This window comes from Martes martes, assembly GCF_963455335.1.
Source record: "Martes martes genome assembly, chromosome: 3".
NCBI lineage: Eukaryota > Metazoa > Chordata > Mammalia > Carnivora > Mustelidae > Martes > Martes martes.
In genome coordinates, this window is record NC_137890.1 from 128,887,402 (window position 1) to 129,009,297 (window position 121,896).

A 121,896-nucleotide genomic window follows, 5' to 3' on the forward strand; every position below is an offset into this window, starting at 1 on the left:
ATTAGAAACTTAGCATCTTGGGGTGCCCGGGTGGCTCAGTGGGTTAAAGCCTCTGCCTTCGGCTGGTGTCATGATCCCGGGGTCCTGGGATCGAGCTGGGATCAAGCTGGGATGGAGCCCTGCTTTGGGCTTTCTGCTCAGCGGGGGGCCTGATTCTCCCCCTCTCTCTCTCTGCCTGGCTCTCTGCCTATTTGTGATCTCTGTCTGTCAAATAAACAAATCTTAAAAAAAAAAAGAAATAGCATCTTTTTGGATGTTTTTGGACATATTTGCTAACTTTTTATTCTCTTCTTTACATTCTATGAATTGAAGAGAAACAGCTTGACAAGGAACAGTAGAAAATTAGTATTTCTCTTTTTTCATTGTGTCATTATTTACAAGCAAAGATTGGTCAAAATGAGGGAAGAGCACTATAATTGCTTATACTTGTTTACAAATGACCATCTAGTGAGGCATGATTTACTCTTTGAAACTACAATTTGTAAGAATGGCATTAATTATTTGTGTCTACCTACAGTAATACAATAATGCCTAAGATATTTCACATTCCATGTGAAAATACTGTTTCAAATTATTCTTCTGTCTTAAATTTTTTTTGCTGTTCTGTGTTGTTTCTTAATATGGAAAGCTTTAGGGTAGAGGGAAGGTGAAGAAAACTTTTATCAAAGATACTTAGATATTAAAGAAATAAGACTGTAAAGTGGTGAAAATTATGATTAGAAATATTCATTTTAAACTGATATATTATTTCAGTCACTGGTTTTTTTTTTTTGACTGTCATAAAACAAATAAAATTGACCATCTTAATTGTTTTTCTATTTTTTAAAAGACTTTATTTATTTATTTATTTATTTGAGAGAGCACAAGCAGGGGGAGGAACAGAGAAAGCAAGGGGAGCAGGTTCCCCACTGAGCAGGGAGCCCAGTGTGAGCTCAATCCCAGGACCCTGGGATCATGACCTGAGCCAAAAGCAGATGCTTAACTGACTGAGCCATCCAGGTGCCCCGACCATCTTAATCATTTCTGAACACACAGTTTAGTAGTGTTAAGTATATTTGCATTATTATGGAAGCTGTCATTTTAATGCACTGTTTTTCAGCCAACTTCTTTGTGATCTATTTACTCATATTACAATGCACGGCAAGACTCTTTAACTTCTATCATCTGGACACAAAAAGTGAGTAGCTTTTATACCAACTATATAATGCCATTAGTTGAATGTTTAGTTCATAAATCCATCCCTTAAATAGTTTAGCTTTATGATAGTGTTTTTTCTAAATTTTTTTATAAATGAGGATTTTGAGGGAATATATATACATATATGTCTACATACATACCTAGCTATATATGTATGTATATATGGTTATCAACAAACTAAACCAACCAGTCAGTGTGCAAATTAGTAAAATTTAAAGAATTCTGAAAATTTTGCTAGAGGGAATCCAGACTTTAAGGTTTTGTTAATCTCATCAACATAGGGCTCTCAGAGAATCCTTTTGCCAGTCTCTTGAGTGAGCTAAGAGGAAGAAAGGGTCATGCCAACTGGCATCATATAATGCAAAGAGAACCTGCTTCGTCAGGTAAGAAGAGTGTGTTGGTAGGGTTAGGATGCATTTAAATAATGAAAGGTTTACTTTTTCTTATCATTGTAAAATTAAATTTTGTTGTATATGGGGAAGTTTATGTTATAGATATGGTAGGATTTTTAAACATAGTTTAAGAGAAACTAAAGTAAAAAAAAAAATAAAAATAAAAAATAAAAAAAAAAAAAAAGAGAAACTAAAGTACTTTGAATAATATAAAATCAAAACTTTAGAGCATAATGATTTTAGAAATCAGGTAATCTAATCACTGCCTTCTTTTTTTATTTGGTAACATACGCATTAAAACTTTTGTTCATATCTCCATATAAATATATATCTAATTTTTATTAATTTTTAATAAATATATTTATAAATATATTTATTAATTAATATATAATTTTTATTATTCTTCATTCCTATATTAAATATTACTATTGTTAACCTTTTGGGGTTTTTAAATTTTTTAAAAAGATTTAATTTATTTATTTGACAGAGAGAGAGACATCGAGAGAGGAACACAAGCAGGGGGAGTGTGAGAGGGAGAAGCAGGCCTCCTGCTGAGCAGGGAGCCCAATGCGGGGCTTGATCTCAGGAGCATGGGATCATGACCTGAGCTGAAACCAGACACTTAACAACTGAGCCACCCAGGCACCCTAACTTTTTGTTTTTTAGACCAAAAAGAATATGAATACTAATTTTTAATATATCCCATCCAAGTAAATCACCTGTGCACCCCTGAAAATCTCTGACTTCAACCCACATTCTTATTTAAGACTTCTCAGCAAGTTCATGTTAGAGATACTGTTGGTATCTCTTTTTGGTCCTTTGTTTTTCTACTTTTTTCTTCCCATTCTTGCTATTGAAAGGCCTAATTTCCATCATGAAATATGTTACTTTGGAAAGAAAGTCATTGTGTCTGGTACATGATTGACATCTATTAAATGTTTGTTCAATGATTTTGTAGTAATACCATCAAGAACATAAGTTCTCCCCAAAACAGCTAAGCTTCCACTTTTGTTCCAGCACTTCATGGTTCTTGGGATTGGAAACTGCTAAGTTTTGGGATACCTGGGTGGCTCAGTCGGTTAGGTGTTTGCCTTTGGCTCAGGTCATGATCCCAGGGTCCTGGGATCTATTCCCACATCAGGATCCTTGCTCAGCATTGAGCCCACTTCTCCCCCTGCCTGCTGCTCCTCCTGCTTGTGCACTCTCTCTCTCTCTGAAAAATAAATAAATAGAATATTTGAAGAAAAAAGGAAACTGCTAAGTTTCTTTGCTTTAAAACATCCTTCAACATTCAAATTAAAGACTAAAAATCACCTTATTGGTGCTCAACCCATCCTACTAACATGTGTATAATACAGTCAGTCCTTTCCTTCTTAGTACGTTGTTCTTTGGATGTCACCAGAAAGTAGCTCTGGCCTAAGGCAGGTAATCAACACAATTGCCAGGAGATGATTATTTGCCAGAGTACATTTATCTCTGGTACAGTGGCTCCAAAGACAAGGTTGTCCAGGACACATGTATTCTTGCAGACGAGCCCAAATCATCAGTAGGTCTGGTTATACCCCAGAAAATTTTAACCTAGATTCTAGCTTTTTCACAGAGTTCTAAGACAGCCTAGCTATTCCTCATCAGCAGCTTACCCTGCTCTTTTATGCTTCCATCTCTACCCTTCAATAAGTTTTGCACCCAAACATTCAATCACTAGATGTAGGCTGCCATCTCCCCAAAGCAAGGTCCTATCAGGAATATACTTACAGAGTTGAAGGAGAGGTACTGGGTAAGTAGTACAGTGGATATAACATCCTTCCTCCTTTTCTCCCTGGGTTTCCCACAACAAACAGCAGCAAACCCATGCTGTTCCCTGCAGCAGCCCCACATTTCACCCCAAGTGAGGCTTTTATACTCCTCTCTCTCTTCTCTCCAGTTGGCTTCATTGAGGCCAGTGTATATGGGGCCTGCTGTGTTCACTCACCAAGATAGGCCTATCACAGAAAGATTGCTTCACTTCCCGATCTGTCCTCCTAGGGGATAATTATGAATCATCACCTTCTCCACTGTTAGGCTTATTTATCTCTTATTGATAACTCCTCCAGGGCTGGAACTATGTTATCTTCATCTCTGAGTTCTTACTTGAAGTGAGAACGAATTCTCTTACCATTTATGAAAGATTTTTATTCAGATGAAGAATTATATTGAATACATTAGTATTAAGCTTGCTCATATCCTCTCTTCTTAGGCCTACTCTCAGGTTTGTTTATCTTCCTCCCCTCTCTGTCTGGCCCTTGAGGACAATTCCTATATAAATTGAATTATCTATTTACTGCAATACTGGGTTGTATTTTCATTTTATGAATTCTTATCTAAAAATCTGAATGTTGACTTAAAAATATGTAATATTCTCATTTAAGAACAAAATACTTGGGGAAATGAAAACTTCTATTTATGAGACGTTCTAAGAACAATGGCAAGGGGTTCCTAATATATTTTTAAAATATTAACAAATAATTATAACATTTTGTTTTGTATAAGTTTTATTACGCCGGAATCACAAGAAAGACCAAGAAGAAATTTTCTTTTCAAAAGATTGTCTACACATCTACATTGTCCTTGGGTGTATAGAAGCCCTGCTGAGCTAAATTGTATGTTTCTTTCATTTAGTAAAGATTTTTTTTTTTTTTTGCTATTTTTTCCTTTTCAAGTGGACTTTCAAATTCTTTGAATCTCAGATTTTGAACTTCAGGTTGTTCTTTTGAGCAAAATGCATGGAAGAACTGTAGCAGGGAGATGACAAATGTCCAGTTCTTTCAAATAGTATCAGTATGATTTAATTATCTTAGTCTTGCTTTGCTTTGCATTAAAAAATAAACTAGATAATGTGTTTAAATGCCAAATTTTATTTACAATTTTATTTACTATTAGGAGATTTAATTGTCTATGAGCCCATATCTAAGCACAAATTAAAATTGCATAGTTATGCATTTAATATGTCATAACACCTTATCCATCTATTAAAGGAAGATAAGTACTTACCTAAATCATAATTGTGACAGAACAATAAGCTGTAATTTAAAAGGTCATTCTTTAGTGAGCATTACTTTATTTTTATGCTATCTAATTCATATATATTTTCCACTGGGGTCACATGGGGTTGAGATTTTTAAAAGATAGACAGAAACTTTTTATCTCGTACCAGGCTTGGTTTAAGAAAGGGTTAGGGCATTCCTTGTATGAGATCAATATGTTGTAAACAATTCCAGGAGATTCTTATTCTGCACCAGTGTCCTAAAACATTCCAATGTGAGAGGAAGTTTTCATAAATTAGAGTCCTCATACAAATATTAACAATGATGCTATAGAAATTGGAGTGAGAGAGAGAATAGGTTAGGGTAGATGATTTCACATTAGGTGGGCCTAAAGGAATCTTCACTGGAGGGCTCAAAAACATGTTCTCTAAAATATCTCCGCTATTAACAATTATATGTATGAACTCCCTGCAAACTAGAATGATTGCAGATAATGGAAAAAGTCAAGCATAATACTCAAATTTTAATGGAAAAGGGAGGAACTGAGAGATCATACTTTGTTTAGTCTTCTTTGAACTACTATGGTGTTAATCTTTGAAAAACAATAACAACCAAAAAAACCAAAAACCAAAAACCAAACCAAACCAAAACAAAACAAAACAAAAAACCACCCTGATTTACGAGTCCACAGAGGGTGGGCACGTATCTATTATCCAGCATGGATTTATGAAAAGCAATCTTGCTAAATAAACTTATTTTGCTTCTTAAATAAATGGCAAAAAAAAAAAAAAAAAGAAGAAGAAGAAGTGTTACAGCAGGTTTGGTTAGCTATACAATCATTGCTGACCTTATACAAAATAGTGATGTAGAGAAAATTCAATTATCTTCTCCAGGTGTTGTTTAATATATTCAGATTACTCATACATTTGTACTTGCCACATAAATACAATTTCAAGTTCTGATTTTTTTAAAGATTTTATTTATTTATTTCACAGTGACAGAGATCACAAGTAGGCAGAGAGGCAGGCAGAGAGAGGAAGGAAAGCAGGCTCCCTGCCGAGCAGAGAGCCTGATGTGGGGTTCCATGTGGGGCTCGATGTGGGGCTCGATCCCAGGACCCTGAGATCATGACCTGAGCTGACGACAGAGGCTTTAACCCACTGAGCCACCCAGGCGCCCGCATTCACTTAACATTCTATTATAAGCTATATATTACTGTTCCTTTTATGTGATCAAGTTACTAAGGAATCTGAACTTGGTTGAGGTCTGAACTAAAATGCTTTGTTATTCCCTAATCATTGCTACACTATACTATGTTCCCCCTGGGGAAGATTCCATACTTGCCTGGTAATTTAAGTTGTTCAAAGTCTAGCCTATCCTAGTTAAAACTTCGGTGTTTTAAAACCTACTCCGTTGCCGTCTAACTTTGTAGCCACAGGGACTTGAAATGAAGAAGGGAGTATAGTAAATTTTTCATTCTTTCTCCTCCAAACCCCTATAGATTGGGTTGGGGAATGTCTGATTCTAGGATATTTTTTCTTTCCTTCTCAAAACAAACTCTTCTGGTGTTGGAGGCTAGAAGTAGGAATAGAGGAGAGATGAATCTAGCTACTTAACTACTCTGTGTTTTGGTTATCTCTGCTTCTCCAGTTGACATTGGCTGCCATCAATCCCCTTACTGTCTCTCAAATAGTATGCATTCTTAATTTATTCAGTGAGTTGAAAGGGGCATCCATTTTGTACCAATTCCCTGAAAAGAAGACTCTGGTTCTTCACTGCCTTTGTCTCCTTTGTTAATAGGCTTCCCTTTAGGATGGAACACTGCAAAAGCAATTCAAGTCCCCATATCTTCCTAGTGTCCTTTGAAGTGTAAGAAATTCATGTATCCTCTCTTGTGTGACAATCAATGTCCCCCCAAAAATGGGTGTACATAACTTATCAACCATCATATCATCATAAGATAATGAGATTTAAAATGTTAACCAATGCCATTGCTCTTTATTTATTTATTTTTAGGATTTTATTTATTTGGGGTGCTGGGTGGCTCAGTCAGTTAAGCATCTGCCTTCAGCTCATGATCTCAGGGTCCTGGGATCGAGCCCCATGTCGGGCTCCCTGCTCAGTGGGGAGCCTGCTTCTCCCTCTGCCTGCAGCTTCCCCTCCTTGTACTCTTTTCTCTCTCTCTCTCTCTCTCTCTCTCTGTAAAACAAAGAAATAAAATCTAAAAAAAAATTATTTATTTATTTATTTATTTGAGGTGGGGGGTGGGGAAGCACATGCGGGGCAGGGGTAAAGGGAGAGGAAAAGAGAAAACCCCAAGCAGGCTCCAAGCTGAGCATGGAGCGTAACACAGTGGTGGATCTCAAGACCCTGAAATCGTGACCTGAGCCAAAATCAACTGACCGAGCCACCTAGGCACCCTTTTGAAACAGAGATAATAAAAAAAAAAAAAGAAAGAAAGAAACAGAGATAATAACCTGAGATAGCTCTACTTCTGTGGTTGTTTTGAGGATAGCTTCATATTAAGTACTTGGGATATTGTCTGATACATAGTAGGTGTTCAATATGGGCTGTGCATCAGTATCTTGTGAATTTGGTTAGCTTAAGTAATATTTGGGTCATTTACAAGATGATTTCTGACCTGTGGAGCCGATGAACAGATATCCCAGACTTCAGTGACTTCACATATTAGGCCTTTTTTGAAAGACTTAATAGCTGGCCTTTAGCAGTCATGCCTCTCTATCTCAATATGCCCCTCAAATTCAACAATTTTAAAGGTGCCTTCTCCAGTTTTGCTTGTCTCTGTATCTGTGCCTACGGGTCTATGTTTTCATCTTAATTTAACATCTTATAAGAAACTCTTATTCTTAAAAAAGGAAAGTGAGAGAGGGCAAAAGATGATTTATGAAGATGGTCTTCCCCAGAGATGTGTATTTATTTTTTTATCAAACATTTTTATTGACTACTGGTATATGCCTAACCCTGTGCTAATTCCTAGAGATAATAGAGATTTTTGTTTTATCTTTTCCTCAATTACTTATAGTGAGCATCATGCTTAGGGATCTTGTGAGTTCACAGTCTGTTGTAGTATTTTTAAACTGGGCCATGAAATCAATTCAGTGTATTAAAACCAGAAATAGAAAAAAAGGAGAATAATACAGAATAATAAATAGCAGAGTATATTGCATGTAGTAAAGTTTGATATGGCTCCATGAAATTTTTATTTTAGTACGTACTAGGTTGGGGCGATTAAAAATATGTATTTTGTACTCTATAGGTCTGTGTCAGTAAAGTTTGAAAACCACCAGTGGAAAAGACAATAAACAAAGAAGTGATTATAACACAGTGATAAATACTATACACAGAATGGGGTCTAATCCAATCAGGGAAATTGGGTGGAAGATTGTTTTCTGGAGAAGATTCTTGAGCTGTATCTTAAAAGTCCTATTACAATTTCTAGCCAAACAACAGAATTATGTACCTGAGTAGCCATCTTTCGTAATGCAAAGATCCAGCACAGTTTTCAGCAGTGTTTTATTATGAAAAATTTCAAACATATGGAAAAGTTGAATTTTTACAGTGAATTCCCATGTATCCCTCAGATAGGTATCACATATCTCTCCCCTCCGAATTCATCCATCATCCATCCATCTATTTGTCTCTCTGTCCATTCATCAATCTTAGTTCTTTTACGCATTTCAAAGTAAATTTAAGATAGTAGTATTTTCTCCCCTAAATACTTCATTAGCTAGAATTCAATATTCACAGATTTTTTTCTTTTGAGGAAAAATTTACACATGATAAAATATATAAACCTTAAGTGTACATTCCCTAAGTCTTGGAAAATAGATACACCTCTAATCTAAACCCCTAAGCAAGACATAGAATATTACCATCACTCCAGATGGCTCCCTCAATTCCTGTCTTCCAGAAAACCTGGTTCTTTTCCCACCGTAGATTAGCTTTGTTTGTTCTGGAACTTTGCATAAATGTAATCATACATTTACACTATATAATTCCATGAGAGGCTTCTTTCACTTAGCATGATACTTAGCATGATACCATGTTCTATGTACCAGTAATTTGCTATTTATTTATTTATTTATATTTTATTTATTTATTTGACACAGGGAGAGAGACAGAAGTTAGGCAGAGAGGCAGGAGAGATGCAGGGCTCAATCCCAGGACCCTGAGACCCTGACCTAGGCCGAAGGCAGAGGCTTAACCCACTGAGCCACCCAGGCACCCCACTTTTTTTTTAAATTGCTGAATAGTATATTCTGTAGATGTACCATAGTATATCCGTTCTCCTATTGATAGACACCTAGGCTATTTCCAGTTTTTGGCTTTTATGAATAAAGTGGCCATGAACATTCTTGTACAAATCTTTTTATCCATACATATTTTCACCTCTCTTGGGTAAATACCAAAAAGTAAAATTGCTGGGTCATAGTGTGGGTGTATGTCTAGTTTTATAGAACCTGTTAGATTTTTTTCCAAAGAGATTGGACCATTTTACACTCCCACTACTGTGCCTGAGAGCTCTGGTTGCTCCACATCCTTGCCAGCATTTGTTTTCAGTCTTTTCAATTTTAGCCACTCCCGTGGGTGTGTAGTGCTCTTTACTGTGATTTAATTTGCATTTCCCTGATGGCTAATCATCTTGTGTGGTTTTCATATGCTTATTGGCCCTTTGTACATTTTCTTTTGTGAAGTATTTGTTCAAATTTTTTGCCCATTTTAAAGCTAGGTTGCTTATTTATCATTGAGTTTTAGGAGTTCCTTATATACTGGAGTATCAGTCCTTTGTTGTGTATGTATATATATATATAGATAGATAGATAGATTTAGATTTAGATTTAGATTTAGATTTTATTTATTTATTTGAGAGAGAGAATAAGCGGAGCCGTGGTGTGGAGTAGAGAAGGAGAGGGAGAAGCAGACTCCCTGCCGAACAGGGACTCCTATGCCCCTGGAATGACCTGAGCCGAAGGCAGACACTTAACTGACTGAGCCACCCAGGCACCCTGTTGTATATATGTTTTGTTAATTTTTCTCCCAGAGACTGCGGCTTGCCTATTTATTTTCTTAATTCTGTTGTTTGATGAGTATAAATTTTAATTTTAGTGCAATCTAATTTATCAATTTCTTAATTTATGGTTATTGCTTTTAATGTGCTAAAAATCCTTTACCTACCTTTGAATCTCTAAGATATTATTTTATGTTTTCTGCTAAAAGCATTATGATTTTAGCTTTTGCATTTAGATCTATGATTCATCTCAACTCAGTCTTAGTGTGTATTTTGAGGTGGAGGTTGAAATTTATTTTTTTCCCACGTGAATTTCTGTTTCTTCCAGAGTCATTTGTTGAAAAGACTCCTTGCCCCATTGAATTATTTTAGTACCCTTGCTAGAAATCAAATGACTTTATAATTTCGTATCTATTTCTGGGTCTCTCTAATCTCTTCCATTGACCTATTTATCAATCCTTATACCAGTCAGTACCACACTGTACTGGTTTCTTTAGCTTTATAATAAACATTGAAATCAGGTAGTGTAAGTCCCCTAACTTTGTTATTGTTCGAGTTTGCTTGGATATTCTGAGACCTTTGTTTTTTGCCCGGCACAATTTTTAAAGTGAAATTTTTTTCTCTACCTTGGACCAGATTCCAAGCATCCTTTCTGGTTGACCTCTAAATAGAAGGGAGGCAGGGGCACCTGGGTGGCTCAGTGGGTTAAAGCCTCTGCCTTCAGCTCGGGTCATGATCCCAGGGTCCTGGGATCGAGCCCCGCATCGGGCTCTCTGCTCGGCGGGAAGCCTGCTTCCCTTCCTCTCTCTCTCTGCCTGCCACTCTGCCTACTTGTGATCTCTGTCTGTCAAATAAATAAATAAAAATCTTTAAAAAAAAAAAAAAAAAAGAAGGGAGGCAAAAATCAGATCCAAGTAAATCCCCAGAGGTTGGGAGAGGTGGGCATCTCAGGGATTGAGCCGGATATTTGTTGTCCCAGTTATATACTTTTGATTGGAATGGGAATATATGGCAAACCACAGATTTTTTTTTACTGCATTATTACCTAAAGCTGCCTTGGCCTTTGGCATATGCAGAAGGTTTGGTATCATTAGAAAAAAACGACTAATAGCAGTTGCCGTAGTCAAATATTCTCCATGCTTTGGGAGTCACGCAATTTATTTTTCTTATATTTCCTATAGTTGCAACAGTGAGTTTAGTGCAAACACAGGCACTCAATAAATTTTTATTAGCTAAAATTTGGCTCACTCTTAATCATGACATTAGAGTATGAAAAGAAACATTACAGTTCATCTAGTTCAATTCTCCATCTGATCATAAGGTTTTTCACTAAATATCAGCTTACACATGACTAGTATAGTAATAGGGCCCTCACAGACTTGAACATCTAGAGCAGTTCATTCCATGAATTCCTTCCCAAATCCATTGAAAAGAAAACTGTTATTGCCTCCACAAGGGAATAAAGAAGACTGTGGTCCAAAAATAAGATCACTGTCATCCCCATCACATAATTTATAGGACTCAGAGTCCAGCTGTGAGGAAGAGCAGGTTAGGAAGATGTAACTACAAAAGTACAACTACTCCATCTGATTTTTGATACCCCACTCTTCCCTCTCCACCAAAAAGAGATTTTATTTCAATAAGACCAAATGTTCATAGAGGGAGTATAATGCTTGTACAATATAGAGAAGTCCTAAAATGTCTAATTTATATAGTATCCATAAGTGGTTTGGGTTGAAATAATAATTTCTGGCTGATTTTAAGGTTAGCCTATGAAGTAGAACATAATTTGTTCAAACTTGGACACCTAATGCTTGATATTTCTCCCTAGCCTACCCCTTGCCATTTCCCCATAAAGGTTCTTAGCAAGGAAGGAGTTAAAGCACATCTTATAAAATTGTAAGTTTTGTAGTATTTCAGTAAAATAAAAAGAACCATTTTATAATTCTATTAGGTCACGATCAATATTACTTCAAAGTTCCAGATGTTCAAATATCCTTTGTATGTGTGTGTGCCAAAGTCAGATCATGCTATTTATCTGAAACATTTTTAAAAAGATTTTATTTATTTATTTGACTTAGAAAGAGACAGTGAGAGAGGGAACACAAGCAGGGGAGTGGGAGCCGGGGAAGCAGGTTCCTGCTGAGCAGGGAGCCCCATGCAGAGCTTGATCTCAGGACCCTGGGATCATAACCTGAGCCAAAGGCAGATACCCAATGACTGAGCCACCCAGGCGCCCCTATTTCAATTATTTTAAGTGAGATTCATCTTGACGGGAGGCATAAAATGCAGCTTATTCCTCATCATAATGATGGTATATGTACTTTCAATCTAGGAAGAGTTTCACTCCTGGTTTAGTCAGTCAGTGATAACCTAATGCTTTTCTAGTGTTTATACAGTACCTGGATTTACTTCTTGCAAGATGACATCCATAGTAGCTGTGTGGGATATGGAAACAAGAAAAAAAATGTATTCGTGTCAGTAAAATAATTGGAGGAGGCTAGAAAATAAACAGAAATAGTATGTTATTAAAAATGGAAGGATGGGGCACCTGAGTGGCTCAGGGGGTTGGGTCTCTGCCTTTGGCTCGGGTCATGGTCTCGGTCCTGGGATCGAGCCCCCGCATCTGGCTCTCTGCTCGGCAAGGAGCTTGCTTCCCCCTACCCCTCTGCCTGACTCTCTGCCTACTTGTGATCTCTCTCTCTGTCAAATAAATAAATAAAATATTTTTTAAAAAATGGAAGGACAGCCAGGAGTTGTGGCAGAGCAGGCTCATTGGAAATTGCCTCTTGTTTTAATTATTACATTTTAGTTTATTAAGACACTAGACATTAGTATAATTCTAACTTTCACCCACAAAGTGACTGGATGGTTTCAAATAAATATAATGTAAGCTGCTCGGGAGTTAGAAACATGTTTCTGCGGTTTTGTCTAGTAAACCCATATTTTGGTTCTGCAGTTGGGGTAGTATATTATTTTCATGGGCAACTACTTCACAAGCGAATGTAAATTCCTGGCTCAGTAAAGCTACATATTGAATCTCTTATTAAATCAATTCTAAAAAGTGACTATTAATGACAATATATTTGCAACTAGTCTTTTAGCCTTTAACTTCCAATTTTGCTTTCTGAAATGTCATTTTCTATAGGCTGTTTTATTTTTTTTTATTTTTTTTAAAGATTTATTTATTTATTTGACACACAGAGAGAGAGAGAGGGACAGCAAGAGAGGGAACACAAGCAGGGGGAGTGGGAGAAGGAGAAGCAGGCTCCCTGCTGAGCAGAGAGCCCGATGCGGGGCTCAATCCCAGGACTCTGGGACCATGACCCGAGCCGAAGGCAGAGGCTTTAACCCACTGAGCCACCCAGGCGCCCCTCTATAGGCTGTTTTAATTAAGTTTTCAACTTATAGTTGTTCCCTAGTTTTAAAATTATTTCTTGTTTACAAATGTCATTTGCAATTTAAAGGAAGAGTTATAAATTACTTTATTGGCAAGTATTTTTTTAAAAAACTGTGAAGTTTTGAACTATTTCTACCACCTTTTCTCAAATATATTGTGAATATTATTTGACAGGTTTGTCTTTTGGTATTCCATTAACTAATAAGTTTTCCTTCAACCTTGATCATCTGGAATTGAGGCAAAAGTAAGTTTTAATTTGTTTTAACTTTTTTTTAAAAGATTTTGTTTATTTATTTGACAGAAAAATCACAAACAAGCAGAGAGGAGGCAGGCAGAGAGAGTGGGGGGGGGAAGCAGGCTCCCTGCTGAGCAGAGAGCCCGACACGGGGCTCGATCCCAGGACCCTGAGATTCAATCCCAGGACCCTGAGATCATGAACCGAACTGAAGGCAGAGGCTTAACCCACTGAGCCACCCAGGCACCCCTGCTTTAACTTTTGATAATACCTTTCATCAATCACTATAACAGAAGGATAGATCACAAAGCTTTTCAGGAGTTCTAACTCATAGACTTTTGTATTCCTTTAAATACTTAGTTTATTTCCATGTAGTTTATCATTTTAATACCTTTATCTATTTTATTGTTTACTGTATTTGGATAGATAAAAAATCTAGCAAAATCCATCTTTATTTTGGGTAGCTGAGCTTTTCTATTTTCTCTGTATATCAGCTTTATTTAGTTTTAAATTATTACATCATCTCCATTGCAACTAGATTAGTACCAGTGAAGCTCTTGGACTTGCTCAAAGTTCAGCTATTTTTTTAAAAGATATATATATAGTGTGAGTGTGTATCTATATATATAAAATATACATATTTTATATATATAAATTATATATATGATTTTTCTCAAAGATAGCCTATTTTTAAAAAACAGACTTATTTATTTTAGAGAGAGAGAATACGAATGGGAGAGGCAGAGGGAGAGAGAGAATCTCAAGCCAACTTGGTGGGGTTCGATCTCATGACCTTGAGATCAGATCTGAGCTGAAACCAAGAATCAGAAGTTTAACAGACTGGCTACCCAGGTGCTCCTCACCTATTTTTTAATTCAAGGAAATTTTCATTGTGTTTGGTGCTTATACCTAGGAATTATTGTGGTGGGCTCTGTTTAAATGTGATGTTGTCTTCCTCTGTAGGAGTTGCCAGTCTGACCCTAAATTTTCACTCCAACAATATAGATTTGGTCAACATGTTCCAAAAGGAAATGATTCTTTCATTTTAAATAAATGCCTTCTTCCCCTTAAGTACTTGTATTCAAACTGAGGAAATTTGGCTTACTAAACAGATATTCTTCCCTTGTAAAGTAATGTAAAATAAACATTTTGAGATTCCTACTTGGAGAAACTTCAGGAAATAAGAGAAAACAAAGTATCAGGAGCATAAAGTGCTAGAAGAACAAAATACAAGTTTGTAAATCCTTATGTCCAATAACATTGTTAAAAGAAATTTGAACAAACTGAATAAATGTAATATTTAAATCAACTGCAGCAGGAAAGCTCATTATGGTACTAATAATATAGCACTCCTTATCAACAATTTCCATTTGCCCCTCCTCTTTTCTCATTTCTATAAACTTAAATACTTAACACAAATATTATGATTAGTGGGACTGGAGAAAAGGAAAGTCTCCTCTTAGATAGAACACTGGAAACTTGAAAAAGGTAGAGAGGGATTAAGAGTTTCAGATAAATTTTATGTTGTTAGCCTTTTTTTTTTTTAAACAGGGAGTATGCCTGTAGTCACAAACAAACAAACAAAAAAAACATACTTAAGGTTGGGGTTTAGGGAAGCATTTACCATCTGTAAAATACTAGAGGTTAGGGACTACATATTACTTGTTTTCTATTTTTTTACAAGCAGGACTATGTCTGGCATATAATAGATGTCCAGTAAATGTCTGTTGAGTGAATCAGTCTGTGGTTCAATATAGTCATAATGGCAAAATTCGGTTTTAGAGACATTATTTTGGTTCAAAGTAGAGCTACTACTTAGGCAGGACCGGCAATGTTTATGTTGGGGTAAGTGGGGCCAGGATTCAGTACCAGTCCTGTTGAAGACAAATGGATTATTTTCTGTATGCATTTGTGCCCTACCTCATTGCACAAAAGATCTAGGTGATTAGGAGTGTGGAGTGAACCGACTAATAAAGCTTTACAATAGGACAAGAATTACAAATATATTGAGCATATTCATCTCATGCCAATTTAAGGACACAGTTATTGTTTTGTTTCCTTAGGTTTTTCCCCCCGGGTGCACGGTCGCCCCTCTTTTATATTGTCAGTATTTGCCATTTGTTGTCATTAATCCATTTATTATTATTATCATCAAGGGGACATGTCATTCGATCCGTCGAAATCTTGCTTTATCTGGATCCCAAGCGTTCCTTTAAGTCTCAGGAGAAAACGACTTTGGTTGAAGTCGGTGCCCAAAGCCACACCCACTAAGAGGCCTTAAGAAACCTGGGGCTTTCCTGGCGGAGACTCAGCTGTAGGCAACCACGCGGCGCGTCGGAATTCCCAGGGCTGGCACTCCAGTCTTCCCCGTGGGAGGTGCGTCCTCCCCCCGAGCTAGGCAGGCCGCCCGCCAGGGTCCAGCTCCCTTTCTGGCGGGGATTCGGGGCCCTCTTCCCGTCCCGCCCCGGGCTCATTTGCATAGGGACGCGCGCGGCGCCGGCGAGCGGGAGGGCGGGCGCGGCCGGGAAGGCGGCGCGCGCGCGCCCTGACAGCTCGGCCTTGCTCGCTCACTCGCTCGTCCCCGGCTTCCGAGCACAGCATGGCGGTCAAGGTGACTCCCAACTCTCTGCTGCTGCCTTTATTGCATAAGAGCCATTCCGGGGACCTTGCCTCCATCCCTTCACCTCCTACCATTTCCTTCGTTGTCTGGTTTTTAGATAGCGTATCCTGGGGCTCCAGCTTGCGGGTGGGAGAGCTGTGTGGGGCTTGGACCCGAGGGAGAGGATGCCCGGCTGGGGGAGGGGAAGGAGGAGGGATTATGAGTTGGAGGGGCTTTGGAGGACCACAGGTCGGTGAAGGAAGAGTAGTGTCGTGCTCTAGGTGCATGGGATTGTGAGCCCGGACTTGGAGGGCATCAGAAAGGGAGTAGGAGGAAGTGGCATGTAAAGCCGGGGATACCTAAGGCATCTCTGTATTGCAGTGGGGGAGGGGGTGAGTAATTGAGTAATTTGGGGCTTTAGTGGGGCCGGGGGCAGTGGTTGGCATTTGTGCTGTAGGTGGCAGGATGTCGAAAGTATTTGGAAACGTTGTCGCAGCTTTCATATTTTAGGTTGGGTGGGGAAAGGGAGGAGATAATTATTTTCTGGATTGCTTTACGTGGGGAAGAAAGGCTGCTAGGCCAGGCGATTAATTTGGGTGTTTCAACTTTCCTGTTGCTCTATTCTTGCTGGCCTCTTGATTGGGAGGTGGGTTGTTGCTATTGTGTTGCTAGTGGATGTGGAGTAAAGTAAGAGATTGATTCTCCCTGCCTTCCCTTTCCAGTTCGGAGGAAATGTGGGAGATTTGCTATATATTAAGCTCTTAACACCTGTACTTACCCCGTGTAGTCACAGATCTCCAAGTTTGACAGGTGTTATCAGTATTGGTACTTTTGGTTTGTTTTAAACTAATGCCCTTATAAAAGATAAGAGCATTGATTGTTAGCATCTGAGACCTCTAATCTGAAGAGATTATGTGGTTTCTAGTAAAGCATTAACTGGCTTTTTTTTTTTTTTCCTTACAGGTGCAAACAACCAAGCGAGGTGATCCTCATGAGTTAAGAAACATATTCCTACAGGTAATTGGCTTATGTAGCATGATCTTTTATTGGGACAAAAACCATTGTAAATTTAGTGCTTTTCAGGCCTCAAATTTCAGGATTTTTCTATTTTCATTCATTTTGAAAAACCTGGATAGACAAACATAGCTTATAATATTTTATTTAAGGTTTGAATAAAGATTTCTTTTACTAAAGTTTGATAAAATACTTTCCCCATAATATTTTTTAACATGACTTAAAGTATGTAAAGAAGAACACTGAAAAGAATTTCTGACTTCCCTTAAGCACTATGATCAAAATTATATTTCAAAATGTATTGACACTCTTGTGTAATTACTAGGTATGGTGACTAAATTTCTTTCTTGAAAGTTGCAAGTTTATAGTTTTTCTCCTTATAAGTATTTATTTATTTGTTGCAGAGATAAGAATATTATAGTTATTGTTAATTTTGTGTGTCTTTTCTCCCTTTGCTTATTTATAGTCATCAGCTTTTGAGGTTTTGTTACAAAATGTTACTGTCCACAGTTCTTGCAGGGATCCACCTTCTACTAAGTTTTTAAGATCAGCAACTTGGCTGTAGACTTAAAAAGTTGGCTTACTTTTTTGTTTTGCTTTCTTTTCTTAAATTTCAGAAGTTCCTCAGGCAGGAAGTTGTACTTAAGAAATAGATGAAAAGGGAGACAAGCTAAGGTGTTCCACCAAATATGGTGTTTTTCTCTGAAATATTCTTCTGAAAACTTTCTATTCTGGACCTGGGTTCTTATATAGAAACTTTGACCTTGGGCCCTGCTGGGTATTTGTTTCCTCTGTAAAATGAGAGGTGATCTCCAAGGTTCCTTCCAACTCCAAAAGTCTATGATTCTATATTAGGAACAGATTCTAACATATGCTGATCAGCCTGGAATAGATGACATTTTTATCTGAGGCATGGATTGCTTAAGCTATTGTTGGGGAGGAGCCTGCATAGATGACCATGCATATGTGTAGTTCATGAAAAAGAACTAGCAAAAATTGGAATCTTAAATTTTATAAAATCTGATACAGGGAAGTATCATTTCCAGAACGTAAGTAATTGTAATAGAAATGATCTGTTTACGGCTTGAAACCTTTATTCCTCACAAATGTTCTTGAAAATAGGGGGAAAAAATGTCAGTATTAACTGCACCATATGATTATACTTAGTTGTTTTGTGAAAAGTTTGTGCGATATTGTTAATTTTTTCTAGATTAAGTAGGCATGGAAGAAATCATTTGAAATGATGCATGATGTAGTGAAGGTGTCAGAAACACTGGGTTCAATTCCCAGTCCTCCCTCTGATTGTTGTACCTATAGGCTACCTGTCTGGCCTTCCTGGGCTTCACCCTCTTATTTGGGACTCGATGGGATGTCGGAAAATGGGGATTGAGGTCCTTTCAGCTTTAAAAATCCTGTGGAGGGACCCCTGGGTGGCACAGTCAGTTAAGCGTTGGACTCTTGATTTTGGCTCATGTCTGATCTCAGGGTCGTGAGATCGAGCCCCATATCAGGCTCTGCTTCCCACGGGGAGTCTGCTTGAGTTTCTCTTTCTCTTCTCTGCCCCTACCCTCTGCTCCCTCTTTCTCTAAAATAAATAAATAAATCTTACCAAAAAATCTTGCGGAAAAAATTTTATGATTCTACATGGATTTGGTTTTTTGGGGGGAGGGAGGATAGAAATATAAGGAGAGAGCTGGCACTATGCCTAGCTTTTTTTTTTTTTTTTAAGATTTTATTTATTTGACAGAGATCACAAGTAGACAGAGAGGCAGGCAGACAGAGGAGGAAGCAGGCTCCCCGCTGAGCAGAGAGCCTGATGCGGGGCTTGATCCCAGGACCCTGGGATCATGACCTGAGCCGAAGGCAGAGGCTTTAACCCACTGAGGCACCCCTATGCCTAGCTTTTTGACAACTTTTAAATCTTTTTTTTTTAAAGATTTTATTTATTTATTTGACAGACAGATTACAAGTAGGCAGAGAGGCAGGCAGAGAGAGAGGGAGGGAAGCAGACTCCCCGCTGAGCAGAGAGCCCGATGCGGGGCTTGATCCCAGGACTCTGGGATCATGACCTGAGCCGAAGGCAGAGGCTTAACCCACTGAGCCACCCAGGCGCCCCGACAACTTTTAAATCTTATCATTATCTTTCTTTATTTTTTTAAAGACTTTTTTTTATTTTTTTAAGATTTTTTTTTTTTAACTTATTTGACAGACAGAGATCACAAGTAGGCAGAGAGGCAGGCAGAGAGAGAGGGAGGAGGAAGCAGGCTCCCTGCCGAGCAGAGAGCTCGATGCGGGGCTCGATCCCAAGACCCTGGGATCATGACCTGAGCCGAAGAAGGCAGAGGCTCTAACCCACTGAGCCACTTAGGCGCCCCAAGATTTTTATTTTTAAGTAATATCTACACCCAGTGTGGGCCTTGGACTTACAACCTGGAGATCAAAAATCCTTGAGGTCAAAAATCGCATGCTCTGCTAACTGGGCTGGCCAGGTACTCCCTTATCATTATCTTTTTACACGTTATTTTGGATGAGGACTATATTTCATTTTTATATTGAAAAATTGGGGAATTCATAACAGTACATTTAGCACTAGTTATAAGGCATTGGCCCAAGAATTATTGATAGATAAGAGATCATAAATATTTATCTTCAGCAACTAGAAAGATATACTGTAGTTAGTTGAGCCAATTAGAGGACAGTTACCAAGTAAGATAGCAGATTTTTTTATTCCTGTCTCAAGTACTTCAAACTATAGTTACTTTAAGCTATAGGACATTGTTTAGAAACAGTTTTATTTTAGAAGCATATGGTTTATTAGCATTTTAGAGATAATAGGCAAAAATACTACATTTTTTTTTAAGATTTTTTATTTATGTATTTGACAGAGAGAGAAATCACAAATAGACAGAAGTAGGCAGAGGCAGGCAGAGAGAGAGGGAGAAGCAGACTCCCTGCTGAGCAGGGAGCCTGAGATCCGGGGGGCTAGATCCCAGGACCCTGGGATCATGACCTGAGCCAAAGGCAGAGGCTTAACCCACTGAGCCACCCAGGCTCCCCTAACTACATATTTCTTTAGCATTTACTAAGGACCATTTGCTGTGTGCTGTGTGTGCAGTTGTGTTTAGTTTAGCAGTAGATACCAGTTGAATAATCAAAGGAGAGGACTGAGCCTAGATGTGAATGGTAATGGACATGTGACTAGCTCCTCCCTCAGACCCTGTCAATCTCTAACAGGTTGTGGTCGAGGGAGTCAAGAATAATGAAGTCAAATGCATAGACTCTGGTAGAGCAATCAATTTGGCTTGCTTGGATCAAAGTGGCTGTGATAATAATGACAATGACTAACTTTTATTGATCATTCTGCACTGTGCTGGGCAATGGCCTAATGTGTTAAGGGTACTGTATTAATTTTCATAACAGCCCTAGGAGGTTGGGTTAGAGTCCCTGTTAAATAGAGGAAGTTAAACGACTTGGTTAATGTCATTTAGTCCTTAAGTGGTGGAGGCTGGATTCCAATCAAACTGCAGAATGTGTACTCTTATCCATTACACTAAATCACTTGTGGGGTCTCAAAATGGGGGGCAGATAATATTTTGAAAGCTAGAGGTATATGAGGGGCTAGTGGCAGCTGTGTTTGTAAAGTTAAAGGAAAAAAAACCTGGTTACTTAGGTGATGAAAAAAAAACTGCCTTTACACTGTAACTACCTAGAACATTTGGCCAATGAGTTTGGATTTGAAACAGTAGGGAGGCACTATGGGTTTCTGAGTGGGCAAATTGAAGTGGTGAATTCTGATAGCTCTTTGTGTATGTTGGATAAAGTGTGGAGAGGTTGGAAGTAGGTAGGGAGATCGGCTAAGAGGCTATTGAAATAATACATGTGGGAGATAATGACCTGGAATGGCTGATGGCTGGGGAAATAGAAAGGAAGGACAACACCAGGGACTTTGTAAGGGATGAATCCATTGAATTTGGTGTTAAATATAAAAGTAAGGGAAGAAGTAGTGAATCTGGATAGATGTTAATTGATAAGGCATCCATTTTGGGATTTTTTTTTTTTTTTTTTTTTGTGGGAGCAGTTTAAGTTGGGTTGTTAAATAAATATGGCCCAGTATGTTAAATTTGTCAGGTTTGGGGAGTGACAAATTTGTATAGGTGTTAGATAATTCCTTGTGGTGAGGGGATTAATATAAAAGAAACAAGACCAGGAATAAGGGGCTGATTTATAAGTCATATCCACAATTGAAGTGGAACGGAGGAGGAGAACTAGAGAGAATCATCCCATGGGAATTTAAAGTAGTTTCAAAAAGATACAAAGATTAAAATATAGTAACGATATATTGTTACTAGTATAATTTGGCTTTGGTAAGATTTTAGGCCTGCTTGCATTGAGGATCATTTGAGCTGTTTAAAGACTACAGAGAAGATTTGATTTTGAATTTTGGAATACAATTGAAAGTTGTTTTTTTTAAAATAAAGACTTTATTCATTTGGGATAGAGAGAAAGTGTATGAGCATGAGTGGGGGAATGGGCAGAGGGAGAGGAGAAGCAGAGTCCGCGCTGAGCAGGGAGCCTGATATGGGGCTCCATCCCAGGACCCAAAGATTGTGACCTGAGCCAAAGGCAGATGCTTAACCATCTGAGTCACCCAGGTGTCCCTAGTTGAAAGCTGTTCTTTGTTAAATTTAGATTAACTCTCTAATTCACAAATACTCATTTGTTTTTGTCAATAGCAAAATATTCCTCTTTGAAAGTACTTTAATGGAATTATGTGTGCAAGTTTGTGAGAAGGGCTTTATAAAAGTAAAGTGCATTATTATTTTGAATATAGGAAAATACGTTTATTTTTTCTGTGTTCATTGCTTCTCAAATTTTGATGAGCTATGTTTTCTATTTAAAAAAAAGAACAATAATATTCACTAGGATTCTGTTTTTCCTGTCCCCTACAAGTTCATAAAATTGGAGCACAACAAATGAATTCGTATGTGTTAGATCGTGCTATAATTTTACAACCGGTTGTCAAGCTAAGATCTTACTATTACTACCTTTACAATTGTCATTTCTTGATTTATCTCTTCTTTCACCTCTCTCACCCACACACTATCATTGACCCAGTTTTGCTACATCAGAAATATACAGTAGCAAAAGGAGACAATAGAAGCAATGAAGAGGGAGGTAAGGTGAGGATAACAGGAATGTCATAGGCTGTTTATTATAAACCTGACAAACTTCAGAATGAGGAGTTAATCTAGTCTATGCTTTGTGGCCAAGTAGGTTTATCAAAAACTGTTCTAAGTGCATTGTTTGTCAAGGTCGTTTTTTTTTTTTTTTTTTTTCATTTGGTAGACTTTTTGTTGTTAATTTATCAATGTATTGTATGGTAAAAGCAACACATTTGAGACTGTATCATTATATATGTTAGACTAGAAACATGCTGCAATATAGAACTCAAATATTATGTCAGTCCTGTTCTCTTACTCTCTCTCTCTCTCTTTTTTTAAAGATTTTATTTATTTGAGAAAGAGAGAGAGAGAGAGCAAGTGCACAAGCGGGGGGAGGCCTCGAGGGAGGGGAGAGAAACAGATTCCCTGCTGAGCATGGAGCCTGACATGGGCCTCAGGCCCGGGACCCTGAGATCATGACCAGAACTGAAGTTAAATGTTTAACGACTGAGCCACCCAGGTGCCCCATCCTGTTCTTTTTCTCATTATCACCAATGTAACAATGAAGATCATATTCCATATAAAAATTAGGAAAATTCGTTTTCTTCTGTGTTATTTTAGAGAAGAAATGGAAGAAGATGCTGCTAATGTAAAGCAGTGTGATTCTTCCTTAGGGTTTTTATGATAACGTATTTTTAATGGAAAGAAATATCCTTTTATTCAATAAACATTTGTTTACGTTTTACGTATTTATTTTTTGCAGTAACATGGAGCTGAGAAGGGAATTAAACAGGGCTTTTAGCAGGAGACATTTCCACTTTGTTGGAGTAGGCATCAGGGCTATGTTTTCAAAAGCATGGAATGTGTACTACAAATGATAGCATCTCCTGAGGCTCAGTGTGGAGCGAAAAGGTGCTCTCACTGGGTATTTGTGGAAACAAAGACTCTTTGGAAAGCAACCTGGCAATAGTTTAAAATAGAAAGAAGATACCATTTGAACAAACAGTCCTACGTTTGGGATATTTATCCCAGAGAAATAAAAATACTCGTAAGAATATGTAGGTACAAGGGGTGCCTGGGTGGCTCAGTCAGTTAAGTGAGCCTTCAGCTCAAGTCATGAACGCCGGGTCCTGGGATCTAGTCCTGAACCAGGCTCCCTGCTCATCAAGAGTCTGCTTGTTCCTCTCCCTCTGCCCTTCCCCCCTGCTTGTGCACACAAGCTCGCGCTTTCTGTCTTTCTCAAATAAATAAAATCTTAAAAAAAAAAAAAGAGAGAGAGAATATGTGTGCAAGGTTGTTAGTTGCAGCATGGAGTTGTTCCTTGAGGAAAAAAAGGTAGGAAACAAGAGAAATGTTATCAAAAGGGAGTGGTAGAAAAATTAGAATAACCATCCCTGGAAAATTATGCAGAACTAAAAAGAATGAGGCCTATATCAGCTGATTTAGAGAGATTTCCAATGTACTATTGAGATAAGAAAGATGTAAATAAGTGTATATAGCATGATTTTAGTTTTCTAAATGCCATTTCATATATGTTGTACGTATATTTACACATATATATACTTATATAAGAATTAGGGGAGGGGTGCCTGGGTGGCTCAGTCATTAAGTATCTGCCTTCGGCTCAGGTCGTGATCCCAGAGTCCTGGGATCGGTCTCCATGCTCAGCGAGAAGCCTGCTTCTCCCTCTCCCACACCCCCTGCTTGTGTTCCTGTTCTCTCTCTCTCTCTGAGAAATAAATAAAATTAAAAAAAATTATTAAGGGAAAATAAAAACAAAGTATTGATGTATATGTATTAGATTTTTACCAAGTGAATAATTTAAAAAGTAAGAATTTAACAGTTCAGAACCTGAAGTTAAAAGAGGACTTCCCAGACTAAATTGGGTTGAGTAAACCCAGTATGAGACACACAGAAGGGGATCTATAGTTTTCTCAGCTATGTTGATTAAGAGTTTTCACCAGTTCTTTAGAATGTAGGCATTGAAGATGATAGCCTTTATCTTTGGTATATTAGCATTTGCCATAAACTATATAGAGTTTTCATTAAAAAAAGTTTAGGCATTAAAGGCATACTCACATCATAGATTTTATCTGAAGGATTAAAAAATAATTGAAAAGATAAGAAAATTAGTGTTATTAAATGCCATGTTGTGTTCTACTACCCATCAGTATATATATATATATATATGCGTAAATATATATATATATTAAAGATTTTATTTATTTATTTGACAGAGAGAGAGACAGAGAGAGAGGGAACACAAGCAGGGGGGAGCAGGAGAGGGAGAAGCAGGCTTCCCGTCAAGCAGGGAGCCTGATGTGGGCCTCGATCCCAGGACCCTGGGATCATGACCTGAGCCGAAGGCAGCTGCTTCACGACTGATGGGTGCCCTCCATCAGTATATTTTTAATTGTCTACCATGTGCCAGGTTAGGCATTGTGCTAGCTTCTACCTTTATAGATTTTAAAGATTTTTTATTTTTAAAAAATTATTTATTTGAGAGAGAGAGAGTGATGAGGGAGAGCCTGAGAGGGGAAAAGGTCAGAGGGAGAAGCAGACTCCCTACTGAGCAGGGAGTCCAATGTGGGACTTGATACCAGGACCCCAGGATCATGACCTGAGCCAAAGGCAGATGCTTAACCAACTGAGCCAATCAGGTTTTTTTTTTTTTTTTGAAAACTTATTTATTTGAGAGAGGCGGGGAAAGGGAGGAGAAAGCGAGCATGAGCCAGAGGGGATGCAGGGCGAAAGGGAGAGAAAAGACTCCCCACTGAGCAGGGAGCCAGAGGTGGGGCTTCATCTAGGAACCCCTGATAATGACTTGAGCCAAAGGCAGACATTTAACTGACTGAGCCACCCAGGTGCCCCTACCTTTATAGATTTTAAATAAGAGGATTTCAGTGAAGGTAAAACCTCACATTCTAGGTCACGGTGAGACAGACAATAGCAAAGCCCACAGACTTGGAAAAAAACAAAAAGCAGCTGCAGAAGGTGACAAGTCTAATAAGGAAATAAACAAAATGATGGAGAAGGCCGTCATTTGTCAAGAGGGTGGTCAGTAAAGACCCCTGAGATTGTGATATTAGAGATGAGACTAAAAGGTGGGTAGAGAGAATTCTGAACAGAGGGCTCTCATGTCTAAAGGCCTAGATGTAGATAAGGGTTTGGTATGTTTGGCAAACAGAAATGAGGCCAGTGTGCCTAAAGTGTCAGTCAGGGAGGGAGTGAATGGCCAGTAAGAGATGAGGCTGCAGGAGAGCCTTATCAGGTGCGGCCTTGTTTGTAGGCCATAGAAAAGAATTTGGACCTTTTTTTAAAGAGTGTTGTCTGAAACTGCTGAAGATCTTTCACCTTGGAAGTAGAATAATTCAATTTACATTTTGAATAGGTCATATTTAAATAGACCATATTGATCTATTATGTAAACTTCCTTATACGTTTCTGTGCTTTCTTATGGATGACTGCCTTGATTCTTCCAATTTAATTTCCTCCTGTCCATGGGGGTGTTAGAATATCTTGAGTGAAGCCTCACTGACTCCTTTTCTTTTTCTTCAGATTTTATTTATTTATTTGGCAGACAGAGACCATAAGTAGGCAGAGAGGCAGGCAAAGAGAGAGGAAGGGAAGCAGGCTCCCTGCTGAGCAGAGAGTCCGATGGGGGCTCAATCCCAGGACCCTGGGATCACGACTGGAGCTGAAGGCAGAGGCTTTAACCCACTGAGCCACCCAGGCGCCCCTCACTGACTTCTTTTCATCTAGGAGACCAATAGCTAGAGCCTTCAAGGGCTTTGTAGTCTGACCTGGAGTTGAGTCCTTATTTGATCCCTTTTTGCTGTATGACTGTAGGTATTTACATTGGCTTTGGAGTCTGTTTGCTCATCTACACCTAACACATAGGGATGTTAGAAAGATTAGCTGAGGTAATTTGTAAATGATGCCTGACACATGGAGCTTTGTTCCTGGTTTCTTCCCTTTTCTTCTAAGATAAGATGAAGACTTTTCTTTCCTGAGTAGGATCTGAGTCCCTTGTCTTTCCCAGGCAACTGTGCTGAACCTATAAAGTGATTAAGATGTTAGTATGTGGGGCGCCTGGGTGGCTCAGTGGGTTGAGCTGCTCAGGTCATGATCTCGGGGTCCTGGGATCGAGTCCCGCATCAGGCTCTCTGCTCAGCGGGGAGCCTGCTTCCCTCTCTCTCTCTCTCTGTCTGCCTTTCTGCCTACTTGTGATGTCTGTCAAATAGATAAAATCTTCAAAAAAAAGAAAAAGATGTTAGTATGTGTTTCTGATTATGAACATGTAATCAGCTAATTACTCACATTCTTGAGACCTGTACCTGAAGATCTTTACAAATCCCCACATTCAGAAATACCACCATAAGAGGTGACTTCTCTCAAGTTTATAGGTGTTGAGAAAGGATAAAGCCACGGTCTGAGATTGAGAGACTGTGGAAGTTGTGTGCAGAGGTTGTTTTTGGAATCTTCACCTGCTCAGTCTGGACCAGAGAAGGAATAATGGTCCAAGTAGGTTTTGAAATACCAAGACACAAACCTAAAAGAGAGACTTGTAATACATTCTTTATGTGTGTAACTTAAAAATCATTTCCCTGTTCTGTCCAGCTCTCTTTTACTTAATATTACTGAAGTTTCTGAGGCATCATTCACCGAAACCAGTGCTATGGCCACTATTGGGCTTTTAGAACTGTGTGTGCTATTTCTTACTTACTGCATAACTATTATGTCTTAGGTAATATTGTAAGTATTTTATACAAATCTTTATAATTAATCCTCAAAACAACTCTATAAGGTAGGAACCATTAATATTCCCATTTTCATAGATGAAAAAACTGAGCCCTAGGAGGGTTAAGTAACTTGCTCAAGGTTATACAGTAAATAGAAGAGACTTGCTTTATGTATTTCAAAGCAACTCGGCTTTTTTAGTTAATATTATTTGGAGATACGAGTACATATAGTACATATAGAATAATCTCATTCTTTTTTGGTCATCTTTTAAAAAGTTTTTAATTATGGAAAATTTTAAATCTATATGAGTTAGAGAAAATAGTATAATGAATTATCATATATCCATCACTCAGCTTCACCAACTCTTATGGCTAACCTTGCTTCGTCTGTATTGCAGCTGCATTGGATTATTTTGAAGCAATTCCCAGACATTGTATCACTGCATACACAAATACTCTAGTATCTCTAAAGGTGATGACTCTGAAAACCTTCAAACCATAATTCGATTATTACAGGTAAAAATACTCCTTAATAATGTGGATGTCCACTCAGTATTGAAATTTCCCTGATTGTTTCATTTTTTAAAAATTTCATTTGTTAAAATCAGGATCCAAGCCATGTTCATATTACATTACATTTGGTTGATCTGTCTTCTAAATCTAATATTTTCCACTCCCTACCACAATAAAGGCCCTTCTTTCTCTGTGGCAAACATCTTGCTATTTAATCAAGGCTTACCAACATTAAAGCATTCCGTCCCCCTAGGAGCTGCACCTTGATTGTCAAAGACATGATTTGCCCAGGCTTACAAATATATATATGCTCCTTATATGTTCCCATGGTTACTTAGACCAAGAGATTGAAGTATTATTTTAAGAACAATGCAAATTAATTTTGCAACTTAATGTGCCCTGAGAAGCATTCTAGTTTGAGTTATTGAGTTCTCTGGGGTCATTATTTTATTTCCAAGGTTTTGGACCATTTTGAGAGGAAAATTGTTTTGGTAGACCTAGCTTATTATGGTAGTTTCAGTTGATTTCAGTGATTAACAAGGGTCTTGTACCTCCATGCTCTGTTAGGAATTGCATTGTTTAGTAGATGACAGTAGGACTTGATATAATGGATAGTAAAAATATATACACTGAAGCAAAAAGAAAAAGAAGTGCATAATAGTTCACGGAAACAAGCTGAGTTAGAAAGCAGATGTTTGGAGAGCTTTTTTTGCAAAATCGAATAGAAGGTTTATTTCTACTGTATGTGAAATATGCAACAGAAAGTGCTAATTAAAATTAGATGGATGGGACACCTGGGTGACTCAGTCAGTTAAGTGTCTGCCTTTGGCTTGGGTCATGATCCTGGGATCCTGAGAATGAGTCCTGCATTGGGCTCCTTGCTGACGGGGGAGCCTGCTTCTCCATCTCCCTGCCACTCCCCCTGCTTGTTCTCTCTCTCTTTCTCTCTCTAACAGATAAATAAAATCTTTAAAGAAAAATAAATAAATAGGGACACCTGGGTGGCTCAGTTGTTAAGCGTCTGCCTTTGGCTCAGGTCATGATCCAAGGGTTCTGGGGTTGAGCCCCACATCAGGCTCCCTACTCAGCGGGAAGCCTGCTTCTTCTTCTCCCACTCCTCCTGCTTGTATTCATTCTCTCGCTGCATATCTCTCTGGCAAATAAATAAATAAAATGTTTAAATAAATAAATAAAATAAAATTAGATGGATAAAATTGCCTTTTCCTAATGCATGTGTAGCTGGTTTTAGTAAATATCAAAAAATTTTTGCATCACTAACTAAAATCTTTTAAAAAGTGGCCACACATGTTAAAGTTATTTTTTCTTATTAAAATATTACTGATGATAGATGAATTCCATATTGTGCTGTTGTAACAGGGTTTGTCTGTCAGGCCTGTTGCAGTCTGCTCCTCATGCAGAGTGCTCGTGTAGTGAAAGGGCACACATTCTTGACTAAATTTGGCTTCCGTTAGGAGTAAGAGCAGTAAAAGTTAAGGACAGCAGGAGGATTAACTTTGCATGCCCAGCTCTTCCATCATTCACGTATTCATTTTTCTATATGGGAAATGCTTTATGTGATATCTGTAACTACCAAACTTTGTGACATTGTCATTTGAGAGTTACTTATATTAAAAGGGTATTAAGATCTGAAAATGTCAGTTCATCTTAGTTGGAACAAAGTCATGGAGCAACAGTGTGTTTTGACTCATGTTACAGCCACGTGTTGAATAAGCAGAGATTAAACTGGCTAGACCAGTTAGGACCGATGTGGTAAACCCAAGAATTGTGGAAGCCAACTTCAAGGAGACCTTGGTTTGGAGGAAGATGAAGAGTTACAACAATAATTCCTTCATGTTTGGGCAAAAGTAGAATAATTAAATAAACAAGGAGGGAAACCGGGACCCTATGCTTTTCTGTGTTTCTAAACTTTTTAGAAGAACTACAGTATTTCAATATGCATTCGTTTTACAATTTCCAAGTACTTTGGTGTTCAAGATCTCATTTTCCCCCTTACATCAAGACAGCTATCTTTCTGTTTTTTATTAGAGAAGAGGCTCAGAGAAGCTGTGTTTCACTCAAGAAATCACACAGGGGATTAGCACTCATTTTCTGACCCTGGTTTCAGTGTCTGTCATGCCACTGTCTCTGAGCTAATGTGAGAGTAGGAACTATGTTTTTTGTGATCTTGCATCCCTAGTACCACACATAGTGTCCAGCACACAATTGGTACTTAATAAATGTTTTTTAAGTGAATGCAAAATAACTGGAAGATTTTCTGTTAGCAGATTTCTGGTTTAACAAGTAGTGCTTCTAAATATATTACCTTGGTTTTGGAGTGCGTACTTAAAATGAAAACCTTTGATACACTGTATACTTCTAAAAAAGTAACCAGCTTTATAGTTACGGCAGATCAGAATTTTTCTTTATGGGGTGCCTGGGTGGCCCAGTCCTTAAGCTTCACCTTCAGCTCAGGTCATGATCTTGGAGTCCTGGGATCAAGCTCCGAATTGGGCTCCCTGCTCAGCGGGAAGCCTGCTTCTCCCTCTCCCACTCCCCCTGCTTATGTTCCCTCTCTCGCTGTGTCTCTCTCTGTCAAAAGAATAAATAAAATCTTAAAAAAATTTTTTTTCTTTGTAATCTCTGGAAAGTCTTTTAGACATATAAAATATCAAAGGATCTATTTGTCTTTGAACTTAAGCCATTTAAACAGGCAATTTGATTCATTTAGACTATTTGGGTTTTTTACTCATTTGTGTCATTGAATTTTAAGTTAACCTTCTTTTCCTCCTTACTCAGTAGAAATTTAGGATTTTGTGAAAATTCTTTGTAAAGTCTGCTTTGTAGTAACCTGTGATATAGGTTAAAATTTGGTAAATTGTTAAAGGAGTTACTACTGTCTAACTTACTTTCAGTCAAGTGAGACCTTGATATGTTGATCTGTTGGCCTGGTAGGCAAAACATTTTTAGATAACATCATCTCATTTGGAGCTAGAGGTAGTTCAGTGTGAGTACAATAGTGTAAGTATGTGTATCTATATGTGAAACCCTACCATCTTTTATCAGCAATAAATATTCTAATCTTTCATTAGGATCCATTTTATTTCTCAATCTTCAGAATGTCAAGACTTTTTCAAGCACATGTGAAATAAATGTAAATTTAAATATTTCTGGAAATGTCAAATCTATGTGCACTTTTGCATTCAAATACTTAAGTTGGATTTGGAATAAGTTTAATAAAGAAATAAGTCACCTATTTTGTTTGGATGATGTCAGCTACTTCTTGTCAATGTCTTTCATGTGTCCTTGAATTCCTGCCCAAGAAGGATTTACAACTGCTTAAGAGACATCTTTGAAATGGGAAGTGATTAACTCTAAAGTTATTTGGAGTGTGGATACAGTATTTGGTCAATTTCATTTAAAGAAATTTTGGTTCATTCTTTGAAATGACAGTAACAAAATGGAAATGATGAAATGAGTAAGTTAGTTGTCATATTAAATTTTTAGCATAACTGTTAGCTTGGGAGACCCAAAACTTTGTTTTACATTGCTTTTTATTGTTTTTAGTGTAAATATGCAAGTCATTTTGGTTAGCAGAGAGATGTCTTAATACGGTCTCTTAAAGTTTTCTGACTTCTAGCCTTTTGTGTTACGCAAGGCCATGTTTACTTTGTTTAAAACATTATTATCCAGTCAATTAAAATAAACATTGAAAGTAATGAAGTTGTTTAAAATAAACGGGTCATTCTTATTTTAAAAGTATTTTAAAATATACTTTTGGTTTAAATATATCACCTGTTTTTAAGGTACCTGCTTTTCTTTGTTAACATAATACCTAACATGTTTTAGCATCTTGACTGACTGTGGGTAGATTCTAGTCAGTTCTATACTCCCTCTTCTGTTCTGTCTGTTCAGGCAAACAGACTCACTGACATTGCCAAGTAATTGTCTCTAATTTAATGAGTTAATTAGTTAACTGTCTCCTGCAAAAGTCAAGTACTGACTCCTTATGGATGAGAAGACTTGTTTTTTTTCCCCCCTCTGAGCTATACACTTTATCTTTCAGTTCAAATCAAGTTAAAATAGACTAGGAGAGTTGGGGAAAACACTAGCAAAATACCTCAGGGTAAGTGATTCTCTGGCATCATTTATAACCCCAGATACTGGCAAAGCCTGTTCCAGTACTTGTCAACAAAAGCATTTGTTTTCCTTGTTGGCTGCTGTGTCCTTGATTTCTGCTAAGGCTGCTCTATTTCCTCATAAGATCAAGAGTGTTGTGAAATCCTGGTGATTCTGTAAGTACAGTATTCTTTCTGTGTGCGTGTGTGTGTGTGTTCTGTGTGTAGTGGTGGTAATCCTGGCAGACAAATTCAGGTACTACTTTTAGATATGAGATACCTATGTGGCAAAAAGAAATGGAGAATTAGTTGCCACATTTTGTTAATACTAATTCTGAAATGTTTTCATACTCTTTTTTGAAAACTGACATCTGATTAAGGAAAGCAAGCAGCTCTCAAACAGTTGTAGAAAGAACAAAGATCTCCATAACCCATCTCTAGTATCTTTTTTTATTTTGTATCTCATGTTAGTTCTTCCTTCTTTTAAATTTTCCATAGGACTCATACCTGGGATTCCTTGTCAAAGGACGTGAGCATTCATATAGTTCTTTTTTTTTTTTTTTAAAGATTTTATTTATTTATTTGTCAGAGAGAGAGAGAGGGAGAGAGAGTGAACAAGCACAGGCAGGCAGAGTGGCAGGCAGAGGCAGAGGGAGAAGCAGGCTCCCCGCCGAACAAGGAGCCCGATGTGGGACTCGATCCCAGGACGCTGGGATCATGACCTGAGCCGAAGGCAGCCGCTTAACCAACTGAGCCACCCAGGCGTCCCGCATATAGTTCTTTATATATGATAGGTATGTGTATATATGTATTGCTGAATCACTTTTCAAAATGACTGAATTGGGAAAAAGCAAGATGTACGGAACAGTATCAATAGTTATCATTTGTGTAAAAAGAAATAGGTAAGAATATTCATGCATATTTGCATATGTATACATTAGCATGTATATGCATATATCATATATGTATAATCATTTATGCATAAAACATCTGGAAGGATATACAAGAAATTGATTGCCTCTGGAGTGGGGTTTTGAGTGACTAGGGACCGAGGTGTTAGGAAGACTTTTCACTGTATACCATTTTGTACCTTTTGAATTTTGAATGGTGTGACTGTAACATTGTGAAAATCATTTAGGAACGCCTGGGTGGCTCAGTCAGTTAAGTAGCTGCCTTCGGCTCAGGTCATGATCCCAGGGTCCTGGGATCGACTTTCGTGTCAGCTCCTTGCTCAGTGGGGAGCCTGCTTCTCTTTCTGCCTCTCCCTGCCACTGACTGCTTGTGCTCTCTCTCCCTCTCTGTAACAAATAAATAATTAAAATCTTAAAAAAATTTTTTTTAAAGAAAATCATTTTAAAAAGCCATTAGCAAGGGATGAAAGTACCCATTTTTTTCTTATTTCCACTCCCACCCGCTTGGTTCAGGCTTCATCCTCTTTCACCTGGATCTTCAGTAATGGACACTTGGTCTCCCTGCCCCCAGTCAGTTTCTGTGCTCTCCAAACCATCTTTTCCATTGCCACTAGAGAGAGCACAGGTTAAATCACGTCTCTGCCCTCTAAAATTTTAGTAGCATCCCATGCCCCACAGAATGGAGGTCAGACTATTCAGCTTAGCATTCAAAGTTTTCCATCATCTAGTCTCAAACTGCTTTTTTGGTCTCACCTTCTGCATGTAAATGAATCCTATAGTACATTTCCCATACCATTGTTTGGCACTCATGTTCTAGTGAGTTGTTGACTTGTCAGTGTCCTTAAATTCTATTTTTAGATTTCCTTGTGTTGATTCCTCTTTTCTGTTGCAGTAGTCTTCCTGACACTGTGCCTTTCCCCACTCGGGCCTATCCTATTCTTAACTCTGTGGTTTTCTGATTTTGGTAAAACATGTCAGATTTTGAAGAACATAGAAGAACAAAGAGCAAAAGAAGTAGTTGATGGGAATTGGTGGAATCCACTCACTATTATAGTATGTAGAAAAACATGATTTTATTTTGAGGTGATATTTGTTAGGTGTTTTTGGTAGTACAAGCTGGTAAAAACATGCCTACCTTGGACTACTTCTTGCGCAGGCTAATAAAGCCATTGGCTGTGATAGCCTCTGTGGTGTGTTTCAGAATATGACAAAAGAAACATTTTTTATTTAATTCTTTCCTTGTTGAAAGAGCTGGTTGCTTGGTTTAGTCAGAATCACAAATGAGAATATTTGAAACACTTAACCAAAAAGCAAACCAATAGTCCTTTGCTTTGATCCTTCCCATCCCTGTCTTGTTTCCCAGAAGCAACCACTTCTCTTAGCTATTTATTTTGGTATTTTCCTTCATGTTTCTATGTTGCTATTTCTAGACATTACTGACTTCCCATGATAGTAGTTGAGGACTTCCTTATACTACATCCTCCTTCCTTCTCCCTCCATTCCTCTCAGTATGTTTATCATTGTAATTAATACTTGTATCTACGTTATTATGACTATAAACACTTTATTTTGAGCCAAGTCATGTATTATATTTACTTTTTTTTTTAAAGATTTTATTTATTTATTTGACAGAGAGAGACACAGTGAGAGAAGGAACATAAGCAGGGGAAGTGGGAGAGGGGAGGAGAGGCTACCCGCTGAGCATGGAGCCAGATGCAGGGCTCAATCGCAGGACCCTGGGATCACGACCTGAGCCAAAGGCAGACACTTAACAACTGAGCCACCCAGGCACCCCTATTTCCTGTTTTTGTACAACAAAAATACCTTTTCATAATTTACTTTCCCATAGAGTTAAAAATTACCTAACTTTTTATTTACTTAGCAATTTGTGTACTTAATACCAATCCATTAATTTAACAAATATTTACTGAATGCCTACTGTGTGCCATTATTCTTGGTGCTTGGGATGCAACAGTGAACAAACTAGACAAAGTTTCCTTCCTTTGTTGGGAGATAGGCAATAAACATAATAAAGACATAAAGTACATAGTGTGTTAGAAAGTGATAGGTGCCAAGGGGGGAAGAAGAGCAACATAAGGGGAACTGGGAATATTGGTGCAGGCATGGGTTGTAATACTAAATAGGGTGATAAGAGTAGATCTCGTTGAGAAGATGACATTTGAACAAAGATTAATACTCCTCCCAATGTTATTTTCCATATAGCCAAATGCCTTGGGTAATTTAACACTACATTTTTCCCAGTGGCTTTCCTTCTTGGAGTCCTTTGTCTGCTCCCTGCCAGGACCATGGACTCTAGAGGCCTGAAGCACAGTTCTTGTCTGGGGATTTCTCTTGGCCACTTTCCTGGGTTGTATCAGCTGATTCCTGGATCCTACATCTTCCTCTGACTTGGTTCATGCCTCTTTTTGATGGAGTAAATGCTTCTATAGCTTCCTGAGAAAGTACACGATGGGAGAAAGAAGTATTGAGAACATGGATATCTCAAAGTACTTTTATTTTTATTTACTTATTTTTTTAAAGTTTTATCCATTTTAGAGATGCATGAGCAAGGGGAGGGACAGAGGAGAGGGAGAGAAGCAGCCTGCCTACTGAGCAACCAGCTGGCCATAGGACTTGATCTCATGACCCTGAGACCATGACCTGAGCTGAAACCAAGAGTCAGATGCCCAACTGAGTAAGCCCTCTGAATAAGACCAATCGAGTAAGCCCAGCTAAGTAAGGCACCCCTCAAAGTACTGTTAACCTACTCTTACAACTGATTGAAAGTTTGGCTCAGTTTAGAAATCTAGGCTGGAACTCCTTTATCTTAGAATTTTCAAGGGCTTACTGCACTGTCTTTAAGCTGTCAGTGTTTCTGTTGAGGAATTATTGATGCTTGTGATTCATAATTCTTTATAAGTGACCTTTTTTTTTTGGTCTCTGAAAACTTTCAGGATTTTCTCTTTATTCTGGTATTCTGTAATTTTATGATGATGGTCCGGGTCCTGGCATGGGTTTTTTTGTTTTGTTTTGTTTTGTTTTTTTTGGCATTTAGTTTGGCAATTTAGTGAGTGTTTGTATTTTTCAATTGTGGGAAATTTTCTGATATTACTGCTTTGATATTTGATTGAAGTAGCTAAATTGGTCAGCTGCAACCCAAAAGAGGAGAACTTTGGTTCTTTATGTTTGATCATGCCATAGTATATAAAACCCTTAAAATAATGAGGTATTTATTTGATAGGCAGGTATTATTTTTTTCTTTGTAAAAATTAATCACATAAAGGCAGAATATTTTTGTTTCTTTTTTTCAGCTATTGGAACATTGAACAAATACCTATGATGGAAGGTCTTCTTTGTCATGCTCTTCTCATTCATTTTACTTTCTAAGGTTTAGTAGTTTGTCCTGCATGCCTGTGCCATCCAACCCCCTCGCCCTGCCCCCGCCCCAGCTCCTTGCTGTTGGGGTGGAAAGCCTCTAGGAGTCTACAGGTGTCATCTTCTCACTCTCAGATCTTGGTCACCTCGGCTGCCCTTTCACCTTTCTTCGTATTTCTCATATTTCTTCTCAAGTATTATATGTTCTGATGAAAAAAAGGTCACATAACAAAATTCACCATTTTAACCATTTTAAAGTTTACAGTGCAGTATTATTTAGTATATTTACAGTGTTGTGTGTCCATTGCCACCATCTAATTCCAGGACATTTTCATTGCCCACCCCAAAGAAACCCCATATATGTTTAAGCAGTTACTCTCATTTCTCCCTCCTTCCAGTTCCTGGCAACCATGCCTCTGCTTTCTGTCACTGTGGATTTGCCTATTGTGGACATTTCATTTGTAAAAGGGATCATACAGTCTGTGGCCTTTTGTGTTTGGCTTCTTTAACTTACAATGTTTTCAAGGTTTGCCCATGTTATAGCATGTATCAGTACTTTGCCAATGTTCTTAAATCAGCCTCTGAATATTTTTCACTATCCAGAGAAACATCCTGCATTTATTATCTTTATTATGATTTTGATCTGGCCTTTAATTTACCTTTTCACAGAACATTTTTTTGGCTACAAGGTGATGTTAAACAATTTTAATTTTTAAGTATACATTATTTATTTTTTAGTATGCCAGTACTGAGGTCGATGGAGAGCATTACATGACCCCAGAAGACTTTGTGCAACGTTATCTTGGACTGTATAATGATCCAAATAGCAATCCGAAGATTGTGCAGCTCTTGGCAGGAGTAGCTGATCAAACCAAGGATGGGTAAGAACCTTTATACATTTTTTGAAAATGAATGTTCTGCAATATCTTACTAAAAAATAGTAAACCCTAAGTTTGCCTATGACCATCTGGAATTTATAAACCGTATCTTTTTCTTTTTTTTTTAATGATTTTTTTTAAACATTTTATTTATTCATTTGAGAGAGTGAGAGAGAGAGAGAGAGAGAACATGAGAGAGGAGAAGGTCAGAGGGAGAAGCAGACTCCCCATGGAGCTGGGAGCCCGATGTGGGACTGGATCCCGGGACTCTGGGATCATGACCTGAGCTGAAGGCAGTCGCTTAACCAGCTGAGCCACCCAGGTGCCCAAACCGTATCTTTTTCTTAGAAGTTTATAAAAAGTGTCACTTGCTGCCATTATCAAGGATTTGGCATAACTAGCATTTTTTTCTTGTTGTTTTTTTTTAAACTGTATTTTATATTAAATCTGAACAGAATGTTTTTCAGATAACTGAGTGTATTTCTTCCATTCATACAAAAAATATTGAATACCTACTATGTTTTAGACAATGTTCTAAGGCCTAGAATTACACCAGTGAGCAAACTGATAAATGCAAAAGCAACATACAAATTTAAAAGTAAACTAGAGCATGTTAGGTTACAAGTGCTACGAAGAAGAATAAATCAGGGAAGAATTTAGAGGGAGGTATTTATTCATTTATCTGTCTACTCATTTATTTGACAACCATTTATTGAAAACCACCATTAACCAGGCCCTGTCACACCTTAGTAATATAAGCATAAATAAAGTGGGGTTCTTGGCCTTAAGAACAAACTCATGGCCTAGTGAGAAAGAGGATACGTAAACAAAGAAAATAATACTTTGGGAAGGAGGTGCTATAATAGAATTATATGAAAGTTACAAAGGACACTCAAGAAAGCAGGGTTAACTCTGTTTTGGGTGATCAGGACAGCATTATGGATGAGGTGATACTTGAGTGAAATCTGGCAAGATGAACGGGGAGTTGCTAGTGGCCCGATAAGGAGAGAGGAGAGTTCTAGGAAAGGGAACAGCAGTGGTGTGAAACATCAAGGAGAGTGTGCATGTGTGTGCCTGCGTGTGTATGTGTTTTGAGGAGTGACATTGGGGAAGTTGTATTGTGTATACCTTGGCTGTGGTGTTGCTTTGTTGCTGTTGGAGTTGTGGCTGGAGTGGAACTGGGGACCTTCTGTGCTAAGGTTTGACTGTGTCCTGAAGGCACGTGACTTAGTCTTGGAAGTATTTTTAGCCTGGCAGTGTAGGGGTGTGTGCAGACACAGAAATAGCAAGGCGCGTCTTACTGCAGTGTCAGTTTACTCAGGGGGAGAAGCTCACCATTTTTATATTAAAATCAAATATTGTATTACAAAGCAAATGGATTATTTTTATGAATTATAAAGAGAATTTTGTCGTGCTTTGTGAGTTCCAAGCTACATCCTCAGGCCTTCAAAGGCCCAGGTTCTTTCTCCTACTTATAGAGGTAGTTGTGTGAAAAACTCGTCGATGAGGAGTTGTTAAAAGTTATTTCTATTACCACAGAAATGATCAGATTTTTAGAAAAATGGTAGGTTGGAGTAGGGCGAGACTTACATGCAGTGAAATACATTTAGGAAACTATTATAGTTGTTATGTGTTTTCCCACAGAACCTAGTATAGTGCCTGAAGTCTGCTATGAGTATTTTCTATCTTTTTTTTTTTTTTTTAAGATTTTATTTATTTATTTGACAGACAAAGAGCACAAGTAGAAAGAGAGGCAGGCGGAGAGAGAGAGAGGAGGAAGCAGGCTCCCTGCCGAGCAGAGAGCCCGATTCGGGGCTCGATCCCAGGACTCTGGGATCATGACCTGAGTTGAAGGCAGAGGCTTTAACCCACTGAACCACCCAGGTGCCCCAGTATTTTCTATCTTAAATAAAGATTTTATATAATTTATCAATAGTAGATATTAGGGAACTTACATACTTTTTGTGGCTTGCCTCTAAAAAAATCAAACCAGCTGGCTCAGTTAGTAGAGCATGAGACTCTTGATTTTGGGGTCATGAGTTCAAGCCCCACATTGGGCGTAGAGATTACTTAAATAAGTAAATAAATAAATTTCAAAAGATTCGTCAAATCAGCTGTTAAGTTACTATGGGGTATTCAGTCATTGGATTTCTCAGTAGTGATTAGGCAATAATATGTATGAAAGATATTTTTAATCAGAATTCAGTCTTCAAAATTTTTAAAGGTAACATATACATTTAGATCTTTTAGAAATTATGAGAGTATTTATTGTCATTAATTTGGCCTGAGACCTGCTTTGAGAGTACCTGTATCTTTCTAGATGCTTCGTTTGTGACCATCTGCTCTGGTCCATCTCAGTAAGTGTATTTTTTTTTGTTTTGTTTTTTTGATGCTTCATGTGGTTCTCCCAGACTCAGTTGCATCGTTAATGTGGTTGAGTGGAACCAAGGGTTTAAGCTACCAGAGTAGATCAAAGATGGGTTTTGGCTAGTGAAGTGTATCAAATAATGTTGATAATGTTCACTTAAAAACAAACCTGTTTCTCTTTGTAAAAGGTAAATCTTTTTTCCCCTTCCCTCCAACAGTAAATCTTTTTTATTTCAGATTTTATTTTATTTATTTTTAAAGAATTTATTTATTCATTTGACAGAGAGAGACATAGCGAGAGAGGGAACATAAGCAGGGGGAGTGGGAGAAGGAGAAGCAGGCTCCCCAAGGAGCAGGGAGCCCAATGTGGAGTTCAATCCCAGGACCCTCGGATCATGACCTGAGCCGAAGGCAGATGCTTAATGACTGAGCCACCCAAGGGCCCCTATTTCAGATTTTAGAAACTTATTTTTTTTTTTAAGATTTTATTTATTTATTTGACAGACAGAGATCACAAGTAGGCAGAGAGGCAGGCAGGCAGAGAGAGAGGAGGAAGCAGGCTCCCTGCCGAGCAGAGAGCCCGATGCGGGGCTTGATCCCAGGACTCTGGGATCATGACCTGAGCCGAAGTCAGAGGCTTTAACCCACTGAGCCACCCAGGCACCACAGATTTTAGAAGCTTTTTTTTTTTTTTTTAAGATTCCATTTATTTATTTGACAGAGATCACAAGTAGGCAGAGAGGCAGGCAGAGAGGGAGAGAGGAGGAAGCAGGCTCCCCGCCAAGCAGGGAGCCCGATGCGGGGCTCGATCCCAGGACCCTGAGATCATGACCTGAGCCGAAGGCAGAGGCTTTAAACCACCGAGCCACCCAGGCGCCCCGATTTTAGAAGCTTTTTAAGCTTCCTGTTTTCCTGTCTTTGGAATGAATCAAATTGGGATTGGGTAGGAAATCTGATGCAAAGAGTTAGATCCTAAAAATTAAATGAGTTTATGAAACATTAGATTATTTCTAAAAGCAGAGAAAGGTGGAATTTTCTAGAAGCACAGTAATTCTTTTTCTTTTTTTTTTTCCCCCCTTTAAGAGAGGGTCTAGGACAGAGGGAGAGGGAGAAAGAGAATCTTAGATGGGGCTTGATCTCACAGCCCTAAGATCATGACCTGAGCCAACCAACACCCTGAAACACAGCAATTCTTAACCTTGTATTCATGACTTGTCTTCAGGGGTTCCTGAACTTGCTGAACTATAATGCAAAAAGAGTGAATTTATATCTGTATTTTTCTGGGGAGAAACCCTAGGTTTTTGGGAGGGGGGCGTCTATGAATTCGAAAAAGGTTAGATATCCTGGTTAATGTTTCTTTAATACTTGAAATTCAAGAGAATCAAAAGCTTTCATATTGTTTAATTTATTCCAAGTAGTCAGCCCTTGCTCGTTTAACATTTAAGGAAAATGAGATCTAGAGAGGTTGATTGATTTGCCCAATAACACAAAATTCTTTTAATTTTTAGTCCATTTTCCTTCTTATAATCTTTTTTTTTTAAGTGTTCTTTATTCCTCCCTACTTTCTGTTTCTCACTCCTTTACCCAGAGCAGTGATGAAAGAATAGAGTATTGCAGTTGGTACTTCTTTTTTTATAGCCCTGGGAGATATTTCTTGGTTTTATTGTAGGTTTTTTGTTTGTTTGTTTTTAAAGATTTTATTTATTTATTTGACAGAGAGAGACACAGTGAGAGAGGGAACACAAGGAGGGGGCTAGGAGAGGGAAAGCAGGCTTCCCGCCGAGCAGGGAGCCCAAAGTAGGGTTCCATCCCAGTATCCCGGGATCATGACCTGACCCGAAGGCAGACGCTTAACCGACTGAACCACCCATGCTCCCCCGCTTTTTTTTTTTTTTTTTTAAGATTTTATTTATTTGAGAGAGAGCATATGAGTGGAATGAGGGACAGAGGGAGAAGCAAACTCCCTGCTGAGCAAGGAACCCAATGCAGGGCTCAATCCTGGGACTCAGGGATGATGACCCGAGCCGAAGGCAGACACTTAATCGACTGTGCCACGTAGGCACCCCTCTATTGTAGTTTTTCGATGAGAATCTTATAGGTACAGATAATTTGAAATAGCATCACATAACATTGTTTATAATTACCCAAGACCCAGTCTCAATTAATAGAACTAATATAGTCAGATCTAAGTGATTTAGTTAATAAATAAGTGGGAAAAGCAGGTTTAAGAGTAGTGAATACCATACCTTTTTTGTGCTCTGGACTCCCCCAACCCCTGTTCCATGTTTTCTTAGCATGTAAACTGCCCGTTTTCCTCTTCCCCGTTCCCTTTGCTCAAATAGTCAAATAAGCAGTAGTGGTTTTGATATGAGAGTTCGCTGTGCAAAGCCATGTAGAAGCAACATTACATGGTATAAATAGCATGATGGGTTGTCTAAAAGTAAAGGCCATTAGCCAAGTATTTGTGAGATTGTGGCTTAAACTTTGAAGATAGGGTTGTATAATGAAAAGCAAAATGATTTCATGCATCAGATGCAGATTTTGGGAACTAATATTGTGTGATCTGATCTTAAATGTTTAGACAGTTGCTTGTTTGAAACTAACTTCTGGAATTGTAGTTTCTATATTTAGCTCTAGTCGGAATTTCTTCTGGAGGGTCTATTCTATAATGTATAAAACTATTATTTTCTCTCTGTTTTTCACAACTGTTTTCCTTTAATGTTCTACATACATATAAGAATGTATTTTTTAAAAAAGATTGATTTTAGAGACAGAGAGGGAGAGAGCACCGGGTTGCTGGGAGGGTGGGGGCGATAAGGAGCAGAGGGAGAGAGAAACCCAAGCAGACTCCCCACTGAGTGCGGAGCCAGATGCAGGGCTCCACATCACCACCTGAGATCATGACCCAAGCCAAAAGGAAGAGTTAGGTGCTTTACTCACTGTTCCAGCTGGCGCTCCAAGAGTAAAAGCATTCTTCATGCATGTAGAAAAATCCTTTATGGAGAAATCTTGGTTGTTCTAAAAATTGCAAAATTAACATATTAATATTATGATAGTTGATTAGTTTCCATTTGGTAAATTTAAAAGGAACTTTGTAGAAAAATTTTAAAACATCCAATTCATAAAATATATTATTTCAGGGTTATAACATGAATATATGTTTTTTGTAAAAAGTCAAGCAGGTGTTATGGTAAAAATTGAAGGTGCCCCCTCATCCTCATTTAAAGAAAACAAACCATTTATTAAAACCATTTATTTATTATTTAAAATATGAACTAAGCAATGGTTTCTTCACCCCAGTTAGTGGCTTGTGGTTTGCATTTGTTCTGCTTACGTCTTATTTAGGACCTTCTAACAATAGGGAATTCATTGCAGGATATGGGGAATAGAGCCTTCAAAATTATTCTGGAACATGTTTGCTTCATGTTCACAGATAAATAGGCTATTTCTTGCTTTATGAAAAGTATTGTTACATTATCATGTAGTATAAAATGCCTATGGGCTAAAAATTCATAAGGGGCACATCAGAGAGACAAAGTGGTCCATGCCCCGCACCCCCTACTTCTTCCCAGTATTTTATACAGAAAATTCAAATGTTCAGGAAAGTTGAAAGAATTTTACAATGTGCACTTATATACCTACCATATTCTACCATTAACATTTTTCTATGCTTCCTTTTTCATATATCCCTCTATTTTTCTGTCCATCCATCTTATTTTTTCACAGATTCCAAAGTAAATTTACAAACATTGATACTCCTTAAATATTTCAGCATGCATATTATTAACTGGATTTCAGTATTTGAGTGATTTCTTTAGATGTAAAATTTACAGACAGTGACAAAGGTACATTTGCAGAATTTTGGTAAATACATATACCTGGGTAATTTCAGGTGACTTTTTTATTATATTAAAATATATATAATAAAATAAAATATATATATTATATTAAAATATTATGATAAAATAAATATATACTAAAATAAAAATATATAACAAAATAAAAATATGTAATAAAATATATAATAAAATAAATATATATAAAATAAAATATATAATAAAATATAAAATAAATAAAATATACAAAATGTATAATAGACATAAAATGTATATAATAAAATAACAAAAATATATAATAAAATTAAAATATATAATTAAAAGTATATAAAATATGTAAAATAAAATATATATAATAAAACCATATAAAATATAATAATATATAACATAATAAATTAAAATAAAATATATAATATATAAAATACAATTAAATATAAAAACAACATATAGATAATATAATATAGATAATAAAAAATGAAATACATTTTAACTATTTTTAAGTGTACAGTTCAGTGACATTAAGTACATTCATATTGTTCTTCTACCGTCACCACCATCCATCGCCACCAATTTTTTCATCTTCTCATACTGAAACTCCATACCTATTAAACAGTGAGTCCCTGTTTTGTCCCAGTACCCAGCCCCTAGTAACCCCTATTCTACTTTCTGTTTCTAATGAGTTTGACTATGCCAGGTATTTCATATAAATTGAATAATGTAATATTTGTCCTTTTTGTGTTTGGTTACTTTTGCTTAGTCTTTTGTTTTCAAGATTCATCCATGTTACAGCATATATCAATCAGAATTGCATTCCTTTTTAAGGCTGAATAATATGAAGTGACTTATTTTTAAGTTGCTGATGGTTTTGTGTTTCTAAGATTTATTTATTTGAGAGAGAGAGGCACAAGCGTGGTGGGGAAGGGCAGAGGCAGAGGGAAGCATTTCAAGCAGGCTCTGTGCGTGGAAGGTGGTTTGGGAGGGGTGGTGGTGGCTGGATCTCACCACCCTGAGATCAGGACCTGAGTTAGAGGCTTAACTGACTGCGCCACCCATGGGCCCCTGCTTTTGTATTTCTTAATTAACCTTTCTTCAAAAAAATCGCTCTATGTAACAAAGGTACCTGTGAGTATTGAGGATTGGTTATGTATTCCCCTAATACCTTCTCTCTCTTTTTTTTTTCCTTAAGATATTATTTAATTATTTGACCAAGTGAGTGAGAGAGAGAGACAGAGAGCAAACACAAGCACAGGGAACGGCAGGCAGGGGAGAAGCAGGCTCCCCGATGAGCAAGGAGCCTGATGTAGGGCTTGATCCCAGGACCCTGGGATCGTGACCTGAGCCCAAGGCAGAGGCTTAACCCACTGAGCCACCCAGGCGCCCTCCCCCAATACCTTCTTAACCAACTGAGCCACCCAGGCACCCTAAGAAATGTAGATATTTAGAGTCTGCAGACTTTATATTTTAGACAAAGGTCTACTTAGTTGGAAACCTACGTGAGGGTCCACAGGGGTGGAGTTAGATAACCAATGGGCCCTGGTCTTGTGAAGAGGCAGCTTCTGCTTTGGCTCCAGGGAGCTGTGTTTCTTGGGAGAGAAAACTGTTGTCCACGCTTGGAGCTTAATAAGAGAAACCAGAAAACTGGATATTTGTGTGAAGTACTTAAGATTTCTTAATATTGGCAACTAATGTAACTAAAAAAATTATACTTTGCATGCCAAAGAAAACATGTGTGGTCCAAATTCTGTCTGCCAGCCAACTGTTTATGACCTTTGCTAGTTAAGGAAAAAGTCTTTTAACTTTTCTCCTAAAAACAGTAAGTTGTGCTATTGAGTATAAAATGTGTTTGAAAGCTACATATTCTGTATTTCAGGGTAATCATATTTTTTTAGTCTTTTTTTTAAAGATTTTATTTATTTATTTGACAGAGAGAGATCACAAGTAGGCAGAGAGGCAGGCAGAGAAAGAGAGAGAGGGAAGCAGGCTCCCTGCTGAGCAGACAGCCCGATACGGGGCTGGATCCCAGGACCCTGAGATCATGACCTGAGCCGAAGGCAGAGGCTTTAACCCACTGAGCCACTCAGGAGCCCCAGGGTGATTGTATTTTTGATTTAGATTCCTGAGGCTGTTTCAGAAAAGCCAAGATGGATTTGTTTTTTAATCCATTGTCAGCCTAGTTACTTTTTTTTTCTTAACATTACTCTTATAATCAGAAGAAATAAGGTAAATAATAAAAATTTCAAACATTTCAGAAATACATACTGTAGAAAATGAAGGCCTTCTCTCAGTCCCCCTTTATATCATTATTTCATTTGTGTTATATAATCTTATTAAAACCACATACCACTCATTGCTTTTTCAGGGTGTGTGGATGATGATACTTGATATGTTATAACTTCATTTGTTTTTATTGCTCTAGAATTTCTGTAATGATAACTACACTTTTGAATTTTATCATAGTTTTTAGTAGTACACCAATGCATAAAGTGTATTATGACATGTGACCTGTAAACAGTTTGATTATTATTCTTCCCAGGATTCATTAGGCATTCAAGCTCCTAACTTCACCAAAGATTCTTCATCAGGGGCGCAGTGAGGTCATGGCCTTAAGTGTCCCGAACAATACCACCACGAGGCCTTTTCCTCAATAAAGGGAAAAGGCATAGAATACACCATTGCTTTGGATATGATGTAACCTGTGTAAATTAAACATATTTCAAAGTATTTTATTTAATAGAAGATGAAACTTTGAATGTAAAATATGTCTTTGATGAATGGGGCCATAAAATAAAATGTAAAATGTAGTCATTCCTAATACTGTGTTGAGAAATATGGTTCTCTAAAAAGTCTTGTATTCTGAATTGAGTTTATTCAAGAATATTTATAAGTTCCTATCCTGAATCAACACTGTGCTCTGTGACAAGCCTATCTTCTTGCAGGAAATTAGACTTTATTTTTTATTTTATTTTGTTTTCTTAAGGATTCTATTTATTTATTTGTCAGAGAGAGAGAGAGACAGCACAAGCAGGGGGAGCAGCAGCCAGCAGAGCTGGCAGTGGGAGAAGCAGGCTCCCTGCTGAGCAAGGAGCCAGCCCAATGTGGGACTTGATCCCAGGACCCTGGGATCATTACCTGAGCTGAAGGCAGACGCTCAACCGACTGAGCCACCCAGGCATCCTGGGCATTAGACTTTAAACAGTGAATTATGTAATTACTTCAATAAAAGTTTTACAGGGGGCTCTGAAAATGTACAGTGTGTTGCTCTAGGGGTGTGAAGGGTATGTAAAGTCATCTGGAACTCTGAGATGGTTCTCTTGAGGAAACAATACTTGAGCTGAGCTATGTAAAGATGGGTACAAATTAAGTTTGGAGATGGTGGGATAATTCCAAGTAGAATGAAATACTGAGTGATGGTCCTGAATGGAAGGAGCATGGATTAAAAATGAATGTGTTAGGGGCGCCTGGGTGGTTCAGTTGTTAGGTGGCTGCCTTCGGCTCAGGTCATGATCCAGGGGTCCTGGGATCAGGCCCCACATGGGGCTCCCCACTTGGTGGGAAGCCTGCTTCTCCCTCTCCCACTCCCCCTGCTTCTGTTCCCTCTCTTGCTGTGTCTCTCTCTGTCAAAAAGAAAAAAAAAAAAAAAAGAGTGGGCTGGAGTGCAGAGAGCAAGGGGACGGTGTGCGGAGATCAGATCCTGAGGGGCTAGGAGACATTAAAGATTAGGTCTGCTCCTTTCTATAGTGTGACTGTAAATGTGTTGCCCAAACCAGGCCATCTGAGAATAAAAGTCAGCACCATTACTAATATAAATAAGTAAATAAATAAATCAGTGTATGTATTATATATTTATAAAAACAGATTTTTATAATGTTTTTACTTGGATACTAGTCACTTCCCAATAGCAGCAACAGGGTGTGAAATCTTTGCAGCAAGCTTGCTGTGAAAGATGACTCTACACTAGCATATACTGGCTCTATGATAAGATCATTGAAGGTGGGGCGCCTGGGTAGCTCAGCTGGTTAAGTGTCTGCCTCCTGATTTTAGCTCAGGTCATGATCTTGGGGTTGTGAGTGTTGAATTCATCACAAGCAGGGCTTGAATTCATCACCCTGAGGTCAAGACCTGTGAGCTGAGACCAAGAATTGGGTGCTTAACTGAGCCACCCTGGTGCCCCTAAAAAATATATTACCAACATTTCAAACATAAAAAGCAAACTAGTGTAGTGAATTCAATATCCTCATCACCAAGTTTTAGTAATTTTTTTTTAAAGATTTTATTTATTTATTTGACAGACAGAGATCACAAGTAGGCAGAGGCAGACAGAGAGGAGGAAGCAGGCCCCCCGCTGAGCAGAGAGCCCGATTTGGGGCTCGATCCCAGGACCCTGAGATCATGACCTGAGCTGAAGGCAGAGGCTTTAACCCACTGAGCCACCTAGATGCCCCAGTTTTAGTAATTATTAAAATAATTATTAAATTAGTATTATTTATGCCTCTTTCCACTCTTTCATCCCCTGGATTATTTTGGAGTAGTTCCAGATGACATATTTTGTTTGTAAATATCTGTGTATATCTCAAAAAGATAAGAAAAATTATGAAAGCAGAACAAACCTCCTCAAAAACATTAACATCAATTTCTTAATATCATCAAGCATTTGTTATATAATTATTACCATTTACTAATTTTCTCATAAACTAAAAATTTTTTCTTCATTTAAATCAGAATCCAAATAAGATCTGTATCTTATAACTAATTACTATATCTTTTAGGTCTTTAATGAAGTTCTCCTCCATATTTTCTTTCAAAATTTTTTAAAAAAATTTTTTGTTTTTGTTTTTTTGCAAGTACAGAATGTTCATGCTACAGTTTCCTCCAGTCTGCACTTAGGCTGATTGTGTTTCTGTGGTGATGTTTAACACGTTCCTTTGTCCTTTGTATTTTCTGTAAATTGATTACATGGAAAGCAGTGGGTCTCAACATGGGTGTTGGCAATTTGCAGTTTGGTGGGTAGAAGCCAGGGTTGCTGCTAAACATGATACATTGTCCAGGAGGCCCCCACAACAAAGAATTATCTAGCTTAAAACGGTGCTGTTAAACACTACGGTTGAGAAACTATGATCTAGAGACTATCAGCTTCAGGTTTAATTATTTTTGGTCTAGTTCTTTCTCTTTTTGTGATTTTAGGAGTGATTGCTTATTGCCCAGGTCCATTCATTTATTAGGGATTCACAAAAGGGTAGTAGTCTAATTCTATCCTTCCTTCCTTATTTCTTTATTATCTGGAATACCTCTGTAAAGAGAAACTTCCTTTTTTTAATTATTTGGTTATCCCCTATAGCATATAGTAAAGACAGATTAAATGCTTGATATTTTCCTTTCTTTACCTACCAGTAACATTTTATATATTATTTCAGGTTGATCTCCTATCAAGAGTTCTTGGCATTTGAATCTGTTTTATGTGCTCCAGATTCTATGTTCATAGTGGCTTTCCAATTGTTTGACAAGAGTGGAAATGGAGAGGTGACATTTGGTAAGGAAAAAAAAAGATTATAAGTGATAAGTGAAGTCAGTAAGGCTGGTCCAGTCTTTAAATGCTAAATCTAGTAACTGCATATAGATTGCTGCTTATTTAGGAGCTAGTCAATAAGTGAAGTATTAATTTCCTGAAAGAATTTACATAGATAAAATTAAAATGGTGTATTTCCTTCAAAACTTTAGACCATTGCAAAAAAGTAAGGAATCTAGGAATGTCGTTGCTCATTGAGTCATTGACACTTTACATTCCTAAAATAGGTAGTGTAAAATTTTCTTGTTCTGGGCTAGCCTGGGCAAAATTCTTTATGAAACAGACTGTGAACAACATGGAATAATCATGTCATTCTTTAAGGAATTTTGGGGTAGAGAGTGCAGAGCTTTTCAATAGCAGTCTGGAAAATTGCTGCTCTGTCATTGTAGTACCAAGAATGGAACCGAAGGAGGGAGTTAAGAATAGTTAGTATTCTCTAAACCCCCATTATAGATTTTTGATTTTAGGAAACAAGCCTAGTATGTTGAAATTGAAATCTGTATTAAATGTAAAATTGATATAAACCCTTTGGTAGACACATAATTTAGCGCAATGTCATTGTTTGACAAGCATATAAACTAGAATTTCTATCTGTAGCCGTGTGTTAGTTTTTAAAGATGCTTATTTGTGGAAATTAGTTTTTGTTTAAAGTATCTGTGAATTTTTCTGACAACAGGCTTTTCAATGAAAACAATGCAATGTTTTCAAGGATCTTGAACTCTCTTCCCTTTTTTTTTTACATTTACATTTTTTATTATAGTAAACACATAAAATCTTAACCATTTTTCAGCATACAATTCAGTAGTGTTGAGTATATTCATGTTGTTGTGAAACAGATTTCCAGAACTTTTTCACCTTGTAAAGCTGAATTTTAGCCCTTTTATGGTGTGAATTGGCATCAATATGTGGTAGAAAAACCCTTGAAAATCAGGCTTTCCCTGACTGTAGTGCTAAATATTTATTTATTCAATATTTGTTATATAAAAAACATCTTTCAGTTAAACTCAAAGGAAGAAGTATCACTGCCATGGAAATAATGATGAGGAAGTATAGGTATTCAGAAGGACCAGTGGTGCCTTTACTTTGATTTTAGTGGGCACATTTTCTAGCTTGGCGTTGACCTTTTCCTTTTGCCCATTGACGCTGTTATTATCTGTATAAGAAGATTTTCCCAAATAAACACCAGTGCAGACAGAACTCCTTGGGTTTTTGCATCTGCCTTGGCATGCTTCCTGCTTTGGTGCAAGCTCTGGCCATTCTTCTTCCTAAAGGCTGACTTTCCCCAGAAGTACCTAGATTCTGTAGTTTGAAGTATAAAACCTTTATCATGTCATCATTCAGTATTAACCTTGGACCACTAATAATGCTGCATTTTCTATTTTCAGTAGGTATCACACATTCTCACATGTCTCACTTTCAAATGTTGTGCAGCAGTTCTTGGGAAATACTTTGATACAAATATCTGCATTAGGGACAGCATACCTGCGGTTCTATCATGTGTCCATTGTTTAAGAATTAGATTTCCCAAAACCAAATTGTGGTTTCTTTTGTCCCTCCTACCTTGGTATCTTGGTTCTTTGTGTCTCCTCCATTTGCTTTTCCCAGTTTTATTTTAAGAAACAAGTTGCTCAAGTCAGTTCATCCAATGGAATAACAATAGAGACTCATGCCAGTGTTGATTAGTAGATTAATCAACTAATGAAATAGTTGATTTCAAATAAATGTGTTTATAAACACATTTTTTTTCATGCAAATGAAAGCTTGGAGTTATTAGATCCCAACTTTAGCATTTTAAAGATCTTTTGTTTTCCCCCAGAGCATGATGTAAGAGTTAGAATTTTACGAAAATATAATTAAGATTAAAAGCCAAACAAATCACTTTCCATTGTTATAACACCTGATATGAACTGAAGAACATATAAATCCTCCAAAATTCTGTTTTCATTCTTCTGCTTCATAATCTAGAGATAGGAAGATTCTTATGGAATAATACACAGCTGAACGCCCTTTCAACATTGTTCTTGGAGTCCCTGGCCAGCTGGGTGGTTGTCTTGATGTTCACATATTTCCTGAGACTTTGACCATTTTCCTTTCCTGCCTTGCCTCCCTAGTTTTGAGGATTCATTTTGGACAAATTTTCTTAAATAAAAATCATAAGGAAGGAGAGAAAGTTTAATTTTATATTCTTAGGAGGAAAAGCATTGAAACTGTTACAAATGCCATTTAACAAGATTTCTAAGGCCTACTCATTACAGGCTGTTTTCAAGACGACAGAATTTCAGCATAAGGAAATAATTAACTTGGAGTTTATTTTTATAGGATGTTGGATCTGTGATAAAGGTCAGTTTTCATGTTTGTATCCACTTAATAAAATGAATTATGCTTATTTTAAAATAAATGCTAAAGTAAAAGGAAATTTTAGATCCATAATAACTCTAAATTCTTTTCAACTAAATGGCCTTATGTTTTCTAGTTTGGAACTTGTTTATAGTTTTCTCTTGAGCACATCAGGAGAGAAAGGTGGGAGAGAATATTGGATGTCAGGTGTCATGGAGTGGAGAAAACTGTTATGCCATTGATATCTCGTGGACTATGATGATGTTATCTGTGTATTTGTATATATTGTTCTCATCTATGCTTTTGTTTTTTTAGATACTTTTTTAATACACATCAGATTAGATATTTAAACTGTGTGCATTTTTTAGAAGTATTTATATAAATAGAAATATTGAACAACCTTTACTTGAGTGCTGGAAAAATTTTGTTTTATTTTTTTAATTTTTAGAGATGCCTCTACTTTGGGGGAGAGGACTTATATTGAGACTTTGGTTATCCATTTCAGAATATGCAAGCTCAGGAGAGGGTTCTGGAGTTTTTAAAAGAGTGAATAAAACCATTAGTTGTTTCCTCTTTGTTGTTCTTCCAATAAAACTTCTAATGCATGCTGTGGATAATTACTTACTGGTTTGTGTATCTGTTACTGCCTGGTGTCATGAGCCTTGTAGAGGCTGCTGCATGCCTGGTGTTTGCTAGATACATTGCAAACTTGCCTTGGTCTCTCTGCCAGCCACCAGTGTACTGGATATTCTGCTCGGTAGCATTAGGTTGAGGTAACCTACATAACCAGTATATACTACCTTGTGTTGTCAGTAGCTGTCATGCATTTGTCCCACATTTAAAAAATCAAAGCCTATTGCTTTAACAAAGATGTAATCCTTCTAAAAAAATGAAACCCAAACTCCTATTGACTAATAAATGAATATAAGATATGTTATAGAGTCTAAGTTTTCTACTGAAATCTCACCAACGTTGTGTTCCAAACTGCTTGCCTAGGAATGGGAACTCTCCAAAGTAAATTTTTTTCAAGGGCCTATCTTCATCTCCCTACTGTAAAACCCTCAAAAAGCAGGGATTCCTTTTGATTTTATACTGTGTTTCATTGTCATTAGATACAAGAAATAAATATGTGTTCCATTTGTGCCTCTTTTTCCATGAAGGGAAGAACAGATTGGGTTTGGTTTAGGCATTACCACGGCTGTTACGGAGGTGGAAATCTAGATATGAAAGATGTACCTTCTCTCACTGGAAACAAAGCTGTAGACTTGGGGTAATATGAAAATCTAATAGTAACAAATACCTACTTTAATCTGGTAAGAATTAGAGCTGCACTTGGATGTTCAGATTAAATCAGGAAGAATTTTGAGATTTCTTTCAGATACTGCAGAGATGGTAATATTAATACTCAAGGCTACTAGAGTAGCTTAGAATTAGAGGCAAAAAAAAAAAAAAGGATATGCCATTTGGTGATAGACTCTTGAAGCATCTAGTTTCTATAGTAATAGATGCTCTTTAAATATAAACTTATCCTTCCTGAGAAATGGACCTTCACATGTATTTGGCAGGAAGACTACTCTACTGACTGATTGTATGGTAGTCCCTTCTGGAGGTAGGTAAAGGGTTAATAGAAATACTTTCTTGCTTGGAAAAACAGAGGAAGTTGCCTAGGAAACTAATGCCCTACCTGGAAGTAGAGCCTAGCAGTGTGGGACTGAGTCTACATGCTATATTGGTTGGGACTTTCTCTGCTAAGTTCCTGTTGTTGAACTTTTTGTTGTTGTTTGTTTTCCTTTGTTTTCTTTTTTGGTCTCTTAGTTGTTCCTCTTCTTTCTCCCCAACTTTTCCTTCACTGAAAAACTCTTTACTTCCACAAGTCTCACCATTGTTTTTGTTCAGTTATACACAAGGAATTCATTGTTTTGGTGGGAGTCCTTCTAAAAGTCTTTCTGACTTCACTTTAAGAACTGTGCAGGTGAAACTCAGCTATTGAGGACTTTTTTCCCCCCCCTCACAATAAAAATGTTTGGTCTCGAGCCTATTAAGTTGGAAGCAGTGGCTCCTGCTGGGCTGGAATCCTTGGAATCAGGATGTCGTTGGGCTGATGGTAGGTGGGCTGTGTCACAGGGCTGATGGCTTGTATACCTACAGGAGGAGTTCTCTGGCCACACCGTTGGTACAGCAGCTCCTTCCAGGCTCATTCATGGAACAGGCATGGTGGCAGTCTTGGAGAAGAGTGCCAGCCCCGGTCAGAGGTAATTTTGTACTGCAGAAAGGTGAACAAGACCAGTAGGAAGCCCCATAAGGACCAGGGGAGGGATGAGGGTGGATGAGACGGGGAGACACGGTGTGGGCTGCTGGGGAAATTGAAACCTCTATTAAGACATATTTACATGATATATATGCTTCAATGTGTGTTTCATCTAGTCCTATCATCATAAGTGACTGATACAGCTAAACTGACTAATGTTATACGTCTGTGAACATTTTTACTTAATCACAGTTGTCACCATTACCTGCCCTCCTTTCGTTTGAGCAAAGAGAACATAATGACAGGCGACTTTTGTGTCTGGCCCCAATTCCATTTTCAGAGGAATTATAAACCATCTCTTTCATAAGCCCATGCTCTGCAGGAAGTGAAAAAGTGGTCTATTGTTTTCTATATGTCAGAAAACGAATGGATTCCTATATCCCATAGCAAAACCAGGCTAGTATAAAACACTAGGTCATGATCTTGCTGGCTAAGATGTGACTGTCGTAGCTCTTTCATCCAGGCTGGAGCTATGGCCACTGAAATAGCACTCCAAGGAGTGCTGCCTAGAGCCAAAGACCCTTGTTTGCCACTGGAAAGACGGGATTCTCTCTGGGGGGAAAAGTTTCTGTGCAGTTTCAGTTAGTTGCCCTGGGAATATTTGAGATTATTGGGGTTCTCTTTCATGTCACGCAGAACTTGATAAAATTGGGTAAGATAAGAACATCATCTCTTTGAGCTATTGCCTCACACAAGTAGAAGCTCTCCAGTTCTGGAGCTTTTGTATAACTTTTTTTTTTTTTTTTTTTTTTGGATAAGCGCATCCTGGTAAAGTGGTGATTATGAATTGGACCTTAAAACAATAGTTGTACTAATTATTTTTGTAAGCTTCCTGAATTAGCCTTAGGCAGCTGGTAGTGAAAATAATAACAGAAGGGAAGTGGGACACATCAAGAGGTGCTAAAGTAGGTTGGAAATTTTGTTATTCCTAGTAACTATAGTTGTAGCCTGTGACATAGTTAAAATAATTGAAAGTGTCAGGTGGGGGTGGTTAATAAAATACAGCACATATTCGTGGTCATAATAAAACCACATACAAAGTGTGAGAAGTAGGAAATGTTGAAACAAGTACTCATGGAAAAGAACACTTCAATATTTGGGGAGATTACTATGAGTAATTTAAGCTACCATTTCAATTGTTTCAAAGATATTCCAACAACTTATTTAGAGGTTGTTAGGAAGTTTACAAAACAGGACTTTAGTTAAAGTTTTTATTATGGAACTTTTTTTGAGTGTAAGTCAGACATTCTAAGTTTGGTTCATAAGTATCCATTTTGTGATTGTAGAAAACAGTTTCATAATTAAGTAAATTTTCGTAGTTTGAAAGCTTTTGAATCTTTGATTGTATTTGATTAGTTTCACACTAATATTCTACTATTTTCTGATCATATAAAGGGAATTCAGTTTTATTCCACCATTATATAAAACTTCTCTAGGTAGTAGTATGTGCATTTCTTATCAACTCTTATAGTTGAGTTTTAGGACTAGTGTAAAATAAAGGTATCATAAAGTAACTTATTTCCTTTCATACACTTAATATTTAAAATAAATATATATATATTTTAAGTTATTCTCTTTTTTAAAAGATTTTATTTATTTGAGAGAGAATGAAAGAGAGCACGAGAGGGAAGAGGTTCAGAGGGAGAAGAGTCCCTGCTGAGCAGGGAGGCAAATGCAGGACTCAGTCCTAGGACTCTGGGATCATGACCTGAGCCGAAGGCAGTCGCTCAACCAACTGAGCCACCCAGGCATCCATAACTTAAGTTATACTATTCTGCTTTCCATTAATTTTTTCATGTTTCCTTAGTTTAACACTCAGACCTTAAATATAAGAAATCAATGTAATTAATTTGGGAATAGAGCAGCTGGTTAATTAAAGATCATAAAAAATCTTCGCTGATCTCCCATATTTAGCTCTAAATATTTTTTATAACCCTTATTATTTTAACTATCTTACAAATTTTAGCATATTTTACAACTGTTGAAATTCCATGTAGGTTTAAGGGTGAACTTTTGTATTGATTAAAAGCCAGGATCCCGTGAATTGCTACTGAGTTAATTTTTTTTTGTTTTTAGAAACAAAATCCCATATATTTAATATGGGTTTATGAAAGGTGAAAATAATTTAACATGGTTTGTAAACTCTGACACAGTGTTGCTAATTAGGCAAGAAATAAATGTTACATTCCATCTGAAAGGAAAGATGAGAATCCCATCTCCCCAGTGACATCCAATGCCTTCTTCCAACTTACTGATAGCTGTGACCTATTCGGAGCTGTTACATTGAGTCCAGACTGGTAGGATTTCCAGTTCCGGATTCTTCCACCTTCTTAGACCTTCTCCCAATAGCAATGCTTTTATCAAGAAAAAAAGGTATATAAAACTAAAGGGAATCCATTAAACCATTTACAATGTGAGATTGGTATCTTATTCAAAGAATTTGCAGAAATTAGAGAAAAGAGCATAGTTGGAGATTATAAAACATTAAACTTCCACTAATTAGTAAAATTGATAGCTATGGATGGTAAAACACTTCCACTAATACAAATACAATTGGCATAAACTTGAAAATAATTTTTGTTCTTAAGACATCAGTAAAACAGGCTTCCTGCTTTCTTAACTTTGCTAATGATTCTTTTTTCCTTTTTTTTTTTTTTTTTGGCATGAGCTTCTGAATTAGGCTATCCAGTCTATGCTTGTTAAAGTACCAGTCATTCGTGAATTGACTTTTATTGTAAGTGTAGAACTGTGTAAGAAAGTGACTGACGTTGTTAGTGCATGAAGACAAGCTGTCAGAGGGTTTTGGTTGTATGTTACACAGCTTGACTGGTTCCTATCTAAAAGTTAGTGTACTGTGTTTAGTCCTTCTTTATTTAAAAGTGAATCACTAATTTCACTTATCTTAAAATATTTTTAATAGTTGGGACTAATAATCATGCTTTTTATGGGGATTTTGAAGCTTTGTGTCAAGACCATATTTTTGACAATATCAGAAGCTTTTAATAAGGTGCTTGCTGCTGAGCTAATGATATGCTTTTGGTAGTATTTCTTATACCTATCTTCAATAGACATTCAGGCTAGTGTGAATGTAATAATCAAGCCTCAATCAAACCATACTTAGTATGACAAATATTGCATTATACTGTAATTTAGGTATTCATGCTTCTGATAAAGGGCTTAATTCGACTCCTTGAGGAATCGGGAAAACACTATTGATTTTTTACTGGAATGCAAAGTAGCAGCCATTTGTAGTGCAAGATATAAATCACTTCCTAATTAAAATAAAATCAGGAGAAATTAAGAATCTCATGGCCTTATATGTAATGGTACACAATCTTAAGTGTAAAATTATATTTTGTATCAATTGTGTTCCTGTGCATGGGTTTCTGGGCACAAAAAATTTTGCAGCTAATCTTAATAGAAGCAGATAATATTGACTTGAAATTTCTCTTAATTTCTTTCTGTAGGAACATTGCAGTGGACTAAACTACTTACTCCAGATATAATTTATTTATTTTTGTTTTCCCTTTTAAGAAAATGTCAAAGAAATATTTGGACAAACTATTATTCATCATCATATCCCTTTTAACTGGGACTGTGAATTTATCCGACTGCATTTTGGGCATAATCGGAAGAAGCATCTTAACTACACAGAATTCACACAGTTTCTCCAGGTGAGCTTAGTTTTCATAACTGGTATAAATACATGTCATTTCTCCTCCACTTCCTTCCTTTTTAGTTTTAAGTTTATTACCAAAAATAGCAATTCCTTGTGGCATTACACGCCCATTTTTCATTTCCCACTCCCAGAGGCAACTTTTTAAAACTCCTATAATTGTTTCTTTCGGTGATTACTTCCACAGCTTTAAATAATAAACCCACATTGACACTTCTACTTTTTTTAAGATCTTTTTTTAATTGAAGTATAGTTCACACATGATGTTAAATTAGTTTCAGGTGAACAACTTGGTGATTGCCTATTCTGTGCTCACCACAAGTGTACCTCCTGTCTGTCCCCATACAATGCTGCTATAGTACTATGCATTATATTCCCTATGCAGTGCCTTTCATCTCTGACTTATTCATGTCATAAATGGAAACCCGTACACCCCTCTTTCCTTCACCCATTTTGCCCATCCCCCACATGCTTCCCCTCTGGCAACCACTAGTTCTCTGTATTTATGGGTTTGTTTCTGCTTTGTTCATTTGTTTTATTTTTTAGATTCCACATATAAGTAAAATCATATGGTATTTGTCTTTGTCTGACTTATTTCAGTTAGCAATAATACCCTCTAGGTCTCTCACTACTGCTGTAAATGTCAGGATCTCATTTTTTTTAATGGCTAAGTAATATTCCATTGTATGTATATACCACATCTTCCTTATTCATGTATCAAGGGATACTTGGGTTGCTTCCAGGTATCTTGGCTATTGTAAATAAAGTTGCAATAAACATAGGGGTTCACATATCTTTTCAAATTAGTGTTTTCATTTTCTTTGGGTAAATACCAAGTAGTGGAATTATTGGATTGTGTGGTGCTTCTGTCTTTAATTATTGCCAGGAGCCTCCATTCTGTTTTTGTACAGTGGCTGCACCAATTTGCATTCCCACCAACAGAGCCGGAGGGTTCCCTTTCTCCACATCCTCAACAATACTTGTGATTTCATATGTTTCTAATACTGCCATTCTAATAGATGTGAGGTAATATCTCATTGTGTGTATGTGTGTGTGTGTGTGTGTGTGTGTGTATGTGTGTGTTTTAAAGAGTTATTTATTTATTTTAGAGAGAGTGTGGTGGGATAGAGGGGCAGAGGGAGAAAGTGAGAGTGTCTTAAGCAGACTCTGAGCTGAGCAGAGCCCAACACAGGGCTCAATCCTATGACCCTGAGATCACAACCTGAACTGAAACCAAGAGTTGGATGCTTAATGGACTGTGTTGGCCATCTAGATGTTGTCTTGGGAAAATGTCTGTTCATCTCCTCTGCCTGTTTTTCTGCAAATATTTTCTCCCATTAACTACATTGTTTTTTTCTTTTGCTGATGGTTTCCTTTGCTGTGCAAAAGCTTTTTATTTTGGTATAGTCCCAACAGTTTACTTTTGATTTTGTTTCCCTTGCCTCAGGAGACATATTTAGAGAAATTTTGCTAAGGCCAATGTCAGTGAGATTCCTGCCTATGTTTTCTCCTAGGGGTTTCATGGTCTCAGATCTTATATTTAGGTCTTTAATCCATTTTAAGTTTATTTTTGTGTGTGGTGTAAGAAAGTGGTCCAGTGTCATTATTTTACATAGTTTTGTCCAGTTTCCTAGCACCATTTATAGAAGAGACTGTCTTTTCCTCATTATATATTCTTTCCTGTTTTGTTGTACATTAATTGACCGTATAATTGTGGGTTCATTTCTACGCTCTCTGTTCTGTTCCATTGATCTATGTGTATTTTTGTGCCAGTACCACACTGTTTTGATTACTACAGCTTTGTAGTATATCTTGAAATCTGGGACTGTTGTACCTCCAGCTTTATTATTCTTTCTCAAGATTGCATGGCTATATGGGGTCTTCTGTGGTTTTGTACTCTACTTTAAAAATGTTCACTTTTACGTATTTTTCATTGAATTTGAGCTGTGGAAGATTAGGAGCTGGTTCTTTCACCCCTCTCTCTCTATCCCACAGACTTGGATACTTTTTGTCTCCATCACCCATATAATTATGTTATGATTCTGCTTAGATCAATAATCATATTTTAATTATGATAATTTTATAAATACTATGCGTGACTAAAATTACTTTTCTTAGGATTTCTAGTTCTTCTTATTTGTTTAGTTTTCTATGTATTAATGCTAATTCATTCTTAAATTTTGCCTCAGTTATTAACATCTCATTTTAATATATTTAAAACATGAGGTATTCATTCTATCAATTTCGTCTTCTTGGAGCTCTCTAGGAGCTTTTTCTTTTTTAAAAAATCCAGGTAGGGGCACCTGGGTGGCTCAGTGGGTTAAAGCCTCTGCCTTCGGCTCAGGTCATGATCCCAGGGTCCTGGGATCGAGCCCCACATCGGGCTCTCTGCTCAGTGGGGAGCCTGCTTCCCCCTCTCTCTCTGTCTGCCTCTCTGCCTACTTGTGATCTCTGTCTGCCAAATAAATAAATAAAATCTTAAAACAACAACAACAACAACAATGCTGGAGACCCACCTCCAGTGATTCTATTAAAAAAAAAAATCCAGATAAAATTCACTTAACATAAAATTAACCACGTAAAAGTGCATAATTTAGTAGCATTTAGTACAATCCACAGTGTTGTGCAACTACCATCTTTGTCTTATTCCCAAACCTTTCATTACCAGAAAAACCCCTCTGTACTCATTAAGCAGTCACTCCTCATTCCTGTTTCTCCTCAGCTCCTGGCAGCCACCAAACTACCTTCGCCTCTGTGGATTTGCTTCCTCTGCATAGTGCATATGCAGTAGCGCCCCCACATTATTTACAGTTTTGCTTTTTGCAGTTTCAGTGGACCTGTGATCAGCCGTGGTCCAGAAGCAGATAATCCCCCTTCTGATGTATTATCAGAAGTTCAGTAGTAGCCTAATGCTATGTCACAATGCTCACACCATTCACCTAACTTCATCTTATCACTTAGGCATTTTATCACCTCAAGTTATCACAAGAAGAAGGGTGAGTACAGTACCATAAGATATTGGAAGAGGACAAGAGAGAAAGAGACCACATTCACATAACTTTTATTGCAATGTAATGTTATAATTATTCTGTTTTATTATTATTTTAGTGATTACTGTTAATCTCTTACTATGTCACATTTAGGAATTAAATTTCATTGTATGTATGTATGTATGGGAAAAAAACAGTATATATAGGGTTTGGTTCTATGTGCAGTGTCAGGCATCCATTTAGGGGTCTTAGATAAAGACCCATGGATAAAGGAGGACCACTGCTGGTGGAATTATACAATATGACTTTTTATGTCTGGCCTTTTCTCACTTCGCATAATGTTTTCAAGGATTATCCATGTTGTAGCATGTATTACTACCTTACTCCTTTTTACAGCTGAATAATATTCCATTGTATACATATACAATATTTTGTCTATCCATTCATTAGTTGATGGACACTTGGGTTGTTCTCGCCTCACCTTTTGGCACTTGTGAACTTTGGAGTACATGTGTTTGTTTGAATACCTGTTTCCAAATCTTTTGAGTATATCCCTAGATATGAAATTGCTGCCACGTAATTTTATCTTTAAGTTTTTGAAGAATTGCCAGACTGTTTTCCACAGCCCCTGCACCATTTTCTTGGAACTTTCTGACTTGCTTCATGGTTGCAGGCTGGAGTTTGTATTTTTTGCATAGCTGTCAGTCTGTCAGTCTGTCATCTACCTTCACCATGGGAAATCCATTTGTTTTTCTTTTATGTTGACTCTCCTGTTTTTTGCATTCCATCTCTTCCTTTATTATGGTTTACTTCCTCTTTTTGGTGGAATGCTTCCTGCAAGGGCTTCTTGAGGAAAGTAAAATAATTTTTTTGTGAGACTTTCCATATCTGAAAATCTCTGCACTGTTTAGAGTTAGTAAACAGTGCAGAGTTGTTGTTGTTTTTTTTTTTTAAAGATTTTATTTAGTTATTAGAGAAGGATTGAAAGAGGGGCAGGAAGGAGAAGCACTCCCCACTGAGCAGGGAACCAATGTGGGGCTTGATCCCAGGACTCTGGGATCATGACCTGAGCCTTAATCAGATGCTTAACTGACTGAGCCACCCAGGTGCCTGACTGGGTATAGAATTCTACTAGGAATTATTTTCCTCCTAATTTTGGAAACATTTCTCTTCTATTTTCTTGCTTCCGGTTTTGCCACTGAAAAATCCAGTGCCATTCTCATCTTGATTCTGTTTTGAAACATTTATTCACTCTGGAAGGTTTTTTTTTTTTTCCCCCTATTCTTCAGTATGTTGAAATTTCTTGATGATATTCCTTGGTGCGGGCCATTCAGTGGGCTCTTTGAATTAGAAAACTTTTGTCCCTCAATTCTTGAAAATATTCTTTTTTTTTTTTTAAGATTTTATTTATTTATTTGACACAGAGAGAGAGATCACAAGTAGGCAGAGAGGCAGGCAGAGAGAGAGGGGAAGCAGGCTCCCTGCTAAGCAGAGAGCCCAATGTGGGACTTGATCCCAGGACCCAGAGATCATGACCTGAGCCCAAGGCAGAGGCTTAACCCACTGAGCCACCCAGGTGTCCCTTAAAAATATTCTCATTACTTTTATTTATTTTCTTTCTTTCATTTAATATGGTAAGCATATTAAATGTATGATTTAGTTTTTTCTTCTCTTCTACTTTTGAACATTTTATTAAGTTCTAATTTTGTCACATTTCAAATTTTCAGTTAAAAAGAACTGAATATTCCTTTCTGAATATTCCTTTTTAAAAAATAGCATATTCTTTTTTCATGGATGTGCTATACTTCTCCCTTCTCCAAAGATATTGAAGGCAGATGTTTTTTTCCTTCCCCTGCGAAGTGTCTGTTTTCTCCAAGTTTCTTCTTCTTTGTTTGTGTTTCTTTGTTTGGCTTTACTCATGTCTGATTGTCATTGGACTTCTGCTCATATTTAAGAGTAAGGCTTATTGAGTTCCTGGTACTACTTATTAATTCTTGACCTTATTGTAAAGTTCGCTGGCTGGACTGTTCTTTTGGGGTCCCTCTGATGTCTGTATGTTCAGGTCTTTTCTTTTGCAACCCACCTGGAATATTCAATCTGGCTTTTGACGTTCTGGTTGCTGAATAAGAGTGGAGGGCTGGAGGTCTCAACATTCAGTATGGAGATGGACTTTCATTGACTTACTTCTTTTCAACTGTACCTGGTCTCCCCTAGTCTGAAGACCCTCTGTTACATTCTCAAGGCAGTGAACCTCTAGTCTTTTCCCAGGCTTGGGAAAGGGCAGAATCCTGGCTACAGTGAAGCAATGCAGGTGACTAACTGCATTTTAAACAGACTTCCATCTAAACCTCCTATCTGTAGTTCCACTTTCACTGTCACTTCTGCGGGTACTAGTGTAGCCAATTCCTGAGTGTTTCAGGGGGTCTTGGATTTGGGGGGTCTTAGTCATTGAATTGCTTTTTGGCTTTTTCCATGTCCAGTTTTCTTGAGTCTGCTTATCTGTCACTTGCCTTTCTGCTCTCTAATCTTAAAAATGTAGTTGCTATCTTCTTTTCTGTTCTCTTTGTCCTTGAGTGTCTGTTTTTAGTTCCTTTACTGTGATTTTAGCAAAGAGTGGAGTTTTAGAAGACACCAGAGTTACATTACTAGTCATTCTCATTCACTGCCACAGTTTCTGAAGCTCAGCTGTTTTCATCTCATAGTTAGATGAAATACATTTTAACACGAGCATAACTTCCTTTTTTAACCCTTTCCTTCAGTTCCCCTATCCACACTTGAAATCTGAAAGCGGACTTGTTTTATCTTTTATTTATTAGAGTATCTTTATCTTTTAAGATTAAAGTGTCTTTTTAGAGTATCTTTAGGTATTTTATCTTTTGTAAGCCTAGGATATTGTTTTTCTTTATGCGCATGATCACAGTTTGAACACTATATCCTTTAGGTGTGGTTGTTTGTAGAACCCAGTGCTTGTTCTAACACTTGCACATTTAGTGCCCTCTGACTGACGCTGTAAAATGCACAAACTGGAGAAGTTGAAAATATTATTTATTTGAGACATGATTATTTAAAAAAGGAAATGATCCCTGAAACTAAAACTACACTATACAAATTTGAATTTAAATAAAATCTTGAAAGAAAAAAATAAAATTAAGAAGGAAATGTTCTTCCAACTAGTGTTTTTTAAGATTTCTCTAAAGATGGTTTGTTCTTGTCATTGGTTCCCTCACATTTATTTTTTTTTTTTTTAATTTTTTATTTATTTTCAGCATAACAGTATTCATTGTTTTTTCACCACACCCAGTGCTCCATGCAATCTGCGCCCTCCCCAATACCCACCACCTGGTTCCCCCACCCTCCCACCCCGCCCCTTCAAAACCCTCAGGTTGTTTTTCAGAGTCCATAGTCTCTCATGGTTCACCTCCCCTTCCAATTTCCCTCAACTCCCTTCTCCTCTCCATCTACCCTTGTCCTCTATATTATTTGTTATGCTCCACAAATAAGTGAAACCATATGATACTTGACTCTCTCTGTTTGACTTATTTCACTCAGCATAATCTCTTCCAGTCCTGTCCATGTTGCTACAAAAGTTGGGTATTCGTCCTTTCTGATGGAGGCATCATACTCCATAGTGTATATGGTTCCCTCACATTTATTAAGGAATATCTAATTCTACCCTGATGTATTACTTATACTACATAAACTGGAGAGCTTTAGATAGGAACCTTCTTTTTTTCCCCTTCATTTTGCTTCTCATTTGAAGTCCTTAATGTTAATTTTTTAACCTTTTTATTTTGAAAGACTTTAAGTATATTTAAAAATAGAACAGTGTAATGAATTTCCATGTACCCACCAACCAGCTTTAGCAGTTATTAACTGTTGGCTGGTCTTATTTTGTCTGTAGTCTCCACTGTGCTTCCCCTGGACCATTTGGAAGCCAATCTGATACCCTCTACAGTTTCATCTGTGATACTTTACCTATGTATTTTTAAAAGATACTTAGGAGTCCTCCATTTGTAACCTAATAGAAAACAGAAAATCTGTCCTTCCAGCATTACTCTTGCAATGAGGATTCTGCTTTGTCTTTACTATAAAGGTCCACATTTTCTCCAGTACCGAGTGTCATTAATGAGGCTTCATTGTGTCCATGGTTGCCACTGGATATTTCTGAGAGACTAAGACATATAGATGGAGAAAGACTTGACAAAAACATAAAGAAGGAGGAAAAAAGGAGAAGTGAGGAAGGCAAAACATATATAAGACATGGAGTGGACCTGTGTATATTTCTTTTTTTTTTTTTTTAAAGATTTTATTTATTTATTTGACAGAGAGATCACAAGCAGGCAGAGAGGCAGGCAGAGATAGAGGGGGAAGCAGGCTCCCCGCTGAGCTGAGAGCCCGATGCGGGGCTCGATCCCAGGACCCTGGGATCATGACCTGAGCTGAAGGCAGAGGCTTTAACCCACTGAGCCACCCAGGCGCCCCAACCTGTGTATATTTCTGATGCCGCTTAGGAATATTCTTTCTGTGAGGGATACTTCCAACAATATTTTAAGGTTGAAATAAAGACCTTTCATTTCAGTGATATAGTTGGAGGTGATAGGAAGGAATGGAGTGAGTAGGGGGAATGAAGAAAGTAGGAGAGGACAGAATTCACAAATATGTGGAGATTATACAACACATTCCTGGATAATTGATGGATCATAGAATAAATCAAAAGGAAAATCAAAAAGTGTCATGAGACAAATGAAAATGAAAACACAACATACCAAAATGTATGAGAAGTAGCAAAAGCAATTCTAAGAGGAAAGTTTATAGTAATAAACACCGACATTGAGAAAAAAATAAAGAATCTCCCTTTACATCTCAAGGATCTAGAAGAAGAAGAAACTAAGGCCAAGGTCGGCAGAAGGAAGAAAATAACAAAAGTCAAAGGAGAAATAAAGGAAATATAATAACTAGAGACACAATAGAAAAGATCAATAAAACTGAGAACTGTATTTTTTTAAGATACACAAAATCGACAGATGTTTAGATTGAGGAAAAAAAGACTTAGAAATGAAAGAGACATAAATGATAAGAGAAATACCAGGGATTGTAAGAAACTACTTTGAATATTTCTGTGCCAACAAATGAGACAACCTAGAAGAAATGGATAAATTCCTAAAAACATATCCTACCAATTCTGAATCATGAAGAAATAAAAAATCTAAACAGACCAATTACTAGCAAGGAGGTTGAGTCAGTAATTAAAAACCTCCCAAAAAGACAAATATAAGACCAGATGGCTTTCCTGGTGAATACTACCAAACATCTAAAGAAGAGGTAATACCAGTCTTTCTCAGACTCTTCCAAAAAGTAGACGAGGAGGGTAAACTTCTTCCAAATTCACTTTACAAGACCAGTGTTAACCCTGATACCAAAGCCAGCCGAGGACTCTGCAAGAAAAGAAAACTACAGGTCAGTATTTCTGATGAAGATAGATACAGATAGCCTCAACAAAATATTAGTAAACTGAATTTTAAAGATTTTTAAAAATTATTTATTTACTTGACAGAGAGATATAGCACAAGTAGGCAGAGTAGCAGGCAGAGGGAGAAGGAGAAGCAGGCTCTCTGCTGAGCAGGGAGCCCGGTGCGAGACTCAATCCCAGGACCGGGATCATGACCTGAGCCGAAGGCAGACACTTAACTGGGCCACCCAGGTGCCCAGTAAACTGAATTTAATAGTACATAAAAAGAAGCATACACCATGATAAAGTGGGACTTATTGCTGGGATGCTAGGAGAATTCATCATATGTAAATCATTACATGTGGTATACCATATTAACAAGATAAAGAATAAAATCATATCATCTCAATAGATATAGATACACATTTGACAAAATTCAATATCCTTTCATGATAAAAATGCTTAGCAAATTAGCTGTAGATGGAACATACCTCAACATAATAAAGCATGTACATGACAAGCCCATAACTCACATCATGCTCAGCAGTGAGAAGCTGAGAGCTTTTAAGATCAGGAAAAAGACAAGGATGTCCACTCTTACAACTTTCATTTTAAAAAGTACTGGAAGCTTTAGCCAGAGCAATTAGTCTGGAAAAAGAAATAAAAGACATCCAAATTAGAAGGGAAGAAATGAAATTGTCCCTTTTTGCAGATGCCATGATACATATAAAAAACCCTAAACAAACAAACAAACAAAAAAAACCCCTAAAAAAGTAAAAACACACACACACACACACACACACACACACAGAGTTAGCACTGATAAATGGCTTCAGGAAAGTTTCAGGGTACAAAATCAAGATACAAAACCAGTTGCATTTCTATACATTAACAGTGAACTATTAAAAAGAGAAGTTAAGAAAAACAATCCCATTTGTAGAACATCAAAAAGAATCATATACTTAAGAATAAATTTAACCAAGAAAGTGAAAAATCTGGTCATACTGAAAACTGTAAGCCACTGATGAAAGAAGTTGAAGAAGACACAAATAAATGGAAAAATAATTGTGTTCATTTATTCAAGGAATTAATATTGTTAAAATGTACATACTATCCAAAGTGATCTGTGGATTCAACACAGTCACTATCAAATTCCAATGGTACTTTTTAACAGACTAGAGAAGCAGTCATAAAATTTGTATGGAACCACAAAAGACCCCAAAGAGCCAAAGCAATTTTGAGAAGAACAAAGCTGGAGACCTCACACTTTATGAATTTAAACTATAGTATGAGGCTATAGTACTCAAAACAGTATGGTTTTGTCAAAAGACAGACACATAGATAAATGGAACAAAATAGCCCTGAAATGAACCCATGCATATATGGTCAATTAATTTCTGACAAAAGAGTTAAGAATACACAATGGAGGAAGGGTAGTGTTTTTAATAAGCAGTGTTGGAAAAACTGGATATCTGCATGCAAAAGAATGAAACTGAACTCCTATCTTATACCATACACCAAAGGCAACTCAAAATGAATTAAAAACTTGAGCATAAGACCTGAAACTTTAAACTCTTAGAAGAAAACATAATAGGTAATTTCCTTGACTTCAGTCTTGGCAATGATTTTTAAAATTTGACCGAAAGCAAAGGCAGCAAAAGCAAAAATAAACAAGTAGAACATCAACATGAAAAGCTGCACAGTAAAGAAATCAATTGACAAAATGAAAAGGAAACCACTGGAATGGGAGAAAATATTTGCAAATATATCTGATAATGGATTAGTATCTAGAATATACAAGGAACTTATACAACTCAATTACATACATATATACATAAAAATAAAAATGGGCAAGGGACGTGAATAGTCATTTTCCCAAGGAAGACATACCAATTGCCAAGAGGTATAGGAGACGTTTTCAACCTCACTAATGATCAGAGATATGCAAATTAAAACCACAATGAGATGTTACTTCATATTTGATAGGCTGTCTATTATCAAAAGACCAGAGACAACAAATGCTGGCAAGGATGTGGAGAAAAGGGAACCCTTGCACATTGTTGGTGGCAATGTAAACTGGTACAGCCACTATGGAAAACAGTTTGGAGGTTCACCAGGAAATTAAAAATAGAACCACCTTATGATCCGGCAGTCCCACTTCTGGGTATGTATCCAAAGGGGAAAAAAAGTCACTATTGCAAAGAGGTAGTTGTACTCCCATGTTTATTGTAGCCAATACAATAGCCAAGGTATGGAAGCAACCTAAGTGTCCATTGGCGGATAAATGGATAAAGAAAATGTGTGTGTGTGTGCACATACACACACAGACACACACACTAGAATAGTATTCACTCGAAAAAAAGAAGTCCTGTCCTTTGCAATAACTTATATGAACTTGGGGGACATTACACTATGTGAAAAAAGCCAGACAGAGAAAGCCATATTACAAGATATCACTTCTATGTAGAATCTTAAAAAAAAAAAGTTGAACACATAGCAACACAAAGTAGAATAGTGGTTGCCAGGGGCTCATTGAGGTGTGGGGTGGTGAGAGAAAGCAGGAGGAGCTGGAAAAAGGTTACAAACTTTCAATTATAACATGAGGAATGTCTGAGGATGTACAGTGTATCATGGTGACTATGAATAATACTGTGTTGTATAACTGAAATTTTTTAAATAGACTCTTTATTTTAGAGAGGTGGGGGAGGGGCAGGCTCCACCCTGTGAGTGGAGCCCAACACGGGCTCAATCTCAGGACCCTGCGATCACAATCTAAACTGAAATCAAGAGTTGGACACTTAACTGACTGCATCACCTAGGCACCCCTGTATAATTGAAATTTGCCAAGAGAGTAGAACTTGAGTGGTCTCATAAAAAAAGATAACTATGTGAGGTAATGGATGTGTTACTTAACATGGTGAAGACTCCTTTCACAGTGTATGCATATATCAGATCATGTTTCACACTTTAAATATATTATGATTTTGTTAATATTATCTCAAGAGATATTTTAACATTTTTTTTAAAAAGTAGAAGAGGGGGAAAAGAAAATTTTGTCAAATCATGCTGGTTGTTAATTTTGTACTTACCAGTTGAGTTTTAGTTCTCCACTCCTGTTGCTCTTTTCAAGGAAATCTAAACATTTAGATGTTTGATGATAGGTGTTACAATGTTTAGATGTTTTCCTAGTGTTATCATCTAATTTTTTAAAGTTATGACTATTGAAAGATTTAGTAGTTTTCATATACTTGTCTCTAGCCTGCCAAACTATTAAGAAAAAATATTTTAGAAACTTGTTTTGTTGCTGGGATGCCTGGGTGGCTCAGTTGGTTAAGCGTCTACCTTCAGCTCAGGTCATGATCCCAGGGTCCTGGGATCAAGTCCCACGTCAGACTCCTTGCTAGGCAGGGAGTCTGCTTCTCCCTCTGCGTGGCGCTCCCCCTGCTTGTACGCTCTCTCCCTCACACAAATAACTAAATAAAATATTTAAAAAAACAATGAAAAAACTTGTTTTGTTGGAGAGAGAGATAATGAGCAAATGTATTGCTTCTTTTAGAGGAGGAGGCAAGCACTCTCTTATATGTGAATTTGGTTATTATGGTCAAACCACACATTCCTCAGTTTTCATTTGAGCACCGACATATAGAAAAGATGTCCTTAGGGGCGCCTGGGTGGATCAGTCGGTTGAGTGTCTGCCTTAGACTCAGGTCATGATCCCGGGGTCCTGAGATCCAGCCCCCACATCAGGCTCTCTGCTTACTGGGGAATCTCCTTTTGCCTCTCACTCTTCCTCTGTGTGCACATGCTCTCTTTCTCTCAAATAAATAAAATCTTAAAAAGAAGGATGTCCCTTTAAAGAAAATTAGAGAAGTAAGTTTTATATAACATTAAATATTATAGCCTGTCATCTAGAGCATATTGAACATAGCCTACTTCTTGCTTGATTTAATATTCATTTAATTGTAGTTGTCCAAATGTATATTAATTATTCCAAAGGTAACCTTGTCCATGGTAATTTATAAATGGCGTTAAAGCTTAATTCCTGTGCATGGAAATGGGAACTATTTTCATATTTACTTACAGTGCTGTGGAGTCCAGTGTGTATAATATTAAAGCCAAGGTGTGGATTTTTTAAAAGATTTTATTTATTTATTTGACAGAGAAGAGATCACAAGTAGGCAGAGAGGTAGACAGATAGAGCGGGGGGGGGGGGGGAAGCAGGCCCCCTGCCGAGCAGAGAGCCCGATTCGGGGCTTGATCCCAGGACCCTGAGATCATGACCTGAGCCCAAGGCAGAGGCCTAACCCTCTGAGTAACCTAGGCACCCCAAGACATGAATGTTTAAAAGAAATTTAAACATCTTTTAATGTTTAATGGTGTCCTTCCTCTTCAAAACATGCAATTGGGATGTGCTTTGACCAATCTAATGTCCTATTTCCAACTTTTCTCTAGGAGCTACAACTGGAACATGCAAGACAAGCCTTTGCGCTGAAAGACAAAAGCAAAAGTGGCATGATTTCCGGTTTGGATTTCAGTGACATCATGGTTACCATTCGGTCTCACATGCTTACTCCCTTCGTGGAGGAGAACTTAGTTTCAGTAAGTAGAAAACAAGTGCTTCATTTTCTGTTTCTTTAAAAATTTTGAACCCTTGGGTCCCGGCTTGCCTCCTTGGACCCTAGAGTCTCAACTACTCTAACTTTATGTTTGGTTACAGAAGGTAAACAGGTATGTGTGAGGGAGGTGGGGGTGATGGTGAATTTCCCCGGATCATAGCTTTCTCAGAGCCACCATCTTGCTTTCATATATTTCCAAATTGTTTATTTCCATTTATAGAGTCCAACCAAAGAAAACAAGGAGTTTGTAGGCAAGGGTGTGTAATTACTTTTTCCAGTGGCAGTACCTCTCCCAGACACTACTGCCTTCACTTTGGCCTCTTTCCATTCCACCAGGCTCCCAAAGCCTTGCTATAAAGATGGCTCCTTCCTCTGTTGCCTGCAGGGTGCTGTTTGCTAGAGGAATCATCACTGGCCTCTACACTGTTTTAATAACCATGGCCGAGGCAGAAGGTATGGAGGAAATACGTGGGCATCAGCCTCTGTGGCTCCCTCCTCTCTCTGCCCCTTCACCTGTGCATTCAGTCTGCATGGACCAGATGGGTTTTTTTGTTTGTTTGTTTTTCTGTTTTTGTTCTGTCAAACTGCTAATCTCAACAAAGTAACCATCTGGACCAATAGCAAACTGATGTCATTCACTTCCTCACAAAGAGTGGTGAAACCTTCCTCACTTACCAGTTTTCTTGTTCATGCATTGTACTTACGTATAAGTTTTTGATTGCTGCTTGTTTTAAATGGAGGGAAGCCAGTGAGTACTTTTGTTGTTTCAGCTGAAGATCATTATCCCTGATTTAGACCAGGGTAGAAAGATCAACTTCTGTTCTTTTTCTTCAGTGAATTTGAACATGGAGCATGTCACCTTGTCCTACACATTTCACCTCCTTGACACCCATCTCCCACTCCCTGAACCCTCACCTCATACCCCAGCCAAAAAATGAGAGAAGGAAGGAAAGAAAGGGAGAGAGGGAGGAAAGTGGTGGTTGTGGTGGGGGGCTATCCTGGGGAAGGACTCACTCAGTGCCTTGGAGTGAGGGAACCCATTTAATCTTTTCCAATTGGGTCACATAGACCTATTATAGCTTCAGCTTACCAAATGGCATTTCAATTCCTAAAGGAATGTATTAAGTAATTTGAGTTCTGCTTCTGGGTCACTGGCATCCAAATTCAGGCTAACACACATATCATCTATGTTTGGGTTAAGGCATGTGTGTGAGGGATGGGTGCCTATCATTACCTACACTGTTCTCAGTAGACCTTTATGATTAAGGTCACGCTGGTATTTCCATAAGTATTTCGTTGAGTTTTTAATAGAGAATGTTTTTAATCGTATGGGTTCCTCTGACTCCTGGCTTAGAAATTAGGCTTTATAAACTATGAAAAATATTCTCTTTGAGTTTATGTCCAACTGGTAGAGAGAGAGCTTACCTCCTCACCCTGGAGAAGTAATGAAGGCCACATTGCCCCCCATTGGTCCTCAGGCATGAACCTCTTCTGCACCGTTCCACTGAAGATCTAATTTCTGGTGAATAAATCCTCCCTAGATTTTCTCTACATTTTTTGGAGTTTATGGTAGTTGTACCTTTCATGATGTAGAGCCCAGCACAAACTGTTAAATATCTTAATTATAACAGTCGCCTTAAAAAAAAAAAAGATTAGGAGGGCTGATATAGTGAAATAGTCTTAAAATGTAAAGTTAGCACTTTACATTTTACACCTTACATGGTTTTTGTGTGTCTGTATAGGAATAAAAGCAAGTTTAAAAAAATACTCTTTATGTTGTACATTGATGTTTGAATTATGCTGGACTAGCAAGAGTTCCATAGTTGAGGATCTTGAAAATCCTGTTTAAATAACCATTGTTTTTGATCTGTGATAATTGTATTTGTTGTTTCTGACCTTATAGGTAGATGAACCATGAAGTCCAACTTCCAGATGTTGCTTTCTTCCTTAAAACCTAAATTACATAGACCTCCCTGAGGGCGTGAAATGCACTGAGTGTTTCAGTATGATACTTTCTTTGTCTTTATGGACTGGTTGTTAATCACTTTAATAATGAAGACTCCTTTGGATCTTCTTTGGGAGAAGTGTAGTGTCCTTAAACATGTTTTTTTTGTTTTCATTTGTTTTTTACACTTTTTGTGTTGTCATTTCCTAGGCAGCTGGGGGAAGTATCTCACATCAGGTCAGCTTCTCCTACTTCAATGCATTTAACTCCTTACTGAACAACATGGAGCTTGTTCGTAAGATTTACAGCACTCTAGCCGGCACAAGGAAAGATGTTGAAGTCACAAAAGGTAAGACTTTAAAAATATGTATTGATCTGTGTCTGCATTTTCACTCTTCTTTATCTAGCGCGTGAGATTGGTCTAAGTTTACCCCTCTGAAGCCAGATCTAGAAAGTATGTTGCTATGTGTATATGCTTCACTTGGACCCCAGTGATTTACAAAAACCCAGGTGGAATTAATGGGATGCTGGGGTCAGGAATAGAAAAGTGCTTTGACAGTTTTGAAAAGAACCTTGGCCCAATCTGTCAAACTGGTCAGTGGCAGTGCAGCAGCAGCTTGTTTGTTCTAGGAAAGAGTTGCCCCAGAAAGATGGGCAAGCCTGTTCTTTTTGCTATATTTTAGTAGGGTGTTTAGGTGATTGGAGAATAGCCAGTTCTTTTATCTTGTAACCCTGGAGACCAAAGCAAAGAAACAAGATAAGAGAGAGGATTCTAAAGAGATCGCTTCATCTTTGAAGTTAATTTGTCTGGTTTTGCTGTTCATGATGTTAATATTTTATCTTCTGCCAGCTTTCAGAATTTCATAGTTGAACTTAGGTATTTAAATTCAGTTTTATATTTTTAAAATAATACTAAGATCCCTTCAGCTTTCAGATCGTAGTTGGTTACAGTACAAGCATATTAAGAATCTTTTCAGATTTTAAAATACTTTCTTTTTCTTCTAGAGGAATTTGCGCAGAGTGCCATACGCTATGGACAGGTCACTCCACTAGAAATTGATATCCTCTACCAACTTGCAGACTTATATAATGCTACAGGGTAACTATTTCAATAATTCTTTGTGATATTTATTATAGGACAGTTTCTTTAACATGTAAAGCAAGGGTATGCTTTCAGTTCATTTTAACAGTAGTTAATGCCGTCCACAAATTCAGAGAAAGAGATAGGCAATATGAGAAACGGGACGAGGGAGAGACAGGAAGATAGACCTTTAGGTCGGGGAGATGGACAGAGAGAAGGGGAGAAAGGAAAGGGAAAAGGAGAAGAGGACGGGGGAAGGGAAGGAAGAGAGGGAGAGAGAGGTAGAAGAAAAGAGCAGGGTTAGCTTAAGGGGCTTGAGAGAGGGAAATGGGGGAGGGAAGAAAAATAAGAGTAGAGGGGAGTGAGAAGTAAGAGAGGGATGGGAAAAAATGATTTCATCTGGACTCGATTACATATAAGAGATTTGTGAAAATTTGCCCAAGTTTATCAAATAAACTGAAGTACATGTTCAGGAGTCTTATAATGTTATTGGTTTATTGTAAATGGTGATTTTACTGAATAGTATATATCATTTTTTGTTAGAGGGTATCATTTTTGTTAAATAGGCCTGTGACATTATCACCATGCTTATCATCCCAGACAAGCTCAGATGTTTTATGCTTCCGTTTTATAGACTAAAAACAAAACAAAACAAAACAAAGCACATTGAGAGTTTTTAATTTGCAAAGTTCTTTTGCAAATAAAAGAAAAAACTTTAACTCTGGCAGGATTTGTGGGGTGGGGAGCTTATGCTCTATTAAGTAATAAGATTTTTTTTTAGACGCCTTTAGTAATTATTTAAGTGTAGGAATATCTGAAAAATGGGAGTTAATGGTAGAGCTGAGAACTAATAGAAGCTGAGTATACCTGGGTGATTTATTGCCTTCTTGCTACATAATGAATTGTTAGGCTGGATATGATACAGAATGGACCACCCCATCTCTGGTGATTGACGTGAAATGTCAGGCCATATCTCATCCATCTAGAATTCACATTTTTAGCAAAGGTACTGAGCCTCCTTCATGATATAAACAGTTTCAAAAAAGTGCTTTTCAAAACAATCTGAAGTGACCTACCTCATCATGGAGCAAAATTATTTTTAAGTAAATTTTTGGAAAACAGTAGTTTATGGTTCAAAACTTGGAGCTCAAAAGAGGGTGCCATAAAAAGTCTGTCTTCTACCTTTGTGCCTTTCATTAAGGACCACCAGTATTTATCAGTTTTGTGTTTATCCTTCTCAAGGTACTTTGTACCTGTGAATTAAATATGTATGCCAAAGGAATATGTTTAGTTATGTGCGAACTGTCAATGTCTATACTTTGCTTCTGGTAATATTAGTTCTTTTCTTTTATTATGTATCATTGGAGTTTTATTAAATTTGTGTACTCCACATTATTTTTCTGGGGTCTTTTGCTTTTTGTTGTGGGAACCTGGGCCTGGAGATTTTTTTTCTCTACTAAAAAATGATCTGGGTAAATAGAGAAATACTACTTTTAAAGCATAGTTTTTTTCCTCCACTCCTTTGTTTTTGTTTCTGAAGAAATATGATCTTGGTATGAGGAGTTTGTTGGTGTCTAACAATTTTCCTTTTCCATATTTTTGCCTGAAGGCGCTTGACTTTGGCAGATATTGAGAGAATAGCCCCGTTGGCTGAGGGGGCCTTGCCTTACAACCTGGCAGAACTTCAGAGACAGGTAGGAGGCATCTCGTAAACAGAATCGCCCCCCAGAATGCTGAAATCATGTAGACAATGGCCCAGAGCCTGTGAATGCTATGAAAATTAAAAACTACTTTCTAGAAAAAGATCTGACTTAGCTCAAAGATTACCTTTGTAGAACTTTTACACCCACCCTCATGAAGTATTTTTATGGGGAACTAAATTTATGTTTTTTTTTTCTTTTAGCTATTAAGATAAGGAAAATAAGAGTGCAGACATACATGGGCTGGACTTCCTTCTTCCTAGAACTACTAGTCTTTTTTCCTTTCATTTGTATAGTGACATTTAGCTATCAGTGTTAAGTTCACTTTGAATCATTAGACTGATATTTATAGGGCTTTTAAAATATAAAACATTCTTCTAATGAAGTAAATCTTTCACTGAGATTGTGCTTTATAGATTACAATAACGCAGGAAAACTATGTAATTAATGAACCAGAAAGAAAACCTTGACTATTATTACAAAATGTAAGCATTTTTTCTTAAAGGATGATTTAAAACAATAGCTCTGAGTCCCATAAAGTTAATACAGTCCCATTTCTGCTTTCAAAAATACTATCTTAGGGGCACCTGGGTAGCTCAGTTGGTTAAGCGTCTGCCTTCAGCTCGGGTCATGATCCCAGGGTCCGGGATCGAGCCCTGCATAGGGCTCTTTGCTCAATGGAGAGCCTGCTTCTCCCTCTCTCTGCCTCTTTGCCTACTTGTGCTCTCTAGCTCTCTATCAAATGAATAAATAAAATCTTAAAAAAAAAAAAAATCTATCTTAGTGGGAAAATAAACCCCATGATACTACATGGAAGAGTAGACCAGAACAGTAGTTTTATTTTTTTAGGTCTTGTTTTAAACTGACACCCTTAACTTCTGTAGTGTTCAGAGGCAGTCTCAGTTGTAGTGATGGTCACATGGCTTTATGTTAGGGGTGAGGGTTAGGAGGTCTACTCCCTGTCCTTCTGCTGTCTCCCTGCTTTAATAGATGAGGCCTGTGTCCCACATAATTCCTTAGGAGACTGTGGTGCCCTAGGAGACATTGAAAGGGTGTGGGGAGATGGGGAAGAAGACTGGAAACAGAGAGAAAAAACTAAGTGGGCATGCCACAGAAAGAGCCCAAGTTTGCTTTTTCTTTAATGCTGCCACACAGGTGAATAGCCACGTGTGCTAGTGAAAGATCGGGCATGTAAGTCAGGCTCACTTTGGGAAATTTGGTAGGAAATTTTTCTTCTACTTGAGGTCCATGGAATGAGGATTCTCCCTCTGAAGCTAATTAGAATTTCTACTTCTACTTTACATAATAAACAAGAACTTTTTAGTTAGATAAGTAGACTAAAAATAGAAAGTATTGATTTTTATGTTAATACTTTCTTTGCTTGGAATGGAATAAAGCTTCCTGAAGATTAAAGTATACCTGTAACCCATTACAGGTATTAAAGAAGTTTAGCTTCTTTAATAGCAAAAAATTCTTATCTGTTGCCATCAAAGTTTATTTCCACTGAATGTTCTCAGATCCTTTAAAAAATAGGTGGATTTATTCCAGTTCATTGATTTATAAAATTTAATGAATTTATTAAGTAATTGAGACATTGAAATATTTAAAGAGCTTAGTGAATTGAATTTTGCATTTTGTAGTATACATTTATAAAAATTTGGTCTTGATGTTTAAAAAAATTGCATTTCGAAGGGAGGTATTTTTCAGTGCTAATAGGTCTATTAATATAGATTACAAAATAATTATATTTCCTGTGCCATACTTTTTATCTGTGACATATTTATTTTATAACTGGATTAATCCCCTTTATCTTAATGCCCTTTATCTTAATCCCCTTTATCTAATTTGCCCATCCCCCACCCACTTTCCTTCTGGCAACCATTAATTACAACAGCTAAGATATGGAAGTAACCCAAGCGTCCATCAGTAGATGAATGGATAAGAAAGATGTGTAAACGTATGCGTGGGCGCGCGCGCTCGGAAATAGAATTCAGTCATAAAAAAGAATGAGATCTTGCCATTTGTGACACCATGGATGGACCTAGAGGGTATTATGCTAAGTGAACCAAGTCAGAGAAAGACAAATAGCATTTCATTTCACTTAAATGTGGTATCTAAAAAACAAAACAGGGGTGCCTGCGTGGCTCAGAGGGTTAAAGCCTCTGCCTTTGGCTCAGGTCATGATCCCAGCGTCCTGGGATCGAGCCCCACATGGGGCTTTCTGCTCAGCGGGGAGCCTGCTTCCTCCTCTCTCTCTGCCTGCTTCTCTGCCTACTTGTGATCTCCGTCTGTTAAATAAAAAAATAAAATCTTAAAAAAAAAAAAGATTTTAAAAAACAAAACAAAAAACTCACAGACCCTTAAATCTTGTTTTATAAGGGCGAGAATATTGAATTCAAATCCAGATGTGACCTATACGCAAGGAATTTTGTTTTATTTTCCCTGGACTTATTTCCATTCCAATCATACATTTCAGGAGGTATTAAAATCTAGCTTTTTTCTTCCCCCTGTGTAATCTTCTGCTTTTCCTTCCTTTTCTTCTCTCCATTTATAGTGTGCTATTTTGAAGGGGCGGTTCTTTTTATTGGATTGGCCTCCAGCCTGAAGCTGTGTTTTGGTTGGGTAGTTTGACTTGTTTACTGGCATGATCTTGCCTTATCTAATTCTCATTTATAGAATGAGATACATTCAACAACAAAAGCATAAGAACTTTCTACTATCAAATGAGGTCTCAAGTCATTTCCTATCATACACATATGCTTAGGGAACAGGTTAAAAATCAGTTAAGATTCTCAACTCTTATTTTGCTTTGAAAAACACTTAATTAATCTTATTAAATATCACTTTCATGATCATAATCATAACCTTAAGGGAAAGAGTATCTTTTCCTTTGGCCCATTTGCTCACGGTAGGCGATCTTGTACTTAGTGCTAAGTATTTTCTTTCAGCCTAAATGCTAAAAATTCAGTACACAGTCATTAACAGGAATGACAGCTACAGTAGCATTTCTACTTATGAATATTCATGAAGTGAAATCTATAGCATTAATTAAATTAATTTACATACCTGAATACAAGTGAACCATAAGTTACAGTGCTAGCTAAGCTTTAAAAAACCTTCTTACTGACCATATATTGTACTTAAAAAAAAATGCTGTTTAATAAGGGTGGAGGCCAAAAGCCATTTAGGCATTTGTGTATTTATAGAGATGTTTTTAGCTAAGAATTAAAGAAAACTATAATTCTTTAGTTTTCATACAGTTTTGTAGGGCTTATAAACATTCTTTAAAGGAAGACAGGTTAAAGAAAATGTGTGTGGGCACCTGGGTGGCTCAGTTGGTTAAGCAACTGCCTTTGGCTCAGGTCATTATCCTTGAGTCCTGGGATTGAGTCCCACATCTGGCTCCCTGCTTGGCAGGGCGTCTACTTCTCCCACTGACCTCTCTCCTCTCATGCTCTCTCTCATTCTCTCTCTCTCAAATAAATAAATAAAACCTTAAAGGAAAAGAAAAAAGAAAATGTGTGTGGTTGAACACAGGAGAGCCTTTTCATATGAATAAGAATTAGTGGTTACTGGATTCTTATTTGGGATCATAGCCCTTTTATTCTGTAAGTTTTAGTTCAACATATTCTTTTGAAAGGAGACATAGTTAAAAATAATAATCTAGGGGCGCCTGGGTGGCTCAGTGGGTTAAAGCCTCTGCCTTCAGCTCAGGTCATGATCCCAGGGTCCTGGGATCGAGCCCCACATCGGGCTCTCTGCTCAGCAGGGAGCCTGCTTCCTCCTCTCTCTCTGCCTGCTTCTCTGCCTACTTGTGATCTCTCTCTCTCTGTCAAATAAATAAGTAAAATCTTTAAAAAATAATAATAATCTATGAGAATGGAGCTTATTTTCACACAGTATTGTGATTGAGAAACTCCATTTTAAAAAAAGCTTTATGTGCACGTTTTTAGAAGTTAAAAATATATTTCTGTCCAAGAAACAGACTCTGAACTATAGAGAACACGCTGATGGTTACCAGAGGGGAGGTGAGTCGGGGGTGAGGGGATGGGTGACACAGGTGATGGGGATTAAGGATGACACTTGTGATGAGCACTGGGTGTTCTATGGCAGTGTTGAATCACTATATTGTACACCTGAAACTAATATTACACTGTATGTTAACGAACTGGAATCTAAATAAAAACTTTAAAAAAAACTATATTTGCTGTGTTTAAAAGATAGCATAACAGCCACATTGTTTTTAAAGGATTTTTAAATCTAAGCTAAAATGCCATTACTAGAATTTCTTCAAAATATATGATGTTAAAAACATCATCTTTGCTGTGAAGATACTCATTGTGTTTTCAACTATGTTAATTTTGAAACATAGTAATCAGAATTAACTGGTTAGCTTCACTTTGTTCAGTCCATGTTTAAAAAACTGAGGCATGTTTAGTCAATATAATACATTGAAGTGATCCCAAAAATATTTTTGGATTAATAAGTGAAAATTAAAAAAAAAATTTAAAAAGATTTTATTTATTTATTTGACAGAGATCACAAGTAGGCAGAGAGTTAGGCAGAGAGAGAAGGGGAAGCAGGTTCCCTGCAGAGCAGAGAGCCTGATGCGGGGCTCGATACCAGGACCCTGGGATCATGACCTGAGCTGAAGGCAGAGGCTTTAACCCACTGAGCCACCCAAGGGCCCCTGAAAATTAAATTTTTAAAAAAACATTTTATTCCATCTCATTCCTTATAATTTCTACTTTTAGTGTATGTTTAAAATGCGTAATATCTGTATTTGGTTTTTGTTTTTTCTTTAAAGATTTTATTTATTTATTTGACAGAGAGAGACACAGTGAGAGAGGGAACACAGGCAGGGGGAGTAGGAGAGGGAGAAGCAGGCTTTCTGCTAAGTAGGGAGCCTACCGTGGGGCTGGATCCGAGGACCCTAGGATGATGACCTGAGCTGAAGGCAGACACTTAACGACTAAGCCACCCAGGTGCCCCTAAAATGCATAAGATATGTAGTTTAATAAAGTATATTACTTTTCAATTCTTATAGATATTATTAGTACAATATAACTATGTATGATTTATAAATGAAATCATATGTTGGGGGTAGATGCTTGAAATCTTCCTGGCAGGAGTGTTCAATTGCAAAGAGTTGTTAGAGCTGTTGACTTGAAGAATGATGAAGAGTCACATCATTCTTGGGTGGACAGGAAACTGGGCCATTGCTCTGCTTGTTCCCCATCTGACGAGACCTGTAGCAAGTCTTTAGTCCTGTCCATACAATGGACATCTTACCTTTGTATGCACAGAGGACTGACTAAAAAATTAGTCCAGTGTGGTCTCACTGTGGATAGAAATTGCTGAAAGCCTCTTCCTGGTGGTCTCACAAAGGAGTTTATTTACAGAAGATTGAAAAACATTGGGCCCCTGAGGGCTGCATTAGGGCCTAGGTCTTGAGTACTTGGTAGAATACTCTCACCCTTTGGGAGATAGTACATCTCTGCAAAGTCTAAAATTAGTGTTGTTATTATAGTGATAAGAAGAACAAAAAATAATTAACTTTTCGAATGGCCCATTTTTCGCTATTCTATGAGTGAATCAAAATTAGCCTTATACTCATTGTAGTAGGATATTGTTAAAATATCCTACTCTTTCCCTTATTAGATTTCAGATAAAAATATCAGCTTCCAATTATTAATTGCTCTCTTTTGTTACAGCATGTAAATTAAACATAATGGATGGCTGGGTAGTTGCTTGGGCTAACTTGATAGGAAAAAATATATTTCCTACAAGATCGTGGTGATGTACTACTCTGTAATTTTCCACCTTTTTTTATGATGGTTTCTTCCACATACTAAATTCAGTTTTGTATGTAATAGATGTACACTTTTACCTAATTGGATTATAATAAATTTAGTATAGTGTAATAGTTGAGATTTGTAAAATATGTGCTGATATTATTTGAAATAATGGTGCTCTACTAATTTTTTTTTTTGGCCAAGAGTTTTACAAGGGTTTCATTTTGACTTTTCATCAAATATTATTTATTTATTTTCATTTTTACTATAGAATCTATTGAACTACAATACTGGCAAGCATAATGAGCTTTTTAAAAGATCTCTGCTTACAGAGATCACAATCAAACATTAAATATTTAGGTATCAGATGTTTTGGTTAAAACCTGAAAGCACACTTATTATGGTACAGAATTTACAAAACAAGAAGCAGATAAACCCTTTATAGACTGCTTCTCAAGTTATTTGTAAATATCTGGGTTTGCCATATTTAGCTTGGCTAATTGAGCTTTGAAGAGATTGTACAGATGAAAGCAAAGCAGAGTGGACTAGCTTTTTTCCCCCTTCTTTTAGATTTTAGGCATGGATTCCCTCTCCATTAAATTATTCTAATGGGCGTATCTAAGCTTTTTATTATGCTGGTTTTTAAAAGCTTATTCCAAGTTAATATGTTTCAACTTTCCTTTATGATAAACCAAATATTTTATTCTTTCATCTCAAACTGTTTATAGAGAGTAACTGCTTTCTTCATGAAGAAAATATTAAAGAACCAGACTGGCAGACAAGTATAGGCCAATTATTTTAGATCCTGTATGCTGGGGGCTACCTATGAAATAACATTCTGAGTCACAATAGGGCTTTTTTCCTTTGCATTATCATCGTAGATTCTATGGTGGAACTATAAACGTGGCTAGGATAGTGGTTTTCCACCTAACTGCCTAGCAGAATGATTTGAAGCTTTTAAAAAAGAGATAAGCTCCAAGCCTCAGGAATTTATCTTTTTAAATCCCCTCAGCTGTTTTCTTTGCATAGGTATAGCTGGACAATGCATAGGCCTAGGAGAGGGAATTCTTGGTAACATAGGTCAGAAATCCTTTAGTTATGTAGTGATAACCTCAGTGGTGAGCTGCAAAGCTAGAAGTAAGGGGTCCAAGGCTCTGAACACTTGAAATAGTTATTAAAGGTTTTCGCTTTAGCCCCAAGAAGTACTTGACTTTGCCTTACAAATAGAATTCTAACAATCCTAGTTATGTAATGTCTCCAGCCTTAGTAAATGAGAGGCAGCAAAACCAAATTAGGAAGGTGTTGGTAAAAGAAGTAATGTCTGTGAGGCCTGGGAAGACAGCACATGCAACTGCATTAGATCTTGTTGCAGTAACTGATGGGCCTAGGAATATGACAGCTTTCAGTTGTTAGAAAAGGTAGATTATGATCAATATTCTCTGATTGAGGAACCAAGGTAGTGTTGTTTTTTTAAAGATTTTATTTATTTTAGAGAGAGCGTGAGTGAGCGAGTGGGGTGGGGAGCGGCAGAGGGAGAGGGAGATAGAGAATCTCAAGAAGACTCCCTGCTGAGCATGGAGCCCAACATGGGGCTTGATCTTATGATCCTGAGATCATGACCTGGGCTGAAACCAAGACTCAGACGCTTAACTGACTGAGCCACCCAGGTGACCCTCAAGGTAGTTTTTGCGCATTTCAGAAATATTTTAAATTTTAGGTTGGTTAAAGTAAAGAAGGGGGTAAGGGATTTTATACCTGAAATGTTAGTTTACCTGAAAGAGTCACTTTTCTGGAATGCTGGTGTATTCCCCGATAGTAGCAAATAAATCAGGTATTAATAGGCTTGTTAAAAAAAACGGAGGGGGAGAAAAAAAGTAACGGTATCTGTTCGGCTGGATGTGGTTTTAAAATGCTAATTGTGGTATCCATTTTAAAATCTTAAAATAGCTGAATTGTAGCTTTTTAAAAAAATTTGCCTCATACTTTTCCAAAAATTTCTTTTTTTTTTTTTTTTACATGTTTTCCTCCCACAGCAATCTCATGGTTTAGGCAGGCCTGTCTGGCTCCAGATTGCCGAGTCTGCTTATAGATTCACTCTGGGTTCAGTTGCTGGAGGTGAGTGACTTGGCTGTGTGCTGTTCCTGGCTTATGTTCATGTAATATTACCTCACTAGACTGAGACCGATCAGCAGAGGTGCAGTTCATTGTTCCTGTGGGACATGACTGCAGAGCTTTCCAAAGTGTTCTTGATTTCTACCTGGGATCAGAGGGCCTGCTGCAGCACAGCCGTGGACCCTCAGGCTCCAGCCTGCCTTCTGGACAAAAGCTCCGTAGTAAAGTGAAAGTCTGGGGGGATGCTGCACTCACCTTAATTATCCTGCGGAGAGCCAGGACGAAGAAATGGAAATGAGACTCTGTTAATGGTGTTGGGGGTAAGGGCAGGTAGGAAACTAAGATTTGGGGTAGAAATCCCAGGACCTTATGAAATACAACAACCTCCTAAAGTGACTTACTTTGGCTTTTCTACTTGCATTTTTTTCCTTTCCCTTTTTACTGCTTGAAGAATATCTGGACTTGTACGTACTATTTCCTAAAAGGAACCTCCCCTCCTAGCTCCTGGGCAGAATTTGAGGGACTTTTTTGTCTTAAATCTCTCCATAGAAAGCGTGAACTTGCTTTGTTGAGAAGAACCTAGGAGGTGTGATTAAAATGTTTATGATTTTTTAAAACAAGCCTGAACTGATGGAACTATTATTTTTTTTCTTTTCAGTTTCAGTTTTAGAAGTTGCAGAACATGTTTTGGTTTTCAACAGTTGAAAAATATAACACTCTAAGTCATTTTATAAATTTTTCAATCTCTGAAAAATTCTAAAGCCTGACATTCTTTTTTTAAAGACCAAACTCTGGGGCGCCTGGGTGGCTCAGGTGGTTAATTAAGTGTCTGCCTTCTGCTCAGGCCATGATCCCAGGGTCCTGGGATCGAGCCCTGCCTCCGGGGGGCTCCCCTGCTCAGTGGGGAGCCTGCTTCTCCCTCTCCCTCTGCTGCTCCTCCTGCTTGTGCGCTCTCTCTGTCAAATAAATAAATAAAGTCTTTAAGACCAAATTCTGTACAAAGGGATAAGGTCATGTTGAGGTTGGTTCTGATATTATGCTTGTAACTAAGATTAATTTACCAAAAATGCTTTAGTAAACTAAGTTTTAAAATTATAGCTACCTGTGTGAACATATATGATTATTGTAAGGGGTAAATGGTGTTGTATTTAGGCACTGAATGGAAAATATAAAGAAATATGTTATATATAGTAGCTTCATATTATTAGAAAAAAATCAAGTCTGGATTATTTAATGTTGGCGATGACTTGAAAATCCATTGCAGTTGTTCTCGGAAGCAGCTGTATTTATGGATCCCAGTCGCTAGCCTGTCATCCTTCAGTGGTGTGCGGTATATGGGAGAAGGAAAAAACACACAGTCCCTTTTTTTTTGTAAGCATAGATCCTGCATTTTGTTTTTGACTCCTTTGAGATGAGATTTGTTGTGCTTGAAGATCTTCCATTTAACTATGCTCTCTTTTAAGCCTAACCCCTGTTTTATTTGTAGCCGTGGGAGCCACCGCAGTGTACCCTATAGATCTGGTGAAAACCCGCATGCAAAACCAGCGCGGCACTGGCTCTGTGGTTGGAGAGCTGATGTACAAAAACAGCTTTGACTGTTTTAAGAAAGTCTTGCGCTATGAGGGCTTCTTTGGACTCTACCGGGGTGAGTAAGCAGAGCTCAGCTGCTGAAGTTCGTGATTTTATCTCCCCAGCAGCAGATTTTAACTCCGTCATTCTCAAAATCAGTGTGTCGCCTGTCCAGTCAGACTAGAGCTCTTTCTCTCTTTTTATTTTCTTGTTGCTGGCTTCCCTTTTTACATTCTTGCTGGGAGCTAGCAGTATTAGTCTGCAGACAAGGCCTTCACTTCTTCTCCCTGATACTTGTATTTCATGGAATCCAAATCCTGCCTTTGTCCCAACATGAGTCCATGGTCCCTGTGCTCTCAGAAACTCAGTCTGAGTTGAATAAAGGACAACAGCTAAGAAGTAGAGAGCTGCTTTTCTCGGGGTGAGAGAAGAAAGATGTACCTCTTCTCTGTGAAATGGAAGCCAGGCTGTTACTTGAAGTGAGTTTACCCTCTGTGCACTTGTTTCAGTTGAAAGAGATGTCAGATGTGTTTGTGTCTTCCAAGGAGACCATTCATAAGTCTTTTTTCCAGTGAGTCATCTGAAGTTAAAAAAAAAAAAAAAATGAGTAAAAAAACCTTTGGCCCCAGGGCTCATTCTCTCCCCTTTCCCCCCCTTAGCTCAGAGGCACTGAGTAAAAGCAGAGAGATTTCCTTTTGCGGGGAATGTTACCACCAAGTCAAGGCTGAGCACAGTGCTGTCAGCATCAGAGGCAACAGCCCCTTGTAGAATTCTCCCCACCCCCGTGGGCTTTGTAGGAACTTGTTCTCTTTAGAGAGGGAATGACTTTCATGTACATGTTTTCACATAAGAATTTAGGGTTTCCTTTGGGAGGGAGATTAATTTTTTAATCCCTTTGGGCGCCACTTGGAATTCTTTAAAAATATTCTCCACATGCTCAAGTCCAGAGCGTTTATGGAATTTATTGTACTTGTTTGTTTGTACACACGGTCTCATTAATCCCTAGCTCGCTCTGAGCTCTGCTGACCTGTTGGGCTTAGAACCTCTTCCTTGGGAAGAAAAACTGGACGTGCACAAAGCTTCTGCTCACGGACAGGAGAAAAAAACACCTCTGGTTAGCATTATTTGCAGATACTCAAGTGAAAAATGTATTCCTGATATGCTCACATTTAAAGGAGAGGGTCATGAGAAGTTCATTATTGGCATTATATATATATATATATATAGAATAAGAAAAGAGAGTGGTCAAATCAAACTCAGCTCAAATACCCGGCTCCTAAGAATGCATGTAGTTAATTTTACTTAAGTATTCAGAACTCTAGCCTGTCTAAATTCTAGCTGTATAACATGTACTTACTCCATGGGAAAGGTATGTGTTGTCCAGAATGCAGGTCTGTGCATGGGAATGCTTATTTTAAGCTGTATCAAACCCTGCATATCTAGATTTTTTTCAATGAGGAACTTAAGGAGGGTTGAGTGGTGCTAGGGTTTTGTTTTGTTTTGATTTTTGCTTTGTCATCTCCAATCTTTCTTTGTTGAATAATAACCTTTCTTCCTTCCTGGTATGCTTTTAAAGAGAATGCTCCTATTAGAAGTAACCAGGGTATATACTTCACAGTTTAGCCTTCTCAATGGTTGGATGCTTACAGAAAATTTCATTTCGGAGAGATGTCTTGTTAATTAAATGGGTCTGATATGGCAAGTTTGGGGGTAGGGAGAGGTGGAAGGATTGTTTGCTTTATTTAGGATGTGAGCTGATAAAATCAGTTCTTTAAATGAGAGACTCTTGTATTAGAGAGAAGATTGTAGGAGTCCTGTATGAGAACACTATGATTATTGAGATTGTCATATATTGCTTAGAACCGGTCCATTATTCTGTCAGATGATTGACAAAATTGTTGACAGATTAGCTTAAATTTCTTTGCAAGCAATAGTGATAAAATGACATAAATCAGTACTTTATTAAAATTCCATGAGCCTTATTGAGGCAAGTTGTAAAACAATACACACGCTGACATGGTTGTGTGGAAGTTAGATTAAAAGTAATAGGGCCTCATAATCATGAAGGTTAGAAAGTTAAGACTGCCATCTGCTGATTTATTCTTTTAAATCAGCCTGCTACCCATTAAAGGTGTGTGCAGATTTGTGTTTGTCACTGATAATTCAGTTTGACTGACAGTAGCCTGTATGTATGATTACTTGCTGGCTCTCAACTCACAGAAAATCACTCAGCAGTATCCTCAAAGTAGGCTTAAGATCAGCACTGAGTGTGCAAATACATACATAACTCCCCTATGGCTGGGTGATTTAAAGGGTATAGAATGTTTATTGTTAGCATCTTTAAAAAATGTATGCAAAAAATGTACGCCAGCAATTTGGATAATCTGTGTGCTTTAGAAAGCTGAGCCCTACAGATGTTGAATTGTTTATATATTTTTTTCTTTTCCAGTTTGCAGCCAGCCTTGGTAATTTAACTTTCTAAGAATAATGATTTCCTTTGTTTTAAGAAGATTCTTTTGAAATGTCTTAAGTTTGACATATATTAGTAAATAAGAATGCAGGAGGCATATGTTTTTGCTTATAGAAGACACCCATTAAATGATACTTAAAACTGCGTTTTTCTTTGCAGTTTTGGCTTCCTTTAAAATATATGTATACTGAATTCTGGTTTTCTCTAAAGAGAAAATTATGGGAGTTGGTATTCTGTAATAACCAAACCACCGTATGCTATTACATAGGTAATAGCATTATTTGTGCCAAAACCTGGGTCTACTCAACAGCATGTTTTGCAGACATTTTCCAAACATACGACATTGACTTCTCTAATGACTTCGTGTATGTTTGTATGTTGTTGGTTGTAAAGGGCAGGAATTTGGTTGCATTGTTATTGGCAGTGTTTGGGAGTAGAGAAGATCATGGCCTCCGTTCCTTCTTCAGGTACTTTTTGAGAGATGTTAGATAACTAGGCTTTAAAGGAAGCATGTTTAAGAAAAGGATCTATAGCCTCAAGAAAGCCTAGCATTATGTTTGACATGAATAATTATTACATACATGTACAGAGTTTTTAGGACAATCCATTTTTTCATATTTTAGTGAAAACCCTAGAATGTTTGATAGGTAAATAATATGGGAGAAGCGATTAACTTGTTGGGTTTACATATTAATGTCTACTACATTCATTTTGCTAATGCTTCTCTCTGTTTACCTAGGTCTGATACCACAGCTTATAGGAGTTGCTCCAGAAAAGGCCATTAAACTGACTGTAAGTTTCTTTCTCATTGAATGTATATGTCATTTGTTTAGATTATCATTAATCCAAAAATTAAGGCCAATGCTGCGGAGACTGGCACACTATCAAGATGTTTGTAAAATCTTCAACTTCTATGTAGACATTTGATAATTCTTAGTTTTATCATGAGACAGGTATTTTGATGATTTGGAAAACCAGTAACATGCCAGTGGAGGAAATGGTTGAGAATTCCAGTTAACTGATGTTGTTTTCTTATTAGGTTAATGATTTTGTCCGGGACAAATTTACCAGAAGAGATGGGTCCATTCCACTTTTAGCAGAAATCCTTGCTGGAGGTTGTGTAAGTATGAATACTGGGCATTTCTCATGGCAAGCATGTTCCTTTAACCATTTTTGCACATTAGATATAATAACTGAGTGACATTTCTTCTTAACTCAAAGGATTCTAAGATTTTCTCAGTGATCATAAGGAATAGTTTTTAATTTCATTGCATGATCCTGACTGGTTTTGAATGAAGGAAAGAGGTAGTATTTTTTATCGGCTCTGACTCTTAAAAGCTCCTGGCATTACCTTCTACACTTTTAAAGTTCTAATCCTGATTTTTAAATATCCCAGGAAATAGAGTAATGGGTAGTGTTCCCATACATTTATATTGTTTGGAACTTCAAAATAAGTGAGATGATTGATTAATTGGGCTTTTATATTTTAGGTGTAGGACTGAGAAAACCATTGTGGAGTAATTATAATTTTCCTTCTTTAGGGACCAGAGGTTATAGCAAACAACCATAATTAAGTTAAGGCTATTACAATTCTGAATGCAGAGATTCAGATTATATTCACTTTGTACGCAAAGGTTTCTATCTTTAAGGGGTGAGCATGACATTGCATTTAGACCAATTCTCAAATTTAAGTTTGTAGCTCAACTGATTTTATTTGTGCTGTTTATTTCAAATTTGTTAATACATGATTTAAGACTTATTTAGTCCATTTGTCCCTGAAACTCTTAATAACTTCCAGTTGAACTGGCTGACAGTCTTCGCTAAACCCTCTTCAGTTGCTTGTGGAACTTGAGGTGATGGGGTCAGTGACCCTTGCAACTTTTAATTCTGCGAAGATGCCCTGGGGGGTCAGAGAGCGGGGCTGCTCTGGATTCTTTTTGATGAGATTTGTCAGCCGGGTACATACCTGGCTCTTCACCTTTGTGCAACCAAAGTTCCTATTGAAAAGGTGAAAAGGCTGTGTGTGTGTGTGTGTGTGTGTGTGTACGTGTACGTATGTTTGTGCATTTGCGTGTATGCTTGCACTGTCCAAGTGGATTCTCAGGAAGCAAACTCACCTCTTTGGCTAACTTTCTTTTTTCATGAAAGACAAATAATAATCGTAGAATAAGACCTTTGTTTAAGCAGATCACAAAAAAGTTTCTCCTCTTCCTTTACCCCAATTAGATGCTGTAATTATTTCTCCTCAAATGAGAAAATGTTTGCAAATTATAAATATTCTTTTTCTCAGTGGTTTTAGTTTTAGTTTGGTTAAGAAGTTTCCAAACTCAGTTTTGCCACTCCTCTTGCATATATTTGCCAGAAGTCTCCTAAGTCAGGCTCTTTCTGTTCCACGTAGCTAATTTTTTCTGTTACCCTTTGTAATACCCAGAGGTTTTTGTCCAGAAACTGACCTGTTCCCATGTTCCCATGTCTGACATGTGACCCAAGTGGTTAAACTATAATCAGATCTTTGGTTCCTTTGTTTTTCCTACTATGTACCCTGTTTCTAGGTTTGAACTTTGGGAATTTCTGTTGAAGTCTAGGGTGCCTTGAGGGTTATGCTGACACTCTAAATCTCTTCTTTAATCATGACTCATTTCTGAGAACTTTGATGGATTGTCTAGTTGGAAATTGACAGCATGAAAAATAGACAGGTTGGGCTCTAGGCAGAATGATGAGGTTGTCTGCAGTTCTTTACCTCAAACATTTTCTGCTTCCATTTTTTTTTTTCTAAATCTCTTCATTCAGGGAGGAAAGAAAATGTGTATTTATTGAATTTGTACTGATGAATTCAATCACACTACAGTGTAAATAATCGTTAAAGCATAATCTGCCACCTCTCCCCATGTCTATGTATTTCAGCAGAGAATAAAGCCTTGAACAGAGTGAATGGGTCTCTATTTAAAGAATATCAGGCACTGTGGAATAAAGGAGTGCTCTCTTTACTGAATGAAACCTGGTAAGCAGCCACCAGATAGACACTGGGAAGAGTGGCTTCCTGTGAGCCTGATATGAGAACCCTCACCGTCCTGAGTAGTGGTGGTGAAAAGATGCGTAGGGACCCTGTGGGTGTTCAGCTAAATGCTGTCTGTATCACCAGCTGAGAACAATGCTGCTGTTTTCTCAAAAATCACTCAGTTTTACCTTTGTTCACCTAATGCAGATTAGTTCAAAAGAAATGGCTTAGACTGAATAGTCAGTATTGGCTTTATAGGTTTTTCCCCAGCAGAGGGATCATCTAGGACCCAGGCTTTGAGTTTCCTATATATGGGAGAGAAATTCTGATAGGAAAATGACTGCTGCCTTTTAGGAAGAATGGTGTTCTTTGACCTAGATAATGAATTGACCAAGAAATAAAAATATCCAGACCTTATTTATTTATTTTTTTTGGTTGGTTGGTTGTTTTGATTTATGATCTATTTTTAAGAGTAGGTGATATTTGATATATGCAAAAAGAGTACACACTATAAATCTAGTAGCTCATACTGTAATGAGCATCTTTAAACGTGTCACTCAACTAAAACATTACTGTCATTGACACTGGTTTTTGTTTCTAATGTAGCTCTAATCTGCTAAGATTGCTAATGAGCAGTAGGGACTTTGCCTATCAGAACATTTTTTTTTAAATTCATTTTAGAAAGAGAGAGAGGGAGAGAGAGAGCACGAGTGGGAGGGGCAGAGAGAGAGAATTCCAAGCAGACTCTGCACTGAGCATGGAGCCCAATTTGGGGCGTGATCCCACAACTATGAGATCACAACCCGAGCCGAAACCAAGAGTCAGATACCCAACTAACTACACCATCCAGGCACCCCTCCACATTTTATAGGCATTATCTATCTCATTATTATTCCCAACTAGAATTGAATAAAATAAACCTAAGTGAGATCCAGATTTAGTAAGTGGTAAAGATTCAAACCACTTTTGTTTTAAATCCATATTTATTCATATTTGGTATATTTCCATTCATTTGTTCTTCCATTTATTCATTCTCATTCAGCAAGCTGTGAAGCCTGAGAGAGATTTACTTTCTTTTTTCCTGTGAAGGGAGCCAGACTAAGGTTACGTTTATATCTCATAGAAAACGGGTGGCTCCTGATCATTCTTACTAGATAAAACTTAATCTTAAATCTAATCATATTCTATGGTGGTAATTTGAAAGCCGAATTCCTTATTCTACATATCACCAAAGAAAATACATGCTTATGATTATAAGTCGTCATAACAGCTAGCATTCCTAGAACACCCTGCCCTGGACTTGGACTTTACAGGCATCACCTCATTATGTCCAGCTAGAGTGGAAGAAATTAAAAGCTCAGTAAAATCCAGCACTTAGTAAATGGAAAAATTGAGATTCAAGCCACTTCTGTCTCCAAATCCATATTCTTTAGTATTCGGTATATCTTTCTGTTCATCCATTCTTTCATTTATTTATTCTCTCACTCATTGAATGCCCGCTATGTTTCAGAAATATTTTAAGAACAACAGCTTTACCGAGATGTAATTCACATACCCTACAATTCCCCCTTTTTAAAGTGTACTGCTTGGCAGTTTTTAGTATAGCCACAGAGCTGTGTAACTATCACCACAGTTAATTTTAGAACATATTCTAAATTGTGTGATAACACCCGAAAATAAAACCTGGGACCCTTTGCTGTTGCCTACCAGTCTTTCCTCTCTCCCTCCTACTAATAAACTTTCCATCTCTGTCAATTCACCAATTCTGAACATTTCATATAAATGGAATGAAAAATATGGTCTTTTGTGTCTGGCTTTTTTCACTCAGCATAATGTTTTCAGGGTTTATCCAAGTTGCACTATGTATCAATACTTCAGACCTTTTTATTGGTGAGGAATAGTCCATTATATAGATACGTCACATTTGGTTTATGCATCAGTTGTTGAACTTTGGGTTGTTTCCACTTTTTGGTTATTGTGAATAATGCTGCTGTGAACATTAATGTAAAAAGTTTTATGTGGATGTATGTTTTCACTTCTCTTGGGCATATACCTAGGAGTGGAATTGGTGGGTTGTACAGTAACTCTAATTTGTATTTTGAGGAACTGCCAGACTGTTTTCCAAAGTGGCTGCACCATTTTACATTCCCACTAGCAATGTATAGGGGTTCAGATTTCTCCGCATTCTTGTTATTGATTATAGCTACCACAATGGATATGAAGTGTTATCTTGTTGTAATCTAATAATGGACATTTTGAACATCTTTTAAAGAATGTTTTGGCATTTGTGTATCTCCTTTGGAGAAATATCTATTCAGAATCTTTGCCTGTTTTTAAATTGGGTTGTCTTTTATTATTAAGTTATAAGAGTTATTTATATATTTAGAGTCCCTTATCAGACACGTGATTTCCAATATTTTTCACTTTCTGTCCTTTAAAGACTTGGACTTGATTTTAATGAAGTCCAATTTAAACATATTTTGTTGCTTGTGCTTTTGGTGTAATATATAAGAAATTATTGCCTAATCCAAGATTATGCAGATTAATACCTCTGTTTTCTTCTAAGAGTTTTTATAGTTTCAGCTCTTACATTTAGGTCTTTGATCTTTCACACGAATTATTAACCTTAATTTTTTAGGGTCTTTTGCCTTGAGCATAGAGATTACCAAATGGTAGTTTTATTTTTCATTGTCAACATTTTGGTATATTTCCTCCTCCTCCTCCTCCTTCGTCTTCTTCTTTTTAAAGATTTTATTTATTTATTTGGGGTAGAGAACAGGAGAGAGAGCAGAGAGCACAAGCAGTGTTGGGGGGAGGGACAGGGGGAAAGAGAGAAGCAGACTCCCCATTAAGCAGGGAGCCCGATGCAGGGCTCAACCCTAGGATCCTGAGATCATGACCTGAGCCAAAGGCAGACAATTAACCAACTGAGCCACCCAGGTGCCCCGGAATATTTCCTTCTAATGTTCTCATATGCATACTCACATACATGTGTCTGTACACACACACACACACACACACACACACACACATTCTTTTTTAAACCTGATGGAAATTTTGTTGACTCTGATTTACTGGAGATGCAAGCTTCTTTCATTTCCTACAGGCAGCAGAGAATCACAGTAGAACATCTCAGTTTAGAAATAGAATATAGGTGTCTCAGCGCAGTAGGCAGCACATCAGTCTCATAGAAATAGAATATAACCTTTCTGATGGCTGAGTAATGTTCCAATGTATGTATGAAAGACATCTTCTTTATACACAACTAATACATGAATCATTGAACACCACACCAAAAACTAATGATGTACTATATGTTGGCTAGTTGAATTTACAGAAAAAAAAAAAAAAGAAACCATGAGATAATAAATGTGCATTATGGTAAGATGCTAAAAAAATAAAAAAAGAAATAGAATATAACCTTTGGGAATATAGAAGTATATACTTCTAGAAATATAAACAGAGTGTGCATTTTCAAATTTAAAGTCTTTACTGTGAACATTAACCAACCATTTTTTTTATATCTATATCAAATCCTTCTCAAAAAAGACTTAGTTCAGAATTTATAATATAGAGGTGTTGGCATAAATTTTTTTGTTATTGCAGTATCAATAAAGCGACCTTTAGGTTTAACAGTTGGTTGACCCTTCTTTAGATGGGGTTGGGGCAAGAGTGTATTTGTATATAGAGTTACTCATGAATATATGTTATAGATGCTGTATGTGTGGTGTATATATAGCCGTTGGTTTCAAACATTTTTTCCCATTGTTCTCATAGACAAGCCATTCTTATCAGGCCATATGTTTTTATTTTTCTATTAGAAAACCTCTCTTTATATGTGTATAAATACATAAATATTTGTGTACAGATACATATTACATGTCCATATCAGACATAAATATAATTGAGTAATTATGATATCTATTGTGAGCAAGAATAATACTTTAATGTCACCTTGGAATTTTCAAAGTACTTTGGTAATGCACATTGTCACTTCTTGTGAAATAGGTACATGAGGAACAGAAGCTCAGAAAGGTTAACTCTCAACCCCAAATCACATAGATAATATATGCTGGTCTCATGCAAGTACCAGGTATTTTGATTTTCAGATCAACCCCTTTTGTTTGATCATGTTCTCTTGGAAAATCAAATCCAAGAGAAGACTTCTTCCTGTGTCAAAAAAAAATCTAGATCAACTTTGTAGTGGCTTTTGTTCTTTTTTTAAACTATATTGTTACATATATAGTAAAAATTTAGCTTATATCTCTCTCCATATACATATATATGATCATTTACTTAGATATAATTAAGATACCAAGACATGACCAGATCTTAGATGTCAGCTCAGGGACTTTTAACAATTATATACATTCCTAAAATCACCACTCGAGGTAAGGTATGGAACATTTCACCCCAGAAAATTCATTCTCGCCTCTTTCCAGCCAATCATTCCTCTGTTCCCCCAGGTCACCACTGTTCTGATAATAGTTTTGTTTCTTCTTAGATTTCATATAAATGGAATTGTACCAAATGCATCCTTTCATGGCTGGTCTCTTTTGCTTAACATGTTTTCAAGAGTCATCCTTGTTATTTTGTGGGTATCAGTAGTTGGGTTTTTGTTTTTAATTTTACTATTATTCCGTTGTATGAATTGACCACAATTTGCTTATTCATTCTTCTATTGATGGACATTTGGGTTGTTTCCAGTTTGTATCTGTTATAAATAAGGTTGCTATAAGGGCAGCTGGGTGGCTCAGTCAGTTGAGCGTCCAGTTCCTGATTTTGGCTCAGTCCTGATCAAGCCCCACATGGGGCTCCCTGCTCAGTGGGGAGACTACTTCTACCTCTCCTTTTGCCCCTCCCCCTCCTTGTGTTCTCTTTCTTGCTCTTTCAAAAAAATAAATAAAATCTTTAAATAAAGAAAAATACTGTCTGTTGTTTCTTTGAAGTGGATGGACCATCTTGCAGTCTCATTAGCAATATATGAGTATTTGTTACTCCGCATCCTTACTAATGTTTGATGGTCTTAGTCTTTTATTTTAGTCATTTAAGTTGGTATAAAAGGGTATCTTACTGTGTTTTTAATTTGCATTTCTCTGATTTTTAAAGGCATTGACCACCTTTTCATGTGTTTATTGGCTATTTGTATATCTTTTTTTGTAAAGTGTCTGTTCAAGTTTTCCACCAATTTTTAATTAGGTTATTTATATTTTTTATTATTGACTTATAAGAGTTCTTTATCCATGGTGGATGTAGTCCTTTGTCAGATATATGTATTATCAATATTTTTCCCAGTCTGTGACTTACCTATTATCTTAATATATCTATGGTTTCTTTACTGAGTTATAATTGTTGTATAACATTGTATTAGTTTGAGAGTTTGAGGTGTACAATATGATTCAGTATTTGTATACACTGGGAAATGATTACCACATTAAGCATAGTTTCCCCCACCAACATAGAAAGTTACATAATATGCAATATATTGTTGACTTTGGTCACCATGCTGTACATTACATCCCCATGACTTATTTATTTTATGACTGGAAGTTTGTGTGTCTTGACCCCCATCTCCTATTTTATCCACTCCTATAATCCCCCTCCCTTCTGCCAACCACCAATCTGTTCTCTGCTCCTATGAGTTTTTTTCATTTATTTTGTGTTTTAGATTTCACATGTAAGTGAAATTCTACACTATTTTTCTCTCTCTGCCTTATTTCACTTAGCATAATACCCTCAAAGTCCATCCATGTTGGTACAAATGAGAAGAGTTCATCCTTTTTCATGGCTGAGTAGTTTTCCATTGCATACATATACCACATCTTCTTCATCCATTCATCCATCAGTGGACACCTTGGTTGTTTTTGTGTCTTGCCTATTGTGAATAATGCTGCAATAAGCATAGCAGTCAAATATCTTTTCAAATTAGTGTTTTCTTTTTCTTTGGATAAATACCCAGAAGTAATATAGCTGTATCATATGGTAGTTCTATTTTTAGTTTTTTGAGGCAGTTCCATCCTGTTTTCCGTAGTGGCTGCATCAATTTACATTCCCAACAGCAGTGCATGTCCTCACCAACACGTATTATTTCTTATCTTTTTTAGAATAACCATTCTGACTGGTGTGAGATGATATATCACTGTGGTTTTGATTTACATTTCCCTGGTGATTAATAACATTGAGCATCTTTTCATATGTCTCTTGGCCACTTTTCTGAAAGAAATGCTATTCAGATGCTGTACCCAATTTCTAATTGGATTTTTTTGTTGTTGAGTTGTAAGAGTTCTTTATATATTGTGGATATTAATCTCTTATTGGATATATTATTTGAAAGTATCTTCTCCTACTCAAATAGGTTGCCTTTTGATTTTGTTGGTGGTTTCCTTTGCTGTCCAAAAGCTTTTCAGTTTGATATAGTTCCATTTGTTTATTTTTGTTTTTGTCATCTTTGCCTTTGAAGTCTGATCCAAAAATGTATATTGCCAAGAGAAACGTCAAGGAGCTTACCACCTATGTTTTCTTCTAGGAGTTTTATAGTTTCTGTTCTTATATTCAAGTTTTTAATACATTTTTAGTTAATTTTTGTGTCTGGGATAAGATAGTGGTGCAGTTTCATTCTTTTGCATGTGGCTGTGAAGTTTTCCCATCACCATTTATTGAGGAGACTGTCCGTTCCCCATTGTATGTTCTTGCTTCCTTTGTTGTCAAGTAATTGACTATATATGCATGAGTTTATTTTTGGACTCTCTTTTTGTTCCATTGATGTATATGTTTTTATGCCAAAACCATAATGCTTTGATTACTATCACTTTTAAACATAGCTTGAAATCAGCAAGTGTGATGTCTCCAGCTTTGTCCTTCATTCTCAAGGTTGCTTTGACTACTCAAGATCATTTTTGGTTTCATATAAATATTAGGGTTGTTTCCTCTATTTCTGTCACAATGTCATGGGATTTTGACAGGGATTGCATTGAATCTGTAGATTGCTTTGGATAATATGGACATTTTTGCAATATTAATTTTTCCATCTGCGAGCACAGACTATCTTCCTACTTATTCGTGTCTTTTTCTATTTCTTTTATCCATGTAGTTTTTGATGTACAGATTTTTACCTCCTTGGTTTAATTTATTCCTAGGTGTTTTATTCATTTTGATGCAGTTGTAGATGGAATTGTTTTCTTAATTTCTCTTTCTGATAATTCATGGTTAGTGTAGAAAAACAACAGGTTTTTGTATATTGCTGCAACTTTACTGTATTTGTTTATTCAGTTTTTTGGAGATCTTTTGGATTTTATATATGAGTTTTACTCTTTGCTTTCCAATTTGAATGCCTTTTGTTCATTTTCCTTGCCGAATTGCTCAAGCTAAAATTTTGAATTCTATGTTGAGTAAAAGTGGTGAAAGCAAGCATCCTTCTCTTGTTCCTGATCTTAGAGGAAATGCTTTCAGGTTTTGACCATTGAGTGTGATGTTAGTTGGAGCTTGTCATTAAATGGATGCTGAATTTTGCCAGATGCTTTTTCTGCATCTATTTAGTTGATCATGGGATTTTTAGCTTTCATTTTGTTGATGTGGTGTATCACAATGACTAATGTGCAGATGTTAAACCATCCTTACATCCTGGAATAAATCCCACTTGATCATGGTGTATGACTTTCTTAATGTATTTTTGAATTTGGTTTACTAATATTTTGTTGAGGATTTTTGCATCTGTGTTCATTAGGGATTTGGGTCTGTCATTTTCTTTTTTGGGTGTTCTTGTTTGGTGTTTGATATCAGTATAATACTGGCCTCATAAAATGAGTTTGGAAGCATTCCCTCCTCTTCAATTTTTGGGAGAGTTTGAGAAGGATAGATATTAACTCTTCTTTAAATGAATTAGGGGGGACGCCTGGGTGGCTCAGTTGGGTAAGCCTCTGCCTTCGGCTCAGGTCATGATCTCAGGGTCCTGGGATTGAGTCCCGCATCGGGCTCCTTGCTTGGCAGGGAGTCTGCTTCTCTCTCTGCCTCTGCCTGCCACTCTGTCTGCTTGTGCGTGCTCTCTCTCTCTCTCTCTCTCTCATAAAGAAATAAAATATTTAAAAAATAAATAAATGAATGAATTAGGGAATTCACCAGTGAAGCCATCTGGTTCTGGACTTTTGTTTGTTGGGAGGTTTTTAATTACTAATTTCGTCTCCTTCTCAGTAATCGGTCTATTCATATCTTCTATTTTTCCATTATTCAGCTTGGAAGACTGAATGTTACATGTTTCTAAGGTTGTCCAGTTTGTTAGCATGTAATTTTTCATAGTAGCCTCTTATGATCCTTTGTATTTTTTTGGTATGACTTATAACTTTCCCTCTTTCATTTCTGATTTTACTTATTTGAGCCCTCTCTTTTTCTTAGTGTAGCTAAAGGTTTATCAATTTTGTTTATCTTTTCAAAGAACCAGCTCTTAGTTTCATTGATCTTTTCTGTTTTCTTTTTAGTCTTACTTATTTGTGCCCTGATCCTTATTATTTCCTTAGTTCCACAGACTTACTTTGGGCTTCCTTCGTTCCTCTTTTTCTAGTCCCCCCCCCCCTTTTTTTTAAATTCTAGCTCCTTTAGGTGTAAAGTTAGATTGTTTATTTGAGATTATTCTTGTTTTTTTGAGGAGATCTGTATCACTATGAACTTCCTTCTTATATCTGCTTTTGCTACATCTTGTAGATTTTGTTGTGTTGTATTTTCATTTGTCTCAAGGTATTTTTCTACCCTTTTCTTTGGTTTCTTTGTTGACCCATTGGTTGTTCAGTAGCATGTTGTTCAATCTCCCCATATTTGTGATTTCTCTTTTTAAATTTTTTTTGTGATTGATTTCCAGTTTTGTACTATTGTTGTCTGAAAAGATGCTTGATATCATTTCAGTCTTAAATTTATTAAGACTTGTTTTGTGGCCTAACATGTGATCTATCCTGGAGAATGTTCTGTGGGTACTTACGAAGAATGTGTATTCTGCTGCTTTTTGGTGGAATGTTCGGTATGTGTTTATTAAGTCCATCTGGTCTAACGTATCCTTTAAGGTGGACTTTTCCATATTGATTTTCTATGTAGGTGATCTATCCATTGATGTAAGTAGAGTGTTAAAATCCCCTACTATAATTATATCGCTGTCAATTTTTTCCTGTAGGTTTGTTAATATTTCCTTTATATGTTTAGATGCTCAATATGTTGAGTGACTTTACAGGCATATATGTTTAGGTGCCTTTATATGTTGAGTGTACAAATATTTGCAAATGTTATATATTCTTGCTGGAATGACATTATTATGTAATGTCTGTTTTTTTTAGAACAGTTAAAGCAATTTTTATTATTTATTTTTTTTTAATTTAAATTCAATTAATTAACAAAAAGTGTAATACTGGTTTCAAAGGTACAGGTGTGTGATTCTTCAGTCTTGTATAATACCCAGTGATCATTACATCACATGCCTTCTTTAATATCCATCTCCCAGTTAGCCCATCCCTCCCCTCCACCCCCTCCAGCAACCCTCAGTTTGTTTCCTATGATTTAAGAGTCTCTTATGGTTTGTCTCCCTCTCTGGTTTGACTTGTTTTATTTTTTCTTCTCTTCCCCCATGATCCTCTATTTTGTCTCTTAAATTCCTCATATCAGTGAGATCATATAATAGTTATCTTTCTCTGATTCACTTATTTCATTTAGCATAATACCCTGTAGTTCCATCCATTGTTGCAAATGGCAAGATTTCATTTTTTGATGGCTGAGTAATATTCCATTGTATATATATGCCACATCTTCTTCATCCATTCATCTGTCGATGGGCATCTGGGCTCTTTCCATAGTTTGGCTCTTGTGGACATTGCTGCTATAAACATTGGAGGGCAGGTGCCCCTTCAAATCACTATATTTGTATCTTTGGGGTAGATAACCAGTAATGCAGTTACTGGGTCATAGGGTGGTTCTATTTTCAGCTTTTTGAGGAACCTCCATACTGTTTTCCAGAGTGGCTGCACCAGCTTGTATTCCCACCAACAGTGTAAGAGGGTTCCCCTTTCTCCACATCCATGCCAACGTCTGTCGTTTCCTGACTTGTTAATTTTAGCCATTCTGACTGGTGTGAAGTGTTATCTCATTGTGTTTTTGGTTTGTATTTCCCTGATGCTGAGTGAGGTTGAACATTTTTTCACATGTCTGTTGGCCATTTGGATGTCTTTGCAGAAATGTCTGTTCATGTCTTCTACCTATTTCTTGGTTGGATTATTTGTTCTTTGGTTGTTGAGTTTGATAGGTTCTTTGTAGATTTTGGATACTAGCCCTTTATCTGATATGTCATTTCCAAATATCTTCTCCCATTCTGTTGGTTGTCTTTTGGTTTTGTCAACTGTTTCCTTTGCTATACACAAGCTTTTTATCTTGGTGAAATCCTAACAGTTCATTTTTGCTTTTGTTTCCCTTGCCTTTGGAGACATGTCTAGCAAGAAGTTGCTGTGGCCGAGGTTGAAGAGGTTGCTGCCTGTGTCCTCCTCTAAGATTTTGTTGGATTCCTGCCTCACATTTAGGTCTTTCATCCATTTTGAGTCTATTTTTGGGTATGGTGTGAGAAAATGCTCCATTTTCATTCTTCTGCATGTGGCTGTCCAATTTTCCCAACACCATTTGTTGAAGAGACTGTCTTTTTTCCATTGGACATTCTTTCCTACTTTGTCAAAGATTAGTTGACATCTGTAGTTGAGGGTCCATTTCTGGGTTCTCTCTTCTGTTCCCGTTGATCTATGTGTCTGTTTTTGTGCCAATACCATACTGTCTTGATGGTTATAGCATTATAATAGAGCTTGAAGTCAGAATTGTGATGCTACCAGCTTTGCTTTTCTTTTTCAACATTCTCTGGCTATTTGGGATCTTTTCTGGTTCTGTACAAATTTTAGTATTATTTATTCCAGTTCTGTGAAAAAAGTTGATGGTATTTTGATAGGGATTGCATTGAATGTGTAGATTGTTCTAGGTAACACAGACATTTTAACAATATTTGTTCTTCCAATCCATGAGCATGGAATATTTTTCCATTTCTTTGTGTCCTCCTCAGTCCTTCATGAGTGTTCTCCAGTTTTCTGAGTACTGATCCTTTGCCATTTTGGCTTCGTTTATTCCTAGGTGTCTTATGGTTTGGGGTGCAATTGTAAATGGGATCGACTCCTTAATTTCTCTTTTTTCTGCCTCCTTGTTAGTGTATAGAAATGCAACTGATTTCTGTGCATTGATTTTATATCCTGCCAGTTTGCTGATTGCTGTATGATTGCTAGTAATTTGGGGGTTGAGTCTTTGGGTTTTCTACATAGAGTATTATGTTCTCTGCAAAGAATGTGTTTGACTCTTTCTTTGCTGATTCAGATGTCTTTTATTTCTTTCTGTTGTCTGATTGCTGAGGCTAGGTCTTCTACTACTGTGTTGAACAGCCTGGTGATAGTGGCTATCCCTACTGTGTTTCTAACCTTAGGAGAAAAGCTCTCCGTTTTTCCCCATTGAGAATGATATTTGCTGTGGGCTTTTCATAGATGGCTTTTATGATATTGAGGTATTTTCCCTCTATCCCTAAAGTGTTTTAGCCAAGAAAGGATGCTGTACTTTGTCAAATGCTTTTTCTGCATCTTTTGAGAGGATCATATGGTTCTTATCCTTTCTTTTATTAATATAGTGTATCACATTGATTGATTTGTGGATGTTGAACCACCCTTCCAGCCCAGGAATAAAACCCACTTGATCATGGTGAATAATCCCTTTAATATACTGTTGGATCCTACTGATTTGTATCTTTGTGAGAATTTTTGCATTCATGCTCATCAGGGATATTGGTCTGTAATTCTCCTTTTTTGGTGGGGTCTTTGTCTGGTTTTGGAATCAAAGTAATGCTGGGCTCACAAAGAATTTGGAAGTTTTCTTTCTATTTCTATATTTTGAAGCAGCTTTGGAAGGATAGGTATTAATTCTTCTTTAAATGCTTGGTAGAATTCCCCTGTGAAGCCATCCAGCCCTGGACTCTTGTTTATTAGAAGATTTTTGATTACTGTTCCAATTTCCTTGTTGATTATGGGTCTGTTCAGGTTTTCTATTTCTTCCTGTTTCAGTTTTGATAGTTTATATGTCTCTAGGAATGTATCTGTTTCTTCTAGATTGCCTAATTTGTTGACATTTAGTTGCTCATAATATGTTCTTTTAATTGTTTGTATTTCTTCAGTGTTGGTTGTGATCTATCCTCTTTCATTCATGATTTTTTGGGGGGGTCCTTTCTCTTTTCTTTTTGTTAGGTCTAGCTGGAGGTTTTCTTTTTGATAAGTCTGGCCAGAGGTTTATCAATCTCATTACTTCTTTCGAGGAACCAGCTCCTAGTTTTATTGATCTGTTGTACTATTCTTTTGGTTTCTATTTCCTTGATTTCTGCTCTCATCTTTATCAGTTCTCTTCTACTGGAATTAGGCTTTATTTGCTGTTCTTTCTCCAGCTACTTTAGGTGTAAGATTAGTGTTTTTGAGACCTTTCTTGTTTCTTGAGAAAAGTTTGTATTGCTATATACTACCCTCTTAGGACCGCCAAAGATGTTGAACAGTTGTGTTTTCATTTTCATTTGTTTCCATGAATTTCTTAAATTCTTCTTTAATGTGTCACATTTAATGTGACACATTTAATGTGACACATTTAATGTCACATTTAATGTGACACATTTAATGTGTCCTGGTTGACACATTCCTGCTTTAGTAGGATGCTCTTTAGCCTCCATGTATTTCAGTTCTTTCCAAATTTCCTCTTGTGATCGAGTTCCAGTTTCAAAGCATTGTGGTCTAAAAATATGCAGAGAGTGATCCCAGTCTTTTGGTACTAGTTGAGACCTGATTTGTGATGCAGTATGTATAATCTGTTCTGGAGAATGTTCCATGTGCACTTGAGAAGAATGTGTATTCTGTTGCATTAAGATGGAATGCTCTGATTATATCTGTGGAGTCCATCTTATCCAGTGTGTCACTCAAAGCCCTTGTTTCCTTGTTGATCTTCTGCTTAGGTGATCTGTCCATTGCAGTGAGGAGGATGTTAAAGTTCCATACTCTTATTGTATTATTATCAATGTGTTTCTTTAATTTTGTTATTAGTTGGTTTATATAATTAGCTGTTCCCTTGCTAGGGGCATAAATATTTACAATTGTTAGATCTTCTTGTTGGATAGACCCTCTATTATGATATAGTGTCCTTCCTCATCTTATTACAGTGTTTGGTTTAAAAATCTAACTTGTTTAATATAAGGATTGCCACCCCAGCTTTATTTTCATGTCCATTAGCATGATATTTTTCCACCCCCTCATTTTCAATCTGGTGGTGTCTTTGGGTCTAAAATGAGTCTCTTGCAGTGATGCCTTGGTGGCTCAGTTGGTTAAGTGTCTGCATTCGGCTCAGATCATGATCCTAGCCAGAGTCCTGGGATCAAGTCCTGCATTGGGCTCCTTGCTTAGCAGGGAGCCTGCTTCTGCCTCTGCCTGCTACTCCCTGTGCTTGTGCGTGCACGCGCACGCGCGCTCTCTCTCTCTCTCTCTGATAAATAAATAAATAAATAAATAAAATCTTTTTAAAAAATGTGTTTTTTGCGGACAGCCTGTACATGGGTCTTACTTTTTTTTTATTCAGTCTGATACCGTGTGTCTTTTGATTGAGGCTTTTAGCCCATTTACATTCAGAATAACTATTGAAAGATAGGAATTTAATGCCATTGTAATACCTGTAAAGTCACTGTTTTCTGTATATTGTCTCTGTTCCTTTCTGATCTATGTTACTTTTGGGCTCTGTCTTCACTTATAGGATCCCCTTTAATATTTCTTACAGGGCTGGCTTAGTGATCACAAATTCTTTCAGTTTCTTTTTGTCCTGGAAGATTTTTATCTCTCCTATTTTGAATGACAGCCTTGCCAGTAGTTGTTTATCTCTCTTTTTTTCAGCTTCCTTATTCTCCATCATTTGGTCTTCTATATCACTAATTCTCTCTTCTGCCTCATTTATCCTAGCAGTTAGAACCTCCATTTTTATTGCATCTCATTAATAGCCTTTTTTATTATGGTTTGATTTAGGTCTTTTATTTCTCCAGAAAGGGATTCTCTAGTGTCTTCTATGCTTTTTTCAAGCCCAGCTAGTATCTTTATAATTGTTATTCTGAATTCTAGTTCTGACATCTTATATCCATACTGATTAGGTCCTTGGCAGTCAGTACTGCCTCTTGTTCTCTCTTTTGAGGTGAGTTTTTCCATCTTATCATTCTTGCAGAATGTGGTTGCTTTTCTATTTGTAGAGCTGCAGCAATTCTTAGATCTCCAGTGGAGTTCACTCACAGGTGTTCAGAATGATTTGATAGCCATCTAGATGAATTCCTGGGACCAGATGAAACTAAGGTCCTCCTACTCCATCACCATCTTGAACTCCTTTTGTAGTTATAGTTATTTTTACTGCTTTTATTTTTTTAACCTTCACATTAGCTTTATAAGTGGTTAGTCTACTATTTTGGCTATATATTTACCTCTACTGATGAGATTTTTACTTTCAATGTTATCTGTTTACTAATCAGTACCCTTTCTTTTCAGCTTAAAGAGGTCCCTTTACCATTTCTTTTTAGGCCAGTTAAGCTGTGATGAGCTCCTTTAGCTTTTGCTTGTCTGGAAAACTTTCTCTCCCTCCTTCAGTTCTGAATGATAATCTTGCCAGGTAGAGTAGTCTTGGTTGGAAATTTTTTGCTTTCAATACTGAATATATCATGCCATTTTCTTCTAGCTTGCAAAGTTCCTGTTGAAAAATCTGCTAATAATTGGGGCACCTAGGTGGCTCAGTGGGTTAAGCCTCTGCCTTTGGCTCAGGTCATGATCTCAGGGTCCTGGGATCAAGCCCCACTTCAGGCGCTCTGCTCAGCAGGGAGCCCACTTCTCCCTCTCCCTTTGCCTGCCTCTCTGCCTACTTGTGATCTCTCTCTCTCTGTCGAATAAATAAATAAAATCCGTTAAAAAAAAAAGGAAGAATCTGCTAATAATCTCATAGGGTTCCCTTGTCTATACCAAGTTCTTTTTCTCTTGCTGCTTTTCAGAGTCTCTCTTTAACTTTTGAGATTTAATTATAATGTGTGTTAGTTTGAATCTGTTTGGGTTCATGTCTTTTGGAATTCTCTGGACTTCCTGTGTCTGGATGTCTGTTTTGTTCCCCTGGTTAGGAAAGTGTCCAGCCATTATTTCCTCAAATAAGTTTTCTGTCCCTTTTGCTCTCTTTTCTCCTTTTGGAACCTCTATTATTCAAAGTCAGTTCTGCTTGATGTTGTTCTATGAGTCCCATAAGCTATCTATACTTTTTAAAATAATTTTTTCTTTTTGTCGCTCTGTTTGGATGAGTTCCACTACTCTGTCTTCTAGGTCATTGAGCCTTTCTTTTCTTTTATCTGGTCTGCTGTTGAATCCATCTGGTATATTTTTCAGTTCAGTTATTGCATTTTTCACCTCCTCTTTTTTATACTTTCTTACATTATATGTCCCTTATTGAAATTCTGTTATTCATTCATTTTTCTCCTGAGATTGGTAAACATCTTTATAACCATTACTTTGACGTTTTTTTTCAGGTAAATGACCTCTCCATTTCATTGAGATTTTTTTTTTCCTGGGATTTTGTCTTGTTCTTTGATTTGGAACACATTCCTGTTTCCTCTGACTCTCTCTCTTTGTTTTTCTATATTAAGCAAAACAGCAGTCTCTCCCAGTCTTGAAGAAGTGCTCACAGGAAGATGGGGGTGTGTTTCTGTCTGTTGCATGTGTACCGTGGGGGTAGTAGCCTGTTAAGAACTGTGTCTCCAATTGTTTCAGTCCCATGGGCCCAGAAATGGCAGTCCCCTGACTACAAATGCTCAAGGGTCATCCCCTGTGTGCTTTGGCAGGGCCTCATGGTAGTGCTCGGCCAGGATAAGCTCACTTATCAGGGTGAGCAGGGCTGGGGTAAGACTGCCCACTGGGTTTAGCAGAGCAAGGCTCCAGGAGAGTGCAGGGTTGGTGCTAGCAAGGAGAAGAAGTGTGCTAGCAAGGAGATGCTAGCAAGGAGAAGGAGAGTGCAAAAATGATGCCTACTAGTGCCAGCACTACCAAGGGAAGAGAAGAGTGCAGAATTGTACCTGTCAGCATCCTCATCCTCAGAGAGTTCCAACAGACTCCTCTTCTTCCAGGAGATGCCTTCTGCCTAGCCAGTGAGTCTCCATCACATGCGGTCTTGGTGCCCTCTAACCTGCTGCTTTTGTGCTGGGTCATAGGGTGAGTGAGTGTGTGCATGAACACTCTAAAAGCAGAGTCTCAGTTTCCTTTAGCCTTTTGGATCTCTTGGTTTTTAAAGCCAGATATTTTGGGGACTTGTCTCTCTGGTACAGGTCCCAAGGGTTGGGGTACCTCATGTGGAACTTGAACCTGTTGCTCCTCATGGGTTGTCTCTGTACTTGTGAGGTCACTCTTGCTTGTGGGTCATCCCAGTGTGGGTGGGGTTTTGGGCCATATTGCATCTCTGCCTCTTTTACCTGTCTCAGTGTGGTCTTTTTATCCGTTGTCGTGGAGGAGCTGTCGAGGTAGTTTTCACGTCTTTTTTCAGAGAGAATTGTTCTCTATGTAGCTGTAGATTTGGTGTGTTCTGAGTTTTCCTCTACCACCATGTTGACCTGCCCTCTCTGTGGTTGCTTTTTCAAAGAAAAGATTACATAGAGTTTCTTAGACATATCTATAAACTTAAATGGGAAAAAAATTTAAGGTCTTTCTAAGTCAAAAAAGCAGAAAGTTTATTAGTCTAAATAAACCAATCTATATGTATTTTTAAAACGTCCCATTGGTACGTACCTGTTTTTCTGTTTAAGCTCTAGCCAGAGCCCATACCTGCCTGATCACATTCCCCTCTTTCAGAGAGTGTATACTTCTGAATGGGTAGAAGTCTTTTAACTCAGAACATATTTAGTTCTCAGCAAAAGGCTAGTATAATTGTATCGTGTTGCAGATATTCTTAGCCCTGTGTAAACATAGCTCCTGACGAATACATCCATTCCCTTGAGAGCTTGCTTTCAGTCTGCACGGTGCTCTCACGCTGGTGTCACAGAGCTCTGTGAGGTACATAGGGCCAGTTGTTGGGATCCCTGTTGTCATATTAGGAAACCAAGGACTGGGACGGTTATGACCTGTCCAAGGTTACAAAGTGAAAGACAGCATAGGCCAACAAAACTAGAATCTTTCAACTCTTCCATGCTTCCTCCCTTCGGCCTATGGGTATCCACACCCATAGGTACAGCAAGAGGTCCCCTCATTAGTTGGAGCATTGACTAACTCTAGGGCCAGGATTTGTCGTTGACCAGCCATTATGCTGGGTCTTCCTCAGCAAACTGAGTCTGCATATCTCTGAAGAGTTGTTGGAAATAGTATCTCCAACTTCCATGGCACGAATCAGTGTGCTCCCCACTTGATGCTTGCATACTTACGTGAGCACACATACATAGGCGAACAAGTTCAGAGTCCGTATGTATTTATGTGATAGGTACACAGAGGTTTTGACTTCCCTTACCCTAGTTAGGGCTATGTGTGGTTTTATTCATTCATATCCTAACACCCTGGTATAGATCAGTGACTCAGCAGAGAGCAAATTGCAGTTTATTTCGTGATCCTAGGCTATTTTAGAAAGAACCATTGCATTCCCCATTGCTTTATAAACTATCTAAGAAAGTTTAGTTGATGGCATGTGAGACAGAGTCACTGTTCCTCTTCTTCTTGAGTCAGTCCTGGTGACAGCTACTTGTGTGACTTTTATTAGCTTAATTTTTTTTTTAAAGATTTTCTTTATTTATTTGACAGACAGAGATCACAAGTAGGCAGAGAGGCAGGCAGAGAGAGAGAGGGGGAAGCAGGCTCCCCACTGGGTAGAGAGCTCGATGCGGGGCTCGATCCCAGGACCCTGGGATCATGACCTGAGCCGAAGGCAGAGGCTTTAACCCACTGAGCCACCCAGGCGCCCCATTAGCTTGATTTTTTTAAATACACGTATTTTGTTCAAGTTCCTGGTGTGGTCTTAAATTGAAGTTAGATTTTTCATCAGTCTCTATAAGGGAAGACTTTATAGTGAATTGTTCAGATTGTGGTTGGAGGGAAATAGTTCCAAATGACAGGAGAAAACAGATCAAAGTAGAAAGTGAACAGGAGACTGGGCACAAGCAGGGCCAGGCCCCCTGCCTCTTTGTGGACTTTGCCCCTGGGGTAGGATTTTAAGGGCAGGAGGTTGAACAGGCCTAATCCTGTGTGCAACCCTTTGGCCTCAGGCACATCAGAGGCCCGGTGACTTCTCTGTATTACATCCTTTTTCTCCTAATTTTTACCATCCACTTTAGTTGGTTTATTTTCTCATTAAAAAAATAATTATGTGACACAAGATTAAATGGAAGTGTTTACATTCTTTCCATTTCTGTTTTCTATAGATCACTTTCATTTAAAATGAGATTTGTTCTCTCTTATTGTGTCATTTGTAATTCATTTTTAGAACAAAGAAACAACATAGTAATGAAAAATGAAAGCCTCTATAGTTTTAATATTATTGTTTGCCTTTCTTTATAAGAATAAGTAGATTTAAAGAGGGAGATTTCACCATTAGAAGTTTAGAAGCTAATTTTGGTGATCTGGTGAGTGAAAAAATTCACCAAATGTGTTGTATGGATTGGTATTACCTAATGTAAGCATCAGGATGTCAAAGTAGACCAAGCCCATTTACGAGTATAGAGCTGTGTATCATCATGATTTAATTGAAATTTTATATATCTTTATTATTTCAGATCACGGGCTATATTTGCTTAGATTTTTTTGATGTTCATATCTACGTAGATGGGTAAGCCTGTTTAAAGTTTCAGATCAGCAGATAACTAGTGCTGACTAGTTTTTAAGATGCATTTAAAGTATATAAATTACCAAATTTATCATGGGGAAGAATGTGAGAGAGGATCTAGTCTATAAAGGAAGCCATTGTTTCTAAGACAAGTTCTGTTTCTCATTTTTTGTTGTTTTTTTGTTTTTTTTTTTTCTTGTTTTTGAGTAGTTAATACATTTCATGATTCAGAATTTAAAAGGAACAATAGGCTATGCTTTAAAAATTCTTTCAGGTACTCATTGCTCTTTCCAGAAGGCAACCAATATTTTCATACCTAAGCCATTCTAATTTTGATAAACTAATTTTGATCAGTGCATACCTATATTTTATGTTTGGCATAATTTTATTACCAGATCTAATTGCTTAAGAGCTTATAATTGTTTCTATTTAACTATTTCCTTATTGGGCATTTACTTTTTTTTGTTTAGTTTTGTTCTTTAAAGTAGCAAACATCCTTGCATATTTGTAGAACAGCAAACATATTAGTGTATTTTTTAAAATACAAATACTTTTTTCCATTGAGAAGTTACCATATTTTTATTTCACAATTTAATACTTCTGAAATTCATTATATTCATTGATTATGCTTACTGTGTTTTTCTCTGTGAAAAGCTGTTTTAATGTAATAATATCACTTACAATCAGTAGAGCCTTAAAATAGAAGAGAAATGCTATTTTCCTGTATTTGTTTATCAGAGAGGAAACGGTTAAGAATGTTACAAAACATAATCCTTGTTCTGTGTCACTAGAATTCTTACTAGAGCAGTTGAATTAATTGCAGGTTTCCTTCCCCCATCCCACTGTCTCCAGTTTAACATGTGTGAAATAGTGGTCAATCTCAGATTTTAGGAAAGGAGAGTGTATATTTGGCATGGATGTTTCCCTTTAGGTGTTAGGAAATATCCAAAGTTTAAGACCACTTAAATAACAATCTTTATTTTTTCTAAAAATTATTCAATGTTTCTGGATAGTATTGGCCTACATATTCCTAGCCTATCATAAAGTTTGTGTTTGTTTTTTTTTAAGATTTTATTTATTTATTTGACAAATGGAGATCACAAGTAGGCAGAGAGGCAGGCAGAGGGAGAGAGAGGAGGAAGCAGACTCCCTGCTGAGCAGAGAGCCCGATGTGGGGCTCGATCCCAGGACCCCAGGATCATGACCAAAGCTGAAGGCAGAGACTTTAACCCACTGAGCCACCCAGGTGGCCCAAGTTTTTTAAAATATGAATTTTTAAGGCATATACAGACTATGCAGTTGCTAGACGTTTTCTTCCTTCAAATAGAGTTCATAAGTGTGAAATACACTCATAAACGTGTGCCTTGCTATGGTGTCATTGCTTTCTTGTTTACAGGCTCACTTGTCAGATGTATATATAAATGCAAATCAGTTTAGTTTGGTCCTTACATCCATTACATTCTGAGGAGTTAGTACACATTCTAGTTAACAGATCTTCAAAGCATACAGCAGCTAATGTGTTAGATGTTACATGTCACACTCAGAAGGAAATGTGAAGAACTGTTGAAGGAGCGCAGATCTCAGTCAACTGACCATGATTTCCCAAGTGGCCTGGCAGGGAGGGGAGGCAGAGCTGTGGGGTGGGGGACTGCCAGCCGGAGAACTCCTGCTCCGTGGGATGTTATACTTCACCAGTGATTAAAAACATAGAAGAACTTTGTATTTGTTTAAACATGATGTCCATAATTAATGAATGGCGCACAAGGTTTGACATCATCTTGTGGTGGCACAGTTTGGGGATTATAATAAAAATTTGTGTTTCTGTCCTTTTTTTTTTTTTAAATCTTCTTTAGTTTAGAACATCAGGTGCATTTTCCCAAAGATGGTCTTTGCAACCATTATTTAAACAAGAGGTTTCAGGGAAGTAGTGAACTTTTTCAATTGGTCTGGTCTTTAATACTAGCTATGGGAGCAATTACTTGGATTATCATTTTAACATAATTTTTCACCCAGCAATCCTTTTGAGAGTATTGTTTGCTTAGATTGAAACACTGAAATGCTTCCTCCTCCCTGCAGGGCAGTAGATTAAGGCAGGGAAACACAGGCAAATCAACATGTAAAATTGGGTCAGTTGTCATTCAAGGGCTTGTGTGCCGGTGGCATGGAGTGTGGAGTTGGGAGTGGCAGGAAACCCAGAGAGAGATAGCAAATTGCTGCGCCCCCATGCTTGGTGGACAAAAGGGGGATCAGGGCCCTGGGGAATCTAGGACAGCAGGCTTCCCACAGAGTGGAAAGGAATCTTGCGGCAGTGTTGGCACTTGTGGACGTTGGGGTCCAGAGGAGTAAGGGGTCAGGATTGGAGCAGGCAGAGTTGAGGGGTTTGTGGCTCCCAGCCAGTTGGGAGAATGGGCTGAGACTTGCTACCCCTTGGAAGTAGGAATGTGGGTGAAGGTAGAGAGTTGAAGTGTCATTGAATGCAGCACGTGAGTTTCACGGGTATCATTTGTAGTATTTCTATACCTGTGGAATTAGAGTGCCCCAGTGAGGCCTTTCCTAGTTCCTGTTTCACATGTGCCGTGCTATCGCAGTGAAGTTATGATTATACAGTATGATTATATGACTATGGTTATGCTTGTGTCATATAAACAGCTGCAGTTCGGATGGAGGTGTGCAAATGAGATTTTTTCACTTCGTGGAGATATATGTATATACACATACATACATTTATATTTATATGTATTTACAGTTTATTTATATTTATATTTTATATACATATATATTTTTATATTTATATTTATGTTGTATTTTTTAAAAAAGATTTTATTTATTATTTAAGAGAGAGACAGAGACAGAGCCAGAGCCGCTAGCAGAGGGAGGAGGCAAAGGGAGAGGGAGAAGCAGACTCCCCTCTGAGCAGGGAGTGTCTGGGGGGGCCTTGATCCCAGGACCCTAAGATTATGACCTGAGCTGAAGGCATAGGCTTAACCGACTGAGCCACCCACCTGCCCCTATATTTATGCTTTAAAATTTCATTTTTATATATCACATATACATACACCTGGACAAACACATTTTTTTCTTACAAAAACTGAAAGAGAAAAAAATGGTAGCAGTTTTGTTAAACATTCTTCTCCCCCCCACACACACTAGTTAACAGATTTCAGATGCAAATATACCCTCATTATCCAAATTCAAATCCCTGTCACTCACCACCATTGTGGAGTATGCTTGGGTTTGCCAGTCTTGTACTCATGGTAACTAGATGTTCCATTTCCCAGCAGAGCTTTTGTGGTTTTGTCTTGGCACTCAAAGTGTCTTTCTAAATTCTCTCCTTTAGTTATGTATCTGTCTCAAGAATTTTCCTCAGTATAATACATTTTAGAATTTGAACCAGGGGAGCCTTTTCCCCTCTGAAGACACCTCTGTGGGGCAAAGTTGTGTTAGTTGCTCTACAGTCTGAGGAAGCAGAAGCAGTGGATGCTTGCTAAGAGAAAAGTGACCCTCGTAGGTCCAAATTTTACCTTCAGCTTACGAAAGATATTGACCAGGCTTCTACCATCTCTTTCCCTTTCATTGGGGAGCTCCCCTCTGCCTCATCTGGCTTCACTTTGTTTCCCAATGCATTTATTAGTTTTGCCGTTTTGGATAAGGCTGGGTTGACTCTGGAAAGACTGGTTTGAGAAATACCCTTGACATTTCTAATCGAAACAAACCCAAACATAGATTGGCTTGCAACTGAGTTTGGGACCATCCCTGTGAGCCCCTCTAGCATCTGCCGAAGTGTGGGACTCTCATTCCCCTGGGAAGAGGGAGCAGTAAAGTAGTGCCATGTAGAGGTTTTCTGGATTTTTCTTGGTAACACTCCAGTCAGTCTCTGATTTGGAAATCTGCTTCTGTCTCTTCCCCCCTTGCCTGTAGGCTGGCGGCTCTCAAGTCATCTTTACTAATCCACTGGAGATAGTAAAGATTCGCCTGCAGGTAGCTGGAGAGATCACCACAGGACCCAGGGTCAGTGCCCTGAATGTACTCCGGGACCTGGGGCTTTTCGGTCTGTATAAGGTGAGTAGATTCCCTTGGGCAATCTCAGTAGAGAGCTTGTCATGTACTCGATAGAACGCGAAAGAATGTGGAGACCTGGCTTCTCCCCACAAAGTGGAAAAGCAATTTTGTACAGCAGGGTAGTCCCTTGAGTACAAAACCAGACAAAAAGACAAAATCAGGACACTTTTATGCGAGGCAGTGGGATATACAAACACACTCTCCTGTTGTCCCTTCAGCCTTTATGAAGCTGCCAGCAGGGAGCTGGGAGGGAGGCCCACACCGCAGACCTGCTGACTTTAGCCTCACAGCCTTTGATTTGATGGCAGGTTTGGGAGAAGTTTCTTTGGTGTTCTCTTTGGTCTGTTTTAGGACTTCAAAATAGCCCTGTGTTTATTTTGAGTCTGAGTTATCTCTATTGTTATCTTCCCAGTAGGAGCTTCTGTTTGTCTTAATAATTTGACCACAGTGAAACAGTAGTAGAGTTTGGGAGAATTCAGGTCTTTAAGAAGTTAAGTGGTGGGATTTGTCAATAATGAATTCCATTAAAAATAAAAAATAAAAAAAAAGACAACACATTGTGTACTGTACTTTAGCAAAATGCCAGTCAACAGATTCCTTCCCTGCAGGTGTACTTACTCCCATCATTACAGATCAGATGTAATGGAGCAGAAGCTATGATTGTTCTTAAACAAGGAAGAGTATTTCTTTCCATTCTTTTGCCTGGCAGAAGGGGGGAATACGTAAATTTGGCTGCTATTAGACAACGGTGTTTCTACAGCATCTGAGTTATTTATAGATCTATCACTGTAGAAATGTGTAGAGTGCTTCTGTAGCTACAAATTGGAAATTAGAAATTCTCTCGATTAGAATCACACAGGTACAGGGCTCTTAGGACACCTGCAGACCAGTGATGGCTATCTTGAGAGAATTCTGTACACATTACACATTTCCTCCCTTCTACCACCCATTTCCATCCTTTTTAGAATTCCCTTTGAGAGCTAAATTTATTAATATTGCTTGTCTGTATCATCTTCAGAGAGTCCTTGGATTTTTTTTTTTTTTTTTTTTTTTTTTTTTTTAATGTTTGAGTTTGTCTTTTGAAAACAGAACCGTTAGGGAAGTGAGGGCCGAAGATGGAGTTTTCAGCTGGCTAGGTCAAGCCCTGGGCGGGAGAATAGCCGGGCTACTGACCCAGTTGAGGAGGGTGTTTATTTTTCCTCAGTCACTGAGGCAAGCTATCCCTGGGAGGCTTTCTATTCCAGTGGAAACTTCTGCTGAAAGAATTTTTCCCAGTTCCCCACAGTCCTCTGCTACCTAGGACCTAGGGACTGAGGAGGGAAGGCTGGTGGTTTCTTTTTCCCGTTCCCTAGAATAGTCATCTTTCTCTTTCATTGCCACTGCCTATAGCTCAACCGGTGGTTCATAGGCTCTACTCTGTGTGCATTGAATGGACGAATTGTTAGTTTTGTGGGCTGCCTTCTCTGGTTGCTTTGGAATCAAGCTATCAACATTAGGTTTCCAAGTCTGTTCCCAATCTTGCCTCCCCCTCGCATCCACCAAAGCCACACAGAACAAGCAGCCTGGAGGTTTGAGAACTGACTTTTTATTAACCTTAAAATCTGAATCTGTATGGAAATGTCAGAAAATTCTTAGTTGTCAGGATAACATCATTACCCAGTTAACGAACTCTAGGTCTCCAGGGTCCTCTGGCCTTTCTCAAACTTTGAGCCAGGTACATTTCCTATGCCCCTCTCTTCCCCCTCCCATTTCCATTCCACTCAGTCCCCATGCTGTTTGAGGGGACACCTAAGACTTGTTACCCCGGATCCCTTGTGGGCATTCATGGACCTGTTTACACAACTGTTTTGTACTATTTCCTCACTTGTGACAGGGTGCCAAAGCGTGTTTCCTCCGAGACATTCCCTTCTCTGCGATCTATTTTCCTGTTTATGCTCATTGCAAACTGCTTCTGGCTGATGAAAATGGACACGTGGGAGGTGTGAATCTCCTTGCAGCCGGAGCCATGGCAGGTAACTACTTTTTTTTTTTTTTTTTAAACCCAAGAACCCTCCCCCCGCCATGCTCTTTGCAGAATGTCTGTATACTGTCCGCCTTTATTTCTGGAAGGGTTATTGTTTGTATCTGACTTAGTTTAAATATGATTGCTTTTTCTTCTTTGTGGGATGTGCTATAATTCTGATGAGAGTTAATTACATTTGCATAATGTGGATAAACAGCGTAATGCAGCTTAGCAACTCAGAGCCAAATTAGATCTGCCCATCTAAATTGGGCTTTCATCATTAACATGCTTCTTAGCCTCCTGTGCCCCTGAAACCTTGGGTGCAGCCAAGCTAAGCATTAGGATGGAAGAGTTCTTCATCAGATCAGTTGTTTCATTGTACCTCGTGTGATGCCCAGGTCTAGTGCCTCACTTGCTATTTCTGCATGATGAAGTCTACACGATTGGCTCAAAATTGAGCTTTCTCCATGATACCGTCCATGTTCCTTCTACCATCGTTCTCTTTAGATACAAGTAAGCAATACTTCCCCGGCAAACTACCCTACAAGCAGTTGGCATGTCTTCTCTGTCCCTTAACACTCTCTTTAGTAATAGTTGTTTGCATAAGTTTGTTTTCTATACTAGGCTGGGAGCATTTTGAGGGCAAGAGTTTCATCTTCTTCATTTTTGCTTTCCCTTCGTGGTCAGCTTAGTAATAATAGGAGCTCAAATGTCAGTGGAACAAATGAAGATCTTCATTTGGTCTGAATTCCCAAAGTAGACACAAAAGAGATTCCATCTGAAAGAGGAGCGTAACAAATGCAGGGAGGTACTAAGATGCTTCTTCCAATCTCACAGGCCTAGCCTTCCTCTTGAAGGAGCCGACTTGGGATAGAAGGGGAGGACCAGCTGTCCTTGGCTGCACCAGCTCTCAGAAATGACAGAGGAAGGAAAGGGCGTGTGTTTGCTCCCCATTGCTGCTGGTCTAGGATAGAAACATGAATGGTGAACACAAACTCAAGCATAGTGCCCAAATGCTCGGCGTCGGTCTGACTGGCTGGGCTCATGGTACTGCGTAGCTCTCACTGGATTCATCCTCCTCTGCTGCCCTGGCTAGACAGCCCGACAGCCTGAGCACTTCCTAGAGCATAGTGTGTATGGTGGGGTTCGGAGGGGGTTGAGCCCAACCATGTTCTTTTTCTCATCCACGATGACAGGGAGTGACTTGCGATGGTTACGAAACTCTCCCTGGGAGCTCTGAGCCCTTATCTGGGGGTCCAGCAAATCCCATGTTCTCTGGCGTTTGTTACTTGAGTCGACCGAAAGCCAGGAAAGCTACCTGCTCTGTGTTGACACTGAGTGCTCATGCAGCCCCTTTTTGGTACTCACCAAAGTTTCCCACTTTTAAATGGGGCCAGCAGATTTTCCCTCCAAGCTTTTGCCTGTGCTTTCCAGTCAGCAGCGAAACAAAACAAAACAAAGAAACAGCGAAAGAACAGTCTAATCGTGGACAGGCATTTTGCCAGTGGTTGATGGAACCAAGTAAACATTTCCATGGAACTGTCAGCACCAACTTCTTGCCCACAGATGCTTGATGTCAGTTTTCAGAATGAGAGTTGATTTTTTCTAATTTTTACCGTAAAGCCTTGCTGGCAGGCCCTAAGAACATTTAGAATTCAGAACATTCCAAAGACAGGCTATTTACCGAGTTCCATGTGAATATGACACAGGGTCACGTGGAGGGGCAGTAATCGCGTCACCCTACAAGAGTGGCCCCCATAAGTCCGCCAGTTCTATCTGCCCTGAGAGGATTCAGTGGTGTTAAGGCCAAATTGAATATCATCCCTCTGAGGAACGTTATCTTGCTCCTTTGTTCCCAGCTTTGTTTTATAAGCCAAAGATGTGGTTGTGAAATCTCTCTTGGGTGTCCCACTGCTGATCAGTCTCAGCATGACCCCAGGGAGCTCAGGCACAAGGGGTAGATGATAAGGTCTCTTGATGATCAGTTCCCCTATTGCTCCTTAACTAGTTGCCTGGCCTCCTCAGCTCCCGTTGTGATGACTTCTGTCATGTAAGTATGTCTGAAAAGAGTCCCACTCTACTCTCGAGGTAGCCCCTCGAGATATCCCCTCAAGGTGAGGGGATATGAGTAGTGACATTCACCTTGCACAGTAAGGTGAGAAGAATCAGCAAAAAAACCCCCACTACATTTAGCATCTTATTAAACAGGCAGTGTCCTCATTTCTTAGTATATACAAAAATACTTGTATCTTATTTACCAAAAAAAAAAAAAGGAGGTAAAATAACTGAAACCTAAACGAGAATACTTGGGAATTGTCCTAGTAATATTGCTGCGTTTTTTCCTCTCATAGTTCTTTGGGATCATGCAATGTAGAGTGATTTTCCTAATTCAGGAAGAAAAAAGAATTTTATTCCACATGGAAGCAGCTAATAGGCTCATGCATCCTTTTTTCCATGAGTTCCCAGGCATCTGTTTAAGAAACTTTGGTTAGAGCAGTTAAAGTTGCTAATTGTATTGTTAGATGTTAGCAGTATTTCTGTTCTTTATAAGGTACTTTGGATGACTTAAATGTGCCTTTCTCCTGAAAGGGGTGCCTGCGGCTTCTCTGGTGACTCCCGCTGATGTCATCAAGACAAGACTGCAAGTGGCCGCCCGTGCAGGCCAGACGACATACAGTGGCGTCATTGACTGTTTCAGGAAGATACTCCGGGAAGAGGGGCCCTCAGCATTTTGGAAGGGGACTGCAGGTAGGGGCTACGGCTATACAGAGTGGCTGGCTGGTGTTAGGGACCTGCTCCCATTACTCACTCATTGGCTTTGCCACAGTCATGTTCAGTAGCCCCACTCCTCTTTTTCAGCTCGAGTGTTTCGATCTTCTCCCCAGTTCGGTGTTACCTTGGTCACCTATGAACTTCTCCAGCGGTGGTTTTACATTGATTTTGGAGGCCTGTAAGTGCACCTGTTCAACTTCTTGTAAAAGAAAGCACCGAAACCAAAATAGGTCTTTGTTTGGCCTACAGAGGCATTTTTGGAACTCTTAGAACTGGGTTGGACAGAGAATCCTACAGGACCAGTGGGCTCGAGAAGCTTCAGTATGAGGGCAGTAAGACCTTGGTCAGGGGATATCATACACAGGGTTAAGCAGTGACTTGGGGGAAGTGAAGGCAAGCAGCAAATTAAAATGTTATGTGAATAAGTTGTCTTTTTTAATGTAAGAAAATACAGAGCTTCATGGATTTAGGTCCTAATTATTTGAATTTCATGATATGGCCTTTTCACCAGATATAATGTAAATTTGTATTAGTAACACTTTTATAAACTTTCTTTCCAAGTCTTTCCAAGACTCAATCAAGACTTTTCACACCTCCGAGACTTCATTATTTTTATTTATTATAGTTAAATGTAGATGTTCTTAGAGCTAACAAACAGAAAAAAAAAACTTTCAAGAGAGGTTATGCTTATAGACATAATTACTGGTGAAATCAAGGTCAGAAGTTGGGCCACTTGAAGCCTTTGCTGTAAAGCAAAGGAATTACTTGTTGAATCTGCTGGGTGGGCAAGGTTGTACCTAAAGCAAGCTGTTTTCAGGAGATGATCAAATCCCATATCTGGGTCTTCAGCTCATAAACCTTTAACCCCCCTTCCTTGCTCAAAGGCCAAATAGGGAAGTAGCTGTTGAACCAAGGAGTAGAGGGACTTCTACAAAGTAGGATGTGAGAATAGGAACCTTACAACTCCAGGCTTTTCTGTGCTTTCACATTGTGTAAAAGTAAGTATTGTATCTATGTGTCTTTAAACTTAGTAATAGCGTTCATGAGTCTACCACTTAAAAATTAGCTTTTGAACTATGTCAAAATAAAAGAAAAATGTAAACTTTTTATGACCAGTTTATGCTTAGTGCAGAAAATATGGAAAATGTAAAAGAGAAAAACACTCACAATCCTACTTCTCTGAGAGTGTTATTATTTAAGAGTGCTTTCTTCTGATCTGTTCTCTGTGGATCTATTTATAAATTGAGGCCATTTCTTTTCCAAATCAAAAATGTGATGCTTTCAAAGCAGCTATAAATCATGAGAAATTTAGCATAGATGATGAGGAAGTAGCCGGACAAATGGAAATGTGCTTCTGTGCTCCTGGGCCATCCGCATCAGTCTTGAGCACACTAACCATTGGCTTTTTCCTGTCAACAGCAAACCCTCCGGCTCAGAACCAACACCTAAGTCACGCATCGCAGACCTTCCTCCTGCCAATCCCGACCACATCGGTGGATACAGACTTGCCACAGCCACTTTCGCTGGCATTGAAAACAAGTTTGGCCTTTATCTCCCCAAATTTAAATCTCCTAGCGTTGCTGTAGTTCAGTCAAAGGCAGTGGCGGCGGCAGCTCAGTGATGAGACAACCATTGAGTGTGGCCAAATGGTGCCCTGGAGAGAGAAGCCTAGAAGAGCAGCCCTGTAATGTATCCAGTCAGTTGCATGGTGCTGACTGAGCTGAGAAGTCAGACTCTTCTTTCTATATGACATATACATATATTTGTTTATAAAGTAATCATTTGCCCAGGAAAAAGCAACAATGCAGTTTTGAGCTTTAGTGTTAAGTGTTGAAATGTTTTCTAAGCCTTGGCATGAATTAGTGTTCTAGACTGCTTTGCACAGCTTGCACTTATAGTGACTGTACATATTGTACATCTTTGTACAGAGACATCTTGGCACCTCATCCCAACAAATCACGTTTATAGAATGTACTGCGGATCTAAGTGGCTTGAAATGTACAGAATGTTTTGAAAGTGTTTTATTAAGAGTCACACAAAAATAAATGTATTAAAATTAAATCCATTCTCTTATTGGTGACTTATGGAAATAAAGCATCAATATTGGATGTATTTAATTCCCAGTTCGTTTTCCATTCTGGAATGAAAAGGTATTTGCTGATAGGAGGCATAACACGACCAAGCGCTTACACTACTGAATCAGAGATCCTTTAGAAAAGATGCATGCTAGTGGAAACCAGAGGACCAGGCTAATGACTTGTGTGTGCTGATGTGTTTCCGTTTGTGTTTAACATGTGTGTAGATTCTCCTGTGTTCATCAGTCGAAAGGCATTTCCTTGCTAGCTCCTCTCCTGTCGGTGTGCATATGGAACAGGGATGTCTCCAGCATTACTGACTTAGTTTTGCTTTCCTCTGACACAGCAAGGCAAGGGCCTAGCTTTCAAGATTAAAGGATACTTGGGCAATTTTTCCTCATATGGATATGATTCCAAAAAAATAATAAAATGCACACCAAAATGTATCCATGTAGTTGGATTTTCCTTCGTAAATACAGTGATAGTGCTTTTTATTTTGATTCACTACCAGTTCCAAATAACTCGTGATCAGGTTTCCCTCTCTCCCACTTCTGTAGGAAATTATTTGATTTGGAGAGGGTGATGGGAGTGAGGGGAGGGAAGAAGAAAATGAGAAGCTGTATCTTGTGATTTTTAGTGGCGTCTAGGTTCTTCCTTATGAATCCAAATCCAAACTACTTTTTCCAAAAGTCACTCGCCAAGGGTGGGATTACTAATTTAGATCTAAACATGCATCTTGACAGCCACAGCTACACTTTGCTAGGGTTGTGATTTGATGTGTACATCAGAATTTACTTTAGCAAAGTGCTTTGAGAAAACATTCTTGCTGTTGCCAGTAAGCCAAGATATGAGAATGTATGCAAATATTTTCAAGGGGCAAACTTGGAGATAGACCCAGTCACTTAGAATCCTACACGGCACTTATCACTTGATGGCTGACAGCCCTGTAACACAACCAGAAGCTCTCAGGCCTTCAAGGAACAGAACACTTGCTTTGAAAGCAAGTTATTTCCAAACGTATTCAGTTCTCATTGGAATGGAATAAATAACAATACAGTTGTTTCACTATTACCACCTGTTAGAAATATGCAAGTAGTCCGTGGATATGTTCTTACAAGAGATTCGTAGAATATCTGTGCATATAATTGACCTTTGAACAACTTGGGGGCAGGGGACACCAACCCCCAGTGTAGTAGAAAACTGGCGTATAATGACTCCCCGAAAATTTAACTACTAATAGCCTCCTCTTGACCAGAATCCTTACCAATAACATAACCTGTCACTTAACACAGATTTTGTACCTGTATTTTATACCATATTCTTATAATAAAGTAAGCTAGAGAAAAAATGTTTAGAAAATCATAAGGAAGACACATTTACAGTACTGTATTAAAAAAATCCACATATAAGTGGACTAGACCACACAGTTCAAACCTAAGTTGTTCGAGGGTCAGCTGTATCGAGTAAGATGTGAAAGTGCCCTCTTTACCCTGCTTCTCCCTTCACCACTCCCTGCCTGAGAGGTAATCACTAGTAGGTTGGAGTCTAAATTTGTAGTCTGTTTTTCATACATCTATATATAAAAATATATGTATATATTTATATTTTTAAAACAGGGTTATGCTGTGTATGTATTGTTCTGTGACTTTTGTTCATTTAATATCTTTGAGATTCTTCCATGCCCGTTCATAAAGATTTATCTTAATTTTTAATAGCTACATAGGATTCCATTGTATGAATTATGACACTTTTCATAAATATTCCCTTATTGACGTTCATTTTTTTCACTATTGCAGGCACTGCTGTAGTGAATGGTATATACATCTTTTTGTACATATATTTTGAATATGTGCACTAGTATTTCATTAGGATATTTAAAATTGGAACTGATGGTTCACAAGCTATATAGATTTTACATTTTTGTGTATATTGCCACATTGTTCTTCAAAAAGGCTTTACTAATTTACTTTCCTACTGACAGCATATGAGAATGCTTGTTTCTTTGTAACCTCAGCAAAAATGGGTATTATCATTCTTACATTTTAGGTTAATCATGACAGGTGATCACTGTTGTTTAATTTTCATTTTCCTAACTACTAATAAGGTTGAATGACTTTTCATATTTACTGGCCATTTGTATATTTTCTTACTGTGGTATATACAGAAAGCACATGAGATGTACATGTATGTATGCACATACACACATAACTTAAAGTCCTAAAGTGAACACCCATGTAACTACCCTTGTGAAAAAATCGTTCTCACACCTCAGAAATTCCCACATATCCTCCCCATCACACTCCTCTCCTCTTTAACACAGCCCTACTCTTCATTTCTTTATAGTTTTATACCTATATATATCCCTAAATACAATATTTAGTTCCTATTTTTGAAATGTATATGAATCAAATTATATTTTAGACTTTTGAGACTTGTTTCTTTTGCTAAACATGTTGATACGAGTCATCCATATAATCATGTGTATCTGTACTTTGCTCATCCCAGTGTATGAATATATTTTAATCTTTCTGTTTTACTCTGGACATCTGAGTGTTTTCGAATTTGAGGATATTATAAACAGTGCTGCTCTGGATATTTTGTATGTGTATTCTAGAGTATGCACTTTAAAAAAAAAGTTTATTTATTTAATCTCTACACCCAGCATGGGGCTTGAACTCATAATCCCGAGATCAAGTCGCATACTGCCCCAAG

At 37.7% G+C, this 121,896-nt stretch overlaps 1 protein-coding gene across 1 annotated transcript; it reads left to right on the plus strand.

Annotated features, from left to right (window-relative positions):
• The first annotated feature begins 15,789 nt into the window (after positions 1-15,789).
• On the plus strand, positions 15,790-119,655 carry SLC25A12 (solute carrier family 25 member 12). Its single transcript, XM_080799813.1, has 18 exons — positions 15,790-15,887; positions 16,839-16,892; positions 36,446-36,588; positions 48,200-48,315; positions 56,531-56,670; positions 69,564-69,710; positions 71,883-72,021; positions 72,678-72,771; positions 74,363-74,447; positions 82,282-82,363; positions 83,847-84,005; positions 87,139-87,191; positions 87,439-87,519; positions 112,195-112,335; positions 114,209-114,347; positions 116,927-117,085; positions 117,197-117,287; positions 118,529-119,655. The coding sequence occupies exons 1-18, from the start codon at positions 15,876-15,878 to the stop codon at positions 118,728-118,730; spliced, it is 2,037 nt and encodes a 678-aa protein (XP_080655939.1). The 5' UTR covers positions 15,790-15,875; the 3' UTR covers positions 118,731-119,655.
• The last annotated feature ends 2,241 nt before the right edge of the window (positions 119,656-121,896 follow it).

Excerpts from the sequence above, each read along its gene's own strand:
- SLC25A12 (XM_080799813.1), top strand. Across the intron at positions 82,364-83,846 it reads TCTGGGTTCAGTTGCTGGAG|CCGTGGGAGCCACCGCAGTG; the intron begins GTGAGTGACTTG and ends TTTTATTTGTAG. Across the intron at positions 117,288-118,528 it reads TACATTGATTTTGGAGGCCT|CAAACCCTCCGGCTCAGAAC; the intron begins GTAAGTGCACCT and ends TCCTGTCAACAG.